The sequence below is a fragment of the Saimiri boliviensis genome, chromosome 2 (assembly GCF_048565385.1).
Source record: "Saimiri boliviensis isolate mSaiBol1 chromosome 2, mSaiBol1.pri, whole genome shotgun sequence".
Lineage (NCBI taxonomy): Eukaryota > Metazoa > Chordata > Mammalia > Primates > Cebidae > Saimiri > Saimiri boliviensis.
This window is the reverse complement of record NC_133450.1, coordinates 83,900,741-84,034,351: the sequence shown is the minus strand read 5'-3', so window position 1 is coordinate 84,034,351 and position 133,611 is coordinate 83,900,741. Positions and strand designations below refer to the sequence as shown.

The window sequence follows — 133,611 nt, the reverse complement described above, 5'->3', positions numbered from 1 at the left end:
AAGGATATTTTCACCCTTCCAAAAAAGAAAAAGAAAAGTACATAATTTCTGTCTTTAAAGCATTTCAAGAATTAATGAACCTCATTCTCTTTTTCTTACTCAAGGCACATCGCTGCTTAAAACCGCAAATTGCTGACCTAGCCAGTGGATCCAGAGCCCAGAGCCTCAGCATAGCATTTTAAAGCCTCATCCTTATAATAAATTATGATTTTAATGATAGTCCTGGTAACATATGGCAAACAGAAAACACTTTCTGTGGATTAAGCAACATAGTTTTCATTAATGGTTTACTATACTTGAGACCTTAAAGAGATTTAACTAATTGTTCATTTGGTGCATTGGCTGCTGAATTATTTAAAACACCTCCTTCCTGCTTTAACTTTGAATTTGCTTTAGAAAGTACAATACCAATTAAGTCTTCTCCATTGTCTTGATTGCTCTGAAAATAATTGCAAACAAAATCCTAATCACAAATACATTTCTTTCCCTGTGACCTCTTGGTTTTTGTAAGTTTACGCAAAATAAATAAACAATAGACAGAATTTCCAGACAGAGACAGCCAGAAAGTTAGGAAATTACTTACTAAGGGAACCATAAATTAAAGACTAGCAGATGGCTTTTTGAAGTGCTGGAGACATGTGGTTCAGAGTTCTACATTTAGGTGGAAAACTCCGTGTTTTCATTTGACTAATGTACGTTGAATTATCTCCAGAATTACATAATGTAAAATATCAGTGTAACCACTTAGACTTATATAAAACCCCAAATTAAAAATGGTGGCTCAGTTGGGTGAGTTGAGTTTTTTTTTTTTTTAATTTACTATGATAAATAATCAAAAGTCAAAATTGGATGCTGGGCATAACTTTGGCTGATCATGTCTTGTTTGCTTATTTTTGCAAAGCTTGTGTTTCTCCTGCTCCCTCTCCTTTTTCTCCTCCTGATATGAAGCTTAAATATTGACTTTAAGTCTGTCTCAGATGACTTCCTCAAGGTAGACCCAAACTATTTCACAGTCCTCATACCTACTTCTGTCATTACCTTCTTTTTTTTTTTTTTTTTTTTTTTTTTGAGACGGAGTTTCGCTCTTGTTACCCAGGCTGGAGTGCAATGGCCCGATCTCCGCTCACCGCAACCTCCGCCTCCTGGGTTCAGGCAATTCTCCTGCCTCCGCCTCCTGAGTAGCTGGGATTACAGGCACGCACCACCATGCCCAGCTAATTTTTTGTATTTTTAGTAGAGACGGGGTTTCACCATGTTGACCAGGATGGTCTCGATCTCTTGACCTCGTGATCCACCCGCCTCGGCCTCCCAAAGTGCTGGGATTACAGGCTTGAGCCACCGCGCCCGGCCTGTCATTACCTTCTTAAAGCCCACTTGTACCTAGAATACCTGCTTCTTGCTGCCAGATGTTCCATTCCATGAAGTCTACTTAATGAGCCCCTTCAATAGAGAAGTTCTCAACGAATCCCTTCTGGATCCAGGCATTCTGATTATGACTGTGCACTCTACCGATGTACATGTCAGCTTTCTTAAAATAGTCTGCATATCTTGTTTTGGGTTACTTTTGCGTTACTACACACTCTCAGTTGGGTCCATCCCAGCAGATTATTCAGTGTGCTTACCATTACCACTGAATAAACATTACTGCCAGACAACAGGGAGCTTGGAATATCAATCTGAACCAGAGTGCCATCTACTGGTATAAATGCTACAATACGATCAACAGGATTACATGATGGTCGATAAACATTCAATATGTTTACACCCACACATACGCATGCATTGTTCTCACAGTTTGATTAAATAATAAAGAATATGCTATATATATATATATGAAATCAATACTTTGCTATCACCTTTAGTAATATCTATGTTTTTGAAAAAGATACAATGATGACATAAGAAAATACTTCCATTTGGATCCTCTAAATAAAATGGTCATCTCTAAAAGATGGATGTGAATTCTGGACTGTTCCCTCTGGTTATTTTATAATTTTGGTTTTTTAAATTTTATTGAAAATTATATATGAAATAAGGAACTGAAACAATGTACAATGAAATGCCTGGATGCCATTAAGTTCCTATAGAAGTAGCATTGTGTTGTCAAGAAGCCTAGTTTTATTTATATTTTAATCCAGCAATTTAGTTCTTTTATAAGGTGAGCCATCCCTACAGGAAGGACCACACCTTTGTGTCATGAGTGGCTGAGAAAGCATGATTTCTCAGCACAAAGGACCGTGGAAGGACCATATAAACGATCAATATTTAAAACATTTTATCTCTGTTTGTCAGGGTAACATTTTAGCCTATTAAATATTTTCTCAAACCTTTTCATAAATCCTGTATTTTTATTCATTCTAAATAAAATTTCCTTGTGAGGGTAAATTAAATAAAATGCATAGAAGTAGGTCTGTAAATTAAGAGAAAACTTTTCTGTGCTCATGTAGAGGCTGATTTGTATAGCATGGAATCATTGGCAACCGAACAGATGCCCTCATCTACAGGCCAGAGACAGCTCTCAGCTGTAAAGAGAACACTTCATTTCCAACAGAGAGGTGAACTTAGAACTTGTCACTGATTTTTGCACCCTTTTAATCTTCCTGTTTATTCTGTGCTTCATTAAAGTCAATCTCCACAGGGCAGACTGTCATCCAAGCCTGGCCTGTTCTGCTGTCTGCTCTCTCCAGAGAGCATCCTTCATCCTGATAAACAGGTTGTGAGGTGGGCACGTGACTGAGCTCCTTAAGGGAAATAGATTACAGAGTTGCTCCTTCCACGCTGGCTCAACAGAAATTGATAAGCAGATTCATTGCTGTGGGCATCACAGTGCAGACAATGCTTTTCCAAAAGATGGGGGTTCAAAGTTACTGTTGTGAAATGAGATAGAGGATATTTATGTGTATCTCTGTGTCATACCATGTCTTTAAAGGCTGTCTTAGCTAGTGTCATTCATCTGCCAGGTGTCTCCCTCAGGATTCAGCATCATTTCTAGGATGTCTTTGCATGCCAGGCTCTGGGCTAGGCACTGAAGATGTAAAAGACTTACATGGGGAAGGAAAATGGTGGTCATGGTAGGAAACATAGAAAAGCTCTCTTGGGAAGCCATAAAGCATGCCACATTAACAATGCCAGCCTGTGTGCTGAGTGTAGGGTGTGCCTGTTGGTTGGACTCATAGATCATGTTATTCCAGAGCAATCGTTTTATCTGGATAAAAAGGCAAAACTGGGGCCTGAGACTGGTTTCTAGTCAGCACTGTTCCACCATGTCTCAATGTGGAAAGACAGAGCAAAAACCTGCCCCTGAGGGTCCATGGCTTTCTGTCTTCCCTATTAAACCAAAATGGACCAGACTCTGGAGAATGAAAGTCTAATCTCTCAGGTAGAGGGACTTAGAGGAATCTTGTATCTCTGAACTGAGGACAGTTAAGTTTCTATGACCACCAGCTGAGTACTGGAATTACTTTTCCAATAGCTGGAAGATAGGAACTCTGAACAAGGTATCCCAAGTGTCATGGCAAGGGAAAAGCCTCAGATTGTGGGGGGTCCGATAGCAAGTGGGAAGCTTCCATTCCTGTTGATCAGGGCAAGATCTGTGTTTGACAAGTGGAAATCATTCTGATGAAACTTTTTCTTACTTAGCTGAAGAGGAGGATGAAGTCAAGCAGGACTCTCAACCAGCCTAGCCCAGTTTTCTCAGTTTATGAGACACAAAAGTCCAGGAAGTATCCGGATGGTTGTCTCTTCTCAATGACAACTGAAATTTCTTCTTGGGTGGCTTAACCAACAGCAAGAAAACCAGGACAGTTTTCAAGGAGATGGGTCGCTCCAGGCTTGGGGCAGGGTATCAAAAGCAAGGGCTGCAATATTAGTGGGGCTGCCAACCTGTGAAAATCCTTCAAGCTTAGTGTAACCAGCTACTCTGCCTTTTAGCTCTCCCTTCCCTCCTGGACCACATGCAGCTCTCCCTCTTCTGAGCTCTCCTTACAATGTGGTGCAATTAAGCATTTTTTATTATATGAGTCTCACAGGCTAATTGTTCCTTCTATGTTGTGTTACCACAGTGAGATCCCAATTGTGTCTTTCATGTCTTTGAAATGAGAAACACACAAGATCAGATATGTGGTAGGTATTTAACACTTAATCTAAATGACAGAATCAGGAAAACAAGTTTGGGGAAACATTTATATAGAGTCTGCCCTTAACACAACAGAAAAACAGATCCAAAGAATTGCTGCTTTGTTTGTTCTACAAGCATCTAGTAAAACTTCCAGGCCACTGTGCTGGGTGCCGTAGGGGAGACAGAGACGCCCAAGAAAGGAGCACGGCCTCACAGACATTTCAGTGAGGCGTGAAAAAGAGGACGTGTGCACCGGCTTTCAAAGCTGGAAACCCATACTGAAGGCGAAAACAAGGCTGCGGCATCTCAGGTGAGGGAGGTGGTGGGTCAGCTGAGAGCCTCAGATGGTTTTATGAAGACAGCGCCACCTGAACCCAGTCTTGAAGGATTTCATGTGTGGGGTTTGGGGAACAGTCCCCAAGTGTGAATGCCTTTTGGCCTTTAGCAAGCTCTAAGTCCAATTCAAAACCAGACCACAGAGTTGTATGTGACAGCTGTGATTGTGGCTACCATTCATGCTGAATGCTGTAGTTTGAATGTCCCTCCCCAGCCCATCCAAGTTTATGTGTTGACAACTTGACTCCTGAAGCAGTGGTGTTGGGAGATGAGGCCTAAGGGGAGGTTGCTTAGATCAAGGGGGCTCTACCCTCATGAATGGATTAATGCAGCTCTGGCAGGAGCGTGTTCCTTGTAAAAAGATGAGTTTGGTCTCCACCCCCACCCTCCCCCACCCCCCACTTCTGTCTGTCTCTCTTTGTCCTTCCGCCTTCAGGACTGTGAGACATCAATTTCTGTTTTCAGCCAGTCTTCTCGGATATTGTATTATAGCAGCCCAAAACAGACCAAGACACTGAGCCTCCCGAGGGTTTACTGAAAGAACACTTTCATCTGCCTGAATTGGAGCTCCTCTTGATGTGGCCAACCCCAGCTCCCCCACAGAAAGAGAGCTGTCTCTCTTCTGGTTTCTCAGTTTCACTTGTCTCCTCTTATCCACATCCCACAAGTGCAGGGAAGCATCCAGTTCCATTCTCCTTTGGCAGAGTCAGGCAGAGGCAGGGGACTTACCCCACTTGCTGTCGCCCCAGCACTTTAGACCGTGTGTTTACTCTCCCTGCTGCGGTCCTGGCTCCGTTCTATGTAGATTTCAAGCTGTCCTCCTGGAGTCTGGGCAGGAGTGCCGCCTACTGCTCTCTCACCTCAGCCCACGCTCTGCCTCCAGAGTTTGCACTTTGCCTGGAGAGAAGCCAGGCAGGGCCTATTTTTGAGAAAAGCCGCAGTGGTTGAGCAGCTCAGACAGTACAGACAGGAGCTACCCAGCCCTCTGCGGCTCAGATCTCTCCTCTTCATCCCTCACTCTCCCTGGAGGCTGGCTTTCCACAGCCCTCTACCCTGCACAGCGGGCTCCTGACAAGCCGGGACACGTTGTTTGTTCTCCCTGATGCTGCCTGGAGCTCCTTCTGTCCTGCCCCACCTCGAGGATAGCAGCTCCAGCCTTGTTCTTGATTCTTCCCACCTGGCTCACCCTCACTGGGCATCTCTACTGGAAAAAGCAGTTCTCCACACACAATATCCTTTTTTAAAATTTGTTTGCTTGCTTTTATCTTCCTTTTCTTAGTAGGATTTAGAGGGAGAGGAAAAGCATGAGGATGCTGGGACGGGAGTATAGGCACACGGAGGAGCACTGGGTAATGCACCTCTCTTTGCAAACTCAACTTAGAAGCCTGCCCCCACAATTTGCTCTTCTTTCTAGACCTGGCTCTTCAGTCTCCTGCCCTCAAGTTAGCTGGAAGCTGATGTCAGTCACATTTAGAGGCTTTCTTCAAGTGGCATTTAGATGAAAAAGGGACCTCTCAGGTACTCCACTCTGGCCTTGCAGGCTCTGCAGCTGCTGGTGAGGCCCTCGTGCTTGTTAATTCCTTCGTCTTCTCCCTGGTGGCACTGGGAGTAGGTAGTGTGGGAGACCCCTCCATGCCGGGGTCCCCTGGAGTGTCTTCCTCAGCATGAGGTTCTTCTCAGGGATACTGATGATTCACAATGGCTTTATAGTTACAATATCCTTTTTTATTTCTTAAGTTCCTCTGTGCCAAGTTTTAGTACAAATAAACATTTATAGATGGCAAGAAATTATGATCCAGTTCTAATCCTTTAGTAAATGTGTGATTTCATGTGATTTCACCTTTTCTAGTGTCACCGTCTTTGAGGCAGGGCAATCATTCCAGACATTAGCCAATACTTTCCCTCACCTTCCAGCTGCTCCTTACTCTTATCGCCTGACTGTGGATGGGAGCCTCACTCCTTCACCCTGAGCCATCCATCAAGACCAAGAAGCAGGGCCAGTTCTGGTGATTGTGGCCAGGCTGAGCTCACACTGCTGCCCCAGAATATCCAGGTACTTTTTTTTAAATTTATTGGTTCAGCTGCTTTATTGCTGAGGGTTACAAAGATGAGTGATATTTAGGAACTAATATATTATCACAGCTAGGTGTTGACTAATACGAAATAGATGAAAAGCAACATATACTAACCGAAAATGTACTTTAATAACTAAACCTGAACTAATTAACAGTGAAGCATCCTGTTTTTCTTTTATCCTTTTCAGAGCAAATATCAACTACTCCTAATTCCCATATGTGTTGGTAGTTTTCAGGACAGTTTTTTTGTTTTTTTTTTTTTCCACAGCAAATCACACTGCCACATGTGTACCTATGCAACAATCTTGCATGTTCTTCACATGTACCCCAAAACCTAAAATGCAATAAAAAAAATATCCAGGTACTTTTAAACACTACTTGCTTAGGGCTTTCTTTGGGTTTGGATGGAGTGAAAAGGCTAGAGGGGCTGGTCATAATCGGTCCCACAGGCTTGGTATTTGAAAGTGTGGGTAGTAAACTGTAGACCCTGGCTTGATAGTGTGAGAGCCTCATGCTTTGAGAACTGGTAAGTCCAGGACAGCCCAGCTCCTGGCCAGTCTGATTAGGTGGGAGGGGACTAGAACAGGATCCCACCTGATTCTTCTCTACTTCCAACCCCAGAAACCCCATCAGGGGTTGTTAAATGTCTTAAACTAGCTCACAAATAGGACTCAGGATATATTCACTGGCAAAAATGGCATGAAATGCACAGACATCAAGTTCTTAATGCTTATCTTCTCCAAAGAGGCTTAATGCTAGTAAAAACTGAAAATAAATTCAGCATAGCTTGTATTTTAGAAATGGTCCTCTAGACACACTTGAATGTGTGACAAAGATGATCCTTTTCAATCTGCTAAGCAAATGTTTTAGAATCCGTGAACCCAAGGCTAATTCAGCCAGAAAGCATGTTCTGCAGATTGCAAGGCTTGGCTCCCTCTAGTGTCCCTGACTTAGCCTTCATTCTAGGCTTAAAATGCCCGAGACTTAAGAACTGTATGGGGATTTCAAAGCCCACATCAGCCAGCACTTTCTCCTTTTAATGCTCTGGTGATTCTTGACTACATGTATCTCCTCCCACTATGAGCAACTTTGTTATTTTCTGCTGCTAACAACTAACATTTTAAAATATTCTGTTTATAAGTGAATTGTTTCTTACATATTGTCTTTCCCCCAGAAAATCACAATTGTGTCTTTGAAATGGGAAACACAGTATTAGGTATGCAATGCTATCTAATAGTTTAAATTTAGAAATGACAGTATTAGAGTTAGTAGAAATGTTCATATGTTAAGAAAGCTTTTCCTTTCACAAAATAACAGATCCAGAGAACTGCTGCTCTATTAATTCCACAAGTGTCTGTTAAGTGAAATGTCCAAGTCTCTACCTTGGGTACCATGGAAGAGACAGACATCCAGGAGATAAGCCCAGATATCATGGACCTTTCAGTGAGGTATGGAACAAAAGGACAGGTGCATCAATCATCAAAGATAGAAACCCCTAAGGCAGGTAAAAATAAAGCCTGAGGGATCTCAGGTGAGTGAGGTAATGAGTCAGCTGAGGGACTCAGCCTGGTGTTATGGAGATGGTGGACCCTGACCGTGGCCTTGAAGGATGTGTGAGATTCGATTATGTGGAACAAGCGGAAAGTGTGCTGGTGTGAAAGCATATCCAGGGAGAAGAATGTTAAGGGAGAATATCGGAAGGTAAGATATGAGTGCCTTAGGGTCAAACTACAGAAGATCTTTTTATTTTTTATTTTATTTTTATTTAAGACAGGGTTTCACTCTGTTGCCCAGGCTGGAGTGCAGTGGCGTGATCATGGCTCACTGCAGCCTCGAACTCCTCGGGCTCAGGTGACCCTCCCACCTCTGTCTCCTTAGTAGCTGGGACTACAGGTGCACGCCACCATGACTGGCTAATTTTTATATTTATTGTAGAGACGAAGTGTCACCATGTTGCTCATGCTGTTCTCAAATTCCTGGGCTCAAGTGATTTTCCTGCATTGCCTTCTCTTTGTTTTAGTTTTTTAAGAGATAGGGTCTTGCTGTGTCACCCAGGCTGAAGTGCAGTAGCATGACTGTGGGTTGCTGGAGTCTTGACTCCTAGGCTCAAGCCATCTTCCTGCCTCAGCCATCTGAGAAGCTGGGACCACAGGAGCATGCCACAATGTCCAGCTAATTTTTATTTTATTTTATTTTATTTTATTGTAGAGATAAGGTTTCACTATGTTGTCTAGGCTGGACTCAAACTCTTGGGCTCAGGCGATCCTTCCACCTTCACCTCTCAAAGTGCTGACATTATGGGCGTGAACCACCATGCCTGGCCTACAAAAGGTCTTGAATGGCAACAAAGAAACTTGTATTCTGTTGAGCAGGAAGCAGGACTGAAGGAAGAACTTGTAAAAAATTCCAACTTCTTCAATATGTATTTGGCTCCTTTAAAAAAAAAGAATTCTCCATCCAGCTATCCATTTATCATTTATAGAGAGATTCATAAAGGAGATTCAGGCATGGACTAGATATCTACTAGGTTTACTTATAATCAATATTACATGATTGGGATTTTTGACATAAATTGGCCCTACATTATAAGAGGCAAGACCTTGCATTTCTTTTTGTACTTAGTAGGTGCTCAGTGAATGCTTCCTCAATGAACAGATGACACGAACAGGGTTGTGCTTTAGAAAGAGGGATTTGGCAGCAAGGTTTAAAGTAGATTGGCAGGAAGAGAGAGACTGGATACAGGAAGGCTGTTAAGGACATTATTATTCATTTTCAAGGCCTAAACTAGATGAGTGGAAATGAGAATACAAAGAGGAGTGATGCTGGGGAAGTAGAATCGAGATTGCTATTTTGTTGTGATTATTTGTGACCCTCTTCCTCAATGAATTGACAATTCCATGAGAGCAAGAACTCTATCTTATTTGGCGTATAGCCCCTATACCTAACAATAACTAGCACATGTAAGTGCTGAGTATGTAGTCAATGAGCTGTGAAATAAACATGACTGGCTTTATGAATAAGTAATTGAAATAGTGTTACTTGAGGGGCATTGACCATCCAAGCCCCTGGACAAGGTGCAGCTAGAGATGCTGGATATGAGCCTAGGATTTGGGTGGCCCTGGCCCAGGGCAGAGGGGACAGAGCACACAGCAGCGATCTCTGCCTTCTCACTATCCACTCCCTTTAGCCTGTGCTGGGCAGGCCTTCATCCCTACAACCTAGAAAACCTTTTTCATGTTTGGGTCACCAACACCCTCATATTCTTCACTCCTCTCTCTCATTTTACGTAATGTCTCATTAGCATTTGACACAACTGGCTGTTCCATCCTTGGAACACACTTTTCACTTAACTTCCAAGATACTACTGTCCTGGTTTTCTTCCTACCTCACTGATGGCTCTTTTCATTCTAGTAATTCTGACTTAGCCTTCTCTTCACATTTTTTTTTTAAGAGATAGGGTCTTGCTCTGGCACCTAAGCTGGAGTGTAAGGTGTGAATAGAGCTCACTGTAGCCTTGACCTCCTGTGCTTAAGTGATTCTTCCCACTCAGCTTCTCAAACAGCTGCTATTAACAATTTTTAATTAGTGGTTTCCACCTTAGCTGAATGTGAGAATTACTGAGAAGTTTTAAAATTTCCTGATACTCAAACTGAACCCCAGACCAAATCAGATCTGTGAAAGATTAGTGGAGATTCAACATTTAAAAAAAAAATCTTCTAGTAATTTCAATGTACATGGCGTGTTGTAAACCACTTCTGTAAATACGGAAGTTCCTCAAAGCTCAGCCTTTGATCTCTTTTCTTCTCTGGCTATACCCGTAGTCCCATGGGTTTTAAAATCACCCTTATCAGTTGATGTACAGATCTGTACTTCTAGCTCCAGCTTCTCTTCTGAACTATGTATTTATTTATTTATTTTTGAGACGGAGTTTCACTCTTGTTACCCAGGCTGGAGTGCAATGGCACAATCTTGGCTCACCACAATCTCCACCTCCTGGGTTCAGGCAATTCTCCTGCCTCAGCCTCCTGAGTAGCTGGGATTACAGGCACGCGCCACTATGCCCAGCTAATTTTTTGTATTTTGAGTAGACATGGGGTTTCACCATGTTGACCAGGATGGTCTCGATCTCTTGACCTCGTGATCCACCCGCCTCGGCCTCCCAAACTGCTGGGATTACAGGCATGAGCCACCGCGCCTGGCCCGAACTATGTATTTATGTATGCAAGTGTCCTATTTAAGATCTTCAGTGTGATATTGACATCTCACATTTAACATGTCCAAACACAGCTCTTTATTTTTCCCTGGCTTCCAAATCTACTCCTCTCATGTTTCCCATCCAAATTGATGGTACCATCATTCATTCAGTTGTGCCAGCCCGGACACCTGGGAGATATACTTGAGTCATCTCTTTTTGTCATTCCTCTCACCTAGTCCATTGCCAAGTCCTGTTGGTTTTATTTCTAAAATTCATTCTGAATCCAATCACTTCCCATAACCTCTACCATCACCATACTCAACTTCACTTGCTCTGTAACTCTACATTTCCAACTGCTGCCCCTGACTTCACTGCTATTCTCTTATAGCCCTCTCCTCAAGCAGCAGCTGGAGGGAATCTCTGCAAACTTACATCACGTCATGTTCCTCATTCTTAGAAAAAAGTCCTTCAGTGACTTCTGTAATTATTTAGAACAAAATCTAAATGATTTGATCTGACCCCTGCCTACTGCTCCAACCCATCTGTCCTTCTCCCCTTTGTTTGCTGTGCTCCTACTTCACAGGCTTTGCCTGGGATGCTCTTCTTCCTAAATCTTCACGACTTGATGCTCACTATTCAGGTGTCTGTTCACATGTCACTCGTTTGGAAAGGTCTCCAGTGACCTCACTCATCACAGCTAAAATGGCCACCTTGTTGTCCTCTAACTTAACCTTTATTCTTCTCTTAGCCCTTCTTGCTACCTGCAACAATGATACTTATTTATCTTTTTGTTTCTTTGTCTTCCTCCAGTAGAAGCCGGGAACCTTGTCTTGCTTGTTTTCTACTGTATCTCTAGCACCTGGCAGGTTCTTGTTATTACTTGTTGAGTGAATTGTCAAATTCAGAGTTGAAGTTCAAACTGATAGTGAGGCAAACCGTACAACCAAGGTATCCGTGTGGGGTGAATGAGTAATAACAACACAAGGCACAATTAATCAAAGTCTTTATTAAAGGTGTTTGGGAAGAGTATCTGTATCTGGCTCAACACTGGGCAGACTGTCTGTCTGCCCTAAATTACCTTTCCTGCTCTAGTTATAGTATGTGAAACTCTTCCATTGGCAATTCAGATTCATGCTTCTATGCCGAAAGGTTATGCCATCTTTTGAATTATCCTCTAAAATTCAAATACCTCCGCATACTTCTACTGGCTAATAAAATATTAGGGGAAAAAGACATTCTGAGAGACCAAGAGCAGAGGGGACTAAGAACAGAGAGAAGGCAGATGATGGCCACACCACGTTATCTTCACTATGCTGTAATGCCTTTGACAAAGCTCTTTGTGGTAATCAGTAATAACCTTCAAGAAGCTGTATAGCTATAGGCCTTAACAACAACAACAACAATTTTGGGAAGATCCCATTGGGACTAGCAACCTCCTAATTTCTCACTCCCCTAGGTAAACTCCAATGCCATTTCTCAATCCCCAGTATAATTTCTCAAGTATGGGGAATTAACAATTTTATAGCCGAATTTAAATGCCTTTGGCACTTCTGATTGTTTTTCCATCACAGCAAATCAACCAGCCCTACCAGTTTCCAGAGGAAGAAAGCTATGTAGCAGGTAATTTTAACCTATCCAAATAATATCATGTTATATTATTAAGTGATTATTAAAAATGTATGCATCTTTGATGTAAATCAATATATTTAAATAACATTAGAAACAAAGAATTTGCTCACATTGTTATTGCAACTTGGGTTTCCTGAGATGCAGTCTTAGAGACAGAGATTAGCATGCAGAATATGTATTAGTGACTGTGTTAGCCCATTCTTATGTTGCTATGAAGAAGTACATGAGACTGGGTAATTTATAAAGAAAAGAGGTTTAATTGACTCACAGTTTAACATGGCTGAGGAGGCCTCAGGAAACTTAGAATCATGACAGAAGGGGAAGCAAAGAAATCCTTTGCATGGCAGTAGGAGAGAGAAGTGCCTAGCAAAAGGGAGAAAATTCCCTTATAAAACCATCAGATCTCATGAGAACTCACTCACTATCACAAGAACAGCATGAGGGTAACTGTCCCCATGATTCAATTACCCCCACTGGGTCCCTCCCATGAAACATGGGGATTATGGGAACTACAAGATGAGATCTAGGTGGGAACATGCCAAACCATATCAATCCACCCCTGTCCCCTCCCAAATCTCATGTCCTCACATTTCAAAATACAATCATGTCCTTCTAAGAGTCCCCCAAATTCTTAATGCATTCCAGCATTAACTAAAAATTCCAAGTCCAAAGTCTCATCTGAGACAAGACAAGCAAGCCCCTTCCACCTAGGAGCCTGTAAAATCAAAAGCCCTCTTATTACAGTTCCAGTAGGCAGTGTACCAGTGGGGACTCTCTGTGGGGCTCCAATCCCATATTTCTCTCTTGTACTGCCCTAGCAGAGGTTTTCCATGAGGGCTATGCCCTTGAAGCAAACTTCTGGACATCCAGGAATTTCCATACATCCTCTGAAATCTAGGTGGGTGTTTCCAAACCTTAATTATTGACTTCTGTACACCTGCATGCCCAGTACCACATGTAAACTGCCAGGACTTGGGGCTTGCACTCTCTGAAGCAATGGCCTGAGCTATACATTGGCACCTTTTAGCCACAGCTGGAGCTGAATCAGCTGGGATGCAGGGCACCATGTCCTGGTGCTGCATAGGTGCTCCATGTTCCAAGACTGCATAGAGCAGCAGTGGGGTCTGGGCCCAGCCTATAAAACCATTTTTCCCTCCTAGGCCTTCAGGCCTTTGATGCAGGGGGCTGCTGTGAAGGTCTTTGACATGCCTTGGAAACATTTTCCCCATTGGCTTAATGATTAACATTCGGCTCCTCCTTACTTAGGCAAATTTCTGCAGCTGGCTTGAATTTCTCCTCAGAAAATGGGGTTTTCTTTTCTATTGCATTGTCAGGCTGCAAATTTTCCTAACTTTTATGTTCTACTTCCTCTTGAATGCTTTGCTGCTTAGAAATTTCTTCTGCCATTTACCCTAAATCATCTCTCTCAAGTTCAAAGTTCCTCAGATCTCCAGAGCAGGGGCAAAATGCCACTAATCTCTTTGCATAGCAAGAGGGACCTTTATTCTAGTTCCCAAGAAGTTCCTCATCTCCATCTGAGACCTCCTCAGCCTGGACTTCATTGTCCGTATCACTATTGGCATTTTGGTCAAAATCATTGAACAAGTATCTAGGAAGTTGCAAACTTCTCCACATTTTCCTGTCTTCTGAGCCCTCCAAACTGTTTCTGCTCCTGTCTGCCACCCAGTTCCAAAGTCAATTCCACATTTTTGAGCAACTTTACAGCAGCACACCACCCTCTGTGGTACCAGCTTACTGTATTAGTTCCTTTTTCACATGGCAGCAGGAAGGGGAAGAATTGAAGCTGAGTGAAGCAGGAAGCCCCTTATAAAACCAACAGATCTCGTGAGAACTTACTCAATATCATCAGAATAGCATAGGGGAAACTGCCATCATGATTTAGTTACCTCCCGCAGGGTCCCTCCCACCACATGAGGATTATGGGAACTACAATTCAAGATGATATTTGGATGGGGACACAGTCAAACCATATCAGGGATTGCTTTTAGGATTAACATTTGTGGAAGGGAAGGAAGCAGGGCGGGATGAAAGGAAAAGCTGAGCTTACTGCAGTCTCAACAAAGACCTCAGCTATTCCCTTGGGAGACGTGAAGCTAGATGACCCTTCAGAGTTGACTCCCTTACAGTGAGAAAGCTAGGCGTTCATTCTCCCACGTCAATCACTGGATGCAAGCTGATATTGGGTGAGAATGGTCTGTGACCAAGAATAATTTCTGGAGAGGGCTGACAGCTCAAGGCTGTCTACTGGCCGCACTCCCAGCATCCAGGAAAATAAGCCCTCGGATCTGAAGACAGCATCCATTAAACCTAGTGTTTTCAAATCGATGTCATTTTTTTTTGTTGTTGCAATTAATAACATTATTCTGGGTATCTATTGCAAGGCAGTTGTATAAAATTGTATACTCTCTACTGAGCTGGCTTTGCTGCAGAGGACTCTTGTTAGTACTTCTAAAATGCTTTTACTTTTCTATCCCTAATAGGTGCTATCATATGTAGATAAGAGTGTTATTTTGTTGTTACTGTCATTGTTGTTCTTATTTAACATCTTATGAGAAATTTATGCACCAGATCCTGGGTGTTTTAACCATCTGCAGTGGTCATTCTGGTTGATGAGAAAGATAAGATGTGACTCTCATTAATTCAACAGATTCATTTGAATCCAATTCCCAGGACTTTTCTTTGAAATAAACAAATCAAATAAACCCCTCAGCTTAGATGGTGTTGGAAGAACTAATTATTCATGCTTCCCATTACAGTTTTGTCCATGTAAGGACTACAGATTGCAGCCCTGAGTAAGGGTAATTGAGAATTAATGTGTTCTGTGGTTCAGAGGTGGGAAATAAAACTGAGGCAGCCCATATGAGGAAAAAGTGTATTCTTGTCATGTTATTGAGGCCATGAGGACACATGATTTTAGGCTTTATTGCTCAGGCCTGCCTGGTGGATACTTGGAAAAGGACCCTCTTTCTAGTATGTTTTTTCACCCTGGCAAGTTTAATCTCTGAAATCTAAATTACACCTTAGCTTGTTTATCTTTCAGCAAAAATATGGCCATGAAAGAGCAAGGACATTATACTTAGTAAATTCTGTATATGTCTGAATAAGCATTTGGCAAATCATAGATTCTTATTACATATGTTCTACCAGTCTGAAATTATAATATTGGGGCTCCTAGTTGGTACCAGGTACTTCTTACGCCCAACTCCCTCTCACTGCGCTACTCCCAGCATCTGGGAATGATGAGAGGAGAGTTTATGTGATTGTTCACAGCTTCAGTTTATTCCTGAGGAGGCATTCAGTATTTGCCTCGATGGTAATACAGTTCAGTGGTTTAGCACGTGGACTCTCAAACCCTGGTCTCATCACTTCATAGCTGAATTATCTTAGGCATCCTCAAGATGAACTGCTCAGGGTCTTTCTCTCTTTTTCTCTAAAATAGCAGTAATCCTAGTACTTACTCCTGGAGTTGTTAAAAGGGTTAAAGTAGATAATAGAGGTGAAGTGCTAATAGTGCATAATAAAACAAGTAAATATTAGGTATTATTTGCTAGGATTCAGTTTACAGGTATAAGGATCACTTGGACAATTTCTGGAGCAAAGAGTAGAGCATCCAGGCCTGGTTAAGCTGAAAATACTTTGAATGCATAAAATTAAGTAAATAAAATGCTAATGAAGAATAGTTTTCATGCAGAGTTTAAATCAGTGAGATAATTCCCTCATTAAAGTTACATGTAACTGTGGGCACAGGATTAGACAATTTATTGGTAGCAAAGGCAGTATTAAATGTTAAACTGAAGGTAGCTATTGCTGTTCATAAAAGTCCAGGGATAGTTATTTCTATCAATAATAGAACATACAAGTGACTTAAGGAATTTGGCTTTTTTACACCAGAAAGCCTTCCCTAGCTGAGCAGAACAAAATGTCAACTCACTAAACTCAATAGGCTGCTTTTCTCATAAAAGAGTATTAATTATGTAAGTAGTATTTTACTTATTTGTTAAACCCTGAAACACACTTTCACATTTTGATTTTCTAGCCATAAGGCCCTGTTCCACTAAGTTATAATTAACTGGGCAACAGGAATGGGTCTCTCTGAAGCCTAATACATCTCTAGTCCTCCTTTTCCGTGTTCTAGGTGTTTTATTTGGGTATATTAGATTTCTATGTTAGAAATGCTTGTGGGTTTTTCTTATTTTAGAGAAGTGTTTCTTACATATGATACTGTTTTTCCTAATTAAATTTTCTCCGTATTTATTCATCCAACAAATACTGAATTCTCACTATGTGCCAGTTAATAGTAGATACATGGCCGGGCGCGGTGGCTCAAGCCTGTAATCCCAGCACTTTGGGAGGCCGAGGTGGGTGGATCACGAGGTCAAGAGATCGAGACCATCCTGGTCAACATGGTGAAACCCCGTCTCTACTAAAGATACAAAAAATTAGCTGGGCATGGTGGCATGTGCCTGTAGTCGCAGCTACTTGGGAGGCTGAGGCAGGAGAATTGCTTGAACCCAGGAGGCGGAGGTTGCGGTGAGCCGAGATCGCACCATTGCACTCCAGCCTGGGTAACAAGAGTGAAACTCCGTCTCAAAAAAAATAGTAGATACGTGTTCTGAGTGAAGGTAAAAGGAAAACACTTTTAAAAAGAAGGCTTAACAGCAAATATATTTTAAAATATATATTTTTTTCATTTTATATTTATAAATCTGCATGAACTCAACTTTATGCTACCTTAGCCTTGGGACCACATCTCCATGGTGTTTTGGTGAAATTTTCATGGTCTCTGACATTGTATCACGTATCTACTTGACACATTTGTTGATTGATGCTAAAATACCCTCACAATGCAGAGGAGACAATGACTCCATGGGCAATGTGATTACCAGTAAGATAATTTCTCTTGTAAGAAGAAAGAACACTTGTAATTATAAATTCAGCCTGAACAAATAATACAACTTGTGGATGTTTTTCTAGCTGTCAAGCTTTAACAAAATTTGAGTCAAGCTTTATTTCTTTAAAAAGAAACACAAGAAAGGCAAGACGCAAAGAAAAGTCAGAGAGAAAAGGGAAGTAAAAATGAAAATGATTGCCTCTCTGAAATCATGACTATGTTTGTGAAGGCAGTGTTATGTTGCTTGCTGCAAATGGGAGTCATTTCTACAATATTATATAAAGTAAAGGTTAAATTGAAAGTATCAGGAAAGTTTAACATCCAGTAGAAACTGAAATTAATCAAGGTTTCTTAGGTATTTTATTTATTTATATTTTATTCTTCTATTTTTTCTTCCAGCTTCCTTCCTTCCTTTTACTTAATGAATCTCAAATAATTTACTGTGGTTTCTACTGAGAAAGATAAGTGCCAGGGCTCCACCTTCTGAATGAGACTGTCTGGTAAGTAGGGCTCCACCTTGAAGTAAAATAAAGAAACATGAAATTTATCTTAACCACAATTTTCAGTGTACAGTTCAGTGGCATCAAGTATATTAACATTGTTGTGCAGACATCACCATTGTCCATCTCCAGAACTCTTTTCATCTTGCAAAACTGAAACTCTGCAGCCCATTAAATAGTAATTCTCCTTCCCCACCCTACCACAGCCTCAGGCAACCACCATTTTTCCTGTTCCTATGGATCTGGCTGCCATAAGTGCCTCATGTAAGTGGAATCATGAAGTATTTGTCTCTTTGTAACTGGCTTATTTCACTTATTATCATGTTGTTAAGTTTCATCTATGTTATAGCATGTGTCAGAATTTCCTTTCTTTTAAAAGCAGAATAGTGTGTGTGTATGTATACTTCTATTTACTGTCAGTATACATTCGGGTCGTTTCCACCTTTTGGCTATTGTGAATAATGCTACTATGAACATGGAAATACAAGTATCTCTTTGAATCTCTGCTTTTGAGTGTATACCTAGAAGTAGAATTGCTGGATCATATGAAAATTATGCTTAAGTTTTAAAGAAGTTATTGTGTAGTTTTTCCATAGTGGCTATGCCATTTTCCATTCCCAATATTGCACAAATGTTCCAATTTCTCCACTTCCTCATCAATGCTTGTTATTTTGTTTTTGATAATAGTCATTCTCGTCAGTAAGGGACAGTATCTCATTGTAGTTTTGATTTGCATTTCCCTAATGATTAGTTATACTGAGCATCTTTTCATGTGCTCTTTGACCATTGGTGTATCTTCTCTGGAGAAATGTCTATGTAAACCTTTTACCCATTTTTCCATCAGTTGTTTCTTTTTGTTGTTGTGGAGCTGCAAAGCATTCTTTATGTATTCTGATAATCCCTTATCAGATGTATCATTTGTAAATATTTTCTCCCATGATGTTGGTTGTCTTCACTCTGTTAACTTTGTGGCATTTGGTATAAGGGAATTTTAGTATTTGATGTAATGGATCTTTTTTTCTATTGTTGCCTTACTTTGGTGTAATGTCCAAGAAATCATTGCCAAATTAAATGTCATTAACATTTACCCTATGTTTCCTTCTAAGAGTTTTATATTATTAGCTCTTATGTTTAGCTATTTGATCCTTATTGCATTAATTTTTGCATATGGTGTAAGGTAAGGGTCCAACTTCAGTCTTTTGCATGTGGCAGCTGTTCTTTTACCTAAAGTTCCACAAATGTTTCTGGTGTTGAGAACCACTATGTGTGTTATGCTAGTGATATCCAGCCAGTTTCTCCTTCTAAATATCAGATGATCCATGTGTTTTTTTAAAAAATCGATAAAGGGGCCATGCATAGAAACTATTTTTGTACAAAATTCACATGTTAACCAGATTATGTTTACTATTTCAGGGTTATTTAAAATGTGAAATAACTTCTACCTGCAATGATGACATTCTCATACTTTTTCTGCTTTTTTCTCCATCTATTAATTGTCTCAGATGTCTCAAACAAACAGGAAAAAAGATCAAGCCAATAAACAAGCATTTGAAAAGTGGCCCTGGGTTAGTTACATAGCTGCATCCTGGAATAACAACAAATCCTCCCCAGGGCTGTATCTACATCATAGCCTCACAGTGCTCTCTAAATAAAGCTTCTCTAAAAATGAGCTCACAGTCTAACATTACAAAAACTTGAGGAAATAACCATCAAGTGTGAGAGTTGGCAGAAAAAATCTAACAGCAAAATTAAACATTTGAGAGTTTTATGTAATGAAATCATCAAATACAATTAACTGTTTAATCTGATTTAAAAAAATAAAAATTATAAGAAAGATAAGATAAATATATTTCTACATTAACATAGTATATTTTAGAATCAACATGCTCAAGGTAAATTGAGCTAGAAAAGTTTCTTTCCACATTGTAAGTTTATTCCCCATCCCCCAAAATAACTAAGAATATTATTAGAATTATTCCAGTGGACATTAATTTATTATGAGTAAAACCTCTGAATAAAATAAATGATACAATTAAATTCCCAAGGCAAGAAAGTGGCTGTATCCTAGCACTTTCAGAAGCAAATGTAGCCTACCAATACCTTAATCTTTGCCCAATAAAGTCTATGTTTGACTCCTGAGCTACAGAACTGTAAGATGATAAAGTTGTGTCATTTTAAGCTATTAAAAAATTGAATACCCATTTAGGATGAAAATTCTTCATAAACATGGGTAAAAGGGGAATAAAACACCTACAGCATGAAAAGCAGTTTATACCACGCCACCTTTATACTACTACATGTACAGTATGATCTCCTTTCATTAAAGTAGTAACTATATATCTATATACTGTAACTCTCTAAGGTGTTAACTGTAATTCTGGGTGATAGAATTCCTTTTAATATTTAAGTATCTATATAGTCTAACCTCCCACAATGCACATATATCGTGTTTCAGTAATAAAAGCAAAAACAAAACTACAGCAAACCTCATACTTCATAATGAGATGTCAAACATTTAAGTCAAGAACATACCTATTAATTCTTCTATTTATCAGTTTCTTATAGGTGCCAGTCAGTGCAATAAGGGAAGAAAAATTTTTAAATGGAATAAGAGGAAGGAAAAGGACAATAATAGAAAACTCAGGTGAGTTTACAGATAAATGATTAAAACTTAAAATGAAGTTCAGCAAGATTAGTGTATATAAAGTTGACAAACAGAAATCATTTGCATTCCCATACACCAGCAATAATAGAAAATTAAGTTTGAAAAAGATACAGTAGTGGACATCTGCTTGCCCCTGGAGATTTCCCTCCACCCTTCTCTACACTGGTGGTGCCTTGGAAGACTGGCTGGCATCTATCAGTCTCTCTTGCTTTTTGGCTTGTTATTAGGCTTAGCCAGTGGTTGCATCATCAGAAGACCCAATGAAGGAAGAAAAGAAGATGGGGTTTATGTTGCCTCAGTTGTCCCCCTGAGGTTGTTCTTGGTGGACTGCATCCCTTGACCAAAGGTCACAGCTCCCATCAAAGGGGTCTCTTCACATATCTGTTTCTATGTTTGAGTTCTGGAAAAGTGCCTCCTTCCCTTTCCCTTAGGCTTAGGAGTAGCAGTATTTCCTCAAAGTGCCTCGCTCCTGAGTACTGTACAAATCCTGTTGATCTCCTTAAACCTTGTCTGCATCTTTTTAAATAACTCAATTTGATGATACGGTTTCCTGCTTTGACCCCAATAAGATAGATATTTATGACAGCAACAAATAATTTAAAATATCTGGGAATAAATCTAACAAAAAGACATGAAATCTTTATAGAGAAAATTATAAAACTTAAAAAGACATTTTAAAAAAGACATAATAAAGATGCACCATGAACATGAATGAAATTTAAATTGTTTGGCTTTTAAAAAATTGATCCATAGATTCAATTAAATTCCAATAAAGTTATCAACAGTTTTTTCCCGTAGAACTTGACAAGGAAAATCAAAAGTTATGTGGAAGAACAGAGGGCAAACAATAGCCAAGAATGTTTTGAAGAACAACAAATTAGTTAAGGCCTTGCTCTACAAGGTAGCAAGTATTATTATAAACGGATCATAATTAAAACAGTATGAAATCAGTACATTATAGATTAATAGGGAGAGATAGTGTGCTGGGACAATTGGTTATCCACATGGACAAAAGAGTAATAAAATTGGACACCTACCTCACATTATCCAAAATAAATCCCAGGTGAATTAAAGGTATATCATGAAAAACTTTATATTTCAAATTAGTAAATGATTACTGAAGGCAAAAAGCACAAAACATAAAGAAAATAATTGCTAAATTTGACTATATTAAATTTAAAGTTTCTGTGCATTAATAGACATTTTAGAGAAAGTAAAAAATATAAGTCACAGCTTGGCAAAGACAAAGTAGATGTACATGTATTACAGTGGAATATTCTCACAAACACGGTATTTAATTTAAAGGAATTTGCGGAAATATGACTCAATGTTATTACAGCACACAAATTGTATTACATCTCCGACAAGTTGATACATGGTATTGACAGTATAAAGGCATGCACAAGAATGATAAACACTGTTAAATACAGTACAGTGTTATCTCTGGGTGGAAGAAATGAGACAGGAAGAGGTGCACTGATGCACCAAGCCAGTTTCTCCAGTTTTTCATATGTCAAGTTATGAACATATGGGTGTTTGTATTGTTCTTCATGCCTTTCTGTATGTCAGAGATATTATAGGTTCAAATGAACACGACACAGAAGTAGACACTGGATATCGGAAATGAAATTCAATAAAGTAAAAGCTGTGAGATTTAATTTTTAAATCTAAAGTAGATATGAACTATAATATTTAAGAGAAAAATAGAAGCACTGCTTAAAAAAGCATTAACAGGAGGATAAGGGCTGGGTGCGGTGGCTCACACCTGTAATCCCAGCACTTTGGGAGGCTGAAGCAGGCAGATTACTTGACGTAAGGAGTTTCTGACCAGCATGGCAAACATGGCGAAACTCGATCTCTACCAAAAAATATTAGCTAGGCATGGGGGCAGGTGCCTGTAGTCCCAGCTACTCAGGAGAATCACCTAAACCCAGGAGGTGGAGGTTGCCATGAGCCTAGATTGCGCCACTGCACTCTGGACTGGGTAACAACTCCACCTCAAAAAAAAATGGAGGATATGATGAGATAATTCTCTATTAACTGGAAAGCCAAACTGATTTTTTTTTTGTTTTGCTAAAAAATTTGCTAGAAAATTTATCAACATGTTTTTCTGTTAATAATTCAATGTTGAAGTACATTATAAAGGCAGGGGAAGGGAAGGCAGGCAGAAAGCCAAAGAAAAATAAGAAGCACATAATGGAATTGGATAAAGTAAATGTGGGCAGAATTAAAGTCCCTGATGGATATCCTTGAGAATTTCAGAAATTGGTGAAGCACTTCATGAAAACACCATCATTTTGTAAAACTCTAGCAGAGTGCCTGCTGAGGTTCTGAATATCAGGGCTGAGTGGAGAAAGTCAGTATTTTTTTTTTAAATGGAAAACAGTGGTCTAAGTATTACAATGTGTCTAGCAGGTCAAATTTGTAGGCCTGAAAGCTTTTGAACCTTTTGTGAAAGCATTAATTTGCAAACTTAAAAAATAATGTTGGACTTAAAATCAACATGACTTGGTGAAGATTAAAATCTGTCAGTTGAATCTAATTTTCTTCTGTGATGGGTCTGTTAAAGGGCAGCAACAGTGTAATTAATTGCTTGAGGCTCAGAAACCCAATTAATCTCTAAGTTGACTTTTATTTCATAGAATGTTAGTGCTAGATGAGGCCTCAAGGATATTCTAGCCTACTCTTTTCATTTTATGGAAGAGGAAACAGACACCAGGAAGGTTAAATGACTTGTTCAAGGTCAAAGATACTGTTTATTCTTGCCACCATACCCTATAAATTGATTCAGTCTTGCATCCTTAAAGCTTGTATGAGTTGCTGTGTGTCTGATCATGAAATATTTGAGATGGTTCATTTGTTATTGCCTTTTATAAAATACCTGGACATTCATCTCATGAATGTTTTCTTATAAGGGGTTTCAAACCTCAGTTTTTAAAATTTGGAGCATTTTCCATACTGTTTATGCATAACAGTGGTAAAAGGGGAGTGAGGAAGGATTGTGTCCTAATTTGCGTTCTTAGCAGGCTGGAAATGGAGATGCAGCGGGTGTTTGGCCCGAAGTGGGAGGTTGGGAAACAGGGATTGCGGTTTGACCATGGGAGTGATGTCTAATCCTAGTGGTACATGCAGGCCTTGCCATGCCTCATGGATTCTATGTGTCTGATTCCAAGATGTCAGCAGAAAATCTAGCATGTAGAGTATTTTTAGAGAAGAGCTCAGTGAGGCAGCAATAATAACAAAGATGATATATGAGATGATCGGAGGAAATGTGAGCCACTATAAATGTGGGAAGCGTGGTGGCATGCCATATGTCAATGTGGCAGCCATGGAAGTGCCCTGCTCAAAACCGTCCTTAAGGGAACCTGCTGCAAGGAATGTGCTCTTCCAAGAACCTCCACTTGCTACACATTCAGATTTGCTGCTGCGTCCATGCTGAGACCGTGCTATCCCCTGAGTACTCCTGGCCAATACCCTGACATGAGACCCGGGTCTTTTGACATAAGATGCGACATCTCTAATGGGAAGTCTTTGCTCGGAGACTTCACATTAGCCTGGTAGAAACTTTCCTAGAATTGTGCTGCAGCTTGAGACTCCTTTTCCTTGTCCTCTCTGCTTTTATGTGTTAGATCGGTATTATGGTCTGAAGGCTCTCCCTGCCTATCTTTTCCCCCTCCGTCTTTATCCTTCTCGGGACTTCCCTAAATAAACCTCTTGACCATCCAATTCTGTCTTGGCAATTGCATCTCAGAGGACTCTTAACTGATGCAAAGGTAGTAGTTGCCCTGGGTGATGCCAAGGAGGGATAAAAATATACATAACTTGAGAAAGAATTAGGATCTTGTTCTGCTGGTGGGGACTGAATAGCAATGGCTTCTCTTTGGTTGTTTTAGTTTCCATTATCACAATTCCTTATTTATGCTCTCTCATAATGGCATGGCATTAGGATAAATGTATTGTAATAAAATTTACTTCCAGAGAGAAAAAAAGAATCCATGTTTTCACAGATTCTAAGACTTTTTTTTTTCATTTTAACCTTTCTGAAATTGGAATGCCTTAGAATAGATGATTTGCTATAATTTAATTGGTAGAATTTGTTTTCCGTCTTTACTGATGAAAAAATAATGGTGCATATCGTTGATGATGTCATAGATTTGATAAAATATATCAGCTCAATTCAGGTCACCAGATGCCAGGTACTGTAATAGATTTTAAAGGATTAAGGGGCTGGATTAGCTTTTGTGAATTATTATTTGACTATTTCTTAGGTATATTTACTAGGAAAGGAAAAAAAAACCCTAAGGAGCAGAATTATATGGTGGAGAGGTACACAGTGGGTAACTTGCTCTGAATATATTAGCATAGAAATAGAGAGCCCAAGAAGCATTAAAAAAAAAAAATAGGAAGCAAGAACATCTCTCATCACTTATGGTGCTGTTCACTTTTACTCTTCCCTCTTTATTGCTTTCTTTTCTTTCTTTCTTTCTTTCTTTTTTTTTTTTTTCTACTTTTATGACTAATGCTGCTTTAGAAGCCACAATTACCTTGTCATTCTGGTTATTCTGTCATCCTCACAGAAATATCTTATAAAAATAAGAGACCTATGATAGGATAGGTTTGCACTCTGTATATTGAATTTCTCATTGATATGTGGACAGAAATCACCAAGTAGAGGACCAAGCAAACTAATTAAATTTACCCACCATCTCCAGTGGGATGGGGTAGATGGAAGGGTCTGTTTCCTTGATTCCCCTCACATGTATCTGTTAATCTAATTGGATTCCTTGGCACTGCCTACTTATAAAATTTGTTTTGAAACCATTGTTTCCTTTCTCTATAGATGCTACGCTTATGCCTGCATCAGTTTTCCTTAGCATTCCCCATATTTTCAAATTAGGAAGTACCTGCTTCTAAAAAATGTCATTGTTATTACTGATCTGGACACAAATCAGCAAGTACTGGATACTCAATAAAATTTAGTAGTTGTCATTATTGTATAAATGCTATGTAGAACATATATAATGCTCTATGAGCACATCACATTTCATTATATATAAATTGTGTGTTATACCATCTATGATATTGTTAACATTTTATATATTTTATTACAGTTAGAGTCATTAATTATACATATTTAAATAAAACAAAGTTGGGTTTGCCTAGGAAAGAGTAAATGAAGAATCACTTTGGTTTACTACTCGGTAATCACTGGAAGGATCGGTACGATTTGTTGAAAATAGTTCAAATATTTCTGATTCAGTGATTCTTTGAAAAAATTATTTGGAGTGGAGTGATGCCCTCGACGTTGTGGGAAAAATTCTTAAAATGCAAAATTTGCTATAATTCAAAGAAGCATCTTCCTAAGATTGAGAAAGAAAGGCAATATGGTCCAATCCAGTCATTTTCAAACCTTTTTGACCTTCACCTTTAGTAAGATAGACATTTTACATCATGATCCAATGTATACTTTCTGTTGATAGGTAAATATATCATCTATCTAGAGCTAAAAATTGTCACAAAATGTAGTTAACTAGATTTGATGCACTCTATATTTTCTGGACTATTCTATTCCATATCTTTTTAAATACTTTTTGTGATCCATACTTTGAAAAATGCTGGATTCATGAAAAGATGAGCTAGAGAGACAGATTTCATATGAATCTCTGTCCCACTATTACTCTTTCTGCAAGCTTGCCTAGTTACTTCTATCCATCGAATCTTGTTTTCTTCATATGTAAAGTGAATGGGGTTGTTCTGCTAAGTAAAGACAATTATATGTGAATTGATTGGCATGTAGGAGGCACTCAATAAATCAATAAATGATAAGGTAGCAGGATAATGTTTTCTAATATTAATCAAGTGTTTTCCACTACATTTCCTTATGTGCTTTGTCATCTATTATCAAGGCAAGGTTGTTACAGAACTGCTGGACTGTTCTTATCTGTTTAGTCTTTCAGTTAATTGATTCTCTCTCAGTGTTATTTTAGAATTAATAAAGTCACCAATCTCCTACTCCTGTAGACATGGTGAAGATGCAAGAGTAAGAGTGAAAGTGAGAGAACAGGAAAGAAAGACATCCACTAAGCCTGGTTTCAATGAGGTCACCAACCATTTCATCATGTCCCTTTACCCCAAACAATTAGCACTTGATCACATCATCACACAGTCCATATGATTCCCAGATTATGGTGGCTAAAATATCCAGAAACAGATTTTATTATCTTAATGAAACAATCAAATTGAACATATGGAAGTTCTTCTATTCTGCATCAACCAGAAAGTAGTCACTTTCTAACTGCATATGACAGACAAAAAAAGTACTAAAGGAAGTTATATACAATGAAACCATTAAATGCAGATTTGCCACAAGGCAAGATGGTAATACTTGAACATTATGAAGTGCAAAAACTGCACAAGCACATTATATTTTAAACACTTCATCTATTTAACAAACTATGTATCCTCTTCAGCTAAATAAGATGAATTGAGATTCAAGAGGCAGCACCATACTGGCAAATCTCATCCTAAAGGCATCCATTAATATAAATCAACAGCAGCAATTTGGTTTGATCATTTATTTGCAAGAATCATTAAGGTTTATTAGCATAATTGTTCCCTCTGGGATTTCATGTCAAGGAAATGAAGAATGGCATTATCAATATTTAAAAGATAAGTGTGCAATGTTCAGAGTACTTCAACAGTCATCTGCAGGTGGTGTCCAGCTGCAGCAAATTAGATTAGATTTGGGCATTTTTCTGAACGAAAGGAAAATTATTCTAATTGCTTCATTTTATAAAGCAATACCATTTGTAAATAATTTTTACTGTATGGTTACACATTACAGTGCACATCTATTAACATCCTTTATTTCAGATCAGTTACCGTTATGTTCACCCTGTTACGTTGTAACTATTGGGGAACATTAATCAGTTTAATTCATTTATTATAAGGAAAAGCTCCTTCCCCTCAGTACTCTAGACCTTTCAGTCTAGACCTGTAGATAAAAAGCTATTTTCAAGAGGGAAATCAACCAGAAGACTTGCTTTTAATGTTGGGAAGGCATAAATCCTCCCTTAACAATGAAGTATCATTGATGATAGTAATAATTTACCACCAGAAATAATACTTAAATGTAATAATTGTTTTTTGTTTGTTTGTTTGTTTGTTTTTTGAGACAGAGTCTCCCTCTGTCACCAGGCACTAGGCCGGAGTGCAGTGGCACAATCTCGGCTCACTGCAACCTCCGCCTCCCGGGTTCAAGCAATTCTCTTGCCTCAGCCTCCCAAGTAGCTGGGACTACAGGCGCACGCCGCCACGCCCAGCTAATTTTTTTTTTTTTTTTTAGATTTTAAAAAATAGTTTAATAATTCATTATAATTATATTTAGAACTTTAAAAAATAACTTTAAGTACTATGGGAGTACGTGACTTATCATCTAGACTGTAATTACCTTGAAGTTAAAGACCACATATTACACTTCTTTTGGATATTTCTGTAGCTCCTAACACAGATTGGAATACCGTGTATAAGATGCTCAATAAATATTTGATTGATTCTATATTTGAGGCTGAAATGATTGATGTCAAATTATGTATTTTTATTTTCTTCCTCCCTGAGCACATGTCAAAACTACACTGTAATTTTAATCTGTACTTTGTGCCTGACGTCTTTACAAAGCTCACTGAAGTTGTGACCCTTTCCCTACATTTGTGCTCTGGCCAGAGCATATGTTTAAGTAAGAGCAGGTGCATTTTTAATCTCTGAATGTTGGTTTATTGGTTATTAGGACTCTCATAGCCCTGTTCTTGTTCACTGGGCCTTTGAAGAGTCTGAAAGCATTCCTTTTATTTTTCCTTGGTCTGGTTGCCCCACTTCTACCTGCCAGATGGTCACTGCTCCAGCATCCTGTCACAAATCTCACACAGTAGGCCACGGTGCTCAAGCTGGCCTCACAATGTGGCCATGATTGACATTTCAATGGGTCAGTAGGTAATGCCATCGGAACTCAAGGAGTTTTGTGTATTATGCTCCAGCAGTATGCTTGCTGGTTAGGCAGCAGGTTCAATCCAGTTGGCCCTTGTACTTCGACAATAGCACATAGCAAATCAAATCAAGGCCAAAGTGTTTTTTTTTTTTTTTTTCAAAGGATGGTCTAAAAACTTTATTTTTAAAGCAAATAGCTGCCAACATTTTTTATAATGAATTTGAACACTAAAATACCACTTGGTTTCACTGGAGTAGTTGATACATTAATTCAGAAATTTCTTTTTTTTGTTTTTTTTTTCTTTTGTTTTTTGTTTTTTTGGGGGGGGGGTTGCAGTCCTTTTCTTATTTTATTTTTATTTTTTTTAATTGCATTTTAGGTTTTGGGGTACATGTGATGAACATGCATGATTGTTGCATAGGTACACACATGGCAGTGCGGTTTGCTGCCTTCCGTCCCCTCACCTGTATCTGTCATTTCTCCCCATGCTATCTCTTCCCACCTCCCCACCCCCCCGCTCCTCCCCCTTTTCCCCCCAATGGACCCCAGTGTGTAGTGCTCCCCTCCCTGTGTCCGTTTGTTCTCATTGTTCAACACCCACCTATGAGTGAGAATATACAGTGTTTGATTTTCTGCTCTTGTGTCAGTTTGCTGAGAATGATGGTTTCCAGGTTCATCCATGTCCCTACAAAGGACGTGAACTCATCGTTTTTGATGGCTGCATAATATTCCATGGTGTATATGTACCACATTTTCCCTATCCAGTCTATCATCGTTGGGCATTTGGGTTGGTTCCAGGTCTTTGCTATTGTAAACAGTGCTGCAATGAACATTCGTGTGCACGTGTCCTTGTAGTAGAATGATTTATAATCCTTTGGATATATACCCAGTAATGGGATTGCTGGGTCAAATGGGATTTCTATTTTTAGGTCCTTGAGGAATTGCCACACTGTCTTCCACAATGGTTGAATTAATTTACATTCCCACCAACAGTGTAAAAGTGTTCCTATTTCTCCACATCCTCTCCAGCATCTGTCGTTTCCCGATTTTTTAATGATCGCCATTCTAACTGGTGTGAGATGGTATCTCAATGTGGTTTTGATTTGCATTTCTCTGATGACCAGTGATGATGAGCATTTTTTCATATGTTTGTTGGCCTCCTGAATTTTTTGTATTTTTAGTAGAGACGGGGTTTCACCATGTTGGCCAGGATGGTCTCGATCTCTTGACCTTGTGATCCGCCCGCCTCGGCCTCCCAAAGTGCTGGGATTACAGGCTTGAGCCACTGCGCCCGGCAATTGTTTTTTTAATAATGGCATGCAATGGGATGTTATTTAGTGATAAAAATAAATGAGCTATCAGTCACAAAAGGATTTTCAGGAACCTTTAAATGAGCATTGCTAAGGGAAAGATGCAGGTCTGAAAAAGCTACACACTGTATGATTTCAATGATACTACATCCTGGAAAAGGCTAATCTATAGAAACAGTAGAAAGATTTGTGGTTTCCAAGGGTTTGGGAGGAGGGAGTTAGGGAGAAATGAATAGATAGAACACAGAGAACTTTTAGGCAATGAAACATTTTTGTATGATACTATAATGATAGACACATGTCATGTGTCAAACTCCTGGCCTCAAGCAATCTTCTTGCCTCAGTCTCCTAAATAACCATTATTACAGGTATAAACCACCACTCCTGGCCAGATACATGACATTATGTATTTCTCAAAACCCAGCCAGGCGTGGTGGCTCATGCCTGTAATCCCAACACTTTGGGAGGCGAAGGTGGGAGGATCACTTGAGGTCAGGAGGTTCACGACCAGCCTAGCCAACATGGTGAAACTCTGTCTCTACTAAAAATACAAAAATTAGCCTTTAGTCTCAGCTACTTGGGAGGCTGAGGCAAGAGAATAGCTTGAATCTCGGAGGTGGAGGTTGCAGTGAGCCAAGATTGTGCCACTGCACTCTAGCCTGGGTGACAGAAGCAGACTCCATCCAGAAAACAAAACAAAACAAATCCTTAGACCTATACAAACCAAGGAGTGAACCCTAATGTAGACTACAAACTTTAATTAATAATATTAATATTGGTTCATCAGCTGTAACAAATGTACTACACTAATGTATAAGCTAAAAATGGGGGAAATTGTATGGGTGTGGTGGGGAAGAGAGGGAAAACGGAGAGAATTCTCTGTATTCTGTCAATTTTTCTGTAATCCTAATGCTTTGCTTAGAAAAAAGAATAGTCTATTAAAATTTTAATAATTGTTAGGCTAATTTTTTTTAAAGGTTAAAATCAGCTCGTTGTTATAGTTGATTACATTTGTCTTGAATTTAGGTCAATATTCTGGCCAAAATCCTTTTTTCAGACAGATCAACTATTCAATTACATGAACCCTTCTACAATACTCAAGGGTATACTGGAAATGAGAAATTACAACTCAAGTTCCTTTCAGAACCAAAAGTTCTCAATTCGAGAAGCAAACAATGAAAAACATACATGTTTCTTGAAATACTTTGCAATGTCACTATTTCACTGTTAGGAATGAACAAATTCAAACCCACACTCTGTTGAATGTGTTATACCCTGTTTAAACCTGAACCCATACCTGTCTCCTATCCCTTTTATAGAGGGCCCAACCCTTTGGGGAGTTGAATATGCCAAGAAGAGAAATCTATAGCAGGCTGCCTGCTTTGCTCCATCCGTGATCAGTTAACACAGAACACCAAGAGGGCGGGTTTATGCCTTCTCTCTTTTCCTTTCAGACAGTGATGGCCATGAGTAGAGTAGTAGAGACAACATAGATATGCAACATGCAACCATGTGATAAATGACCAAGGACAGAGAGCAGCAACCTTAATTGTATGAGATGGAGTCAGGAGAAGTCACTGATTTTTAGTTTGTTCTGTTTTTTTTCTGGTTGCAAGGATGGGGTGACGACTTCCAAGCTTTTACATATCAGCACTGAAATTGGAAGTCCTATTTGTTATTAATCTTTAAGCAGACATATTGCTACAGAAGATAGAATTCAAATTAGAATAACACAATGTTATGCCACTAATTGCCTTTAAAAAATTTTTTAGTGTTGGCTGGGCGTGGTGGCTCATGCCTGTAATCCCAGCACTTTGGGAGGTTGAGGCGGGCGGATGACCTGAGGTCAGGAGTTCGAGACCAGCCTGACCAACATGGCGAACCCTGTCTCTACTAAAGATACAAAAATTAGCCAGGCATGGTGGTGTGTGCCTGTCATCCCAGCTACTGGGAAGGCTGAGGCAGAGAATTGCTTGAAATGGGGAGGCAGAGGTTGCAGTGAGCTGAGATCCACCACTGCTCTGGGTGACACAGCAAGACTGTCTCAAAAAATAATAATCATAATATTTTCGACAAGATTTCTCTGAATGTATCATTTCTAAAATCAGTACATCTGACTAATTTCTCTGATACATTCTCATTCTTAAACTCTTCCATTTAAAATGGACATTCCTGTCTAACCTGCCTATGAAATGAACCAGCCCACCATCCCGCCATCATGTAACATGCTCTCTGTTGGTACCTAGACCACATAGCAAAATAAGATTCATGTAGCTCTCATACATTTTAGTCCCCAAAATTTACCACCAGGTTCTGGAAGTTGGGGGGGTGGGGCGGGGGGGCTGAAGTAAAGGCTCCTGGAAACTCGTGCTACCCTCAGTGTCTCACAGCCCAGCAAAGGGGACAGCGACCTGGACTCCCACTGCTGAGGCTGAAACCAGTCATCGTCCCTAGCACAGACCTGGCTGAATAGGCACTTAGCGTACAGGATGCTCCATGCGTGGAAACTAACTTCGGCTCCATGTATTAGACAGTAGTTTATTTCTGTGTGTGTAGTTTCCACAGATCTCAACTTGGCTCCCAAACCCACTCAAACCAGTGTTTGGCCGCTGAAGGGAAATCTAGCCTGTAGCCGACTGTAAAGGGCTTCGGTCAAACCACAATCTGAACTTCCCGCCTTTCTAATTTAGACCTGTAGAAGTAGCCATCCTGTCGGGTCCTAAGAAGCTCAATGCCGATTGGATCTTACCGCACCCAATAAGAGGCCACGTTCGGCTTGGGTCGGCTTTGGTCGCGCGGAAGGCGCGCGGCTCCGCCGTTGCCAGGACGCCGCGTAAACGCCGAGCGCCCGCAGCCTGTTGCGCTCCTTGGCGCGGCTGGTTGCTGCCTTTGCGGCGGGAGGTGGTGGCCGCGGGAGCCCGAGAGGGGTTATTTTTCGTCAGCCAAGATGGTGAGCCAGTTGGGGGGACTTGAAACTACTTGTTTATTTGTTGATTTAATTATAGTTAGAGCAAGTCTGCTTCTGAAAAAAGGATTTGAACCTAATCTGATCATTAAGTGGGGAACTTGTCTTTGTTTTCGGAGGCCTCAGGTGCTATTAGATAAGGGACTCTCGCGGTGGGGTTTCCAGCCTTTTTGGCATTTTTCCCATAGCGTATTAAATACAACTTTAAATCTACCCAGTAGAACCTCTGAAGAAATAAGTAGAAATAAAAGTGTAGGAGAAAGCGAATGGATAAATAGCAGCGAGTTGACCAATTACATTTATATTAGGAAAACCTGACCAGCTTCTGAACAGCACTTGATGGCCCTGTGGTGGTAGTGGTGGTGGTGGGTGGAATGAAGAGAGGAGAAATTACCTGGTGATAGTAAAGGTCTGGGTTTGAAGGGTGCGATTAATCCTAGTACAGCTATTTATTAGCTGCAGAACCTTGGGTAAAGTTACTTTTCATGTTTCATCTATAAAATAGATAATAACAACACTACCTATTTGATATATCAACATATTCATCTACCACGTTTTTTATTCGATACACTCCTTTGAATTTAGTAAGGAAGCCAGACTCTTTATATCCTTTAAGATTTATATCAATGCATTTTTATAAATTATATTTTGGAATACCAAAATCTGCATCTTATTTTTTCTTGTCTCTTAGGCTTCCAAAAGGAGAAATTTGAGCTGTAGTGAAAGGCATCAGAAATTAGTAGATGAAAACTACTGCAAAAAATTGCATGTCCAAGCGCTGAAAAACATCAACAGTCAAATTAGGAATCAGATAGTACAGAATGAAAATGATAACCGTGTTGAGCGCAAGCAGTTTCTCAGATTATTACAAAATGAACAGTTTGAGTTGGATATGGAAGAAGCCATTCAAAAGGTAAGTTTTACTATTTTTTTTCTTCATTTTGCACCTTGGAAATAATGAAAGTGAGCTGCTAATGCTGAAAATGAGTAGATAAACAGCAGCAGCAGGTAGGGGATGCCTGATTGTGCCTCAGCTTAGTGTAATGGTTAAGAGCTGGGTTTCTGGAGCGGGCCTGACTTTGAATTCTGCTACTGCTATACCTTAGCTACGGACTCTTGAGTAAGTTGCTTTTACTTTCCATGTTTTTTTCTATAAAACTGGGAAAAATTATAGTATCTCCTACTTAGGATTGTTTTAATAATGAATTAATACATGCAAGGCCCTTGGAATTGTGCCTGGTACAGAATAAGCACTCAGATTTTTTTTAGCATAAATATGAAATCCATAATTACTAACTTCCAGTTTTGTTCATGTAAGTACAATTGTGTTGCCTTTCATAGATTTCTAAAGACAAAATTTAAGAACGCCTTCAAAAATTTTATCAAAATTAACGTGTACATTATTAAGTGGTAGAAAATCAACACTTACGTATTAGGTATTTCTCAATATTTTAAGGGATTGGAATGGTAGAAAAGGGAACTAAGAACTGAGATGTATGATAGAAATGAATTCTCATAAATACAAAAAAGGTAGTCTGATATGTCAATAGTTCTTGAGTAACTGCTGTAGGTTAAACATTTTGGAGGATTTTGTGGAGAATAACAAAAGCAAATTTTAAAAATGGTATCACCCCTCTGTGTTCCAAATTCAGAAGCTTTTATTTTTTATTTTTTATTTTTTAACTCTGAGAAAGTAGATCTTAGGGATTGGTTGTTTTTCTTATTCTTTTTATTATTTTTTAATTTGAAAGAAAATCCTAGGTACCATACCAACTGTCTCCCACATACTTAAGTGTACATCTAACAAAATATGGATGGTTTCTTACATGGAGTACCGTAATACTATTATCTCACCCATTCCATAAACACATTTCTGTGATTGTGTCAAAAATCTGCTTTTACAGTTGGTTTATTTTAACCAAGATCCAAGCAAGGTTCATACAGTATATTTGGTGGTTATGTCAAAGTCCCTCTTAATTGAAAACAGTCAGCCCCTCCTTCACCATTTTTTTTTTTACTTCATGTTTTCAGCTTGTTAAACTAAGCCAGCTGTTTTATCAGGCAGCCCACTTTCTGAATATATGTGTTTGCTTCCTCATGTTCCTTTAATTTATTTCCCTATCTTTCATATTTCCTCTAAATAGAACCTAGCCATAAAGACACAATTAGATTGAGGTCCAACTTTTTTTAGCAAGAATAGTCCATAGGTGGTGCTGTCCTTGTCACTGTGTCACGTCAGGGAACACATGAGGCTGGTTGTTTCACTTTTAGTGATGCCAGTATTGATCAATGGGTTTAGGGAGACAGTCTGGTTTCTCCATTCTAAAGGTTTCCATCAAACTGTCATCTGTGGTTTCACAAAAGAATTTTTTCTTTCGTTAGTTGTTACAAACACTGATTTTCTAATTTTTATTCTTTTCACATTTAATTAGCTAAAATTCCTCTGTAAATAACTTTACCTCAGGCCTGTGTAATGTCTCACCCCTATAATTCTAACACTTTGGGAGGCCAAGATGGAAGGATCGCTTGAGCCCAGGAGTTCAAGGCAGCCTTGAAGCTTTGATCTTGCCACTGCACTTCAGCCTGGAGGACAGAGACCCTGTTCCCCTGCCCCCACCCCCATCCCCGCCAAAAAAGAGAAAAATGAAAGAACTTATATTATTGACTAGGGTTATTTATTCTTACTGAAAAAGGAGAGTTAATTTTCAGGGTAAAGAGTTGCTGCCCTATTTTCTTCCATTGGTGTCTACGTATGTTGTGGTTTTTAAAATTTTTTCTTTAGTTTTTGACTTTTTCTCTTTAAAAATACCTTTATGGACTCATAGATGTTACGTGCTTAAATTAATTGCATTTATTATTTTTGATGCTCCAATGATCTCATCCTTGGCCAATGGATGCCCTTTTATATTGCCTCTGTGTCTTTTTTTTTTTTTTTTTTTTTTTTTGAGACAGAGTCTTCATCTGTCTCTCAGGCTAGAGTGCCATGGCACCATCTTGGCTCATTGCAGCCTTCCCCTCCTGGGATCAAGAGATTCTCCTCCATCAGCCTCCCCAGTAGCTGGGATTACAGGCCTGCACCACCACGCCAAGCGAATTTTTATATTTTTAGTAGAAATAGGTTTCACCATGTTGGCCAGGCTGGTCTGGAACTCCTGACTTCGAGGGATCTGCCTGCCTTGGCCTCCCAAAGTGCTGGGATTACATGCGTGAGCCACTGCGCCCAGCCCTTTGTTTCATTTTGATAAGATTTCCTTGATCTTTTTTTTTTTAATTGCATTCTAGGTTTTGGGGTACATGTGAAGAACATGCAAGATTGTTGCATAGGTACACACATGGCAGTGTGATTTGCTGTCTTCCTCCCCTTCACCTATATCTGGTATTTCTCCCCATGCTCTCTCTCCCCACCTCCCTACCCCCCATCCCTCCCCCATTTTCCCCCAACAGACCCCAGTGTGTAGTGCTGCCCTCCCTGTGTCCATGTGTTCTCATTGTTCAACACCCGCCTATGAGTGAGAACATGTGGTGTTTGATTTTCTGCTCATGTCAGTTTGCTGAGAATGATGGTTTCCAGGTTCATCCGTGTCCCTACAAAGGACACGAACTCATCGTTTTTGATGGCTGCGTAATATTCCATGGTGTATATGTACCACATTTTCTCTGTCCAGTCTATCATTGATGGGCATTTGGGTTGGTTCCGGGTCTTTGCTATTGTAAAGATTTCCTTGATCTTTGATACCTTCCTTGCTTTCTATCAAACAAAATCTTTTAGACTTGTGATAATTTTATGTGTCAACTTGATTGGACCTTGGGGTGCCAAGGTATTTGATAAAACATCATCCTGGTTGTTTCTGTGAGGTTGTTTTGGATGAGATTAGCATTTAAATCGGTGTGCTGAGTATAAAGCATGGATGAGGTAGGTTAGCCTCATCCAGTCAGTCAAAGTCCTGAATAGAACAAAGAGATTGACCTTCCTTTGAATAAGGGAGAATTCTTCATGCCTGATTGCCTTTAAACTGGGACATCTGCTTTTTTTTTTTCTTCTTATCATTGAATTCAAACTGAAACATTGGTTCTGGATCTTGAGCCTGCTGGTTCTCAGCCCTTAGGACTCAGACTAGAACAAAACCATGAGTTCTTCAGCTTGCCAGCTCACCTTGCAGATCTTAGAACTTGCCTGCCTTCATAATCACTTACTCCAGAGAACCCTGAGAAATACAAAGCTCATCTTGTATATTTCTTGTCCTACACCTGGACTCAGCCATTGCTCTGGGAAGCCCTGTTATCATTTAGCGGGAATAATATTTCAACGTAACTTGGGTGTTACCTTGTATACTCATAAGTATACTCATAATTCTTGGGCTATCATTTCTTCTGGGGCTTTTCAGTGAAGAAATCTTGGAAATCTGCATGTTCTTAATTTTTATTTTGATATAAGTTTAGATTGATAGAGTTGCAAAAATAGTGTTAGATTGATAGGAGAGCTGCAAAAATACTGTAGAAAATTCTCATGTATCTTTCACCTGACTGCTTCTTAACATCTTAAATAGATGAAAATCATAGAAAAGTTATCAAAATGGAGAAGTACTGTTAACTGTGAGATTTATTCAGATTTCATTGTTTTTTCCACTAATATCTTTTGTTGCTACTTGAGGATCACAAATTGCGTTTAGTTGTCATGTCTCATTAGTCTTGTGATATTAAATAATTCAAACTTAGAGCTGTTGGAACTTTAAATTATTTTTAGCCTTGAGAGGAATGTGGTTATGTGTCCTTAGTCACATAGCATGCTGCTACAACTTCTGCTTTTCCAATTACTGATTAAATCTTCCTTATTCTTGTTCTGTAGATGATTAGGAAAGACACCAGAGATAAACCCCTCAAGATCATTACCCCTTCTTAGGAAATGTTCCTTGGAATGCAGCAGTCTATAACCAATTAAATTGCTATAATAGATATACTGACCTTATATGGAAAATGTTGCAACCCTGTTAAGCTTCTCTGTCTCTGCCTACATAAGTGAAACCTTAACTTTCCTGTGTTGGAACAATGATCCATTATTTTGGAGTTTGTGTTTCCTGAGTGGCTGTCCTCAAGCTTTGCACTTGAATAAGCTATAACCAATTTTTAATCTAGTTGTTTCTCCTCCAGTCTTTGTCTATTCTAGTTTGTAAGAATTCTTCACTTTTTCATGTCTTTTTTTTTTTTTTTTTTTTGAGACGGAGTTTCACTCTTGTTGCCCAGGCTGGAGTGCAGTGGCGTGATCTCGGCTCACTGCAACCTCCGCCTCCTGGGTTCAGGCAATTCTCCTGCCTCAGCCTCCTGAGTAGCTGGGATTACAGGCACGCACCACCATGCCTAGCTAATTTTTTGTATTTTTAGTAGAGACGGGGTTTCACCATGTTGACCAGGATGGTCTCAATCTCTTGAGCTCGTGATCCACCCACCTCGGCCTCCCAAAGTGCTGGGATTACAGGCTTGAGCCACCGCGCCTGGCCTCTTTTTCATGTCTTTTATGGCCTTGACAATTTTGAAGAGTACACTTTAGTTGCTATAGTAGTTTTCTGTTGCTAACAAATTACCACCAACTTAGTGGCTTAAAACTACACCTATTTATTATCTCAGTTTCTGCAAGTCAGAAATCTAGGTGTGGTGTAGCTGGGTTCTAAATATTTTCCCAAGAGATAATTGAAGGCATGTATCTATATAAAAACTTATACATGAGTATCTATAGCAGCATTATGCATTACACCCCAAAAATAGAAACAACCCAGATGCCAATCAGTTGATAAATGGATAAACAAAATGTATTACATCATTACAGTGGAATATTACACGGCCATAAAAAAGGAATAAATTGCTGATACATGCTACAATATGGATAAACCTTGAAAACATTATGCTAAGTGAAAGAAACCAGATAAAAAAGGCCACATGTTGTGTGATTTCATTTATATGAAATATGCAGAATACGCAAATCCATGGAGACAATTAAACAGATTTGTGGGTCCCAGGGGTTGGGGGAAAAGGTGAGAGGAGTAGTGAGTGACTGCTGACAGGTTATAGGTTTATTTTGGGGTGATATAAACATTCTGGAGCATTGATATTTTATGCCACACACAATTGTACACACAGATGTGCTCTATATAGTGTGTACATGCAATCACATATATATATATCTATGGCATATATAAAAACATAGTATTTATAACATGGTAGCTTTATAGCTGCCATAGCACAACTGTTTATAGCAGCATTATGCATAAATGCCAAAATTTAGAAGCAACCAAGATGTCCTTCAATAGGTAAAGGATAAACTGATACATCCAGACAATGGAATATTATTCAGTGCCAAAATGAAATGAGGTATCAAGCCACGAAAAGATGTGGAGGAACTTTAAATGCAGTATTACTAAGTAAAAGAAGCCAGTCCAAAAAGGCTCCGTTATGTATAATTCTAACTATATGACATTCTGGGAAAGGCAAAACTATGGAAACAGTAAAAAGATCAGTTGTTCTGGGGATTGTAAAGGAGGAAGGGTTTAACAGAGTGCAGAGGATTTTTAGGGTAGTGAAACGATTGTGTACAATACTATTGTAGATACACATGATTATGCATTGCCAAAACCCATAGAATGTATACCACCAAGAATGAACCTTAATGTAAACTATGGACTTAGGGTGATAATGATGCACAGGTTTAAGTAATGTAAATACAGGTTGAGTGTAACAAATGTACCAGTCTAATGGAGGAGGTTAATAATAGGGAAGGCTGAGCAAGTGTGGGGACAGGGAGTATAGGAGAACTCTGTGTACTTTCTGTTCAATTTTGTTGTGAACCCCAAACTTCAGTGTCTGTTTTTAAGGTTCTGGAACTAAATAGTGGTGACAGTAACACAAGATTGTAAATAAACAAAATCACTGAATCGTGAAAGGTGAATTTTATGCTATATAAATTATATATCAATTATTAAAAAAAAACATGTTCCAAGAATGTTATACAAATGGCATCAAACTGTGTGTAATCTTTTGGAATTAGCTTTTTTCACTTAGCATAATTCCTGGAGATTCATTCAAGTTTTGCTTGCATTCTTTTTTATTGCTTCATTTTTTTTTTATTGCTGAATAGTATTCCATAGTATGGACGTACCACAGTTTACTTGACCATTCACATGATGATGTCTGGAGCATTTTCAGTATTGGCTATTATAAATAAACCTGCTGTAAACATTTGTATACAGGTTTTAAAATAAACAGTTTTCATTTCACTGGGATAAATGCTTAAAAGGTAAAATTGTTGAATTGCGTGATAATTGCATGGAGGCTTTTTTCAAGAGACAGGGTCTTGCTCTGTTGCGCAGCCTTAGTGCAGTGGCATGATCATGGCTCACTGTAGCCTCTAACTCCTGGTTTCAGGTGGTTCTCCCACCTCAACTTCCTGAATATCTGGGACGACAAATTTGTGCCCCCACACCTACCTAATTTTCTGTAAAGACAGTGTCCATGTTGCCCAGGCTGGTCTTAAATTCCTGGCCCTAAGAATCCTCCCACCTCAACCTCCCAAAGTGTTGGGATTACAGGTGTAGGCCACCATGCTCAGTTGCATGTTAGTTTTCTATCAAACTGATTTTCAGAATGCCTGTACCATTTTACATTCCCACACAGCAATATATGAGTAATAGTTTCTTGCCAGCATCTGGTGTTGCCACTGTTTTTAATTTTAGCTATTTCAGTAGGTACGTAGTAATATCTCATTGTAATTTTAATTTGCATTTCCTGATGGCTAATTATGTTGAACATCTTTTCATGTGTCTTTATTAGGTACTGAATTTAATCAAACCTCTAGATCTTTCTGCCATTTAACAGGAAATATAAAAGAGAAATAAGTGATATATCCTGGGGAAGCAATCAGTCAAATGCAAAATGTGGAACATTCTACAGGATGTATGTCCTAATTTCTATAACAAATCAGTGACTTGGGGGAAAAAGTGTGTAGTGAGGTGATTGTTACAGAGTACAAAAGAGACTTAAGAAAAATAATAATTAGATGATATGTGGATCTTGTTTGGATTTTGATTTGAGCAAACCAACTAGAAAAAAAGTATCTTGAGACAATTGGGGAGGCTTGAATAGGGATATGGCAGTAGGCATTAAGAAAGGAATTATTGTTAATTAGACATGTTAATGACATGATTGTTATATTCATCAGAATTTAGAAGTTCTGATCAGGTAGATATTCATACTGAATTATTTACGGGGTTAAGTGACATGATGTCTAGGATTGTTTTAAAATAACCTAGCAAAAAAAGAATAAGGGAAAAAGAGTGAAATGGAAGGTAGAGAAAAAAGATTAGCAGCATCGTGACATTTTTTGAAAACGTGGGTGATGAGTTCCTGAGAGTGTATTTTAATATTACTATTGTCAATATTTGAAATTTTCCATGATAAAATAAATGTTTTGAAAAAGTATTTATTGAAACAATAGTTTGCATTTTAAAAGAAAACATAGTCGATTGTTGCCCTTAAACCATTCAGTTTTCTGTTATAAAATCAACCTTGATGAAAAAAAATCTGATTGTAGAGGACAAATAATGAAGTTCCATTTTTTTGTTCAGGCAGAAGAAAACAAGAGATTGAAAGAACTCCAGCTTAAACAAGAAGAAAAATTGGCTATGGAATTGGCAAAACTAAAACATGAAAGTCTAAAAAATGAAAAGATGAGGCAACAAGTAAGAGAAAACAGGTATCTTGGTTTCTCTAAATTTCATTTATTTAGTCTTTAAACTCTTTATTTATTTTTTTAAATTCGGTCTCCATAGAGACTGTCAAAAATTGCCAATGCCGACTATATTGCAAGTCTTCATGGCAGGGTATTGGGAAAAGTTTTCAATTAGCAATTTTGCACCTCGGATAAACCTCATTGGCTATGATACTGCCACTGCGCGAAGCTATCTTTAAACTCTTATGTAATTCTTAGCACCTGAAAGTGAATTTTCTTTGTTTGTATCATTTCACTTAGTTAATGTTTTGCCTGGAAATACTTACTGCTTTAAGGCCTATAAATATTTATTTGAGAAAAGAATTTTTATTTATGGAAGTGTTAATATTTACAGTGAAAAATAAGTATCAGTCCCCTTGTTCTTTCCTTTACACATAAATTTTAAAGTGACCTCTTATAAAAAAATGAATTTCTATTCTTAAGAGAAACCTTAGGTAATGACTAATTTTATACTTCTACATAAATTTTCTATAGTATTTCTGGAATGACTGTTGAGCCTGTGTTTCAGTACCTCTAGTTACTGCAGGAGGAACTTCTTAAAAATTGTACTTTAGGTTCTGGGGTACATGTGCAGATCATGCAGGATTGTTGCATAGGTACATATATGGCAAAGTGGTTTGCTGCCTCCGCCCCCGTCACCTATATCTGGAATTTCTCCCCATGTTATCCCTCCCCAACCTCCCCCGACTGTCCCTCCCTTAGACCCCCCCCGCAACAGACCCCAGTGTGTGATGCTCCCGTCCCTGTGTTTGTGTTCTCATTGTTCAACACCCACCTGTGAGTGAGATCATGCAGTGTTTGATTTTCTATCCTTATGTCAGTTTGCTGAGAATGATGGTTTCCAGATTCATCCATGTCCCTACAAAGGATACAAACGTCGTCTTTTTTATGGCTGCAGTATTATACCATGGTGTATATGTGCCACATTTTCCTTGTCCAGTCTATCACTGATGGGCATTTGGGTTGGTTCCAGGTCTTTGCTATTGTAAACAGTGCCACAGTAAACATATATGTGTATGTGTCTTTATAACAGAATGATTTGTAATCCTTTGGGTATATACCCAGTAATGGGATTGCTGGGTCAAATGGAATTTGTATTTCTAGATCCTTTAAGAATTGCCACACTGTCTTCCACAATGGTTGAACTAATGTACGCTCTCACCAGCAGGGTGAAAGTGTTCCTATTTCTCCACATCCTTTCCAGCATCTGTTGTCTCCAGATTTTTTTAATGACCGCCATTCTAACTGGTGTGAGATGGTATCTCAGTGTGGTTTTGATTTGCATTTCTCTAATGACCAGTGATGATGAGCATTTTTTTCATGTTTGTTGCCCTCATATATGTCTTCTTTTGAAAAGTGTCTGTTCATATTCTTCACCCACTTTTGAATGGGGTGGTTTTTTTCTTGTAAGTCTGTTTTGGTTTTTTGTAGATTCTGGATATTAGCCCTTTGTCAGATGGGTAGATTGCAAAAATTTTTTCCCATTCTATTGGTTGGCATTTCATTCTTATGATTGTTTCTTTTGCTATACAGAAGCTCTGGAGTTTAATTAGATCCCATTTGTCTATTTTGGCTTTTGTTGCCAGTGCTTTTGGTGTTTTAGTCATGAAGTCTTTGCCTATGCCTATGTCCTGAATGTTTTTGCCTAGGTTTTCTTCTAGGGTTTTTATGATGTTAGGTCTTTTGTTTAAGTCTTTAATCCATATGGAGTTAATTTTAGTGTAAGGTGTCAGGAAGGGGTCCAGTTTCTGCTTTCTACACATGGCTAGCCAGTTTTCCTAGCACCATTTATTAAACAGGGAATCCTTTCCCCATTGCTTGTTTTTGTCAGGTTTGTCAAAGATCAGATGGTTGTAAATGTGTGGTGTTGCCTCCGAGACCTCTGTTCTGTTCCATTGGTCTACATCTCTGTTTTGGTACCAGTACCATGCTGTTTTGATTACTGTAGTCTTGTAGTGTAGTTTGAAGTCAGGTAGCATGATGCCTCCAGTTTTGTTCTTTTTGCTTAGGATGTCTTGGCTATGTGGGTTGTCTTTTGGTTCCATATGAAGTTTAAGGTGGACTTTTCCACTTCTGTAAAAAAGGTCATTGGTGGCTTGATTAATGTTAAATAATCTTTTGCCCCATATTGTTTTAAAATTAATTTCTCTGTAACTTCATGGATCTGTCTTGTTTAGGATGTCCTTCCATACAAATGAACCCACTAAATGTTTTCTGCTAATAAACTATCCCTTGTTCCTTCAGTTATTTCTTATATAACCTGGCTTTAAGTTTATTCACTATCCTTGTTTTTTTTCTGATGACAGTTTAAATTATTAATGTCCTTAATTTCCCCTACACTTCTGTATAATACTCCAGTAAAGACTGTCAGGTACTCCAGATGATAGGACAGTATTCTAGAATGTTTCTGGATCCTGCCTAAGGTTGAATTTTGGGGAACAGCCTTGTCACACTGTTAATTAAAACTCAGGGACAAGTAAATGTCCATCATATACTTATGTAGTAGAATATATTGGAAATTTACTTTGATAGTTGTTGCTTTTATCTTAATTGAGCAGGACATCAATAGAATATTATAGTAACCATGGATGAGGGATTTTGAACCTTGTTAAATTATGTTAATATGTTTGGCAAATGTTTCCATGTTTATTTTTCTGGCTCCACAACTCTAATCGGACTCTCTAAGATTACTGATTCTTAGAAAAGAAATTTAGAATTACTGCTAAAATCTGCATTGTTCTAGTCTCAAACTCTCTTTTTGGATCCTACTTCTTCAGTAATTTTTAGCTGTCACTCATAGTTTTTAGCATCTGAAGATGAAATATTTCTTATCTCTAATTCACTGAAAAGAATTAAATAGAAGAGTTTCCACTTTTAGCAATTGCAGATTAGATTTTTCAGATAAATGTTCCTCCTGAGAAAAGAAAGTCTGGGCAAAGTATAAAATTAAGATCTGTGAAAGGCAGAAATCCAGAATGTGAGCCTGGTATTTGTATCAGCAATTCCTCTAGAGGTTTCTGCTGATTCCCCAGAATGGCTGAGAATTGAGTGAAGCAGAGCTTGGCCAATAAGCACATGGCATTATGTTCAACAGCATTCTACAAGCTGTACACTTAAGATTTGTACCCTTTAGTGTATGTTTTACTTCAGTAATACAGAATTAGATTTTATTGGACACAGATGAAGGGATAATCTGAACAGGTTCTAGAAAATACTCAGAATAAAACATGGAGAGACAAAAGGATAGAAAAATACAGATGAGAATTTAAAAGAGATACGGGCTATGGTAGAAAATTCTAGCAGATGTAGTAATATAATTTTAGTCCTGGTAGTAGAGGTGAAAGAGGGTAGTATAGAAGCATTATTTGAGGAGATGCTGCTCAGGAATTTTTAGAAAATTATAAGTAATGAAAACTATATCTTCACTCATCCTAATAAGACTTTTAAAATCCAAAAGTAATAGAAAATCATAAAAAAAAATAAAAGCAGCCAGAACCAAGAAGACTTACCTCCAAAGAGGCAGCAGTAAGAAGTACGAGTGAATCTTGAAGAGAAACAGTAGAAATTAGAAGATAGCAGATTTACATGGGTACAAAAAAGAAAAAGTAGAATGAATAAGACTAGTACGGGCCGGGCGCGGTGGCTCAAGCCTGTAATCCCAACACTTTGGGAGGCCAAGGCGGGTGGATCATGAGGTCGAGAGATTGAGACCATCCTGGTCAACATGGTGAAACCCCGTCTCTACTAAAAATACAAAAAACTAGCTGGGCGTGATGGCGCATGCCTGTAATCCCAGCTACTCAGGAGGCTGAGGCAGGAGAATTGCCTGAGCCCAGGAGGCGGAAGTTGCGGTGAGCCAAGATCGCGCCATTGCACTCCAGCCTGGGTAACAAGAGCAAAACTCCATCTCAAAAAAAAAAAAAAAAAAAAAAAGACTAGTATTTGACAGCACAACAGGGTGACTATAGTTGATAATAATTTCATTGGACATTTAAAAATAGCTAAAATAGTATAATTGGATTGTTTGTAATACAAAGGATAAATAATGCTTGAGGAGACGGATACTCCCATTTTCCCTGATGTGATTATTATGCATTGCATGCCTATATAAAAACATCTCATGTACCCTATAATTATATACAGATATATACTGTGTACCCACAAAAATTAAAAGGAAAAAAAGTGCTTGAGTATATACAAAAAATTTACAACTCACCCAGAATTTTGTACTTCATAAAATTTTTTTTCAAACTAAAAGTCATTCAGTTAAGTACTCTTTCACATAGAGTATGCTTCCTCTCAGCAGTGTCAGAATTGCTAAGAGTTTTTTTGTTTTGTGCACAAGCCATACTAAAATTTTGACTGCCATGTAGAAATGGACCATATTTCAAATTGGTATATTCATGTGCAAATTGGCAGGTCTAAATTCAGGGAACTGTTTGCTCTGGTGCTTAAAATGTATCCTGATTAATTAAAAATCATCTATATTAAGATTAAGCTTTTTTTACTGTAAAATAAATTATTTTTTTAAATGCATGGTATATTTTTAAAATCTTTGAAGTTTATTTTGAAAATATTTGTTTGATTTCAGAAATCATAGGACTCGTTAATTGATTTTTAAGCACATGGTTTTGTAATCCAAGAAAGTACTTAAAAGATACTGAACCTTTGCTGCTGTTTTTAACTGGAGTTGTTTATTTTTAGGAATCCTATTTTAAAGTATGGCACTAAACAATTAATAGTTATATATTAATTGCCGAACTAATTAAATGCAATTATTACATAGTTAACACATACTTTTATGAAAGTAAAAACAAGTACCTCATATATCATTTATATATAAGTTCAGCTAAACCATTTCAAAGAAAAGGCAGAGACAGTTTTTCCTTATTAATACTATTACCATTACCTTGCTAATACCACTGCAGTTATGTTCTGAACTGATAAGCTGTTAATTCACAAAATAAAATAGATGAGATTTAAGAGCACAAAATAACATTTTCTGAGAAGCAAAAACAGAAGATTGATCATTAGTAATATTGCATTAAAGGGAATTCTAGCAGTTCTTCATTAGGTATTAATAGAAGAAGAAAAAAATGAATCCAAGTTTAATTTCAGAATTGCAAGAGGTAAATGTGTAGTAAATTTAGGTGAAATTTGAATGCATAAAACATTTATTATGTCTTTTGGGATTTAAAATATGTAGACAGTTAAAAATGTGACAAAAATGAGACAGGAAGTAACTGAAGTTAAAGTCCAGAATCTTTCCTTGTCAAATAATAATGATAAATTTATTCAACTGGAAACAAACATGCTGTAATATCTATAATAAAAATTTGGAATAGAAAATATAACTGACTAATAGAGAATAAAACATGATAATAGGAATTGATGACTCTAAAATAAAGTCATGCAAGAAAGAGTTAACATAATAGGCATGAGGCTGCTATCTTAGAAAGTCCTTCTTGTAAGTTTGGTCCTTGGCTGGTGTCTGGAAACTAAGTTTTTGAGAAGGCCAAGGCGGGTGGATAACCAGAGGTCAGGAGTTTGAGACCATCCTAGCCAACAGGGTATAACTCTGTCTGTATTCAAAATACAAAAAATTAACTGGACGTGGTGGCACACACCTGTAGTCCCAGCTGCTCGGCAGGCTGAGGCAGTAGAAACACATGAACCTGGGTGGTGGAGGTTGCAGTGAGCCAAGATCATGCTATTGCACTCCAGCCTGAGTGACAGAGCGAGACTCCGTCTCCAAAAAATAAAATAAAATAATCTACAAGTAAGTAGGAATTAATAAAGCATTCTACCAAAAAGGCATATGCACTGATATGTTAACTGCTGTGCTATTCTTAATAGCAAAGACATGGAATCTACTCAGTTGCCCATCAGTGGGAGATTGGATAAAGAAAATATGGTACATACATACCATGGAATACTCTACAGCCATAAAAAGAATGAAAGTATATCTTTTGCAGAAACATGGATGGAGCAGGAGGGCGTTATTCTAAACAAATTAACAGTAAACAGAAAACTAAATACTGCATATTCTCATTTATAGGTAGGAACTAAACATTGAGCACATAGACATACGTGGGAACAACAGACACTGTGGACTATGAGAGGGTAGTGGAGGAGTGGGTTAAAAAACAACCTATTTGGTTCTGTGCTCACTACCTGGTGACTCCAAACATCAGTATTACACAATATTCCCATGTAACAAGTCTGCACAGGTACCTCCAATATTTAACAGTTGAAATAAATAATGAAATTAAAATAAAAACCACTTTAGAAGACAGTTTGGCAGCTTCTTAAAAAGCTGAACATGCTTCTACTGTATGACCTGATCATTCCACTCTGAGGTATTTATCCAAAAGCATGTGACCACAAACAGCTGGTACTCAAATTTCTTTAGCAGCTTTATTTGCAATGTCCACATTTGAAACAACTCAAATGTCCATCAACATGTGAATAGATAAGCAATCTGAGTGGCTATCTATAATCTAAAATAATATCCTGCAATAAAAAGGAGTAAGCAATTAATATATGCAGTAAATGGATGTATTTCAAAATATTCTGAGTGAAAGAAGCCAGAGAAAAACAGTACCTGCTATATGATTCCATTTATATGAATTCTAGGAAATTCATACTACCTAAAGTGACAAAAAATTAGTTTGCCTCAGGATAAGTGCATACATAAAGGGGTGGAAGAGAGGTACCACAGGTTTATAAGGAAATGATTGGGATGTGTTCATGATCTTGATTGCAGTGATAGTTTCACAGGTGCATACATGTCAAAACTTACCAAACTGTATCCTTTAAACATGTTAAGTTCATTGAATATTGTACATCAGTAAAACTGAAAACTAAAAAATAGTAAATTCAGTGATAGTGGATATAAAGTTAGTATGTAAACATTAATTGTATTTCTGTAAATGATCAACAATTAGAAAATGAGATTTGAAAAATAATCTTTACAAGAACATAAAAAATACCTAATGAAAAGTATAAAACCACTTTATCAAAATAAAACATAGATACAAACATTATTGATAGACTTTTTAAAAACCTAAATAATTAGAAGGATATACTATGTTTATTGAAGACTCAGTAAAGTTATCAATACACTCCAAATTGATTTATGAATTCAGTACGACATAGCCAGTTTTATTTATCTTGAAGTCTGACAAGCTGATTCTAAAATATATATGGAAATGAGAGTACCAAGAATGGCTAAGACAGTGTTTAAAAGATGACCAAAATTGGAGACTTACCCAGAATATGAAGGTACTATAATTTACAGTAGTTGAGATAGTATGGTATTGACACAGGATAAGCAAATAGATGAAAGTAATAGAAGACAGCAGCAATCCTTTTCAACCAGAAAATGTAAGCCCTCATGCCCTAAAGGCATTCATTAAATGTAATGAATTATCTTTCCTATGAATAGCAAATAATACCCCCTGTATCTTCTCTGTGTGAAAACTAAAAATATAGTCACTCAGTTTTCTGTGAGGTTTTAATTCTCTTATGGTCCTAAAATTTAAATTTTTTTTTTTTAAACAGCGTTGAGCTCAGAGAATTGGAGAAGAAATTAAAAGCAGCTTATATGAATAAAGAAAGGGCAGCTCAGATTGCTGAAAAGGATGCCATTAAATATGAACAAATGGTAATAATGTTTCTGGTCATTATGTTTTTAGCTTCATTAAAAAATAAAAATTAGACTTGTTTCTTTAAAAATTGTTTATATTCTACAAATAATTTACACTACTAGATTTCTTAAATGTTTGTAAATTTTCAGATCCTTAAGATGTAGGAAATCCTGGGTGATTTCATTTTTATTATTAGAGCCTTTAAGAAGCACAGGTTGCTGCTTAGAATGACCAGCTATATTCAATAACTCGCAGCATTCTTTATCATCTCTGATTATTCATTGACAAACTAGTATAGTACAAATTGTTAAATGTTACTAAATTTTTAATTTTTTAATTTTATGTAGGAAGCTTTCTCGTTTTCTGATAATTTTATGTAGGAAACTTTCCTGTTTTATAAAAGCCATTTCTTTTTCTCATGTTTCTCTCTGCTTTTATCCCCCTTGCTAACTCCTGATATGAGTTATCATATATTGATAAATTGAGGATTAGAGTTACTCTTGGGCCAAGGAGTCTCGGGCATACTTACTAGGAGTGTTATGCTATATAAATATAAAATAGGGTTTATTGAATTAACGGTTAATTAAAAGCCAGGTGCATATCATCCCTTGAGCTCTCATTATCACACAGAAGGGCCAATTATATATGAATGTATATATACACATTTCTATTGTTTATGTTAACATAAACAATATGTACACATACTTACACACACACACTTAGAGGAGTGATACCAAAATGCTTAACCAGGGCAGTGCAATATGGGTATCAATTAGGAATAGTTGCCATAAATGACACATATATATATGTGTTATGTGCGTACATTTGTGTTAATATAGAAAATGTCTAGCAGGTACACAGCATGCTCTGAACAGGAATACCTTTAGGTGTGGCAAGTGATAAGAGAAGGTGCAGACCTTCATTTTCTAAGCCATATAGTTCTGTCCTTTGAAAAATAAAGTGGCACAAACAGTGTCCTATTTGTCCAGTGGTTTGCAGTTTTAATGATCCTCGTAGTTCAGATTATTCAAGGTAGTTGTAGACATTTTAATCTGACTCCTAAGAGAACTGCTGCTATTTTCTAAATAAAAATTTAAATAAAAATTGAGCCACAAAATGAAAGCCGAATACTCCTAGGATTGGACTAGGTGTCGGGATATGTAAGTACTGGTTTTGGCTTTTTCTCTGAGCCTTAGTTTTCTTATCTGTAAAATGAGAACATTGTTTTTTATTGGTGTGTGGTAATCTACACATAAATGTTACTGTCATCTCATCCCGTTTTTTAATAAATAATTTAGTACAGTATTTACAAAGAAGATAATCAGAAAAATTTTTGGTTAAGGCATATTATCAGAGTATATGTTAAAGGCTTCAGTGACGTCAGGAATGACATTTAGTATTCATATTTTAATCTGTTTACTCCTTATGTTTGATGCTGTTAACCATTCCATCATTTGAGATGTGATCATAAAGGTAAAGGATAATTTTAAAAAGTGCCTCAATATATTTCATTTAAAACTTATTTTATTAAATCTTTTGAAAAATACTCAAAAGAATTAAGGGGTTTAACCCATTCAAGAAAGAAGATTGTCTTTTGACAATGGGAATGGTCTTGAGTGAATTAAAAGCTACAGAAAATAAGCAGAGTAGCATCTGTGATTCTTTTCCATTAAATGGCCTTTAATAAATCAGAAAGGGGAAACTTCAAGGGCCAATGGCAGGAAAGAAAGTTTAAGATAGAAGAAACTTGAGTTGCTCAAAGCCTCTTAATAGCAGACCTGTAAGAAAAAGTTAGTACCATCTTTAAATAGCAGCTGATAAACAGTGAAGCTAAAAATGGTGAAAATTGTCTAGATGAATTTATAAATGAGATAATGACTGCTTTAGCAGTTATTAATAAATAAGTACTTATAATTTTACTGTTTTTTGAATGTGGTGTTATTAATAATCCTTATCAGGTATTGTCCTGAGAGAGCTACTTGAAAGGATAGGAAAGCCTCTTTAGGGTTTGACTCATTATTCACACTCTTCAGGTTATAATAACTTACTTTTGCTTTTTAACCTAGACATACGAAAACATTTATGTATCAGACTTTATAATATTCAATAACATTGGTGTAAAATATACCAATTTTTACACCAAATCTGAATACTGTGTTCAGATTTGAAAATGGAAAGATGAATTTTGTTTTAATAACAGAAACGTGATGCCAAAATAGCCAAAACCATGATGGAAGAACACGAGAGAATAATAAAGGAAGAGAATGCTGCAGAAGACAAACGAAACAAAGTGAAAGCACAGTACTATCTTGACTTAGAGAAACAACTTGAAGAACAAGAAAAAAAAAAGCAGGAAGCTTACGAGCAGTTGCTAAAAGAGAAACTCATGATTGATGAAATTGTTAGGAAGATCTATGAAGAAGATCAATTGTAAGTTCATCATAACTTTCTCACATACTTAAATGTTTACTTTAGATTTAGCATAGGTTTGTTGCGAGGAGCTGAAGCACCTAGAACACAGTGCCTAATACACAGTAAGTTCTCAGTAAATATTAGCTATGATCACATAAATCGGAACCAACTCCTTGTCATCTCTGTTAGCATCATTAATAAATGAATTATCTGATGATTAATAAATGCTTAAGTCACTGAACAACCTAAACCTTTGTTTTTCTAATATATGCTTATATCATTTGTCAGAGTACATGTATTCTGATGAAGTTTTTTGCGGACAACTTAAGTGTAGAGTGCTGCAAAGCTAATGTTAACAGATTGTAGCCTTTATGAAATAAGATGCATAAAACTTCATTAATAGGTTAGAGGAGATGTATCACAGTATTTTACCCAAAGAAAAATTCATGTATTTAGCCCATGGTAGGCGTTTAAAATGTTTGTCATATGCACAACTGAAAAAACTGTAGCATTTTCCTGTATATTATTAACAAAATGAAATTACTTTTTTATAGTTTATTGTTTATGTTACTACAAATCTGTGCTTGTTATTGCTTTTTAGGGAAAAACAACATAAGTTAGAAAAAACAAATGCATTGCGAAGGTATATAGAAGAGTTTCAGAAAGAGCAGGCTCTCTGGAGAAAAAAGAAACGTGAGGAGATGGAAGAAGAAAACAGAAAAATCATAGAGTTTGCTAACATGCAGCAGCAAAGAGAAGAAGATCGGATGGCAAAAGTTCAAGAAAATGAGGAGAAAAGGCTACAGCTTCAGAATGCGGTATTAAAATAATCACTTCTTTAACACTAGTAAAATTCTGAAATATTAGTTATAGAATTTGGGTCCTATGAACATTTATGTTTTTTAAAAAATTTAATAGTTGACACAGAAATTGGAAGAATTGCTGCGGCAACGTGAAGATCTGGAACAAGTGAGACAAGAATTATACCAGGAAGAACAAGCTGAAATATATAAGAGGAAGCTAAAAGTAAGTTTCAGAAATGGAAAGAACGATTAACATAAGAATATAATTTTGAGATGAAACAGAAGAGAGACTATATGTTTAAATCCAATGATACTGGTAATTACACTATATGTAAATGGTATACTACAGTTAAAAGACAAATTTTCAAGCTGGCTGAAAAGATAAACTCAGGCATCAATTTGTAAACTGTATTGTAAAAAGCATGATGCACCTATGTAGTCTGTAATCACAATATGAAGACATATAAAAAAGCAAAAGGATGGTGAAAGGATACATAACATGCAGACACTATCCAAAAGCAAGTGGGAGTATGCTATGTTAATATGGGACAAAGTCAACTTTAGGACAAGCAATTCATGATGATAATACAGTAAATTCATCTAGAAGATGTAATAGTACTAAAGGTATGTGAACCTAAATAATAAAGCTTCACAATACATGAAGCAAAACTGACAAAAACTGAAAGGAGAAATAGGCAACTCCACAATCAAAAGTTCAAGGTTTTTTGTTTTTTTTTTTCTTTCCAACTTTTACTTTAGGATCAGGAGGTACATGTGCTGGTTTGTTACAGGGGTAAATTAGTGTGTCATGGGGGTTTGGTGTACACATTATTTTGTCACCCAGGTAATCAGCATAGTACTCGATAGGTAGTTTATTGATCCTCCCCCTTCCCCCATCTCTACCCTCAAGTAGGCCCCAGTGTCTGTTTTCCTTCTTTGTGTCCATTTGTACTCAATATTTAGCTCTTATAGGTGAAGACACGGTATTTGGTTTTCTATCTCTGCATTAATTACCATAGGCTAATGGCCTCCAGCTCCATTCAAGTCGATGCAAAGGGTGTGATTTTGTTCTTTTTTATGACTGTGTAGTGTTCTCCAGTGTATATGTACCACATTTTCTTTATCCAGTCCACCACTGGTGGACATCTAGGTGGATTCCATATCTTTGCTGTTGCGAATAGTGCTGCTATAAACATACACAAGCATATCTCTTTGTGGTAGAATAATTTATATTCTTTTGGGTATATACCCAGCAATGGGATTGCTGGGTCACATGGTAATGCTGTTTTCATTCTTTGAGCAATCACCACACTGCTTTCCGAAATGTTTGAAATAGTTCATACGCCCACCAACAGTATATAAGCATTCCTTTTTCTCCACAACCTTGCTAGCATCCATTATTTTTTGATGTTTTAATAGTAGCCATTCTGACTGATGTGAGACAGTATCTCATTTTGGTTTTGATTTGCATTTCTTTAATGGTTAGTGCTTTTGAGCATTTTTTCATATGCTTGTTGACTACATATATGTTGTCTTTGAGAGCTGTTGATTCATGTCCTTAGCCTATTTTTAATAGGGTTATTTTTTGCTTGTTAATTTGTTTACATTCCTTAGAGATTCTGAATATTAGACCTTTGTCAGATGCATAGTTTGCAAATATTTTTTCCCATTCTGTAGGCTGTCTGTTTAGTCTGTTGATAATTTGTGTTTGTTGTGAAGAAACTCTTTAATTAGGTCTCACTTAGTCCGTTGATAATTGTGTTTGCTGTGAAAAACTCTTTAGTTTAATTAGGTCCTACTTGTCAATTTTTGTTTTTGTTAGAATTGCTTTTGGAGTCTTCATCATGAAATCTTTGCCAGATCCTATGTCCAGAATGGTATTTCAGTGCACAGTTCTCATTAATCTATAGATCAAGTAGTCAACCACAGGATATAGTGTTGAAAGCAGTATCTTGACCTGGCATTTAGAGCATACTCCACCCAACAACAGCAGAATACAAATTCCATTCAAACATGGAACATTCACCAAAATAGATAATCTTATAGTACATAAATGAAGTCTCAGTAAGTTTTCAAGGTTTTAATTAATACCAGATGTTTTCTGACTACAGTGGAATTAAATTAAAAATCAGTAATGAAAATTTACCTGCAGAATCCTTAAGTATATCATAATTAAACAGTATATTTCTAAATAAGCAATGAGAAAAGGAATAAATTATAATAGGAACTAGAAAAATATTTGACACTAAATGATTTTTTAAAAAGCATACCAAAATATGTGACGTGCAGTTAATGCAGGGCTTAGAGGAAAGTTTGTATCTTTAAATTCATATATTAGGGGAAAAAATGGTTAAAAATTAATAACCCTATGTCTGCCCAAATACTTACAGAAATGTTTATGCAGCATTATTCATAATAGTTGAAAAGTGGAACTAACCCAAAAGTAGAAATAACCCAAATGTCTGATGAATGGATAAAAAAATATATCCATGTAATAGACTGTTATTCAGCTATAAAAAGAATGACAGACTGATTATGCTAAAACATGGATGAAGCTTTAATTATATATTAATTAAAAAGTAAGTGCCTCAAGAATGTTATATAAATGATATCAAACAATATGTAACTTTTTGGAGTTGGCTTTTTTTATTCAGCATAATTTCCTGGAAATTCAGCCAAGTTGTTGCTTGTATTGATAATTTGTTCCTTTTTATTGCCGAGTAACATTCCATGGGTATGTAGGTACCAATTTATTTTACCATTCGCCCAGGAAAGGTCATTTGGAATGTTTCCAGTATTTGGCTCTGATGAGTAAATCTGCTATAAGCATTCAGGTATAGGTTTTTGTGTAAACATCAATTTTCATTTCTCTGCAATAAATGCTCAAGAGTACATTAGCTTAGTTTTGTGTAAATTACATGTTAGCTGTGTAGCAGACTGCCAAAGAGATTTCTAGAACAGCTGTAGCATTTAATATTCCCATCAGAAATGTACGAGTTATGCATTCTCTCTGCATTCTCACCAGCATTTGGTGTTGCCACCATTTTTAATTTTTTTTTCCTCTGTCCTCAGAAACTCAAGTTTTTTTAAAGCCATTTTAAATATCCATGTAGTGATATCTTGTAATTTTATTTTGCATTTTCCATTTTTATTTTGTATTTTCCTGAAGACTAATGATTCTGAACGTCTTTTCATATGTTCATTTGCTATCCTCTTCAGTGTAAGATCCTCTTTAATGAAATAGTTCTTCATTCTTTTGCTTTGATTCTCTAATTGGGTTGTTTGTTCATTCATTGTTGGATTTTGAGAGTTCTTCATATATTCTAGATAACTAGTCCTTTGTCAGGTGGGTGGTTTGCAAATATTTTCTCCTAGTCTGTAACTTTGTCTCATACCTTTAGCATGGTTTTTCTTAGAGTGTTTTCCATTTCTATGAAGTTCAGTTTTATCAGTTTTTCCCTTTATAGATAATGCTTTGGTGTCAACTCTAGAAACTCTTTGCCTAGTTCCTTAAGAATTTCTCCTTTTTTTTCTGTAAGGTTTTTTTTTCCTGCTTTTCCATTTTCCATTACAGTTTGTGATATGTTTTAATTTTTGGTACAAACGATGAGACGTAAGTCAAATACAGATTTTGCCATTGGATGTCCAGTTGTTCCACACCACCAGTTGAAATGGTTGTTTCTCCAATATTGAATTGCTTTTGCATCCTTCTTAAAATACAGTTGGGGATATTTGTGTGAGTCTATTCCTGGGGTCTCTGTTTTTTTTCTGTTGGTGTATGTATCCATCCTTCCACCAATACTACACGGTTTTAAATACTGCAGCTATAGAGTAAGTCTTTAAAAAATTTTTTTTTTAGCTATTCTAGTTCTTTTGCCTTTCTGTATGAATTTTAGAATACTCGTGTCTCTATAAATAATTTTGCTGGGAATTTGATAGGAATTGCATTAAATTTGAGTATCAGTTTGTGGAGAATTGATAAATGCACTAGATTAAGTTATGAACACAATTTGGCTGTCCCTTTATTTAGATCTTTGAGTTTTTTCATCAGGATTCTATAGTTTTCAGCATACGAATCCTGTGTGTGTTTTGTTACATCTAATTATTTCATTTTTTGAGCGATTGTAAATTGTAAATGGAATGTTAGGTTTAATTTTGGCGTCCACATACTCATTGCTAGTGAACTGATATTTTTATGTTTACCTTGAATCTCACAACCTTGCTGAAATCACTTGTTAGCTGTAGAAATTTTTTCTCTACATAGTCAGACATAGGTAGAGGCTGTTTCTTACTTTCTGATCTGTATATACTTTTTATTTCCTTTTCTTGCTTTACATGCTAGCTAAAATTTCCAGCACCACTGGCTAGCACTAGGTTGCATAAGAGTGATGAGAGTAGTCATCATCTTTCCTTCTTGATGATCTTAGGGGGAAGCATTCAGTTTTTCACCATTAACTATAATGTTAATTATAGGGTTTTTTTGTAGGTGTTCTTTATCAAGTTGAGGAAGTCGTCTTCTTTACCTGTTTCTCTGAGGGCTTCTTATCATGAAGGAGTGTTAAATTTTGTTAGATGCTTTTTTCTGTTGATATGATTATGTCCTTTTTCTTCTTTAACCTAGTGTATTACATTGATTTTCTTTTAGCATTGAACCAGCCTTGCATCCCTATAATAAACTCTACTTGGTCATGGTTTATAATTCTTTTAATGTGTGATCTATTTTCTAATACTGTGTTAAGGATGTGTACATCCGTGTATGCGAGGAGTATTGGTCTATAATTATTTTATATTGCTAGTGGGGTAATTCTATCTTCATGAAATGAATGGGGAAATGTTTCCTCCTCTTCAGTTTTCTGGAAGAGATTATGTAGAATTGGTGTTAATTCTTTAAACGTTTGTTGGAATTTTCCAGTGAAACCATCCTGACTTGGAGTTTTATTTTCAGGCAATTTTAAGTTATTAATTCACTCTCCTTAATAGTGATAGGACTATTCAAATTACCTTATTTTATATTTGGTGAGTTTTAGTAGCTTTTGTTTCTCTAGGGAGTGATGCATTTCATCGAAGTTGCCACATTTATGTATGTATAAAAATTTCTAGTATTCCTCTGTTATCCTTTTGATGTCTCTAGGGTCTGTAGTGATGTCCTGTGTTTTATTCCTGATATTGGTAGTTTGTTTATTCATTCATTTTTTTTCTTGGCCAGGCCTTGTTAAAGGTCTGTCCATTTCACTGATTTATTTATTTTTTTAAAGAGACAGCCTTTTGTTTCACTGATAATTGTCTATTTTCTATTTTTAATTCCATTGATTTCTACATTTTTGGATTTTCTTCCTTCTGTTTATTTTGGGTTTACTTTGCAGTTCTTTTTATAGGTTTCGAAGTGGAAGCTTAGATTATTGATTTCAGACTTTCCCCACATACATGCACTTAGTGCTATATATGCATTTTTCCTAAATGTATGCATTTAGTGCTTTAAATGTCTCTCAGTACTGCTTTAGCAGCATCTTACAAATTTTGCTCTCTCATTTTTATTAACTACAATGTATTCGTTTTCCTTGGCATTCCCTCTTTGGCACATGAATATTTAGAGGTGAGTGGCCATTGTAAAATTATCTTTTTTGGTATGTATGATATTTTTCATTATAAAATGTTTTAGAAAAATAAAAGCTTACATAGAGGAAAGGACTTAACTGCTCCAAGTAAATTTGAATTTCCCTAAAGTAGTACTGATTATCATTGGTAGGTAATTGTTTTTTAAATTTTAGAGAATTTTGGAGAATTAAGGGACTATTAGAAGACTGGAGACAGGCAAAGGCAGGTTTGATTTTGAGGAGGAAGTTGGAAACCGAAAAATACTTATCTGTGGTTTGGACAGCTGTTTTAAGCAAGACTCTAGAATGACTTATATTTACCATAGACCACAGATTAATAAACTTAGGTGTCCAAAAAAATTTTTGATCAGCTCTTTTCAAAGCAGTTATGGGTTAATTCTGAGAAACAAGATGGTAAACATGAATTAAAATTTATTCATGAGTAACAGAAAATCCAAAGGTAAACATGTTCTTTATCCAGTTGCTTTTAAAGGGATGGGGGAAGTGTGTTATCGTGAAAAACCTTTTTCAGTTTGCATTATTTCATATTATAATACTAAATTTAACCAAACTCTATCACTCTTTCTTTATAAATCTGGTATAAGGAAGTGGTTTCTAAATTAACTTTTAGGTATATTGTTGTTTAGGAAGAAGCAGAAGAGAAACTGAGAAAGCAAAAAGAGATGAAGCAAGATTTTGAAGAACAAATAGCCTTGAAGGAATTAGTGCTACAGGCTGCGAAAAAGGAAGAGGAGAACTTTAGAAAAACCATGCTAGCTAAATTTGCTGAGGATGATCGAATAGAATTAATGAATGCTCAGAAACAAAGAATGAAGCAGCTGGAACACAGGAAGGCTGTGGAAAAACTTATTGAAGAGCGTCACAAACAATTCCTTGCAGACAAAGTAAGAAAAAGTTGTGGGGTTTTTTGGGTCATTATCATTAAACAGCAATTAGCTCATCTGTCATCCACTAAACATTTACTGAGAAGCTTTATATGCCAGACAATGTTAGATACATGTTTACTAGCATACTAGAAAATTCTGAGCATTTATGCTTCTAGAAAATACTTATTGATGTTTTCTATGTGCCAAACACTGGTTATTACTGAGAACATAAAAGGTAAAGAAAATTTAAGTCCATGCTATCTATGAATTTATGGTCTTGGTTAAGAAAAATATATAAAAAGTAATTATAAATATGTCATATACATAATAGGTTATAGAGCTGTGGTCATTTTGGTATGGCAGAGAGAAAAACAGATCATGAACACCCTGCATGCTATTTTAAGAAGGTGGGCTTTTCCAAGGGAAGCCATCGAAGATTGGAAAGCTATATATTAAGATCTGCACTTTGAAAGACAATTCAAGTGATGGCAATTGAAAGTAGATATGAGAGGAGTAAGCTTGGAGATAGGGAGACCAGTTAACCCCAGTGATAAGTAGTGAAATCCATGCAAATGGAGAAGGAATCCACCTGAGAGATGTTAAGGATATGGAATTGATGGGGCTTGGTGACCAGTGAGATCTAGAAAGGTGAGAGAGGACTTAAGGATACCACTAATAAATAATTTATTTTTTATTAAGTTCTGGGATACATGTGCAGAACATGCAGGTTTATTACATAGGTATACATGTACCATGATGGTTTGCTGCACCTGTCATCTAAGTTTTAAGCACTCCATGCGTTAGGTATTTGTCCTAATGCTCTCCCTCCCCTTACCCCCCACCTGCCTCCCGACAGGCCCCAGTGTGTGATGTTCCCCCTCTCTTCCATCTTTAATGAGTGACTGGGTGATGTCCTAAGGAAAGAGTATATAGGAAGATAAACAGAATCTGAGGAGGAAAATAATTCCATTTTGTCCACCCAAAATTATTTGGGTGGCCCAGGGGAAGATTTCTAGTTGGAAATGTAGATTTAAGCATTGGAGAGGGAACTAGGTTTGTGGCTTTGGACACAGTGATTTATTTATGTCTCATCTGTAAAACTAAATAGTTAAATTTTCTCACTAGATTTTTGTGGTTTAAGAACCAAATGGATAATATGTAGCTGTTCTGAAAATCAGAAGTAGGAGGGGAAGAATTTAAATACTTTTAAAGGAAGAATAATTGAGACTTATATGACTTATTTTAAAACTATACAAAGTAGGAATCAAAATAATGTAAATGTTTCAAATATACTTTACATTGGAGCGCATCTTTTCTCAGAAGCTAAGTAGGGTCATGCCTGGTTAGTACTTGGATGGGAGACAGCTACTGGAAAAGTTAGCAAAACAACTAACTAGAAATCAGACTAACAACTAAATGGAAATCAGATAAAGCCACCTAATGCATAGATACTTATACAAATAATTTACGTCTTAATTTTTAAAGACTTAATAAATGTTCCTAATATAATGCTGTGGGCTTAGTTCTGTCAGTAAAATTGTGCAACATTTTTGTTCTTTATGATGAAAATCATTCATTAACACCATTATACAATCCTATGAGATCTAACCATGTTCTTTTGCATTTCAGAGATATTCCTAAATAGGTATCTATAATTCTGTGTACCTCTACAAAAATTATATGGTTAGTCAAACAAATTGAAATGTCCCAGGAGATAGTTTCCTCCCACCAAAGCTATTCAGAATTTGTCCTAAATGGATAAATTGATGTCATAACTACCTAAACCAGAGGTCCCCAAACTTTTTACACAGGGGGCCAGTTCACTGTCCCTCAGACTGTTGGAGGGCTGGACTATGCAAGGTGTGACACCCTTCACAGCCAGCGCTGCTGCCTCCACTATCCCAGACAGCGGTATACAGTGTCACAGGCCCAGCACCGCCTCCAGTGCTGTCTACAGGGATGGCGGTGATCAGCCTGTGACACTGTGTATACAGCATCCTGGACATCTGCAGCAGCGGTGGGCCTCTTCTGTGGGAAGCCCACTGCTGCATGTTTCCCCTATTATAAGACACCTCCTAAAAATAAGACAGCCCACGTCTTTTGGGGGTAAAATTAATATAAGACAGGGTCTTATAATAGGGGAAACATGGTGTGTAGTAATGTGGGGGGAGACTTTTGGGCAAAGGGAGGTTATAGGGGCCATTATGTTGTACATTTGGAGGAGTATGGGGGCCATTGTACTGTGTAGTAATGGTTACAGTGCTTTGCCTTTCTTCCTACTTCTGCTGTTATTTCACACTGCTTCCGGTGATGTGGGGCGCTGCAGCCGCAGACCGGATGTGCATCATATGACACGCTTCCGGAGCCGTGACGCGTGCATCCCACGTCACCGGAAGTAGTACTGTACGTGAGCAACGCCGCGCTTTGTGGCACCACCACATACAGTACTCCTGTGCTCCTCTTACTGACCACGAGTGAAAGGAGGTGCCCCTTCCTGAAGTGCAGTGGGGGCTGGATAAATGGCCTCAGGAGGCCGCATGTGGCCCGCGGGCCGTAGTTTGGGGACCCCGACCTAAACAATTTAATTTACTATAAATTTCTCTTTTTAGGATAGACATTGATCCTAAGAAGGGAAATCCTCTATTATGCCCAAATTAGACTCTACCATTGAACAAAAATCTATCAAGTTTGCTTTCCCCTGTAACATTACAGAACTTTCCTGTATCTCCCCTTTATAAGGAATGGATGAACTAAGATAGAATGAGGTTTGAATGCAAGTACAGTTTCAAATTAACAGTGGCTTAGTAGATAGTTCACTGTTCTGTCACACAGCTCAAGTCATTTCTTCCATATGGCCCAGAATTTTGATGTAATTAAGAGTAGTCAAGAGCTGTTTGCTGAGAAATACTAATGGAACTCTCATGCTTCATATCATCTTTTAAAAGATATGTACCTATATATGAAAATATCCTTCAGATAACTCTGATCTTCTTCACTATTTTTTATTTGTTTGTTTTACACTGTAAACTCTTCAGCATCTGGCATATGGTAAGTATTCAGCAAATATTTACTGTATTAGGCATTCAATCTGTTGAATATTTTTTCCCTTGGTAATGACTTGCCTGAAAGTATTTGTTTGCCCATTTTAAAGGAATAATGATAGTAAAAGATATATAGATAGGTATACAGACATAAAATATATATTTTAAAATATCTAGAATTTTTAAAATATCTAGAATTCTAGATATCTAAAATATCTAGAATTATCTAGAATTTTTTAAACTTAGTGTCATAAATACTTCATCAGTTTTATCAAATTCATTGCATGAGTAGTTTATTTGAAAACTTCATAAGAGATTAATGTGTTTGTGATGACAAAATTTGATTTGCATTTCCAGCAACGTGAACTGGAAGAGTGGCAGTTGCAGCAAAGGCAGCAAGGATTTATTAATGCAATTATTGAAGAAGAAAGACTGAAACTTCTTAAAGAGCATGCCACAAACTTACTAGGCTATCTCCCTAAAGTAAGTGAGATTTATATCCAGTTGTAATCTTCATGACCTCTAATAGTGAAAAAACACATGGTATTTGGATTTCAGAGGGCCTGGGTTTTGCTCACTTCTTGCTCTGTTATGAAGCAGCAGTGGGATCCTGGGCCCATTTCACTCTGTCTAAAATGAGCAAGTTGGTCTTGGCACATTAGAGGTATGAGCTTTTTTAATTGAATTTGTACTTTATTAGTTATTTTATCACCCAGGCTGGCATGATGCTGGCATACAGTGGCATGATCCCAGCTCACTGCAACCTCTGCCTCCTGGGTTCAGGTGATTCTCCTGCTTAAGCCTCCCGAGTAGCTGGGATCACAGGCGTTTGCCACCATACAGTGGCATGATCCCGGCTCACTGCAACCTCTGCCTCCTGGCTTCAGGTGATTCTCCTGCTTCCTGGGTTCAGACCATTCTCCTGCTTAAGCCTCCCAAGTAGCTGGGATCACACGCATTTAATTTACCACATTAAACCCAGCTAATTTTTGTATTTTTAGTAGAGACAGGGTTTCACCATGTTGGCCAGGTTGGTCTCAAGCTCCTGACATGACACCTTCCATGACCTCCCAAAGTGCTGGGATTACAGGCCTGAGCCATCATGCTTGGCCTGAATTTGTATTTTAGAGGCCCTTTTCTTTTAGTGTAGGAAATCTAAAGCTACTCTAGAACAACTGTAATACTTATATGCCAAAGATTAGAATATATTTGAAAACATCGTAATTGGTAACACCAGTAACAGGCATGTGCTTGAACTGAGTTTGAGACAAATCTGCTTTATAGTAGGAAGTTATAACTAGTTAAACTTGATTTTTTAAATTCTAGAAGATAGTGAATTTTAATGTACACCCGAGAAACGTTGTGACTGCAAATAAAATAATAACTGGCTGGGCACAGTGATTCATGCCTATAATCCCAGCCCTCTGGGAGTCTGAGGCAGGAGGATCACTTGAGCCCAGGAGTTGAAGACCACCATGGGCAACATAGGGAGATCACATTGCTACAAAAATAAAATAAAATGTGGTAATGCATGCCTGTATTCCCAGCTATGCTGGAGGTGGGAGGATTGCTTGATCTGGAAAGCTAAAGCTGCAGTGATCCATGATCTTGCCACTGCACTCCAGCCTGGGCAACAGAGTGAGACCCTGTCTCAAAAAAATAAGTTTGATAGGCTAAACATCTAGACTCATATAGGATCACCATCTTTCAGCTATAGAAATGCCATTTCATATTTTATTCAGTAAAATCAAGTGCATATTTTATAGTCAGTCTCGTGCTAAGGAAGGAAAAAGATAAATATATAGGTAATTATTGCCTGGTCACAGGACTTGATAGTCTAATTGGTTAGACAGGATTAAGGAATACAAAATGATGTGTTAATGATAAAATCCAAATGTAATTACTAAATTTCATAAATTATAAATTCTAGGAATGTCTTTGGGATTTGATATTTTCATAGGTGAAACAACTGTGGAGGCAGGAGGAGGGATTAATAAACCTGATATCCAAAAATGGCCATTATCCTTTAGGTCCTAATGGCCCCAGATGACCTCAGTTATCCTTAAAATTCTTTAGATTGCAAGATAAGTAAGTAATTAATTTTGTTTTAAGGAGCCTTTTGTTGTATACTGTAGGAGAAAAGAAAAATGTAAGAGTGAAGAATTCCAAAGGATTTGCTTAAATGGCTTAACTCTAAACCTTGATTCTTTTCTGCAAGATTGATTGTTTACCCATAGAACTGAGGCATAAAGAACTGATCCCATATATAAGTCTATCGAAGCTCACTCTTATATTATAGAGCTATTTTAAGCCAAGGGTAGGTCACAGTATAGATTAAGTTCTTTCGTATCCAAGCAGAAGTACTTAGGGAAGCCAAGTGCAGTAGAACTTGTAGAAGAGCTCAGATTCCTATGACAATCTCCTACAAGAGAACTGATAAATCAGAAAATTGGGCCAGTCTAAGAATATTCAATATATATGTCAAATCATTTTTTGGAAAGGATTGATTTATTTAAAAATTTCATTAATCTGTTGAATAGATTTCATTACCTTGGAGATAAATCATGTCTTTGTCAGTCTTAAAAACATTTAGTGAAATATTCTGGTACAAAAGTAACCCAGAAAATATTTTTCTTGTAGGGAGTATTTAAAAAAGAGGATGATATTGATCTGCTTGGTGAAGAGTTTAGGAAAGCGTATCAGCAAAGAAGTGAAATTTGTGAAGAGAAATGATATCATCAAAATTGGGTAAATTTTGTATGTTACCACTAGATGTCAGCATAACTTTTGTTTTATAGTTCAGTGGCAGTAGGAATCCCATTGTCTATTTGGATTTTGTAAATCATCACTGAATTTGATAACTTGTAAAGAATTATCAGATAAAAATCAAACTGTTATTTTTGTATTGATAATTTGAAATTACAGCACTCTGGAGGATTGTTTGCTTCCCCATCCTTATTTACCTTTACTAACATAGAATTCGCTGCACAGTGAACTGCCTTCTGTGTTTGAACTTCACTTGATTTGGCCAGGGAAATAAATGTTTGGAATTTTGTTATAAAGCATCTTTTTCATTCTACTGTAACGGAAGAGAATTGTAAATGAAAAGAATGAAGAATTTTATTATCTAATTGTCACATTAAGTAAGAACTTAGAAAACAAACTCAAAAGAACATAAAAGGTCATAAGATAGCGAATCAGAAGTTAAATTTTTGTTGCTTTGTTTTAAAAAAATTTTCTTATAAATACATATCAGAATAATGCATCAGTTTTGTATCTCTCAAATCTAAACAGAGAATTCTTTGAAGTTATTTCAATTTCATAATCCCAGAACTTCATTTCTTACAAAGAATAAAAATAATTCAAACCATTACAGTAAGTAAAATGGGTATCCATCACATACTGTCATAGAGACTCACTGAAGTAGATCACTTATTTATTTCCCCATTCCATTCAAGTGCTTTCATAAATTCCTCCTCAGTGAAAGACAGCATCTTGGCAGCTTCAAAATGCATCTGATAAAAAAAAAAATCAGTATTGTCTGATTTAGTATTAAGAGTAGGCCACCAAACAACAGGAAATTTGTAAAAATGTGTGGGTAATATATTGTCAGCATGTAATTTCTGTTGTAGGAACATACACTCTTAATTCCAATAAGCATGATACTTAAAATGGTAATTACATTCAAGGACCAACCTATAAAAGACTTTGTTCCCAACAGTGGTATTGAACCAACTTACTTTTAGGGTAATTCAGTGATATTGTAATAACTGACCTTTGCAAAGAAGGAAAGTGTCAGAACTATGAACTTTTAGAGAAAGCAGCAATAGTGGTTTGGAAGCAGTTAGTCCCCTAAGGTAATAGTCATTCTTTAGTTTGGTACCTTCTGTAGTTGATAAGTACCTATACTGTATTTTCTAGTCCCATTTTCTACAATAATTTACTCACATGAAAATATCCACTAGCTTAGATGACACATCATACATGTGAAATCTAACATATATAGTGAGATTTATATATATAATGCATTTTTGTATGAAGCCTAAAGATGTCAAAAATTAAACATACCTAAAGTGAAAATGCTAAATTTTTTAGTAAGAAAGGTACAAATAGTATGATTTAACTTTAATGACAGACTCACCTTCTGCCTTTTTAAAACATCAATTAATTTTAACTGTTTCTTGAACCCTATGATTAATTCTCCTTTTTGTTTTTCTAGCTTCTTGTTTTCTGATTTTAACACTTCAATTTTTTTGTGGTCTTCATTTGTTATGTCCTACAAAAAGAAAAAAAAAGTGCCACATATTCTTTTTTAATATATAGCCTTTCAATGGAAAGAATTATAGACTATCATCACAACAGTAATAAAAATTACTTTTTAAAACTGAAATACAATTTTTTGTAGATCAAATTGCTTTCCATTACCAACTTACTGGAATTTAATAGCTTTCAGTCATGCTCAGGTCTTTTGCATTTTAAAAGAATGTTTTAAAAATAATTCTAATTCCGGCCGGGCACGGTGGCTCAAGCCTGTAATCCCAGCACTTTGGGAGGCCAAGGCAGGTGGATCACGAGGTCAAGAGATCGAGACCATCCTGGTCAACATGGTGAAACCCCGTCTCTACTAAAAATACAGAAAATTAGCTGGTGGCGTGTGCCTGTAATCCCAGCTACTCAGGAGGCTCAGGCAGGAGAATTGCCTGAACCCAGGAGGCGGAGGTTGCGGTGAGCTGAGATTGTGCCATTGCACTCCAGCCTGGGTAACAAGAGTGAAACTCTGTCTCAAAAATAAATAAATAAATAAATAATTCTAATTCCACTAACAGCAAAGTAGCTTGTATTGAACCAACATAAACTCTGAAATTATGAATTTTAAAAAATATATTTAAAAGCATAAAAGCATAGATGAGTAATCATTAATAAGTAGAAACTGGAAGTGCTATGTTTCTTGAAACAACAGAAATACTGGTTGAGATCCACAGTCAACTAGCTTCACCTGAAAGCACTTTACAGTTTGTGGGTTCACAGAGCTAGAACACAGGCAAAAAGTAGTAGTCTTACTGGACTGAGGAGTCAGACAGCAGGGCTGGCAGGGTGGTACAAGTTTTTAAGTAGGAAATTCTAGAACAAGAAAGCCCTCAAAATATGTATACGTATTGCCCTCAAATGCTTGGCAGACATCTAAATACCATTTACAGAGTGAGACTCCTAGGCACCTGTGAAAGGAAATGGTTGTGATGTTTAGCTAAGCAGAGAATTTACCCGCTTTCCATGACAAGGGGGAGACCCAAGTTTGTAATCTTGGTACAAATGGATTGGATAAGCTCTGTGGCAATTTAGACAATGCAGAAAAAGGATTAGTGAATATTATTTATGTCAGCAGAAATCATTAAGTATAGGAAGATCTATACTTGAAATGTTAAAGGAAGTCTTTCATACAAAAGGAAATCTGAATCTCTATACACATAAAAAGATGGAAAAGGAGAAAAACCAGCAAGAGTAATGTGATATCTATTTATCAGTGTGTGTGTATTTTTTTCTAAGAAAAAATAAAAAATCTTTAAAAGATAACAGAGTGATGTCAGCAAGATCATGGATTAGGAAGCTTCAGGCCTTTGCTCCCCCATTAAGAGACTGAATATATGATACACAGACCAAAGTAGCTTTGGGAGAGCTCTAGAAAACCAGTCAGCAGCAGCAGCAGCAGCAACCAAGAGAATACCTAAGAAAAAACCATACTCAAAATGGTAGGAAATGTCATGGTTTTGGCTCACCCTTTCCCCACATCCTCCTTGGCACAGCACAGTCAGGAAGAAGCCACCCAGCCACCCAATTCCCAGTTCCTCCCTGGGAATGGAAGGAAAAGAGTAGACGTGCTTGCACCATTCAGACTTTTCTGGAGCCTCCCCGAGGGACTGGTATCTGTCTTGCTTGACTCAGCACTGACGGGAACAGCTGCATCATTTTGATATCCAGTTGGAAGCAGCGGAAACAGGTGCCGGGTACCACTGCATGTGAGAGGTGCAGTGAGTCCAGAGAACTGCAGGAACCTGGTGGCAAGAACTTATGGGCAGCGGAATACAATATAGCATCTAAAACTGTGATAAGGAGGAGTGACACTTTTAGGTAATTAGGATATTTAAAAGAAGCCATGTGTATGGAAAACTGGAATTAAAACACAAAGGCCCCTGAAAGACACAGTCACAGAAAAGGTTTGAGAGGACCTCAAGACTTTATGCCATGCTGATTAGTGAAGGTCTTTTCTTGCATGCAGCCAGTCTGCAACACTGGGAGAAGTGGCTGTTTATTCAAACACCCATTTTTCTACATAAGATCACAAGGCATTCAAGGAAACAGGGAAATGTGAACCATATTAAAGGAACAAAATTAATACCCAGAAATGTATCCAAAAGAAACAAAGGCTTCTCACTTATTTGACAAGGACTTTAAAACAACTGCTATAAATATACTCCATGAGCTGAAGGAGAATATTGACAACTAACTGAAGTCAGGAAACCTATATATGAATAAAACGAGACTATAAACAAAAATTACAAAAAAGAACCAAACAGATTCTAAAGCTGAAAAACACAGTAACTGAATTGAAAAATACACTTGAAGGGTTCAACAGCAGAGTTGAACAGGTATAAGAATGAGTGAACTTTGAGGCAGGTCATTTGAAATGAGCAGGTAAGAGGAGCCAAGAGTAAAAGAATGAAGAAAAATGAACAGCAGCTAAGGGACACCATCAAGTGGGCCAATATGTATAACAGTGTAATCTTAGAATAGAGAAAAAACGGGTACAAAGAACTTATTTGAAGAAGTAATAGGTGAAAAATTCCCAAATTTAAGAAAAGAAATGGATATACAAATACAAAAAGCTCCATGAACTCCAAGTAGGATAAACCCAGAGAGACCCACAGCAAGACACATTTTAATCAGTCAAGCATCAAAGAGAAAAGCTTGATATCAACAAAACAAAATGATTCATCCCATGCAAGGGAGCATCTGTAAGAATATAAGAATATTTTTCAGCAGAAACTTTGCAGGCCAGAAGTCAGTAGGGTGATAAATTTAAAGTGCTGAAAGAAAAAAAAATCATATCAGGAAGAATACTACATCCAGCAAATTATCCTTCAAAAGTGAAGAAGAAATTAAGACATCCCTAGATAAAAGCTGAGGAAATTCATTACCACCCTATCTTCCTTACAAAATCCTAAAGAGAATCCTGCAAAAGTTAAAACAAAAGGATACTAGACAGTAACTCAAAGCTATATGCAAATATGAAATTCTCCAGTAAACATAAATATTTGGAAAAATAATTGGACAAATATAAAGGCCCGTATTTTAATTTTCTTTGACAACTCACTTTTCATTCTTCTATAGAATTAACAGACAAAAGCATAAAGAATGTTGTCAATCTTTGTTAATGGGTATATAACATAAAGATATAATTTGTGACATCAATACCACAAGGTAGGGAGGGGCCAAAAATGAGTGGTCTTTATATATGACTGGAGTTACACCATTACATAAAATCAACCAAACACTAAGAAAGGCAATAAGGGAGGAAATGAGAGGCTAAAAATCCTCCAGACATCCAGAAAACAATGAATACATAGCAACAGGCCTTCCAATAACTTTAAATGGACAAAGCTCCCTAACCAAAATACACTGAATGGAAGAATGGATTTTAAAAAAATGGAATCCAACTATGTGTACTCTGCAAGCAACTAACTTTAGATCTAGAGATATGCACAGGTTAAAGGTAAAAGGATGGAAAAAGATAATCTATGAAATTTTGTAACCAAAAGAAAACAGGAATGACTACAGTAATATCTGACAAAATGGACTTTAAGTCAAAACTCTTAAAACATGCCAAGAAGGGGCCGGGCGCGGTGGCTCAAGCCTGTAATCCCAGCACTTTGGGAGGCCGAGGCGGGTGGATCACGAGGTCAAGAGATCGAGACCATCCTGGTCAACACGGTGAAACCCCGTCTCTACTAAAAAAATACAAAAAATTAGCTGGGCATGGTGGCACATGCCTGTAATCCCAGCTACTCAGGAGGCTGAGGCAGGAGAATTGCTTGAACCCAGGAGGTGGAGGTTGCGGTGAGCCGAGATCGCGCCATTGCACTCCAGCCTGGGTAAAAAGAGCGAAACTCCGTCTCAACAAAAAAAAAAACAAAAAACAAAAAACAAGAAGGACATTATATAAGAACATATGGGCCAAACGAAAGGGCCAGTTTAGTAAGAAGATTGATAGAATTATGTATGTACCAAACATTAATACCAAGAAGGACATTATATAAGAACATATGGGCCAAACGAAAGGGCCAGTTTAGTAAGAAGATTGATAGAAATATGTATGTACCAAACATTAAAGTGCATAAATATATGAAGTAAGCATTGACAGACTTGGAGAAATAGAACACTCTACAATAAAAGTAGACTTCAATGCCCCACTTTTAATAATCGGTAAAACCACCAGGTAGGAGACAAAGACGTAAGAGACTTGATCAACATTACAGACCAGTTAGATTTAACAGACATAAAGAATACTCCTCTAGGCCGGGCGCGGTGGCTCAAGCCTGTAATCCCAGCACTTTGGGAGGCCGAGGCGGGTGGATCACGAGGTCGAGAGATCGAGACCAACCTGGTCAACATGGTGAAACCCCGTCTCTACTAAAAATACAAAAAATTAGCTGGGCATGGTGGTGCGTGCCTATAATCCCAGCTACTCAGGAGGCTGAGGCAGGAGAATTGCCTGAGCCCAGGAGGCGGAGGTTGCGGTGAGCCGAGATTGCGCCATTGCACTCCAGCCTGGGTAACAAGAGCGAAACTCCGTCTCAAAAAAAAAAAAAAAAAAAAAAAAAAGAATACTCCTCTAATGCAAAGGTATAACAAGGATGTAATGGACTCTGTGAAGGAAGGGTGGGAGGGAGGTGAGCAATAAAAGACTACATATTGGGTTCACCAAAATCTCAGAAATCACCACTAAAGAACTTATTCGTGAAACCACTACCACCTGTTTCCCAAAAACAATTGAAATAATAATAAAGGAAAAATAGAATCATATACCAAAATTTACATATATGTAAAGACAGGAAGTAGATTAGTCGTTGCCTAGGGCTAGGGGTAGAATGTGGTGCAGGGTGTTGGGGGAGAATAGAGTAGCTGTGAACGGGTACAGAGGTTCTTTTGGGGGTGATAAAATTGCAAAATTGATTATGTGTGATGGTTGTACAACTTTGACTACTAAAAACAACTGATTTGTATATTTTAAGTGAGTTGTATGGTATATGAATTATAGTTCGATAAAGATGTTATTTTTAGAATGAAAAAGAATACAGTTTTCTCAAGTGCACATGGAACATTCCCCACATTTTAAAAGACTGAAAGCATAGAAAGTATATTTTCCTATCACAGTTGATTCAAACTGGAAATCAACAGCAGAAGGAAAACTGCAAAACCCACAAATATGTGGGGATTGAACAACACATTCAAACTACCAAGGGGTCAAAGAAGAAATCACAAAGGAAACTGGAAAATATCCTAAGACAAATGAAAACAAAGCTACAATATACCAAAAACTTATAGGACAGAGTATAGGCAGTGCTAAGAGGGGAATTTATAGTTGTCAATGCTTACATTAGAAAAGAAGATCTCAAATTGACTTTACACATCAAGGAATTACAAAAAAAAAAAAACACCAAAAAACTGAAAATGGATTACTTATGGTCATTTCTCTCTAGGAGATACTAACATCTGTACACCTGTGTTCAGAGCAGTGCAACTCATACTAGCCAAAAGGTGGAAGCAACTCAAGTGTCCACTGATGGATGAATAAACAAAATGTGGTAAATAAATACAAAAGGATTCAGCATTAGAAAGGAATGAAATTCTGACACATGCTACAACTTTGATCAACCTTGAGAACATTATGTTAAGTGAAATAAGCCAGTTAAAGAAAGAAAAATATGGTATAATTCTACTCTTATGTCTTACCTAGAGCAGTCAAATTTATAGAGACAGAAAGTACAATGGTGGTTGCCAGGGTCTACAGGTAGGGGGAAATGGGGAGTGACTTAATTGACAGAGTTTCAGTTTTTGCACGATGAAAAGAGTTCATGGATAGGTTGTATAACAATGTGAATGTTTGTTACACTACTGAACTATATGCTTAAAATGTTTAAGAAGGTAAATTTCATGTACAGTTTACCACAATAAAAAAAATTTTAAATTACTAATGTACTGTAGAGTTTGTAGATAAAACAGGACAATAGGAGAAAGGGTGGCAGAGGGTAATGCAAGTATACTGCTCAAATGTTCTTACATTATTCATAAAATAATACTGTATTACTTGAAGTGACAGAGTGATAAACATATATATAAAACAAATGCTGAAATGCACACAAAGAATTACAGATAATGAGCTAATAAAGGAGATAAAATGGAATCTTTAAAAAGGTAATTCAAAATGAACAAGAATGAAAGAAACATATGGGTCAGATAAAAACAACAGCTAATAATAGACTTAATCCCAACCATATTAATAATTATTTTAAATGTAATGGTGTAAACACCTCAATTAAAAAGTTAAGAGACCATCAGATTGAATTTTTTTAAAAAGCAAAACTGAACTAGATGCTGCTTACTAGAAGATGCTAAGGAGTTACAGGTAAAGAATGGAAAAAGGTAAAACAATGCTAACACTAACTAAAATAAAGCTTGAGTCACATGAATATCAAACAAAGTAATACAATTTGAGTATCCCTAATCCAAAAGTCTGAAATCCAAAATGCTCTAAAGTCTAAAACTTTTTGAGTGCTGATGTTCACTGGCGCATTTCTAAAACACTTCTGGTCCCAAGCATTTCTGATAAGAGGCACCAACCTGTATCAGAATGCAAGAACCAAAATAAGTATAAATAAATAAACATAGCTTTAATAATAATAGGTCAATTCATTCAAGAGTATATAACAATCTTCTTAGGCACGGGGCATTAATATAACTAATAACTGAGTTTCAAAGTGTACTACAAAAATTGGTAAGACTGAAAGGGAAAAATGACAAACTCACAGTTCTATTCAGAGTTTAGTACCCATCTCTTAACACTGATAGAACAAGGACACAGGAAAGACTAAAGCATACAGAAGTCCTGAACAACACTATTAAGCAATTTGACATAACTGACATTTATAGAATACTCCACCTAACAAATATAGAATGCACATTCCTATCAAGGGCACATGAAATATTTACCAATTTAAACTATATTCTAAGCCAAAAAAGAGTATCCACAAATTTAGAATGATTCAAATAAAACCAAATGCATTCTCTGTCCATGATGGAATTAAAAATCAGTAAGAGTGGTATCTGGGAAAATCCCAAAATATTTGAAAAATGAAATGACAAACTTCTAGTTTGTCATTGCTCAAAGAAGAAATAAAGAAAATTAGAAAGTGTTCTGAAGCAAATGAAAATAGAGAAACATTTACAGTGTTTAAATGCTTATATTAGAAAAGAAGAAAGGGTACAAATCAACCGTTTCCACTTCCATTTTAAGAAATTAACAAATAGAAAACAAATAGAACCTCAAAGTAAGGAGAGGGAAAGAATTAACAGAAGACCAGAAATCAATAAAAGAAAAATAAAAAAATTAGTAGAGGAAAATCAATAAAACCAGAATTAGTAAGCCAGCATCTAGTGAGACCAATCAGAAAAAGTAAAAAAGACACAAATTACCAATACAAGAATGAGAAGGGGGAATGACCCAAAGGAATGTAGGAGGAATATTCAAAGGACATAACGAAATAGTGTAAAAAAACTGTATGCCAGTAAATTTTACAACATAAATGAAATGGACAGATTCTTCGACAGATACAACCCAAAACACAATGAAATTTAGCCTCTATAAAGAATATTTCTATATTTATTAAAGAAATTGAATTTGAAGTATAAAATCTTTCCACAAGGAAACCTCAGGCCCAGATGGCTTCACCTGTGGACTCTACCAGACATGCGAAGAAAAAATAATGCCAACCCTAAAAAAGTTCTCCGATAGTGGAGCTTCTCCAATAGAATAATTTGGAAATTCATTTAATAAAGGCATTATTATACTGAAACCAAAACAAACTTAAACCAAAAAACGTAAGATTAAAATAATTTATAAGAAAACTAAAACAAGAAGCCTACAGACTAAACAGACTAAAATTATGTTTCCATGTGTACATACATTCACAAAAAAGGAACCAATAATATATAAAAGGGATAATGAAACACCATCACCAAGTAGGGTATATCCCAGGAATATAAGGTTGTTTTAACATTTGAAAAACAAACCAATGTAATTTGTCATATTTACAGACTAAAAATATATGTATATGTAATTTCAATAGATACAGAAAAAAAGCATCTGACAAAATTCTACATTCATTCCTGATAAGATCTCTCAGGAAACTGCAGTCAGTTTTTCTAAAACTTGTGAACTAAAAATGATTTATTTTGAAGGGGTTAAATAAATTTTTTTAAAAACCAGTGAAGAATACACAAGGGACCATAGGTAGCCCACAAAGCCAAAGCATTTTCTGGTTGGTCCTTTACAGAAAAAGTCCATAGAAAATCCTAAGTCTAATTTTTGCCTCTGATAAAATAGTCGTTAAAGCAACAAAGATCAAAAGAAGCAAAGGAGGACATTATATAATGATAAAAGGATCAATGCAACAACAAGAAAAGCTAAAGATCCTAAATATATAAGCACCCAATACAGGAGTACCCAGACATACAAGACTAATAAAGAGACTTAGACTCCCACAAAATAATAGTGGGAGACTTCAACATTAATATTAGACAGATCAATGAGACAGAAAATTAACAACGATATCCAGGACTTGAACTCAGATCTGGAACAAGTAAACGTAATTAACATTTATAGAACTCTCCACTTTAAATACACAAAATATACACTCTTATCAGTACCACATCATATCAACTTAGAAGTTTAAACGAAATGTTGGTTGGCTCCTTGTTATTCTCTTCCCTCATTTTCTTTTATGTCTCCATTATTAAGGACAATTATAGGCATAGCCATATTTAGACTGCATTCTAGCCCGGGCAATAAAGCAATACCCCCATCCTCTCTCCCTCTTCCTCTTTCTCTGTCTTCCTCTTTATTCTTTTTCTTATTAAAAAAAAAAAAAAAAAAAAATCTAATCTCCTTTCCTTCTGCCCCACCTTTCCTCCCCATTCTCTCTTCTTATCTCTTAAAAAAAAAAAAAAAAAAAAAAAAAAAAGAAGAAGTGGGGTAGTTGTGAATAAATGTTTACCAGAAGGTTAAAATGGTTGTTTAAATATGCCTCCATGTTAAGAAATAAGGGCAAAATCTGGGGTCAGGCAAATAAATATTTGCGATGAGTGGGATCTTGCCCCATTTATCAACTGTCACCTTGGAAGACGGAAGATGTTGTCCTTAGTGGAATGATATCTACAACTGGTAAGATTAGTTTGCAGCAGAAATGGGGTATGGAGTTAGATTTCAGGAAAGAAGAAATCAGAACAGAATAAATAAATGGCTGGAAGGAGAAATACCAAGTGTCCTCCATGGATTGCTGTCCACACAAAAAAATCTCCTTTAACCTTTTCCACTATTAAATGAAACGGGAGAGCTAAATGACTTTCAACCAAATAACATTCCTGTTCTGAGTTTCTCTGAATGTATTTTGCTGAGAAAGAAAGTACGAGGGCCTGTAGAGGAAAAAAAATTGGCTACAAATCCCAAATTTCTCCAGAGAAGAAAAGAGAAGTTACACAGCAAAGCACAGCTTGAGATTTTAGCCTAAAGCATCAATAGAACTATGTAAAAAAAAAAAAAAAAGAAAAGAAAATCCTAAGTCTTCTAAAATAAGTGAGTATGGCAAAGTACAGGATACAGACTCAATATACAAAAATAAATAATATTTCTCCATTATTGCAACAAACAATGGGAAACTGGAATTTAAAGAAAATTTATAACATCAAAAAAAAGGAAATACTAAGAGATGTTGTAGGAAAAAATATGCAAGACCAGTATTCTGAAAACTATTAAAAAAAAAAAAACAACTGTTTAGAGAAGCTGAAGAAGGCTTAACAGATATTCTCTATTCATGATTTAAAAGACACTATTAAGACATCAATTTTCTGACAGCATCAAATTCACACATAACAATACTATCCCTAAATGTCAATGGACTAAATGCCCCAATCAAAAGACAGACTGGCAAATTGGATAAAAAGCCAAAACCCATCAGTGTGCTGTATCCAGGAAACCCATCTTACATGCAAGGATACACAAAGGCTCAAAATAAAGTGTTGGAGGAAGATCTACCAAGCAAATGGAGAGCAAAAAAAAGCAGGAGTTGCAATTCTCATCTCTGATAAAATAGACTTTAAAGCAACAAAGATTAAAAGAGACAAAGAAGGACATTACATAATAGTAAAAGGATCGCTGCAACAAGAAGAGCTAACGATCCTAAATATATACGCACCCAATACAGGAGCACCCAGATACATCAGGCAAGTTCTTAATGACTTACAAAGAGACTTAGACTCCCACACAATAATAGTGGGAGACTTTAACACCCCATTGTCAATATTAGACAGATCAACCAGACAGAAAATTAACAAGGATATCCAGGACCTGAACTCAGACCTGGAACAAGCAAACCTAATAGACATTTACAGAACTCTCCACCCCAAATCCACAGAATATACATTCTTCTCAGCACCGCATCACACCTACTCTAAAATTGACCACATAATTGGCAATAAATCACTCCTCAGCAAATGCAAAAGAATGGAAATCATAACAAACAGTCTTTCAGACCACAGTGCAATTGAGTTAGAACTCAGAATGCAGAAACTAACTCAGAACCGCACAGCTTCATGGAAACTGAACAACTTGCTCTTGACTGTTGACTGGATAAACAATGAAATGAAGGCAGAAATAAAGATGTTCTTTGAAACCAACGAGAACGAAGACACAACATACCAGAATCTCTGGGACACATTTAAAGCAGTCTCTAGAGGAAAATACATAGCAATCAGTGCCCACATGAGAAGAAAGGAGAGATCTAAAATTGACACCCTATCATCAAAATTGAAAGAGTTAGAGGAGCAAGATCAAAAACACTCAAAACCTAGCAGAAGACAGGAAATAACTAAGATCAGAGCAGAACTGAAGGAAATAGAGACACAAAAAACTCTTCAAAAAATCAATAAATCCAGGAGCTGGTTTTTTGAAAAGATCAACAAAACAGACAGACCACTAGCCAGATTAATAAAAAAGAAAAGAGAGAATAACCAAATTGATGCAATAAAAAACAATAAAGGGGATATCACCAGAGATTCCACAGAAATCCAAACCATCATCAGAGATTATTACAAACAACTCTATGCATATAAACTAGTAAACCTGGAAGAAATGGATAAATTCCTGGACACCTGCATCCTCCCAAGCCTAAACCAGGAAGAAGTCAAAACCCTGAATAGACCAATAACAAGGTCTGAAGTTGAGGCAGCAATTAAGAGCCTACCACCCAAAAAAAGCCCAGGTCCAGATGGGTTCACAGCCGAATTCTACCAGACATACAAAGAGGAGCTGGTACTATTCCTTCTGAAACTATTCCAGATAATCCAAAAAGAGGGAATCCTTCCCAAATCATTTTATGAGACAAACATCATCCTGATACCAAAATCTGGCAGAGACTCAACAAGAAAAGAAAACTTCAGGCCAATATCATGATGAACATAGATGCAAAAATCTTCAATAAAATACTGGCAAGCCGATTGCAACAGCACATCAAAAAGCTTATCCACCACGGTCAAGTAGGATTCATCCCAGGGATGCAAGGCTGGTTCAACATATGCAAGTCCATAAACGTAATTCACCACATAAACAGAACCAAAGACAAAAACCACATGATTATCTCAATCAATGCAGAGAAGGCCTTTGACAAAATTCAACAGCCCTTTATGCTAAAAACCCTCAATAAACTAGGTATTGACGGAACGTATCTCAAAATAATAAAAGCTATTTACGACAAACCAACAGCCAATATCATACTGAATGGGCAAAAACTGGAAGCATTCCCTTTGAAATCTGGCACTAGACAAGGATGCCCTCTCTCACCATTCCTGTTCAATATAGTACTGGAAGTTCTAGCTAGAGCAATCAGGCAAGAAAAAGAAATAAAGGGTATTCAAATAGGAAAAGAGGAAATCAAATTGTCTCTATTTGCAGATGACATGATTGTGTATCTAGAAGACCCCATCGTCTCAGCCCAAAATCTCCTGAAACTGATAAACAACTTCAGCAAAGTCTCAGGATACAAAATCAACGTGCAAAAATCACAAGCATTTCTATACACCAGTAACAGACTTAAAGAGAGCCAAACCAAGAACGAACTGCCATTCACAATTGCTATAATGAGAATAAAATACCTAGGAATACAACTAACAAGGAACGTAAAGGACCTCTTCAAGGAGAACTACAAGCCACTGCTCAACAAAATAAGAGAGGACACAAACAGATGGAGAAACATTCCATGTTCATGGTTAGGAAGAATCAACATCGTGAAAATGGCCATATTGCCCAAAGTAATTTACAGATTCAACACTATCCCCATCAAGCTACCAATGACCTTCTTCACAGAACTGTAAAAAAACACCTTAAATGGCCGGGCGCAGTGGCTCAAGCCTGTAATCCCAGCACTTTGGGAGGCCGAGGCGGGTGGATCACGAGGTCAAGAGATCGAGACCATCCTGGTCAACATGGTGAAACCCCGTCTCTACTAAAAATACTAAAAATTAGCTGGGCATGGTGGCGGGTGCCTGTAATCCCAGCTACTCAGGAGGCTGAGGCAGGAGAATTGCCTGAACCCAGGAGGCGGAGGTTGCGGTGAGCCGAGATCGCGCCATTGCACTCCAGCCTGGGCAACAAGAGCGAAACTCTGTCTCAAAAAAAAAAAAAAAAAAAAAAAAAACACCTTAAACTTCATATGGAACCAAAAGAGAGCCCGCATGGCCAAGTCAATTCTAAGCAAAAAGAACAAAGCGGGAGGCATCACACTACAGAACTTCAAACTATACTACAAGGCTACAGTAATCAAAACAGCATGATACTGGTATCAAAACAGAGATATAGACCAATGGAACAGAACAGAGGCCTCAGAGGAAACACAACATATCTACAACCATCCGATCTTTGACAAACCTGACAAAAACAAGCAATGGGGAAAGGATTCCCTGTTTAATAAATGGTGTTGGGAAAACTTGCTGGCCATGTGCAGAAAGCAGAAACTGGACCCCTTCCTGACACCTTACACTAAAATTAACTCCAGATGGAGTAAAGACTTAAACATCAGACCTAACACCATAAAAACCCTAGAAGAAAATCTAGGCAAAACCATTCAGGACATAGGCGTAGGCAAGGGCTTCATGACCAAAACGCCAAAAGCATTGGCAACAAAAGCCAAAATAGACAAATGGCACCTAATCAAACTCCACAGCTTCTGCACTGCAAAAGAAACAGTCATTAGAGTGAATCGGCAACCAACAGAATGGGAAAAAATTTTTGCAGTCTACCCATCTGACAAGGGGCTGATATCCAGAATTTACAAAGAACTAAAACAGATCTAAAAGAAAAAAACAAGCCCATTTAAAAGTGGGCGAAGGATATGAACAGACACTTTACAAAAGAAGACATACAGGAGGCCAACAAACATATGAAAAAATGCTCATCATCACTGGTGATTAGAGAAATGCAAATCAAAACGACATGGACATACCATCTCACGCCAGTTAGAATGGCGATCATTAAAAAATCTGGAGACAACAGATGCTGGAGAGGCTGTGGAGAAATAGGAACACTTTACACTGTTGGTGGGAGTGTAAATTAGTTCAACCATTGTGGTGATTCCTCAACGACCTAAAAATAGAAATCCCATTTGACCCAGCAATCCCATTACTGGGTATATATCCAAAGGATTATAAATCGTTCTATTATAAGGACACATGCACGTGAATGTTCACTGCAGCACTGTTTACAATAGCAAAGACCTGGAACCAACCCAAATGCCCATCAATGATAGACTGGACAGGGCAAATGTACATATACACCATGGAGTATTACGCAGCCATCAAAAATGATGAGTTCGTGTCCTTTGTAGGGACATGGATGAACCTGGAAACCATCATTCTCAGCAAACTGACACAAGAGCAGAAAATCAAACACAGCATGTTCTCACTCACAGGTGGATGTTGAACAATGAGAACACAAGGACATGAGGAGGGGAGCACTACACACTGGGGTCTGTTAGGGGGAAATGGGGGAGGGACGGGGGGGTGGGGAGGTGGGACGAGATAGCATGGGGAGAAATGACAGATATAGGTGAGGGGAAGGAAGGCAGCAAATCACACTGCCATGTGTGAACCTATACAACAATCTTGCATGTTCTTCACATGTACCCCAAAACCTAAAATGCAATTAAAAAAAAAAAAAGATGTCAATTTTCTCAAAATCAATCTCTAGATTCACTGCAATGCCAATCAAACCTCCAGGAGGATTTTTTTAATAGAAACAGCTAATGTGATTCTAAAACTTACATGGAAATGCAAAAGAATAGAACAGCCAGTTGTATTATAATAAATGCTCATTGGATCTTTAAAAAAAAAAAAAGGGCATTTATTGGCTTGGTTACTTGTTCAAAGCACCATGTACTTTCCAAAGCATTTATTGCAGTTGCACCTTAGCTTGGATAAGATTATCTAAATTAGATATTTACCTAGGTTTTGCTTCATGGATTATCTAAACATTCAACTTCATTATAAGGTGCACAGCTACAAGGACCACATCTATTTTTAAAATGATTTTTATATCTTTAGCCTTTACCAGAAATCTGGCAGGTACCTGGCAGACCCTCATAAATATTTCTAAGTGAATTATTAAAGAATTAGAAATTACCTATTCCTAAATGAAGTAACATGAACGCTGGTGTCATATTTTAAATGGATTTCAAGCAACCATCTAACCAAATGCCATGATTTTAGGTCGAATTCCAGTTAAACTATACTTCCATCATTCCTTCCTTCAGTGTGTTTCAGAGGCAATTGCTATGTGCCAGGCACTGGGGACATGATAGTAAATGAGACAGTTAGAGTCCCTGCACTCCTACAGCACCTGGTTTAAGTTGACTGATGTTTAATTTCAAAAGCTACTCTTATTTTAAAGTGTAATCACTTATTTTCTAACCTCTGTGGAGAAGAATTTTATCATTTTTTTAAGGTAGATCTTTAACTTTCTGATGATTATGAGGTAATCTTGTTCTATTTTTGGAAACCTTGCTACTTCCCTGTCATACTTTTTTTTTTTTTTTTTTTGAGACGGAGTTTCGCTCTTGTTACCCAGGCTGGAGTGCAATGGCGCGATCTCGGCTCACTGCAACCTCCGCCTCCTGGGTTCAGGCAATTCTCCTGCCTCAACCTCCTTAGTAGCTGGGATTACAGGCACGCGCCATCATGCCCAGCTAATTTTTTTTTGTATTTTTAGTAGAGACGGGGTTTCACCAGGTCGACCAGGATGGTCTCGATCTCTTGACCTCGTGATCCACCCACCTCAGCCTCCCAAAGTGCTGGGATTACAGGCTTGAGCCACCGTGCCTGGCCTGTCATACTTTCTTAAATTTATAGACTTGAATAATTTTACTTGCCTATTAACTATTATATGTCTATTCAGAATGAGAAATATAAAGAATTAAAATGGAAAAAATACAACTGCTCACAAAAGAAAATTTATCTACAGATTAGACACTCCCAGGAAAAAGTTATTGCATATCCCAAAAATGTCTCTCAAAGATAAAGCTTAGAAACAGGCAAAATAGGCCAGGTGCAGTGGCTCATGCCTGTAATCCCAGCACTTTGGGAGGTGGGCAAATAACAAGGTCAGGAGTTTGAGACCAGCCTGGCCAACATGGTGAAACCCCATCTCTACTAAAAATACAAAAAATTAGCTGGGTGTAGCGGCAGTCGCCTGTAATCCCAGTTACTTGGAAGACTGACGCAGAAGCATCACTTGAACCCGGGAGGCGGAGGTTGTAGTGAGCTTAGAAGGCACCACTGCACTCCAGCCCAGGCGACAAAGTGTGACTCTTGTCTCCAGAAAAAACAAAAAACAAAAACAAAAACAAACAAACAAACAAACAAAACAGAAAAGAAATAGGCAAAATAATTGAAAAATCAAAAGTCTGAGACATGTAAGTTTTTAAAAAATGTAAAATAAGTTACATTTAAGAATTCTGACATCAGGCAGGGTGCAATGGCTCATGCCTATAATCCCAACAATTTGGGAGGCCAGCCTGGTCAATATGTGAAACCCCACCTCTACTAAAAATACAAAAATGAGCTGGGCTTGGTGGCAGATGCCTGTAGTCCCAAGTACTTTGGAGGCTGAGGCAAGAGGATTGCTTGAACCTAGGAGATGGAGGTTGCAATGAGCAGAGATCACACTACTGCACTCCAGCTTGGGCAAAAGAGCATGACTCTGACTCTGATACCGACACACACACACACACACACTCACTCAATTACGACATCAAAAGTCTACTTTATACTGAATAGTGGTCTGGGCATAGTTGCTCACACCTGTAATCCCGGCACTTTGTAAGGCCAAGGCAGAAGCTTACTTGAGCTCAGGTGTTCAAAACCAGCCTGAACAACAAAGTGAGACCCATCCCTGTTCTATAAAAAATAAATTTAAAAATAAAATTTTAAATATGAATAGTAATGCAATATATACACAAAATGTTATCCCACTGTGTTTAAATCAATCACCCATAGTGAAGAGCTGGAGTCCGAAATTTGTATCTTGAACACCTCTAGGTTGTTTTTATAGTATTGATGGTTCTATTCCGAACTGGTTCACATACCAAGTCCTCATTACTTGAATTTTCAAAATGGGGGACTAATCAAGGAGACAACTTGACCTATGGACAGTGACGGAAAGACAGGACAAGAGCCCACTCAGGAGCAACATAGAGCCAGGGGATCCTCCCCTGCCCAGGGAAGCAGTGAGTGATTATATGACCCCGGGGAAACCATGCTTCACCCAGGGATCTTTGTAAACTCGACTCAGGAGATTTCTTCGTGAACCTACCCCACCAGATCCTTCAGTCTGACAGACAAATCTGAAGTCTTGGCAGAGTAGCTACTCAGGCATGTGTGGAGACCCTGGAGCTTAGCTATGCAGGCTTTCTGGCAAAAGTAACTGCAGCTCCTGCAAAGTGTGAGGTTACACCCATATACATACCCTTAGGAAAGAGAGGTTGAATCTAGGGGGCTGAGCAGGGATAGCCTGCAGGCCCCACTTTGATGGCACCTCACAAGATAAGACCCACTGGCTTAGAACTCCAGCCAGGCACTGGTAGTGGCATCGCACCTCCCTAAGAAGGAGCTCCAGGGGTGGAGAGGGAGCTCCTTCTTAAAGGAGGGATGTGGTGGGCTACCATCTTTGTGGTTGGGCAACTTAGCTGTTCCAGCCATCTGGCTTTGGAGAGTCTGAGCCAACCAGGGGCAGAAGGGATCTCCTAGTACAGCAGAGCCCCTCTACCAAAACGTGGCCAGACTGCTTTAAGCAGGTCCGTGATCCCACTCCTCCTCACCAAGCAGGACTTACCAACCACAACCTCTAACCACTCCGACCAAGTTCTCCAGCCAACAGATCTGAATTCCCGCTGAGACAGTGCTCTCAGAGGGAGAGAGGCAGGCCACCATCTTTGCTATTTGGGCAACTTAGCTGATCCAACCTTTGGGCTTCAGAGTGGCTGAGGTGACCAGGGACTGAAGTATAATACAGCACAGCACAGCACAGCACAGTACAGCACAGCACAGCACAGCACAGCACAGCTACTGTACCAAAACATAGCCAGACTGCTTTTTTCATCAGGTCCCCAATCCCATTACTCTTTACCTCCCAACCAGGGTCTCCAGCTACCTCCTACAAGTGCTTTAGAGCTGGCAACAGGCCCATACCTCCCTGGGACAAAGCTCCCAGAAGGAGTGACAGGCCATAATTTTTGCTGTTTTGCAGTCTTCACTGGTGATACCTCCAAGTTCTGGAAAATCCTAGGTCATTAGGAACTGGAGCAGGCCTTCAGCATACCACAGCAGCCCTACAGAAAAGTGGCTAGACTGTTATGTGTGTGCCTGTTCCCATATGGCCTCACCAGGAAGGTCCTCCAGGCCTAGGCATCTAGCCACCGCCACAAGAGCTATCAAGCCAGTAGCAACTTGGCAACTCCCTGGACAGAGCCTCCAGGGGCAAATGAATGCCTCTCTGCCACTGCCTCTCCAGCAGAACTGCCCTGCCACCCCCTCAGACTAATGAAGGAACAAAGATCCTAAGTGACTTATCCACACCTCCAACAAGCTGCAGTATACTCAAGGAGAGGAGGCCAGCCTCTCTCCCATGGGTCTGACAACCCCGTAACCCCCACTGCTCAACACCAGACAGGGACCTCCTGGCTTGGGCCTACAGCACAGACCCTCCATCCTGGGTTGATTGCACTGAGCAATTGCTAACCTCCATGTCTGTGGGGTGGAGCTCCCAGGAGACAAGCAAACAACCTTTGTTTATAACCACTACTAAGATTCTTTCCTCTGCTCCCTTCAAGTTGGGGAAGGAAGATAAATACTGAGCTCCAGAGCTGCAGTGGGCAGCCCAGAAGTGCCACGTTGTGATCTACAGCCAGCACTCAAGGGAACAGGAACCCACACTTTCAGAGCATTGACAAGGAACATGGCTGTAACTGTGAGGAAACATATGGGAGCCACACAACCAAGCAAGAGTCTACCAACTGACCAGTGAACCTAAGTGCCACCTACAGGTTCATATTCCCCAAAGCTTCAACACCAAAAATACCTGAAACATACCCTCTTGTGAAACCAGAGACAAGAAGTCAACTTCAAATAAACACCCTGGATAAAACATCGGCCCAGTGAAAGCATCCAGAAAAGAAATGTATTGACTGTACTCAATCTACATTGCAGTTAAAGGAACACCCACACATAGACATGAGAAAGAACCAATGTAGGAACTGCAGTAACTCAAATGGCCAGAGTGTCATATGCCCTCCAAACAACCACAGCAGTTCTCCAAGAGTTCTTAAGCAGGCTGAATTGGCTGGAATGACAGAAATAAAATTCAGAATATATAAAGGAAAAAAGATCACTGAGATTCAGGAAGATGCAAAACTCAATCCAAGGAAAGTAAGAATCACAATAAAGTGATACAGGAGCTGAAGGATAAAAATAGTCAGTATAAAAATGAACCTAATGGGTCTGACAGAGCTGAATAACACAATTCAAGAATTTCCCAATGCAATCACAAGTATTAACAGCAGAATAAACCAAGCTGAGGAAAGAATTTCAGAAATTGAAGACTGTTTCTCTGAAGTCAGACAAAAAGAAAAAAGAATACAAATGAACAAAGCCTCCAAGAAGTATGGGATTATGTGAAGAGGCCAAATCTATGAATCACTGGCATCACTGAAAGGGAGTAGAGAAAGCAAACAACTTGGAAAACATATTTCAGGATATTGTCCATGAAAACTTACCCAACCTTGCTAGAGAGGCCAATCGTCAAATTCAAGAAATACAGAGAATTGCTGCAAGATTCTACACAAGAAGATCATCCCCAAGACACCTAATTGTCAGATTTTCCAAAGTTGAAAGAATGTTAAAAACAGCTAGAGAGAAAGGGCATGTCCTCCTAAAAAGGGAATCCCATCAGGCTAACAGCAGACTTCTCAGTGGAAACCTAACAAGTTAGAAGAGAATCAGGGCCTATATTCAGTATTCTTAAAGAAAAAAAAAGTCCTCAAGAATTTCATACCAAGCCAAACCAAACATCCTAAGTGAAGGAGAAATACGATCCTCTTCAGATAAGCCAATATTGAGGGAACTCATTCCCACCAGACCTGCCTTACAGTGCTCTTGAAGGAAGTACTAAACAGAAAGGAAAGACCGCTATGGCTAGTACAAAAACACACTTAACTACACAGGCCAATGTCACTGTAAAGCAATCACACAAACAAGCCAACATAATAACCAGCTAGCAGCACAACAGCAGGATCAGATCCACACATAGCAACACTAACCTTGAATGTAAGTAAACAGGCTAAATGCCCCACTTAAAAGGCATGGAGTGACAAGCTGGATAAAAAGAGCAAGACCCAAATGGTATGCTGGCTTCAAAAGACCTAACTGTTATGTAATGACTCTCATAGGCTCAAAATGAAGGGATGGAGGAAAAAAAATCTACCATTCAAATGGAAAACAGAAAAAAGCAGGGGTTGGAATTCTAATTTCAGACAAAAAGTTTCAAACCAACAAAGATCATAAAGGACAAAGAATGGCGTTACATAATGGTAAAGTGTTCAATTCAGTAAGAATACCTAATTAGCCTAAATATACATGCGCATGACACAGGAGCAACCAGATTCATGAAGCAAGTTCTTAGAGACCTACAAAGAGACACAGACTCCCACACAATAATAGTGGGAGACTTCAACACTCCATAGTATTAGATCTTCAAGGCTGAAAATTAACAAAGATATTTGGAACCTAAACTCAATGCTGAAATAAATGGATATGATAGACCATTACAGGACTCTCTACTCAAAACAACAGAATATAAATTCTTCTTAGTGCCTTATGGCACATACTCTAAAATTGAAAACATAATTGGACAGAAAACAATTCTCAAAAATGTAAAAGAACTGAAATCATAGCAAACACAGTCTTGGACCACAGCACAATAAATGGGAGTCAAGACTATGAAAATCACTCAAAACCATGCAATTACATGGAAATTAAACAACATGCTCTTGAATGGCCTTGGGGTAAATGATGAAATTAAGGCAGACATCAAAAAGTTATTTGAAAATAATAAAGATACAGCATAACAGAATCTCTGGAACACAGCAAAGGCAGAGTTAAGAGGGAATTTCACAGCACTAAATGCCCACATCGAAAAGTTAGAAAGATCTCAAATCAAACCTAACTTCACAATTGAGAGAAAAGGAAGCAAGAAGAAATCAACCCCAAAGCTAGCAGATGAGAAATCACAAAAATCAGATCTGAACTTTAGAAATCAGGACATGAAAAACCATTCAAAAGATCAATGAATCCAGGAGTTGGTTTTTTGAAAACAATTAAAAGGCCACTAGCTAGACTAGTGAAGAAGAGTTAAGATCCAAATAAACAAAATTAGAAATGACAAAGGGAATATTACTACTGACCCGACAGAAATAAAAACCACCATCAGAAACTACTATGAACACCTCTATGCACACAAACTAGAAAATCTAGAAGAGATAGATAAGTTTCTAGACACATACATCCTCCCAGGACTGAACCAGGAAGAAGTTGAATCCCTGCACAGACCAATAATAAGCTCCAAAACTGCATCAGTAATAAACAGCCTACCAACCAAAAAAAAAAAGCCTTGAACCCTATGGATTCACAGCCAAATTCTACCAGATGTACAAAGAAGAGCTGGTACCATTCTTACAGTAACTACTCCAAAAAAACTGAATAGGTGGGACTCCTCTGCAACTCATTCTATGAGGCCAGCATCATCTTGATACCAAAACCTGGCAGAGAGACAACCAAAAAAGTAAACTTCAGGTCACTATCTGTGATGAACATTGATGCAAAAATCCTCAACAAAATATCTGTACACCAAATCTAGGAGCACATCAAAAAGCTTATCTACCGTGATCAGGTAGACTTCATTGTCCAGATGCAAGGTTGGTCCAACAGACACATATCAGTAAATGCAATTTATCACATAAACAGAACTAAAGACAAAAACCAAATGATTATCTCAGTAGCTACAGAACAGACATTCCATAAAATTCAATACCCTTCATATTAAAAACTCTAAATAACCTAGATATTGAAGGAACAGATCTCAAAATAATAAGAGCCATCTATGACAAACCCACAGCCAACACTATACTGAATGAGCAAAAGCTGGAAGCATTCCCTTTAAAAACTGTCACATGTCAAGGATGCCCCCTCTCAACACTTCTATTTAACATAGTATTGGACGTCCTAGCCAGAGCAATCAAACAAGATAAAGAAATAAAGGGCATCAAAATAGGAAGTCAAACTATCTCTGTTTTTAGACATAATGCTGTATCTAGAAGACACCACAGTCTCATCCCAAAAGCTCCTTTGGCAGATAAACAACTTCAGCAAGGTTGCAGGATACAAAATCAATGTATGAAAATTACTAGCATTCCTATACACCAGCAAGAGCCAAATCGAGAGCCAAAGCAGAAAAGCAATCCCATTCCCACTTGCCACACAAGAATACCTGGGAATACAGCTAACCAGGGAGGTGCAAGATCTCTACAAGGAGAATTACAAAACACTGCTCAAAGAAATCAGAGAAAACACAAATTGGAAAAGCATGCCATGCTCATGGATAGGAAGATTTATTAAAATGGCTATACTGCCCAAAGCAATTTACAGATTCAGTGCTATTCATATCAAACTACCAATGACATTCTTTACTGAACTGGAAAAAAACTATTTAAAAATATACATGGGACCACAAAAGAGCCTGAATAGCCAAGGCAGTCCTAAGCAAAAAGAACAAAGCTGGAGGCACGTTGCCTGACTTCAAACTAAACTACAAGTCTACAATAACCAAAACAGCGTGGTACTGGTACAAAAACAGGCACACAGACCAATGGAACAGAATAGAGAGCCCATAAATAAGGCCCTGCAACCATCTGATCTTCAACAAACCTGACAAAAACAAGCAATGGGGAAAAGGCTCCCTATTCAATAAATGGTGCTGGGATAACTGGCTAGACCTATGCGGAAGATTCAAGCTGGACTCCTTCCTTCTACCGTATACAAAAACCAACTCAAGATGAATTAAAGACTTAGATGTAAACCCCAAAACTATAAAAACCCTGGAACACAACCTAGACAATACCATTCTGGACAGAGAAATGGGCAGAGATTTCATGACAAAGACACAAAAAGCAACTGCAACAAAAATGAAAACTGACAAGTGGAATCTAGGTAAGCTCAAGAGCTTCTGCCCAGAAAAATAAATGACTGGCAGAGTAAACAGACAACCTACAGAATGGGAGAAAATTTTTGCAAACTGTGCATCTCCTAAAGGTCTAATATCCAGCTTCTATATGGAACATATACAAATTTACAAGAGAAAAACAACCCCATTAACAGGTGGGCAAAGGACATGAACAGACACTTCTCAAAACAGGTGACACATGTGGCCGACAAGTATGGAAAAAAAAGCTCAGTATCAATGATGATTAGAAAAATACAAACGAAGTTTAGAGTTCAACAGCAGGTTTCCAAGATGCTGCCCAAAGGAAAAAGTGGTTCTGGAAAAGCAGGGAAAGGGGGAGCAGCCTCTGGGAGTGACAGTGCTGACAAGAAGGCTCAAGGTCCCAAAGGTGGTGGCAATGTAGTAAAGGTCAGACACATTCTATGTGAAAAACATGGCAAAATCATGGAAGCCATGGAAAAGTTAAAGTCTGGGATGAGATTCAATGAAGTGGCTGCACAATATAGTGAAGTTAAAGCCAGGCAAGGGGGTGACTTGGGCTGGATGACCAGAGGGTCCATGGTGGGATCATTTCAAGAAGTAGCATTTCCCTTGCCTGTAAGTGGGATGGATAAGCCTGTGTTTACAGACCCACCAGTTAAGAGGAAAATTTGGATATCATATTATTATGGCTAAAGGAAGAAAATAAAATCATATGAAAGACTGAATAAAAAAAAAATACAAACCAAAACCACAATGAAATACCACCTCACACCAGTCAGAATGGCTATTACTAAGAAGTCAAAAAAATAACAGATGCTTGTGAGGTTGCAGAGAAAAGGGAACGCTTACAGACTGTAGGTGGGAGTGTAAATTGTTCAACCATTGTGCAAAGCAGTGTGGCGATTCCTCAAAGAAGTAAAAGCAGAACAACCATTCGACCCAGCAATCTCATTCCTGGGAATATACCCAGAGGAATGTAAATCATTCTACTATAAAGACATGTGCACATGAATGTTCACTCCAGCACTAGTCACAATAGCAAAGACGTGGAATCATCTAAATGCCCATCAATGACAGATTGGATAAAGAAAATTTGGTAAACATACATCATGAAATACTATGAAGCCATAAAAAAGAACGAGATCATGTCTTTTGTGGGAACATGGATGGAGCTGGAGGCTGTTATCCTTAGCAAACAAATATAGTAACAGAAAACCGAATACCGCTTCTTTACTTTCATAAGTGGGAGCTAAATGATAAGAACTCATGGAACACAAGGAGACAACAGATAATGGGGTCTACTTGAAGTGGACAAGGCAGAAGTAGGGAGAGGAGCAGAAGAGATAACTATTGGGCCTAATACCCAGGTGATGAAATGTATGTATAGCCAACCCTCATGACATGTGTTTACCTATGTAACCTTCACATGTACCCCAAAACCCCAAAAAAACCATTTTTCTTTCTTTTTTTTTTTGAGACGGAATTTCACTCTTGTTACCCAGGCTGGAGTGCAATGGCGCGATCTCGGCTCACCGCAACCTCCGCCTCCTGGGTTCAGGCAATTCTCCTGCCTCAGCCTCCTGAGTGGCCGGGATTACAGGCACGTGCCACCATGCCCAGCTAATGTTTTGTATTTTTAGTAGAGACGGGGTTTCACCATGCTGACCAGGATGGTCTCGATCTCTTGACCTTGTGATCCACCCACCTCGGCCTCCCAAAGTACTGGGATTACAGGATTGAGCCACCGCGCCCGGCCTCTTTCTACTTTCTTAATGTGTGAACTAACTAGAGATCAAATCTACAACAGTTAGGAAATCCTGATACCTAGGTGGCTATTCTTCTTTTGGCTTCTTCAAAATCCATTTAAAATGCACCAAATTGGGAGTAATACTCTAATAACATGCTAATTACTAGTAAGTCTGTAAAGATAACTTCCCAACTTATTCATTTAATAACTTCTATTAATCCCACTTATGCCATCTTTGATGGCCCTTGAGTATGAAATGACCTGACCATTTAACAAACTGTCTCACAGATGACATCTTAAAACTCTGTAGTCACTATGCCACATCTTTGCCTCTCAAACATGTTAGAGGACTTACCAAAGTCAGTTTCAGTCTATTCCTATTAAGTGTCACTAACTTAATCCAAAATGTATTATCTGTGTATATAATGAAGGTGGTTCCTAATTTCATTATCCAAGTCATTGTTAAATTATTAAATATTGTTCTAATTACTAAACAGAGTCCAATGGAATATCACTTATTATCCTTTCAGGTCAAGATAGAACCAAAAAGTAACAAGTATTTATTGAATGTACAAAGGGCTCTCATGCACACTGGCATTTGAGCCTTCATTTATTCAACAGTATTTAAGGCACAGAATGCTCCATGGCAAGCATTGGCTAGACACTGGAGTTACAGTGATCCTTACAATAATTTATGGAACTTGTTAAAACTGCAAATTCTCAGACCTCACTCCAGACCTACTTAATCAGATTTCTGGGGATGGGACCCAGCAATCTGTTTTAACAAGCCCTCCCGGAGATTCTGACACATGCTCAAGTTTGAGAACCACTGCCCTGTAAAATACAGCCTTACTTTATGTATTAGAAAACTGAGATTTAGAGAAGAATAAAAGACTTGATACAAAAGATACTTTTTTAAACCACTCTTTCTAAGAGCTTAGAAAAGTGTCTGACATATAATATGGGCACCTGATAAAACTGGTTGAAGAAATGAATCTTCAAGAGTTGTGACATCACCCATTTATGGCAATAGACAAGCATATCATCCTAACATGTTGGAAATCTGCATACTACAAATGAATGTATTTCTTCTGAAAAGAGCAATGTTCAGCATGACATCAAAAAAATTATAATTTAAGTATTCTTTTGACAGGTTCCTAAAAGAACTAGTTACCAAAAGGGATCACTACAAAAGCTATTCAATTTTTCCATACCTTGTTATTTTGCCTTAATTTATTTAACTCCAGTTTATACTTTTCTGCTTCTTCTAGAGCTCTATTCAAGCGAACCTCTGTGGCACTTTGACTACTTGCAGCCTGTTTTTGCAATCTTCTTTTATCTTCTAATTCCTGTAGAGTAAAAAAATATAGAACATTTATAAATACATCATAGGTTCCCCCCTTTATCATTTTGCAGTATTTTCCACATCCATATTCCTTGCTTTCTCTCAGATTTTACACACACACACACATACACACACACACACACACACACACACACACGCACAGCTAGAGGCTGAACACTAAGTGTTAGACATCTCAAGGAATTCTCGCCCCAAACTGGTATTAGAGAAATATATCCTAAAAAACACCGTTGTGACCTGGGCTTTCAAACTACATTTTGTTTGGAATTTTGTCTGTTTATTGACTCCAGACACAGAATACCTGTCCTCTATTTTATAAACAACTCTTTATAACTATATTTCTTCTTTTGGGAACCTCCCAAAAAGACCAATGTTAAAACAAACCCTCCACTGTTTTTCTGTATACCTGACAAAGTATATCATTTAAGGATATATTCATCAAATACACAACATTCTATATAGCCCTATAGGAAAATCCCAATTCTGAGCAGAAACAACAGATCTTATAGATTATTTCCACATCCTGGGATGAGTTTAGTCTTATATTTCTGCAAACATTCTAGGATATTCTGTTGCAAAGAGTCAACAGGCCAACACCTGAAGAAACATGAACGTAGATGATAAACTCCGAACTCCACCATAATCTTTACCCTGTTAACTAGCCTCATCTCCTGCCAAAGATGTTACTTTCAGTAATATCAGCAGTACTTGGATCTCTCCTAAACAGCCAGGGTGTTTCCTGTCTCAGTCTGTGCTCATGCTTTTCCTCCTTGCTCTGGTCTCTGCCCACTCATTCTTACCTGTCTAGCACCTACTTACTCAGCTAGGTTTGTACTCTAGGGCATTAGCTCCCCAGGACATATTTCCATTCTAATCCTCACTATCCACCCAGATTCTATTAAGTACCCTCTTCAGAACTTCTGTAGCACCTTTAGACACATTTATCATCATATCGTCTATGTGGTATTGAAACTATTTCTTAACTTTATTTCCCCCATTGTAGTGTAAGCTCCTTGAAGAAAAGACCTGTCTCAATTTCCGCTTATCAAAAGCACTTCAGTGGCATATATTATAAGACGCTAACAACATGTTAATTAAACTGAACTTATTTTGTAATACTAAACCCACTCTTCTTTACATCCCCTACAATGTAAGGCCTAGTCCAGAGCCTTGCTCAATAAATTGAGCAGACACTCAAAAAATATGGTAGAATAAAAATGATGCAGTTAAGATACAGTTGTCTATAATATTCTTTTGTTATTTTTTTTCCTGGCTATCTCACTATATTTTATTTAAAAACTGATCTCCCTGGCTCTGGGTAATTAAGGGGAAAAACAAAACAAAACACATGCTGCTCTTTATGTAGGTTTCTAAACAAGTCAAACTGTGTATGGATACCATCTGCTATCACAGCCTTCTTCACAGTTTTGTGGGTGGTAGCTACAGGTAGAGCTAGCTTGATTTATCTTACTGTCCACACAGAAAATGCAAAGATTCTCATTAGCTACAAAGTCCACATTTCTTGCTGCCTCATTCCAGCCTTCCCTCTTAAGAATAAAGAACTGAATTTTTGCCTTTCTCTTGCCTGCTGGTGACTTTGTAACCTACTAGAAAAATGAAAAGGGTAACCTACTAGAAAAGTGAAGAACATCCTGTACCACATGATGTCACCTATCACTGAATCAAGACTGCCCCCTTCTTGGGAGGGGTGGGGAAAAAAATGACAGCCAGAATAGAAAGGAGGAAATAAAGGTTTTCTAATGAGTAAATCTACTAAAAAAATTCTACTGTTGCCGGGCGCGGTGGCTCAAGCCTGTAATCCCAGCACTTTGGGAGGCCGAGGCGGGTGGATCATGAGGTCAAGAGATCGAGACCATCCTGGTCAACATGGTGAAACCCTGTCTCTACTAATGGTGCAAAAAATTAGCTGAGCATGGTGGCGCGTGCCTGTAATCCCAGCTACTCCGGAGGCTGAGGCAGGAGAATTGCCTGAACCCAGGAGGCGGAGGTTGCGGTGAGCCGAGATTGCGCCATTGCACTCCAGCCTGGGTAACAAGAGCGAAACTCCGTCTCAAAAAAAAAAAAAAAAAAAAATTCTACTGTTACAAAAATGTAAGCAGTTACATGTTGCTAGACAAAAATTTCATGAAAAAACCTGAAGTCTTCAGTTGTACATTCGTTTTTTAAAAACTAAAAAAAATAAAATTTAACATTAAAATTCAAATACTGTGAGCTACAAGAAAAAAATAATTTATCATTCTCTCATGATTATTAAAGCATACATAAAAGGCACTGGGAGAGGGCAAGAAAAGAGGGGCATTCATCATCCACAGCAGAAGACAAAATGTAGTAAATGCTCTGAGAACAACACAAAGCACGACAGGTAAGAAATAAAAAGATGAGGATAAATAATCAAGGTTTCATAAACAAGTAGCCAAGATATAAAAGAATGGACTTGGAATCAGAAAACCTGCCAGCTGTGGTAGACACATTTCCATGTCTGAAATCAGGAGTGATATTATCTATACCTAACAGGTTTCATTCATTTATTTGACACATTTATCAAGCACTTACTACATGTCAGATACTATTCTACATCATGGGCACACCAATTAACCAAAGTTCCTCCTCTCATGACGTTTGCATTCTAGAAGAAGAGACAGAAGAAGAACACATATATACACATACACATACGTAATATCTAGTGGTGATAAGGGCTATCAAGAAAAAGCAGGGAAAGGGGACAGAACAATGAGGGAAGAGTATTAACTATTTAAAATAAAGTGGCCAGGGAAGTCTTCCAAATGAAGTGAGGTAATGATTCAAGTAAAAATCTTGGGGAGTGGCTCACACCTGTAGTCTAGCACTTTGGAAAGCCAATGCTGAAGGATGAACCCAGGAGTTCAAGACCAGCCTAGGCAACATAGGGAGACCTTGTCTTGACAAAAAAATTAAAAATTAGCTGGACATGGTGGCATATGTATGTGGTCCTAGCTACTTGGAAGGTTGAGGCAGAAGGACTGCTTGAGCCTGGGAGGTCAAGTTCAAGGCTGTAGTAAGCCATGATTGCACCACTGTACTCCAGCCTGGGCAACACAGTGAGACCCTCTCTCTAAAAAAATAAAATAAAGCTCTTGGGGAAAGAATTCCCAGACAACAGGAACAATGAAGACAAAGATCCTGTAATAAGAATCCACTTAACGTACTGAAATATCACCGAAAAGGTCAGTGTGGTTTCAGTTGAGTGACAAGGGCACAGTGTTAAGTCTTGAGATAAAAGAAGTGGGCAGGACAAGGCTAGGTGAACCTTGTAAGCTTTACTTATAAATTTGGATTTTATTTTGAGTGACACAGGACCCTTTGGAGAATTTCAGTGTGTATGCATACATGTGTGTGATGATCTGACTTAAATTGTATAAGGATTACTCTGGCTATGTGTTATTACCAATCTAGGAGGCTATTGGAATAAATAGAAGATAGTGGCTAGGACTTGGGTAGAAGTAATGAGCGTTTTGAGAAGCGGTTTATTCTATGTATTTTGAAGACAGAATTGACAGGACTTGTTGATGAGCTGGATCTGGATACAGGAAAAGAGGTAGATCAAGATGACTCCTCAATATTAGACTGAACAAATGCTTTTTACTAAGAGAGGGAAAAGGAGGAGAAGCAGGTTTGCTGAGGGCAGGGAAGCAAGAGTTTCCTTTAGGATATGTGAAGTTTAACAAACAGTTGAGACATCAAGTGGGCAGAAATGAAGAGGAAAGAGCAAGAAACAGAAATGTGAGGTTGATCAACATACAGATGGTCTATAAAGCCATGGAACTGAATGAGATCTAAGGTTTAGATATAAACAGAGAAGAGACTTGGGCATCCACCATGTAAGGCCAGGAAAATCATGATTGTGGTGCTCCAGAAGCCAAATGAATAGTGTTTCAAAGGAGTAATCACCTATGTCAAATATTGCTGAGACATAAAACCATGCGAGGAATAGCTGACCACTACAATGGACCACAACTACAATTGGTGACCTTTTTAAGAGTACTTTCAATGGCAGAGTAGAGATGGAAGCCTAACTGAAGTATTTTCAGGAGAAAATGGCACATGAGATATAAAGACATTGAGTACAAACAATAATTTTGGAAAGCTTCATTACAAACAGGAGCAATGATATAGGACTGAAAGTAGATGGAAGATCTAAAGAAGTTTTAAAATAAATATATGAATGATTCTATGGCATGTTTGTACATTAATGAGAATAATCTGATAAGAGTAAATTTGATTTTGCAAAAGAAAGGACAATTGCCGGTGCGAAGTCCTCGAGTGGAAGAGACTATATGGAATCTAGTAGACAAGTGAAGGGATCAGCTTTAGACAGAAGAGGTTGTAATTCGCTGTTACCTGGAGTGGCGAGTGGCACAGAGGCAGAGAGGTTGTAGATTTTAGTGAAGGGATGATGTTATCTTTTGATTCTCTTTCCTTAAGTAAAGGGGGGCAAAGTCATGAGCCAAGTATAAGGAGGTAGGAAGGGGTGTTGGAAAGTTGAGGGGAAAAGACCAACTGTTTAATAATCATCTCCAAAAATGGGAGAGGGAATTGGCTTCTCAGAAAGTGAGAGTAGAAAATGCATTACACTTGAGATTTGTAAATAATAAATACCCCAATGTCTCAGGTATTAACAATGCCCCCAATGTCTTGGGTATTAACATTTGCAAATTTCTGTAGCCAGCCTGAATTTCTCCTCAGAAAATGGGATTTTCTTTTCCACTGCATTGTCAGGCTACAAATTTTGCAAACTTTTGTGCTTAATTTCCCTTTTAAAACTGAATGTCTTGAACAGCAGCAAGTCACCTCGAGTGCTTTCATGCTTGGAAATTTCTTCCACCAGATACCGTAAATCGTCTCTTTCCAGTTCAAAGTTCCATCTCTAGGGCAGGGCAAAATGTCACCAGTCTCTTTGCTAAAACATATCAAGAGTCACCTTTGCTCTAGTTTCCCACAAGTTCCTCATCTCCGTCTGAAACCACCTTAGCCTGGATTTCACTGTCCATATCATTATCAGCATATTGGTCAAAGACATTCAACAAGTCCCTAGAGAGTTCCAAACTTTCCCACATTTTCCTGTATTCTTCAGAGCTCTCCAAACTTTGCCAGCCTCTGCCTCTTACCCAGTTCCAAGGTGACTTCAACATTTTTGGGTATCTTTTCAGCAGTGCCCCACTCTACTGGTACCAATTCTCTGTATTAGTTCACTTTCACACTGCTGATAAACACATACCCAAGACTGGGCAATTTACAAAACTAAAAGGTTAAATGGACTCACAGTTCCACATGGCTGGGGAGGCCTCACAAACATGTTGGAAGGTGAAAGGCACGTTTCAAGTGGCAGCAGAAAAACAGAGAGAGCTTGGCAGAGAAACTCCCTTTTTTAAAACCATCAGATCTCCTAAGACTTACTCACTACGTAAGAACAGCACAGGAAAGACCTGTCCCCATGATTCAATTACCTCCCACCAGCTCCCTCCCCCAGCAAGTGGGACTTCAAGATGAAATTTGGGTGGGACATAGCCAAACCACATCAAATGTTTTATGTTCACTGAAAAAAACAGATTCAAAAGGCTATATCCTATGTGATTCTACTTCGGAGACATTTGAGAAAAGGCCAGAATGTCAGAACCAAAAACGGATCAGTGGTTGCCTGGGGCTGGGATTAGGGAAGGCCTTGACTAAATTAACAGAGAATTTTGGGGGGCTGATGGCACTGTTTTTTGTCTCAATTACAGTGATATTTATACTACTGCATGCATGCGTCAAAACTCAGAATTGTACACTAAGAAGTGTGAATTTACTGCATATAAATTATATCTAAGTGAATCTGATACTAAAATTTATTACCAGATAATGCTAATTATACAAGACCAAGATGTTTAAAAAGCAGGGTTTTAAAATATGACCATATGAAAGAGAAATATAATGAGGTACTAATGAAGGAGGCACATTTTCTTACTAAATCTCAGGATGTGCTAAATTACATAGTTCTTATTATCACTACATTTTACAAAGTAATCTGAAACAGTATATTATCACAATGGTATACTAATATAAAATTTTTAAAGCTAGGATAGTTTATTTAAATTACATTCTCTCCTTAGATATGACACCAAAAGCAAAAGGTAACCAAATAAATATTAGATAAACTGGACTTCATCAAAATTTAAAACTTTAGTGCCTCAAAGAGTACAATAAAGAAAATGAAAGATAACACACTGTCTTTCAGTATCTGATTTGCAAATCATGTATCTGATAAGGGACTTGTATCTAAATATATAAAGAACTTAAAAGTTCTTATTCAGTAATTTTTAAAAATTTAATTTAAAAAATGGGTAAAGATCTTAACAGAAATTTATCCAAAGAAGATATACAAATGCCAATAGGCACATGAAAAGATGTTCAGTATCATTAGTTACTAGGTAAATGCAAATCAAAACCACAATGAGGTAACCCCTTTACACCTACAGTATGGCTATAATCAAAAAGATAATCTAGCAGATGTTGGTGAGGATGTGGAAAAATTAGGAACTTCACGCACTACTGGTAGGCATGTAAAATGGTATGGGCAGTTTGGAAAAGAGTCGGCAATTCCTCAAAAGGTCAACATAGGATTTCCATATGACCCAGCAATTCCATTCCTCACTATATAACCAAGAGAAATGAAAACATATGTCCACACAAAAACTTATACATGAATATTCAAAGTAGGGTTTAAAACAGCCAAACAGTAGAAACAACCCAAATAACCCAAAGCTACCAATTGATAAACAGATAAATTAAATGTATTACATCCATGTAACAGAATATTACTTGTCACTAAAAAGAAATAAAGTACAGATAGGTGCTGCAACGTGGATGAACCCTAAAAATATCTTAAAAGGCAGGTACAAAAGACCACATATTCTATGATTCCACGTATAGGAAATTTCTGGAACAAATTTGAGATATAAAATAGATTAGTGGTTGCCTAGGGATATAAGGGATTGAGGGGAGCAGGGTAAGGGTGTGGTGGCTAAAGAGTATAAAGTGCCTTTTAGGGATTATGAAAATTGGTTGTGGTGATAGTTGCACAATTCTATGAAAACACCAAAAGACACTGAATTGTATACTTTAAAAGGGTAATTACATACATCTCAATAAAGTTGTTGAAAAGTATTCTCTGTAAGGGGAAAGAGTTTTCAGTAAATCCTAATAAAATAACTGAACTGTCAAAATGGCATCTATACAAATGTGTAATCTTAATAATTTTATTGTATCTTTGGACTTAAGTTAGGAAAAATACCAAAATAATTACCCTTTCTACTGAAGACAACTGTTGCTGTAATCCATCACACTTTTTGTTTGCTTCTTCGAAAAGAGTCTTATATTTTTCGACTTGAGACTGTTGCATATGAATTGTTCGCTGCTGTTTCATAAAATCATCTTCAAAATTTCTTACTTGTAACTTTAAATTCTGAATTTCATCCTCCTGTAGTTATGAAATTATAGATTACGTGAAAAAAAATACAAGATTTGGTATCAAAACAAAGCAGAAAACAAAAAGAAGCTTCCTGTGTTCTTTGATATTTATACACAATTCATGAAAAAGAAATCACAGTCTGTCTTCAAAAATGGAAGTCAAATGTTTTATTTGCATTTAATAGCTTACACCACCACTTATAAGAGAATTCTAATTGTGACAAGAATTTAAGATATTTCAGCTCTGCGAAAATTCATCTCAGAATAAAGTTCAGTACTTATATAAAATTTTTGAATTCAAAATTTAACTATGATTATATCTAAATAAAGCTATTCAAAAAACGTAATTGAAATTTCCCTATAATGTCTTTGAATATTAGAGCCTTTTAAGAGGTTTTCAAAACTTACCTTTTTTTTTTTTTTTTTTTTTTTTGAGACGGAGTTTCGCTCTTGTTACCCAGGCTGGAGTGCAATGGCGCGATCTCGGCTCACCGCAACCTCCGCCTCCTGGGTTCAGGCAATTCTCCTGCCTCAGCCTCCTGAGTAGCTGAGATTACAGGCATGTGCCACCATGCCCAGCTAATTTTTTGTATTTTTAGTAGAGACGGGGTTTCACCATGTTGACCAGGATGGTCTCCATCTCTCGACCTCGTGATCCACCCACCTCGGCCTCCCAAAGTGCTGGGATTACAAGCTTGAGCCACAGTGCCCAGCCCAAAACTTACCTTTTTATTGCATTCGCATGCAACATTATCCAATTCTTCCTGCATAACATGGAGTTTGGCCTTTAGAAATCTGAGCTGTGCTTCTGTGAATTTAAATAATTACATTTACTGAGTTTTGCTGAATCTAAGATGACCTCAATTGTAGGACAGATCATTACTTTATAAAGAAGAAAATACTCAAGATGGGGAGTCTAATAGGAGATTATCTGTTAGGGGGCACTGTAGGCATAAACAGTCCTAACGTAAAGGTCAATGAGGAATAAATCCACTCAACAGAAAGAAACAATTCACTTAAGTTTGCAGATTGAATTCACGCTCACCAGGGTGATCCAAACTACATATGAGAATTTAAAGTGGTCTCAGGTCTAATGACTCTGAGTGTTTGACAGACACAGACATAAATCTTCTCTAACAAAACTCAGCTTCAATCCAACCACTGTGATTACAAAATGTCATTGACTGTAACACAGATCCCAATTTCTGAGAAGTTAAAATGTAGTATATGTGTTTGTGAAGCAAAGAAATACACTAATACCTTACTGTCTAAGCTTTCTCCCACAAACCTTCAAAATCTATCTTTGGTACTTCACTGCCAGCAAAAGTTCATTATTCAATAATATCAGCAGCAAATCTTTAAGGTTTATAGGCCCATAAAGTAAATAAAGTAAAAACTGAACTTAGAATGCACTCGTAAGTCATTCAGTCATTTGTTTAAAAAACACCAAGTGTCTACTATCATAGTGGTGACTATATGGCATAGTAGGGATATTATAAAACAACGCTTAACGTCATGGAACTTACCTTGAGGAAACACTTGGAACTGCTCTGACAAGTCATTAGGACAAATTCCACTAAGCCATACACATGTGACATGTGAAACATAAAACATCTCCATACACACTTCCAGCTTTTTTTTACATGCCCTCAGTGTTGCCATGGAGCTGACAAATTATGGTTGTCCCTAACTCTACCTAGGTCTCTGTGGCCTTAACGCTCCTTCCAGTCTCTCATGTAACTCCAGGTGAGTAGGGAATAGAGGGAAATGACGAATTAAAAAATGTAAATTTGGCAGTAGTTGGCCTCTGAGGGAAAGAAGGAAGAAAAAACAGGAAAGCATGACTTTTCCCATTTATTTTTCTCCCTAACTTTAACCTTAGTAACTCTACCTCAACTCTAACTCAAGAAGCTGAGCGCTCCCATGCCTGGAGGCCCACAGCAATAACCTCTACTCCCCACTTGACCCTAGCTTTAATCTTACAGAGTAATCTGTGCTCCCAAACTACTTTTTCTCCCACATATAACCAAACCATTCCAAGCAATCATCTGACATAAGAGAAAACTTTCCCAAAAGGGAAGACACCTAGGCCAAAGATATGAAAAAGAAAACAGAGGGGGGCAAAGTTATAACACGGCCATGGGACCTGTCACCATGTTCCTCTACCAAGGAACGTTCAATGTCTTTCTCAAAAGCATCAAAAGAGACCTAAAGGCAACTTACTGCTCCACTTACCATCCCTTACCATAACTACCCCTAGAAGCTTGATTAGGTTAGTAAATACAGTAAGTGCAGAAGTAAATTTCTCCCTTATGACTAGTATGTAGCATAATACTTATTACACATATAAATTGTTATGATTTTTCAAAGAATCAGAATTTTAAAGATAAACTAACATGGTCTGGATCTGTGTCCCTAACCAAATCACATGATGAATTGTAATCCTCAGTGTTGGAGGTGAGGCCTGCTGGGAGGTGAATGGATTATGGAGGTGGTTTCTCATGAATGGTTTAGTATCATCCCTTTTTGTACTGTCCTCATGACCGTGAGTTCTCCTGAGATCTGGTTGTTTAAAAGCATGTCTCAGCTCCTCAGGAGGCTGAGGCAGGAGAATCACTTGAACCCGGGAGGCGGAGGTTGCATTGAGCCAAGAGTGCACCACTACTCACACCAGGTGAGATTCCTCACTCCTTGTTTGGCTGCCGCGATGACTGGAAGCTTCCTGAGGGCTTCCCAGAAGCAGAAACTGCCATGCTTCCTGTGCGGCGTGCAATACTGTGAGCCAATTAAACCTTTTCTTTATAAATTTCAGTCTCAGTTATTTATAGCAGTGTAGGAACAAACTAATACATAAACTTTATGGTCATCTAATACAAACTGCTAAATTTTCAAATGAATAAATTGCTATTACAGAGGGGCTAAGTAGTTTGCCTGTAGTCACAGTTAATTGCATTGTAGTTCAGCAGTAACTAGTCCATATATACTAAACTTACTTTGTTTCAATAGCATAGGAGGCTACTCATAAATTCAGTAATGTTTCTGGTTGATCTAAATTTAGTACTATTATTCTAGTGATATGCAAAGGATGAGTTAATAAGAAAAATCATATTCATTAGAAAACTCATTTGATGATTTTATCTGGTGGAATGTCAATTCATTTGTCCTTTTGCATGTGTTGATTTAACTAAATAAAATTGAGTAAGAGTAAATGAAAAGAATTCAGAAAAACTTTAATATTTTAACCATAAGCAATGGGTATTTTAACTTAAATTGAAATGTATTCAATCAAACCAGTATAATATAGTCTTTTTTATTTTTCCTTTTTATAGTGGAAAATATGAAACATAAACAGAAGTAGGCGAGTTCAATAATCCCCACTTACCCAACTGCCTATCTTTAACAATAACTGACTGATGGCCAATTTTATTTCATCTATAATCCCATTCATTCCTCCCTCCACCACATCCTACTAGATTATTCTGAAACAAACCAAGATATCACAATACATTTTATAAATTTAAGAAATAGTTCCCCAGTATTTCTTTTTCTAAGTAACTGTGCTATAAAGATAAAAATAAAAAACAAAAGAAAATCTACCTGCTCCAATGTCGTTACTAGCACCAGAAAAAATATCATCTATATATTCAGGTAAGCCTTCTTCCTCCAGTTGCCCTTCAATTTTGCTAAATGTTTCTGCAAGGGAAAAGTCTGAAAAATCCTCTGGAATGGCAACATCGTTGGCAGTCTGTACATCAGAATATTTCAATTTAACACTAAAAAATAAAAATTAAATACGTATGTATATACATACATGTGAACAAAATAAGAAGGTAGAAAAGATATACGCCTTTTACCCAAATAAGCAGATGAAAATTATTATAAATTTAAATTTATGGTGAAATCTGTAATTAATATTTTTAAGGATTATATTACGAGACTACTATTACACATTTTTTTTTTTTTGAGATGGAGTTTCGCTCTTGTTACCCAGGCTGGAGTGCAATGGCGTGATCTCGGCTCACCGCAACCTCCGCCTCCTGGGTTCAGGCAATTCTCCTGTCTCAGCCTCCTGAGTAGCTGGGATTACAGTCACGCGCTACCATGCCCAGCTAATTTGTTGTATTTTTTTAGTAGAGACGGGGTTTCACCATGTTGACCGGGATGGTCTCGATCTCTTGACCTCGTGATCCACCCGCCTCAGCCTCCCAAAGTGCTGGGATTACAGGCTTGAGCCACCGCGCCCAGCCAAAACCACATTTTTTTTAAAAAAGAAAATGTGACGTCTGAAAAGATAGCCCTTTCCAGTTATATATACTTGTATGTATTGTGTATATTCTTTTTTGAAATCTATTGTATATTTTCTGTTCCTCATCACTTCACTTTACTTTTTCCCTCACTTTTATTAAAAAAAAAAAAAGTTATTTAAACAAAAGACACAAAAATGAACAAAGAATTTTTCCAGAATTATAATGCAATTATCAGTCTGGGTGAGTAATGGACATGTAAATTTTAAAATTTACTGAGAATAAGAAGAAGGTTGGTACAAGGTACAACCCAATCCCCCACACCTTAGCTAGAAAGCCTCCTATCCCTGGAAGCATCTTGGGTCCCATTTTATGCTTATAATACTAAGAACTGTCTTGAATTCTTTCTCACCATAAACAACAAAATGTAAATTATAATTATACTACAGTCCTATTAAGAGCATGCCAAATCATTCTGTAGCTCAAAAGACAAAATAATGTGTGCACTTCGTCAAATACTCAAAAACTAGACTAGTTAGCCTATTTAGGAGAACTAGGCAGAGATTAAAAAAACAAACAACCCCCCATACACACAGCAAAAAAAACCCCTCAGTTGTAGTCACAGTTTTAGAAAATAACTCACTAGAAATAACATATATAAAAATTTTAAATTTAGCAAGTTGGCTTAATAGAACAATAGAAATATCTGCTAATTGCTACAAAACATTTCTGAGTAGAAAATGTTCCAAGTTACTGAATGTGGATAAGATATAAGTGGTGAAACTTTATGTTTAGGGTATAAAAAGATCTGGAGAAACAGAAAGAGATTAATAATTAAGAATGATGGTATTGTGAATTACAAAACTAAAAAAGAAATACTTTGAAAACTATACTCTACCTTGAATTTGTTTTCCTTCCTTTATTTGCAGAGTGTAATTTGTTTTGAACCTTGTTTACAGGATCAATGTTTTTGGTCTTTGACTACATGAAAAGAATTGAAAGTCTTTATTAATTAGAGTCTAATCATTTGCTAAAGAAAGCAATTCAGCAACACAAAGAATTGCTATTTTGCTACACAGAAAAACTGCTATTTTCATGGAATTACTAAAAATGTATTTTCAGAAATATCATAACTATATAGCTGGAAAAGACCTAGATAACACCAGAACCAAGAAAATCAAGGATCAGGAAAATGAGTCCTGAACAGTCAAAAGTATTCAGCTAGCCAGTGGAATGTCATTAACAAATCTGGATGTTCTGATTCACAGATTATAATTTTCCTCATGAACCAGTTATTCCCCAGGCAGGCCTTCATGCCCTTCAGGTATACATTTCCCTTGGCTTAGGTCTCCATGGGTGGGAAACATAGATCCCAGTATGCTCTACGCCTGGAAGAGTGTTCTCTACACTGTAAATATTTAAATAAACAAACACTTTTCAAATCACCTTCTTTGTATATGAGTATCATTCTTTTCAGTTCTTCTCTCTACTAGATTTAAGCTTCAGAGAAAAAAATAAAAAGCCTCAGTTTACAAAGTCATTTCACCTAGAATTTTTCCACTGTACCTCCAAATTATTCAGCGAAATTATGAGACAACAAAGGATTCCATTTATTTTATGAGTGACATTTCATAAAAGTGTCCCTCTGAATATCAAGGTTGATATTCTATTTCTGTTGAGTCATACCCCTTCTCTGCTTTGTCTAAAAAAGGCTAAAAAATAACCTAAGTTCTACAAAATGTAATTGAACTCACAGAAAGTTTGATTTCATACCTTAGTTTCTGAATGAAGATCAACTGTCCCTTCAGATGGTAATGGACCTCTACAGATCAAAAATAAATATTATACACTGGTAACAGATGACACTGAGCTGAGACAATGAAATTCAACAATTATATTTGAAAGGGAAACTGAACAATCAAGTAGACTTTCCTATAATTCTAGTTATCCACATGCTAATTTATTTTGAATGAGTATTGTAAACAAGAAAAATGCTTTGGTTATATAATTCGCCTTTGAGAAGATACAATGTAACGCCAATATTCTTCTAGGAATATTCTTTCTAGGAAAATGTAGCAAAAATGAATGGAAAGTATAAAGAGTGATTATTGGCTATCCACCCCAGTTACTTATTTTACAAACAATTCACCACAGGGCTTTTTATTGTGAGCCCACTCAATGTTACTCTTCTTCTAATGCACTTAAACATTTGGTCAGTGCCTGTTTTCCTCATTATACTATGAACTCTACAAGGGTGGAAATCATGTCTGCCTTGTACAGTATTTTATGCCTAGGCCATTTAAAAGCTAATATGCCAGGTACTACCGGCATAAGTATTTGCTGAGTGCGTGAATAACTACACCCAAAATGCAATTCGTTTTTATACACAAGGTTTTCAAAATGTAATTGTAGTTTAAAACAAGGAGTATTTATGGAGATCTGCAAACTATGTCCCACAGGTTGAATCCACCCACTCATTCATTTATATATTATCTATGGCTCTCTTCACACTATAGTCTTAAAGTTAAGGAGGTACAACACAAACCACATAGACCACAAATCTAAAAATATTTGCTATCTGTCCCTTTACAGAAAAAGTTTGCCTAACCCTGATCTATAGTCTTGGGCACTGTATTAGTATCTCTGAAAACATACAACGTTAGCATCTATTATTGCTATGAAGAAACTCCGCCACATCTGCTGAGAACTCCTAACCATTGTAGAGGACATACAACTAAAATTATTTTCCATCAGATACCTCCCACTGAGATAGCCGTGCATAAATTTTTTCAGTATTAAATACAAAGATATACTTAGATAAACACAACTTCTTAACTATTAGAAATATCTCTGGGAAGAAAAAAAGGCTCTCAAAATATGTTTAAAATTACAGAAACTAAAGAATCATTCTCATAAAGGACATGAAAATGTTTCCAAATATTACACAAATTTTAAGTGTTCTCTTTAATCTTCCTCATTTGAAATTAATGTTTGTTATTTCCTTAGTACATTTTCTGTACCTTTCATTCCATTCCCGAACACACATGCATACATATCAGCCAAAGGACATTTAAGGGTTATATGTCTCCATCAGATTTCACAGTGATATTACTTTGCTAGTGTATTTCTGTCAAAAATGGGCTATAATATGAACTTCTTACTGTTGTTTAACTCCATGCAACGTTTGTTTGTAATGTGATGGAAATGACTGTATGGTAAACCATGCTCCAGGTTGCCTGGAAGATATGTATACTGTGTTATTAGAAAACTAAACTCTGGTTTCCCCGTCACATTTTTTGACAGAATCATCCTTAGTGTTGAAGACCTATTATAATACATTCTTCCTAACTATAATTATTCAGGTAGAATATCATTGTTCCAACCTGAAGTGAATGGTTTCTTCATAGAATTATCTCCCATATTCAGCAATTCCCAACTGATCACCAAATGCCATGTTTTACATGGTAAAAGCCATCTGTTCAAATAGTAACAATAAGAGAAAAAACTATCTGATCTAGGTAAATACAGCATCTTCATCACAAGAACATCATCTACTGTTAGCATCATTTCAGTTCTTTAATTTACTGGATAAATGCCATGTCTAATCTTACGTATAATCCAAATTTTGGAATTCTGATAATTTAAATATCTTTTTTCATAGAATATCAGAGTATTACATATAATAAGGATAGGTGGTTTCATGTTATATTTACACATACATATGTTTATCAAAATATAAAAATATTTAATTGATGTACTTTAAAAATACTCAAAAGCAACACACATTAACTTCTTGGAAGATCAGGTCGGTTTACTCACCAGTGTAATACCAGTAACTAGACCTGACACTAACAGTGTTCAAAAATTTTTTCCTTCAGGTTTGAGATATAATTGTTATCTCATACAATATACTCTTTTTAGTATACAGTTCAATACGTTTTAGCAAACGCGTATGGTCACAGAATCACAACCACCACCAAGACAGAGTATTTCCATCATCTCAAAAAGTTCCGTTGTGCTGTTTGTTAGTCCCCTAACCCCTACCCAGGCCCCAGACAACCACTTTGATTTCTGTCCCTAAAGTACTACCATTTCCAGAGCCTCAAATAAGTGGAAACATAGATTACATAGGTTTTTTAGCCTGGCGTCTTTCACTTGGCAACTATGTTATTATTCTATTAGTAGTTCATTGCTTTTTACTGCCAAGTAGTATTCTATTGCATGGATACACCATAATTTGTTTATCCAGCCATCATTTGATAAATACTTGAATTATTTCCAAGTTTTGGTAATTATTAATAAAATTGCTCTAAAAATTTACATGCAGGTTTTTTGGTGAACATATGTCTCTAGTCCTCCTGGGTAAATATCTAGGAAGAGAAATACTGGATCACATGCAGCAATTATTTTTGAATAAACGAATAATGTCCCAATATTTCCCATGAGCCAAATATACTCCCATGTCAGTAATAAACTTCTCTTTTGTTTCTAAACCCTGTAGTGCCGTGCAGCTCTTACAGGCTGGTTCTTAATCTCGGAATACTGGGAGGTGGGGGACCCATAGTTATTTTAATATTTTTAAAGCCACAAATAATTTTAGTCCATTCTTAAAGTTTGCCAATAAAACTTCCCCCAAACTAGTGAGTTTCTTCCCTAATTTCAGTCAGTTCTACATGCCATTACATCACCTACAATTCTTTCTAAGACTAATTATTTATTTCTTCGCCTGACCTCTCTCAATTTAAAAATGGGTTATTTGTATGCCGTCAAGCATCTAAGGAGAGACTAAAACTTTAGTTAGGTCTTTGTCCTGGGCCATTTTAGCCAAATAAAAAGTTTTACTATGTGCCATTTAATCGGATCCTTTCCCTGAGGAGCCTTAATCCATTGAAAAATTTTATCAGTAGTCATGCAGTCCACATGTTTAGTCTGATATTTGCCTCAAGGCTGAATTTTGATCGGTTTCTGTTCCTGAAACATTTTCTCAATTTTACATTGTAATTCTTGAGGTCTAAAACTAGCTTACTTCACAACTCCGCAATTACAACAAGGGCAATCAAGAGTGTGCTACTGTCATGACAGCTATATAGATCAATGGAACACTTATCAAAGTCCAAAAATAAAAACCGTATGTCTGTGGTCAACTGATTTTTGACAAGAGTGCTAAGAACATTTAATGGGGAAAGAATAGTCTTCTCAACAAATAAGGCTGAACAAATGGCTATCCGTGTGCAAAAGAATGGAGGTTGACTTACTATCACAAACAAAAATTAACTCAAAATGGATCAAAGAATCTGAATGTAAGAGTTAAAACCATAAAGCTCTTCAAAGAAATCATGGTTGTAAATCTTTGTGCCTCTGAATTAGATAATCAGGTATTCCCTTTTATTTCTGCTTGCAAATCAGCCAATTCTTTCCCAAATTTGTCTCTTTAAGAGTACATACTACTAATATGCTGTGTTCCATCCTCTTTCCCCAGAGAACAAGTTCATTAGACCACTGCTGTGCCTCCCAAATTACCACAGATGTCAGTTTTACTACATTTATTGCCGCTATGTAACATTAACCCTCTATCTTTTCACCCCCCCCGTCCCCCCCCGCCAGTATCAGTTTCCTTGCTGGCTCTTCCCTAACTGCTAAGGTAATGCCACACTTCTGAGTTTTTGTTACGCAGCATTCCAATCCCAATACCAATTTCAACATTAGCAAAGACAAGCAGGATAGTAACCTGAAAATTCCAGTGGCTTCACCGATTCAACGTAGCAGCAGAAAGGGAAAAAAGCTGTTTTTTTCAACATGTTCCACACATGGTCACCCAGAGACCAGGCTAGGAGAATTTACCAATTCGAATTCTACTCATCTGCATGGCATGGAAAGTCAGCTGGACATTCACTCACTAATTCTTGTCTATTTTGGCTTGGAAGAGGTTAACTAAATTTCTGTTCATGGACCACTGACAACTGTAAGAGACTTGGAACATTTGGTGATCATGATTGCCTCCGCTACAATATGATTTCATAGTTTTAATGACATAGGTTCTATACTTTTCCTGTTTCCTCTCTAAAGTTTTTGAAATGAAGACAAGAATACACATTTCGAAGTAGTATTTTGAAAATTACATGAGATAAAGTAGGTAAAGGGCTTGCACTGTATCTGACTGGTATAAGCCCCCGGTAATACATTATTCTTCAAATGATAGATTTTCAATGTTACATGCAAAAAGATCTTACATAGTAAAAGATCCATACACATCATTTAAAAAAATGGTGTTTGAGAATTTAAGTTACTTACCTTAAACTATAATCATCTTTGTCATCACATGATTTCATTTGTGTTGAAAGAGGCCTAGATCGTACTTCTTGCCGATCTCTCTTAAATGAGTAAAGATAGATCATATATCATATAGAAAAAAAAAACAAGCCACTAAGATATATTCAAGTGCCTCTCTCAACAGTCATCATTTCAGAACTGTCCAAGGTTTCCATAATGTAAAGGAAAAGAATTCTATATGCCGTAGTACGAAGATAAAGTCTATAATACTAGTTGTACCTTTCATTTGGTCTGGGTTAAAAAATTCCATCCTAAGGGGAAAATGTAAGAATATCAACGCCTTTACATAATATTTCTAACTCTGGCTTCCCCATCTCTTTAGAGTCTTCCATCTTATACAGCACACAATGGAAATCAGGAGGCACAAGAAATGAAAAAGATAAATTCACTTAATGAGCAGAAAAACTTATATTGGGAAAAACTTCAATATTGAGAAGACTGTGAAAATGCTAAAAATGAAGTATCAGTAGTAAAAGCTTTTGGCAAAGACACATCAAGAAATGAAAGTGAGGCAAGATGGTGAAATAGAAGCCTACACTGTTCATACCATCTGCAGGAACATCAGATTTTAACAACTACCTGAACACAAAAACACCATCACGAGAACTGAAAAATCAGGTGAGCAACTACAGAACCTGGATTTAACTTCCTATCACTGAAAGAGACATCGAAGAAGGTTGGACAGATAGTCTTAAATCGCTGACACCACCCCTCTCTGACTCCCTCCTGCAGTGCCTGTGCAGCCTAAGGAGTCTGTGCACGCTGGGGAGGGAGAACGCAGTGACTGGGGGACTGTACATTGAACTCAGTGTTGTCCCGTCAGAGTGGAGAGCAAAGTCATGCGGGGCTAACACGGTACGTATGCATGGAGGAAGCATTTGGACCAGCTATAGCCAGAGGAAAAACTGCCCATCCTATGAGTCAGAACTTGAGTTTCTCAGCAAGTCTCATCACCACAGGGCAAAGTACTCTGGGGTCCTAGGTAAACTTGAAGGGCAGTCAAGGACACAGGGATTCCAATTTCTAGGCAACTCCTAGTGCTAGGCTCAGCTCAGAGCCAGAGGACTAGGGTGGGACCTAGGGAGACACCAACTGTAACCTAGGGAGACAATAACTGGGGCACTAAAGGATTGCTTACACCACGCCTTCCCCAACACCAGCCAGTGCAGTTCGCAGCAACAAAAGTAGCTTCTTCCTTCTGTTTAAGGAGAGGAGAGCAGAGAATAAAGAGGATGTTGTCTTGCATCTTAGATACCACCTCAGCCATGGAAGGCAGCGAATACGGTGCCAGGTAGAGCCACGAGGCCACCATTACAAGCCCTAGTTCCTGAATGACGTATCTAAACACACCCTGGGCCAAGAGGGAACCTGCTGCCTTGAAGGGAAGGACCCAGTTCTGACAGCATTCATCACCTGCATACCAAACAGACCACGGGCCAAAAATAACAGCAGCAATGCGAAGTTATTAATAGTATGCCATGGACCTTGGGTTCTGAGACATACTGACTTCAGGGGTGACCCAGCACATTCCCAGTTGCGGTGACTACTCTTTCTGCTTGTGAAAGCAGACGGAAAAGTAAAGTGGCCTCTGTCACTGCACCTTATGTATCAGCAGAGTCACAGCAGGGCAGAGCACCAAGTGGGCTCTTGTGGTCCTGTGGCTGTTTCCAGGAGTTGACTCTTGGACAGCATTTCCAGACTTGCCCAGGGACAGAGGGGAGCCCATTGCCCTGAAGGGTGAGTCCCAGGCCTGGGAGCATTCAGCACAACCTGACTGAAAAGCCCTTGGGCTTTAAGTGAACACTAGCAGTGGCCCGGCAAAACCCTGCTATGGACTAATGGTGGTTGTGAGGATAAGGAGGGGCTCCTCTGCCTGTGGAAAGGGAAGGGAAGAGCAAGAAGGACTTTATGTTGTAGTCTGAGTGCCAGCTTAGCCACAAAACACTACAACACCAGATACATTTCTAAGATTTTTAACTTTAATCTCTGACTCCCAGACAGCATCTGTGGACCCACCCGGGGCTTGCGAGAAGGACACAAACCTGGCTGGCCTCATCACCTGCTGACTGCAGAGTGCAAGGGTCTCAAGCGAACATAGGTGGTAGCCAGGTAGTGTTCACAACAGCTTATGGGCAAGATCTAGTGCTGTTCTGGCTTCAAGTGTGACCCAGCACAATCCCAGCGGTGCTGTGCAGGGACTGCTTGCATTGCCATACCCCCAGTTTCAGGCAGTTCAGCACAAAGAGAAAGAGACTCCGTTTGTTTGGGAGAAAGTAAAGGAAGGGAACAAGAGTCTCTACCTGGCCACCCAGAGAATTCTTCTGGATCTTATCCAAGACCACCAAGGCCTCTATGAGTTTACCAGAACCCTAGTGATATTGGGTAGGGGGCCTAAGTTCCTTCAAATAAATGGAAAGTCTTCTCAAGAAAGATGGGCACAAATAAGACGAGAATGTGAAGACTACAATACTTAACTCCTCAATGCCTACACACTGACAAACATCTACAAGCATCATGATTATCCAGGAAAACATGACTTTGCCAAATGAACTAAATAAAACACCAGTGACCAATCCTGGAAAAACAGAGATGTGACCTTTCAGACAGTGAATTCAAAATAGCTGTTTTGAGAAAACTCAAAGAAACTCAAATAACAGAGAAGAAATTCAAATTTCTATCAGATAAATTTAACAAAGAGATTGAAATAATTGTAAAGGATTGAGCAGAAATTCTGGAGTTAAAAATGCAACTGACATACTGAAGACTGCATCAGCATCTCCTAACAGCAGAACTGATCAGCAGAAGAATTAGTAGTCTTGAAAACATTCTATTTGAAAATACAGTCGGCGGAGACTAAAGAAAAAAGAATGCAGCATGCCTATAAGATCTAGAAAACAGGCTCCAAAGGGCAAATGTAAGTGTTATTGACCTTAAAGAAGAGGCAGAAAGACAGACAGAGGTAGAAAGTTTATTTGAAGGGATATCAGAGAACTTCCCAAACCTAGACAAAGATATCAGTGTTCAAATACAAGAAGATAATAGAACACCAAGCACATTTAAGCCAAAAAAGACGACCTCAAGGCATTTAATAACCAAACTCGCAAAGGTCAAGGATAAAGAAACAATCCTAAAAACAGCAAGAGATAAAGAGCACAAAAAGAAGCTCCAATACATCTAGCAGCGGACTTCTCAGGGGAAACCTTATAGACCAGGAGACAGTAACATGATGTTTTTAAAGTGCTGAAGGAAAAAAAAATCATTTACCTTAGCATAGTCTATCCAGTAAAAGCAGCCTTTATTATTATTATTATTTTAAAATCTAACATTGATAAATAAAACCAAATGTTTATTTACACTGAAGAATTACAACACTGGACCTTTCACATATCAAGGACAAAGTATTTTATATATATGTGTGTGTGTGTGTGTGTGTGTGTGTGTGTGTGTGTGTGTCTGTGTATGTATATACACACATGCACACACACACAGCAAGGGGTGGAAGGGCTGTAACAAGAGAGTTTATAATCTTTAAACATGAAAGAGAACAACAGAACTTTCCAGAAAAACAAAAGCTGAGGCATTCTATCAACACTAGACCTGTCCTACAAGAAATGCTGAAGGTTAATTCTTTAACAAAAAAGAATGTTAATGAGTAAGAAGAAATCATCTCAAGGTACAAAACTCACTGGTAATAGTAAACACATAGAAAAACACAGAATATTATAACACCATAATTATGTATAAACTACTCTTGAGTAGAAAGACTGAATGATGAACCAATTAAAAATAATAATTATGACAACTTTTTAAGACATAGTACAATAAGATAAACAGGAACAAGTTAAAAACTAGGGAGATAAAAATATAGAGTTTTTATTACTTTTCTTTTTGCATGTCTGTTTATGTAATCAGTGTCAACATGTCATCAGCTTAGATCGATGGCTTACAAGATAGTATTTGCAAGCCTCACAGTAACCTTAATTCAAAAAACATACAATGACCACACAAAAAATAAAAATCAGGAAATTATACCACAAGAAAAAATCACTTTCAATAAAAAGAAGACAGGAAGGGATACTATTAAGACAACCAGAAAACAACTAATGAAATGGCAGGATTAAGTCCCTTATTAGTAATAACCCTCAATGTAAGTAGACTAAATTCTTCAATCAAAATATAGACTGACTGAATGGATGATGAAACAAGACCCCATGATCTGTTGCTTACAACAAACACACTTCACCTATAAAGATATACATAGACTGAAAAAGATATACATAGACTGAATATCTTTTGGGTAGAAAAAGATATTCTACACCAATGGAAACAAACAAACAAAAAGGCAGGAGAACCTAGACTTAAACAAAATAGATTTCAAAACAAAAACTGTAATAAGACATAAAGAAGGTCATTATATAATGCTAACAAGGTTCACCCAAAAACAGGATATAATCACTGTAAATATATATGGACACAACACTGGAGCACCGAGATACATAAAGCAAATATTATTTGAGCTAAAGGGAGAGCTAGACCGCAATACAATAATAGCTGAAAACCTCAGCACCACTTTTAGCACTGAACAGCTCTCCCAGAAACTCAACAACCATCAGACTCACCCTGCACTACAGAACAAATGGACCCAACAGACATTGCAGAACATTTCATCCAAAGACTACAGAAGACACATTATTCTTCTCAGCATATATATCCTTCTCAAGAACAGGCCATGTATTTTAGGTCACAAAACAAGTTGTAAAATATTTTAAAAACTGAAACAATATCAAGCTTCTTCTCTGACCACATGAAATAAAACGAGAATAAGAACAACTTTGGAAACTATACAAAGACATAGAAATTAGGCAATATGCTCCTAAATGACCAATGGGTCAATGAAGAAATTAAGAAGGAAATTTAGAAATTTCTTGAAACAAATGATAATGGAAACACAACATACCAAGATCTATGAGATAGACTGAAAACAGTACTAAGAGGGAAATATGTAGCTGTAAGTGCCTATAACAAAAAAGAATAAAAATTTCAAATAAATGCAATAGCAATGCATCTTTTTTTTTCTTTCTGTTTTCTTCTCCAGAGATGCACCCTGTTGCCCAGGCTGTAGTGTAGTGGCACAGTCATGGCTTACTACAGCCTGGACCTCCCTGGGCTCACCAATCCTTCCTCCTTAGCCCCCCAAGTAGTTGGGACTGCGGCATGCACCACCGCATCTGACTAATTTGTATTTTTTGTAGAGATGGAGTTTCACCGTGTTGCCCAGGCTGGTCTCAAACTCCTGGGCTCAAGTAATCCACTTGCCTTGGCCTCCCAAAGTGCTAAGATTACAGGCATCAGCCATCACATCCAGCCAGCAATGTATCTTAAAGAACCAGAAAAGCAAGAGCAAACCAAATCCAAAATTACCAAAAGATGAAGATCAGAGCAAAAATAAATGAATTTGAAATGAAGAAAAGATCAATGAAACAAAAAGTTGTTTTTTTAAAAGATAAGCAAAATTAGCAGAGTAACAAAGAAGGGAGATAACCCAAATAAATACAATTAGAGATTTAAAATGAGGCATTACAACTGACACTGCGGAAATTCAAAGGCTCGTTAGTAGCTATTATGAACAACTGTATGCCAATAAATTGGAAAATCTAGAGGAAACCAATAAATTCCTAGACACACACATACAACCTACCAAGATTGAACCATGAAGAAATCCAAAACCTAAACAGAACAATAACAAGTAACAAGAGTGAAGCCACAATAAAACATTTTCCCAGTAAAGAAAAGCCCAGGACCTGATGACTGCACTGCTGAATTCTATCCAACATTTAGAGAACTAATACTGATCCTACCCAAACTATTTCGAAAATTGGAGGAGGGAGTACTTCCAAACTCATTTTATGAGGCTAGTATTACCGTGATACAAAACCAGACAAAGACATATCAAAAAAAGAAAACTACAGGCCAATTATCTCCAATGAATGTTGATGTAAACATCCTCAAAAAACACTAGCAAAGTGAATTCCGTAACACATTAAAAATATAATTTGCCCTGACCACATGGGATTTACCCCAGGGATGTAAGTCTGGTTCAACATACACAAATCAATCAGTGTGATACATCATATCAACAGAATGAAGGACAAAAACCATATGATCATTTCAACTGATCCTGGAAAAGCATTAGATAAAATTTAACATCCCTTCACGATAAACACTTAAAAAACTAGGTATGAAAGGAACAGACCTCAATATAATACTAGCCATATATGACAGACCCACAGCTAGTGTCATACCAAATAGGAAAAACCCAATGCCTTTCCTTTAAGAACTGGCCCACTTTCACCACTGTTATTCAACACAGTACTGAAAGTCCTAACTAGAGCAATCAGACAAGACAAAGTAATAAAGAACATTCAAATCAGAAGGAAGAACTCAAATTATCCTTGTTTGCAGATGGTATGCTCTTATACAAGGAAAAAACTAAAGACTCCATCAAAAATTATTATAAGTGATAAACTCAGTAAAGTTGCAGAATACAAGATCAACATACAAAAATCAGTAGCGTTTCTATATGCCAATGTCAACAATCGGAAACAAAATTAAAAAGTTATCCCACAAATAAAGTAAGGGCCACAAATAAAATTAAATCCTAGGGGTTGACATAATCAAAGCAGTAAAAGAGCTCTACAATAAAAACCATAAAACATCAAAGCAATAAACTGAAGAGGACACAAAAAAATGAAAAGATATTTCATGTTCATGGATTAGAAAAATCAGTATTGTTAAAATGTCCATACTACCCAAAGCAATCAACAGACTCAATGCAACCCCTTTCAAAATACCAACTGTATTTTCACATAAATAGAAAAAAACAATCCTAAAATTTATACGAAAGCGCAAAAGTCCCAGAACAGACAAAGCTATGTTAAGCAAAAGGAGCAAAACTGGATAAATCATATTACCTGACTTCAAATTATACTATCAAGCTATAGTAACCAAAACATCACAGAAGTGGCATAAAAACAGACACACAGACCAATCGAACAGAATTGAGAAAAATCCAGAAACAAATCCACACACCTACAGTGAACTCATTTTTGACAAGGTTGCCAAGAACACATACTGGATAAAGGACAGTGTCTTCAATAAACGGTGCTGGGAAAACTGAATATCCACATGCAGAAGAGCAAGACTAGACACCTTCCTCTTCCCATATACAAATATTAAATCAAAATGGATTAAAGACTTAAACCTAAGAAGTTAAAACCATGAAATTACTAGAAGAAAACTTTGGGGAAACAGAGGACATTGGAGTAGACAATGATTTTTTAAATAATATGCCACAGGCACAGGTAACCAAAGCAAAAATGGACAAATGGGATCACATCAAGTTAAATCAATAAATTGAAGAGACAACTCACAGATTGGGAGAAAATATTTGCAAACTACTCATTACAAGGGATTACGAGGCAGAAAATATACAGAGCTCAAACAACCCTATAGGAAAAAAATCTAATAACCCAATTCAAAAATGGGCAAAAGATCTGAATAGACATTTATCAAAAAAAATACAAATGGCAAACAGGCATTAAAAAACGTGTTCAACATCACTGATCATCAGAGAAATGCAAATCAAAACTACAGTATCATCTCACCTCTGATAACATGGCTGATATCCAAAAGACAGGCGTTAACAAACACTGGTAAGGATGCGGAAAAAGGGAACCCTGGTACACTGTTGGTGGGAATGTAAATTAGTACAACCACAAAGGAAACAGTTTGGAGGTTCCTCAAAAAATTAAAGTTATCATACGATCCAGCAATCCCACTTCTGGGTATATGCCCCAAAGAGGGGAAATCAGTATATCAAAGAGATACGTGCACTTCCATGTTTGCCGCAGCACTATTCGCAACAGCCAAGATCTGGAAGCAACCAAAGTGTCCTCGAACAAATGAACAGATAAATAAAATGTGGTACGTATACACAATGGAGTACTGTTCAGCCATAAAAGATAACGAGGCCCTGGCACTTGCAACAACATGGATGTAACCGGAAGTCACTGAGTGAAATAAGCCCAGCTCAGAAAGACAAAAATTACATATTCTCACTTATTTGAGCTATCTGAAAATCAAAACAACTTAACATATGGAGATAGAGAGTTAAGCATGGTTACCAGAGGTTGGGAAGGATAGTGGGGGATGCAGGGGAGGGAGATAAGGATGGTTAATGGGTACAAAAAAAAATAATTAGAAAGAATGAATAGTATATAGTATTTGATAGCACACAGGTTTATTATAGTCAAAATAATTGTACATTTAAAAATACTAAAAGAGTGTAATTGGATTGTAACATAAAGGATAAATACTTGAGGGATGGATACCCCATTTTCCATAATGTGATTATTACACAATGCATGCCTGTATCAAAATATCTCATTTACCTCATAAATATACACACTTACTATGTAACTACAAACATTAAAATTTTAAAGAGAGTAAACAAAAATTAAATATGAAAAACCTTATATTGTTCGCTTCTGCAAGGGTGGGAAACCACTCCCCAACCCCTTTCCTAGCTTGTCTCAGTTTTCTATTATGTTTTTTATTTGCAGGGGAAATACTTTTTAGGGAGCTCTCTAAGCAGAAAACGCAATAAATCTGTCAGTCTACTATAATGTGGGGTCCTTTTGTACAAGTATTTTCCTACTCTTCAGACACTGGCAAAAACTAAAAGATGGAATAAAAATATTTTTAGTAAAACATTTAATTATAAATCTAACTAGCAAATCTGTAGCCATTATCAAAATGTTACTTTAAATGTTATGTATGATACATTTCTTATTCCTTAACTAACAAATAATCATTGATTTGTACAAGGCATTAAGATAAAATACTGCCTAGGTTTTCTTCCCTGGTTCCATCAACTCCATTCTGGGGGATGGGGGGCAGAAATTAAGATTTAAAATTGGGTAAGAACTGGCAGAAAGCTTGAAAGTAGACTCTTTGCTCCTCTAACGAGAGCTACTCTATCCTATCAATTAATAATGATAATTTACAATGAGAATTTAGATGACTGGTGCATCTAAACGGAAAATAATTTTTCAGTGGCTTTCAGAAAATGTGTGCTTACTAAAAACTTACACATACACACATACCTATACCTATGTATATATATTCATGTTTATAATAATTCATTGAACTGAACACTCATGCTTTTGCTAATTTTTTGTACATAGATCATATATCAAATTAAAAAGTTAAAACACAAGCACTTATATGGAATTAATAACTGTACCTTTACTTACAATTATTTCCTTAGCTTGTCGAACCACGTCAGCTGTTTTTGCCTGCAATTCTGCATTTAAACGCCTAAAAGCAGAAAGTAATAAGTGAAATATACTGAAGATCCTAACAAAAATTAAAATTAAACTTATCAAGTGACCTAATCAACAAATGCCAATATATACATATAGCATTCTTACTCTAAAATGAATATAGCCGTTAAGAACTTAACCTCAACTCATGATTCCTCCTTCCTTGTGGTAGGAACTCAAACACTAAGTATTAGCCTTTCTGTGGCCCTCTATTAACTTCAAGTGAACTAACTTATCTGACAAATTTAGGAAGAATCAACTGGTCAAGTTCAACTCTGTTCCATTCACTATCTTCTTGGGATTAGCCTACCTGCAGAGAATACAAATTCTAACCTTGCTTCTCCAAAGACAGGCCCTGTTCTAATTCTGGGCAGGGTGTTGGGAAGATCTGCTCTGGTTTGGGGTGTTGCTGGAACTGGGGAGCTAAATGTGAGGTTTAGTGAGCAGACCCAATGTGGTTCACATTTCAGCTACACACTTTAGTATCAAGCTTCCTCAGATATAAAGGTGACTATCACTCTCTACTTAACACTCTTTTAATTATGCTTTTTTATTCTACTTGGAAACTAGCAAGAATAGGAATACTGTTTACTTGATCCTACATTAAGACTGCAAGAATGACAATATTATTGAAAAGAAATTGATTTTAAAGGAAAAACTGCCCCTAATTCTACCACCACCATCCAACCATTTTTAATATTCCTTTCCAATTTTCATCTATAGCATATACACAATTTTATACTGTTTTCCCACAGCAATATAAAAGAAATACCTATCTCAATCTAATCTTTATAAGCATGTTAAATAGCTATACAATAATTCAATAAATTGAAATTAACATAATGTACTGAACTCTGTCACTATTTTTATGTCCTCCTTTCACTTTTAAAGGTTAACACCACAATAAACATATTCAAAAGCACCTAACTTTTTCTACTGTTGAAATGTCACATTTCTAGACTATCTAGGGTCTTTTGAGGCTATGTGACGGAGATTATGTTAAGGATTTTAAAAATTAGATATCTTGTTTTTCTTAGACATGTAATTCAGAAGTAACACAAAACACAATTTCCATCCCCAGAGAAAAAAAGGGGGAGATCAGTACCATATCTTTGAACAGTACGAAGCTTTAAGAAATATTCCTATATCTTAGGATTACTTGGTCAAAAGAAATATACCTATGAAAGACTTAAAGGTGTCTTTAAAGTGCCATCACCTGATTTTTCGCATTTCCCTAACAAGAATCACAAGGACTTTTTCAATTAATATAATGGACCCAGATGACTGAGAGGACTATTCTACTCTAAATCCATGGAAATGTCTGATAAAATGTAATGGAGGAAACACTGCTAAGCTCAAACTCAGGCAAGGGAAATGCCCTGGCACTAAGAATAAAGCAGCAATGCAAAGTGAGAGCAATAAACAGGAACAGAAGCCAAAGTAGCTTAAAAGCTAGAAGCTGAAGCATGTGAGACACGAAGGGATAAACCTGTGAAGCACAAAGCACAAAAACTCTACCCACAACCTTAGGTGAGCAGAAAGGAAACCAGAGCCATGGGCAGAAAAGATTCTCTTGTGAGTAATTAAACAAGAGGGAAGTCCAAATTCATCTTATCCAGATGATACAGGGACACCATGCCAAAACTTTAAAATAGAAAAAGCTGGTGTGGAATCAATGAAAACTCTGAACTAGTAAAGGTAAATTGAAAACTACCCTATAAGGATATTTACTCATCTACAATATATAAACCTTCTCAGAAACCAAACTTCAAAAAGGCAACAAATTGTGTAAAGAAATAGGCCGGGCGCGGTGGCTCACGCCTGTAATCCCAGCACTTTGGGAGGCCGAGGCGGGTGGATCACGAGGTCAAGAGATCGAGACCATCCTGGTCAACATGGTGAAACCCCGTCTCTACTAAATATACAAAAAATTAGCTGGGCATGGTGGTGCGTGCCTGTAATCCCAGCTACTCAGGAGGCTGAGGCAGGAGAATTGCCTGAACCCAGGAGGCGGAGGTTGCGGTGAGCCGAGATCGCGCCATTGCACTCCAGCCTGGGTAACAAGAGCGAAACTCCGTCTCAAAAAAAAAAAAAAAAAAAAAAAAAAGAAATAAGCCAGGGAAAGAGAGAATCCGCAGATGTGAGGAAACAGAAAATTTGTATTATAGGAAAAAGAGATACTATTAATAATTTTTAAAAGATTTTAAACTACCATTTGGGAAAAAAAAACCACACAAATGAAAAACATTAGGCAAGACTCAGATTTTTTATCACAAAAGAATGTTGAATTTGAAAAAGATCCAAATACAAATTACATACATGAAAATCACAGGCACTGAAATTAAGAAATCCAATAAAAAAGAATGTGTGAATTAGAAGACAGAAAGAAATCACCTACAAGGAGATAGAGAAAACAAAGGGATAAAAACACAAAAGACAGGTTAACATCCATTGAAGACAGATGTTATGTACCTACTATAACATAAGTTATAGAAAGAAATCCCAGAGAGGGCTGAGTGCGTTGACTCACACCTGTAATCCCAGCACTTTGGGAGGTGGGGAGGAAGGATCACTTGAGGCCAGGAGACCAGCCAACATGGAGAAACCCCAACTCTCCTAAAAACACAAAAATTAAGGCTGGACATTGTGTCTCATGCCTGTAATCCCGCCACTTTGGGAGGATGAGGCAGGCAAATCACCTGAGGTTAGGAGTTCAAGACCATGCTGGCCAACATGGTGAAACTCTGTTTCCACTAAAAATACAAAAAATTAGCCAGGCATGGTGGCAGGCACCTGTAATCCCAGCTACTTGGGGGGCTAAAGCAGGAGAATCACTTGAACCCAGGAGGCAGAGGTTGCAGTGATCCAAGATCACGCCACTGCACTCTAGCTTGGACAACAAAAGCAAAACTCTATCTTAAAAAAAAAAAAAATTAGCCAGGTGTGGTGTTGCTCACTGGTAGTTCCAGCTACTCAGGAGGCTGAGGCATGAGAATCGCTTGAACCTGGGAGGTAGAGGTTGCAGTGAGCCAAGATCCTGCCACTGCACTCCAGCCTGTGAAACAGAGCAAGATTCCGTCTCCAAAAGAAAAGACAAGACATCCCAAGAGGAGAGAATGTCAATATTTAGAGAACTAATGCTGAGAATCTCCCAAACCGAAAACATGGATCTCATGACGAATAAAGAAAACAAATCTACATGTGTATACATCATAGTAAAAGTACAGAATTTTAAAGATAAAGAGAGTACTCCCTAAACTACCAAATCATTATTTCAAAAGAACAGAGAAAAATAGTCTACCACCATAATCATCTAAAAAGCTGACAGCAGATGACTCATTAACGTTTCTAACATTCTAACATTTTTACCCTTCTATTTCCAACAGACAATATAAGGATATCTTTAATGGGCTGAGAAGGAAAAACTGGCTATCTAGAATTACATTCAGATAAACCGTCATTGAAGAGTAAGTGCAAAGTAACAATTTTCTAATAGACTGAAGAGTTTAAGACTTAGTTTTTCACAGAAAGAAGTAATGAAGCATCTACACTTCAGAAAGGAGGAAAACTGAATCTGGAAAAAAAGAAGCATGAAGCTATCAAAAAACATGCCAAATCTAAATTAGTACAGACTATAAAAATAACACTGATGATTAACTGGGTATGGGTGTATTCAAAACAACAAAGTAAAATATTATCTAACTTAAAAGACAGAGAAAACCAAGTTAAAGCATTCTAATATCTTTCCAAACCAGTAACAATAAAGACATAATGAAAATCCATTCAATCCAGCAGCAGAGAGACAAGAACCAAAGGCAAGACATAATAAATACAAAACATAAAAAATAAGGTGGCTAAGACAACTTCAAGTTATGTAATAACGTAAACAAGTTAAATTCACTTAATTAACAGGCAGAAATTATCAGACTGGTTATAAAAAGAATGCTCTTACTGATAAATGACAAAGTTTGAAAATAAACAATGAAGAAAGCTATAACACACCGCATAAGAATGAAAGGAATCAACAAGATTTACCTAAGTCAAATAAGGTACTCCCAAACAAAAATGGCCACAATTATAAGAAATTTTTTTCTATAATTATAACTGATGATTTTTAATACACTTCTAACAGAACCCAATAAAGCCAGAACAAACAAACAAAAAAGTTGAGTTTAGGAAACCGATATCATGCATAACAAATATAATTGGCTTAATCTAACAGATTAGCCAACAAATAAAAAACATACTTTCTATCAAAGAACACAAAGAACTTCTACAAAAAGTGAACATGCACTTGGCCACAAATAAGTCTCAATACATTTAAAAAACTTAGTATCTTATCAATTCTCTAATCATAATGCAATTTAAAATAAACTAGGCTGGGCATGGTGGCTCATGCCTGTAATCTAAATCAGAATAATAATAATTTGGGAGGCTGAGGCAGACAGATCCTTTGAGTCCAGGAGTTAAAGACCAGCCTGGGCAACATGACAAAACACCCTCTCCACAAAAAAATGTAATACAAAAGTTAGCCGTGTGTGCTAGCACATGCCAGTAGTCCCAGCTACTCAGGAGCCTGGGAGGTGAAGGTTGCAGTGGGTTGAGATCAACCATTGTACTCCAGTCTGTGCAACAGATTGAGACCTTGCCTCAAAAAAAAAAAAAAAAAGTTAGCCTGGCATGGTGGCATGTGCCTGTAGCCCCAGCTCCTTGGAAGCCTGAGGTAGGAAAACCTCTTGAGCCCAGTAGTTGAAAGCTGCAGTGAGCCATAATTGCACCACTGCATGCCAGCCTGGGCAGCAGAGCAGGACCCTGTCACATACATACTTAGAAAAGTAAAAACTAGACAACAGTAAACAACTCTATGTGGTTGCAAATTAAAAAACACCCTTCTAAATAATCACTATGAAAATCACGTAATATTTAGAACTTAATAACCATAAGAGAAATATACATCAAAAGAAGTCTTGGAATGTAGTTAAGATACAGATGGAGAGAAATTTAAAGACTTAAATATATTTATTAAAAAATAAGAAAATAAATGAGGTCAAGAAACTAAAAAGCAAAAAAACAAAAAAAAACAAAAATTAATCCACCCCAGTTAGAAGAGATCATCTGTCTTTATTTCTATAAAAATTAATGAAATTTTACATTAGCACAGATTACCAAGAAAACTAAAGCTGGTTCTCTGAAAAGACCAATAAGACAGATAAATCTCCCAGGAACCTTGATAGAAAGAGACAAAAACAAACAATATTGGAAAGCTACCAAAAGGAGGGGTGTACATGGTTATAGATACAGTCAAGATTTCAAACATACAACCATAGAGTCAGTTTATGCTAATATATTTTAAAACACACATGCACACTTTTCTAGAACCAAAAATTATTCTAGAAATAGAACATCTAAATAGTTAAGTAATCATTAAAGAAGCTAAATTCATAGACAAAAAGAATCTCCTTGACAAAAGAACACTACACTGACACAGTTTCACAATTTTAATCAAAGGGCAAAAAAATCTCTAATTATAAAAAGCTTCCAAGAAAAGAAACAAAACAAGAAAACTATTCAGTTTATTTCATCTAGCCAGAATAATATTGATATCAAAAACAGAAAGGACAAGAACTAGAAGAAAAGTGTAACGCCCATTTCACTTTTGTTCATAGATGCAAAAACCTACATAAAAAATTATACCAATCAAATCTAGCAGTCTTTAAAAGAAAACAAGAAAGCTGCCTTTGCAGTTCAGTATGTTAAAGCATTAAAGGAGGGAAAAAGAACATACCACCACCTGAATTAATTGGGGAAAAAAGAAGTTTTGATATATTAAACACTCATTCAAATTAGGAATTAAAGGGAAGAATTTTAAACATAAAAAAAAATCTACCAAAACCCTAGAGCAAACCTCAAATGTAGTGATTATTAAAAGTGGGCTTCTCAAAATCAAAAACAAGGTAAGGAAGCTCACCATCACTTTTTCTATTCTGTATCACATGGGAAGTCCTAAACAGAGAAAAAGAGAGAATGCAGGAGAATTATCAAGGGAGAAAATGATCATAATTTGCATATAACTGTCTTCATCAAAAATCCAAGGGACTTCATAGAATGAATAAGAGAGTCCAGCAGGACTGAAGATCTGTGTGCATATGTAAATATAGATGTAGCACCAACATCTAAAAATCCTACATTTATAACCAATTAGAAAATATAATAAAGTCCACTTACTATATAGCAACAAAACCTATTCAGCACCTTTAAGCAAATTATATATGCAAGAATTCTATGCAGTAAAACAAAACACTATTAAAGATTTTTTTAAAAAAACCTGTAAATGAAGAAGTATCATATTTGTGAAAGATTCAATAAATAAGTCCGTTATCTGCAAATTAATCTGTAAATCCAATGTAACTGGGATTTACGAGGGGGCTTGCCCTACCAGTTATCATGTAATCTTACTGTTTAGCTATTGATATTATAATACAGGAATGAAGCTTGAAAAACCTATCCACTTTAGTGATTAGCATCTTCCTTAGTCTATCCTCTCAAATAGTGATTATTTCCTGCAACAGGAGCAGAATTGCAAAAGGTTTTAGATTCAGGGCCCTGGGAAGTAGCATTCTAATGATTAATGCCAAGACAACAGGCGACAAAATAGATACCATATTGTTATAATCTCATATTCTTGCTTATAGAGATGGCCAAACATTTTACTCTTCCACCTGACACAGAAGTACTCTAGAAGATTCAGGCAGTGTAGAGTTACTCCGCTGATATGCTTCACATGTGCACAACTCAGTACAGACAACAGAACAAGTAACAACTGGCCACCAAGTAATACTGTTTAGGATCTTGCTTTATAAAACAACTCATGCTAGAATAATCGTCCCTGTATATTTCTTATTTTAAGCAGGACGATATCCCTAACGATGCACCAGAGCCAGTTGCAAAATATACTCTCAAATAACTATATAGACAACAGATTAAGTTGTTTAAGTACACTTGAGAACTGGGATAATAGGCCCATTTGATCAGAGAGAAGAAGAAATGATTATCTTCCTACTGCTGTGGTAAATTGGTGTATAGTTCATCTAAACAGAGTACTCTTCAGTTTTAAGTTCAAATATACATCATATGTAGCTCATACAGTAACTCTAACCCTCTGATACAAACTCCCAACTATTTACAAATTTTAAACTAGTTATTATATATTAAATCAAAAAGAAAGGGAGTTGTTAAAAGACATTTTTTTATAAGGGTATGCACAATGGCAAACAGACATGGTCTCTGCCCTTGGAACTTACAGTCCAGTGGAAAAGACAGACAAAAAGGAAATTAACAAATGAATTTATTGTAACAAATTATGCTAACTAGAAGGAAAAATCAGTAGGACAATGAAAAAGACCAACAAGGGAGCCTACTTAGCATAGTCAAGGAAGGCCACTCACAATACAGGTTGAAGGCATGTGTGAATTGTCTTTTTCCTGAGACAGAAAAAAAAAACAAACTGAGTTTTCGAACTAAAAGGCCAGTTAAGCTGGAGAGTTTTAGGGGGGAAATGGGAGCGGGAATAAGATCGAGTAAAAAGCGGGCAGGAGGAGCTTTTAAAGTTTAAGAGGAAACAGCTGTAATGTTTTAAGCAAAGAAACTACATGATCAAATTAAAAGATTACATTGGCTGCTGTGTGAAAACTTAGGGATGATGAGTGGAATGGGCCAGGAATGAAAGCTTGTCAAGATACCTGAGACCAGATAAGGAACATTTGACCGAGAACGGTAATTCTGACTGCACTAGGAAACATGCTTCAATTTAGAAACCAATGTAAAGGAAATTTACATAAGGTAAACTCTATGAACTTGCTACTAAGTGAAATAACCTAAACTAGGAACTGAACTATTCGTGGCAATTCCTGCTACTCAAATAACTTCCAAAAGCATATTGCTGTTTACTTGGGCTATACTTAGCCCACTTCAAATATCTTCTAAGACGCAGGCCAACTACTCAGGTGAAAGAGAAAGAATAAACCGCGAGTGAACGAGATGATGAGAAGGGAATGCTGCAGAGTGAGTGGTCCTGAAGATCCAGCCAGTCTTCAGAAAAAGTACTTTTAAGCAGCCTCATTTAGATGAAAGAAAGAAGGAAAGCTCAACCGCAGAATTTCTTACTTATATTCTTCCTCCAAAGCGAGGAGGTCCGGTCCAGGTGCAGAGGGTTGCTGAACGGGTGGCGGGAGCGGAGTTCGTGGAACGCTGCTTCTCTACAAAAGAGGGAGAGAGTTTCAGACCCGAAGATAAAAGTGGTTAGGCAACCCAGTCGCCGAAGCCCAGACACTCCCCAGGAGCCTGGAGCTGAACTTACCGAGGGTCCAAGACTTCGCCCCGCCATCTTTGGCAACTGCGACGCCGTTACCTAAGCAACCACGCACCTTCCCGCGAGAGTTTCCGCATCCCGGGCAACCTCCCGCCCCCGCGCCGAGGCCTTCCCGCTCCCACGTTCTGTGTCGAAAGCGGCGGGAGACTCTAGCAGTGGGTCCGACCCTTGCTCGCACCACTCACCACTGCCCCAGGAGCTAAGTGCAAATTCGACATACAGCCAGTGCAAATTATCAGCTTGGGGGTGGAGGGGGAGGGAGTTGTAGGAGTTTTAACCAAAAAAGGCAGGTCCATTGCTGCTACTCCACAGAAAGCAAGCTGGTGGGGAAGTCCCTCCCCGTTTTGCTTTTCAAACCCTTAGTGGCTACTCTGACCTTCACTCCATTTGCTTAAAGTGAACTCTTCAGTGGAATTCTGAAGTTTTGATTTCTAACTTCTGTTTACAGCATGCACGGCTAAGATCTCAGGCTCTCAAGTTAGTCAACCTAAATTTCTTACACTGGCACTGCTACTTAGTAGTTACTTATGTGACCTTGGGCAAAACATTCTGTATCTTGGCCACCTCATCTGTCAAAAGGGAATGAGAATAGTGCCCACTTCACAGTTATTGTGAGATGCAAATGAATTCATGCTTAGGATCATGCCTGAAACACATAAGCAGTTAATAATTCCAATTGTTTTGGAATAAAATGGACGTCCAGAAATAAATCTTAATGTGTGTATGGTCAACTGATCTTTAGCAAGGGTGCAAGACCATTCAATGGGAAAAGAATCATCTTCAACAAATGGGGAGACAACTGGATATCCTAGTGCAAAAACAATGCAGTTAGATCCTTACCTCACATCATATACAAAAATTAAAATGGATCAAAGACCTAAATGTAGGAGCTAAAACTCTAAAGCTCTTCAAAGACACTGTTGGTTCAAATCTTTATGACCTTGAATTACAATTCTAAGAATTTTTGATGGATTCTTAACTATGACAATCAAAAGCATTACCAAAAAAAGAAAAATAGACACTATCAAAACTAAAAACCTTTTGTTTCAAAAAATACCATAAAGTAAGAAGACAAACAATAGGAAGAGGGGAAATTCTTGCAAATTATATATCTGATAAATAACTTGTGTCTAGACTATAAAAAGAACTATTAAAATTTAAAAACAGGTGGGTGCAGTGGTTGATGCCTGTAAACTCAGCACTTTGGAGGCTAAGGCGGGAGGATCACTTGAGCCCAGAAGTTCCAGACCAGCCAAGGTAACAGAGCAAGACCCCATCTCTACAAAAAAAAAAAAAAAGGAAATAGATAAATAAAATCAGCTGGGTCCAGTGGTGCATGCCTATAGTCCCAACTACTCAGGAGACTGAGATGGGAGGATCGCTTGAGCCTGGGAGATCGAGGCTGCAGAAAGCCATGGTCACACCACTGCACACAAGCCTGGGTGACAGAGTGAGACCTTGTCTCAAAAAAATAAAAAAATAAACAACCCTTGTTAAAAATGGGCAAAGGATCTTGAATAGGGATTTCTCCAAAGAACACATACAAATAGCCAAAAAGGGCATGAAAAGATGCTCTGTATTGTTAGTCTTCAAGGAAATGAAAATTAAAACCAAAATTAAATGACACTCGATACCCACTAAAACGGCTGTCCAAAAGGATGGACAGCCAGGTGCAGTGGCACACCTGTAATCCCAGCACTTTGGGAGGCCAAGGTGGGTGGATCACCCGAGGTCAGGAGTTTTAGACCAGCCTGGCCAACATGGTGAAACCCAGTCTCTACTAAAAATATAAAAAATTAGCCAGGCATGGTGGCACATGCCTGTAATCCCAGCTACTAAGGAGCCTGAGGCAGGAGAATCACTTGAACCCAGAAGGCAGAGGTTGCAGTGAGCAGAGATCACACCACTGCACTCCAGCCTGGGCAACAGAGGGAGACTCCATCTCAAATAAATAAACAAATAAATAAATAAAAGATGGCCAATAGAAGGATGTAGAAAAACTCGAACCCTCATAAACTGTTAGTAGGAATGTGAAAATTGCGCAGCCACTCTGAAAAATAGTCTAGCCATTCTTCAACAGTTTATAAACAGTTACCACATAATCCAGCAACCACTACCTCTCTCTGCCTCTATAATCATGTAGCATTTTCTCTGTGTGTTTTTCTGTTTGCATGGCATTCCTGCTTTTCATAAAGACTCCAGTAATATTGGATTTTGGCCACCCTAATGACCCCATCGTAACTTGATTACATCTGTAAAGATCATATTCGCAGGTACTGGGGGTTCAGACTTCAATATATGGTAGGGAGGGGGCGGTGGCACACTTCAGCCTATAACAGAAATTATGCAAACTGTGATCCCAGACCACAATAAAACGAAACTAAAAATCAGTTAAAAAACAGCTGTAAAACCACAAAATATCTGCAAATTAAATCCACACTTCTTTTTTTTTTTTTTTTTTTTTTGAGACAGAGTTTCGCTCTTGTTACCCAGGCTGGAGTGCAATGGCGCGATCTCGGCTCACCACAACCTCCGCCTCCTGGGTTCAAGGAATTCTCCTGCCTCAGGCTCCCGAGCTGGGATTACAGGCAGGCACCACCACACCCAGCTAATTTTTGTATTTTTAGTAGAGACGGGGTTTCACCACGTTGACCAGGATGGTCTCGATCTCTTGACCTCGTGATCCACCCGCCTCGGCCTCCCAAAGTGCTGGGATTACAGGCTTGAGCCACCGCACCTGGCTTAAATCCACACTTCTAAATAATACACGGATCAGGTAAATATCTAGAAGAACTAAAAAACATTTTGAACTAAATAAAAATTGAAATATAACATCAAAACTCGTGGAATTCTCTGAAAGCAGTGCTTGAAGTGCTTAGCATTAAATGCATATATTAGAAAAGAAGAAAAATCTAAACTCGATCTGAATGTCTACCTTCAGCAGCTAAAGGAAAAATATTAAGCTTAAAGAAAGCAAAAGAAAGGTAACAATAAACATTAGATCATAAATCAATGCAATTGAAACCAGGAAACAATAGAGAAAATTACAGAAACCAGAACCTACTTAAAATCAATAAACTTATAGCTGTGCTAACCAAGAAAAAGAGAAGATCCAAATCGCCTGTTCTGTGTTATTTTCTGTGCTGTTCAGTCAGGTGTGTCCATGAGAGGAAAACAACATTTCTTATACTTACAGGTCTTAGAAACAGGAGCCATGCCATGCCATACAGGGTTACATGGGGAAGCCTTGGGGTAGTTAGTCAGGAGGCAGAAAGCAGGAGCCAGAGAAAAGCCTTGACTAGAGCCTCTATTAGAGTTTCCACAGGAAAAGCAAGGTAGGGTAGAGTAAACAGATTAGGGTTGGCTAGTATGAATAATTTCAGAGGGCCTTGGGGTATACAGGTTGTCCCTAGTTATCTGGTAGGTATCTCTGCAATGGTTAAGACAGAGGAAGACTTGTTGTATATAGGCCAGACAGAGGAGGTAGGGCTTGATATTTAGTTTTTTATATACCAAAGCCGTGCTCCCTGGATAACTCCTTTTGCTTAGCTACGAGTTGGCTTGCCTCAGGAGCGCATAGTTTCTCCCAAGTCAGGAAGGATTTTTTAAAAGATGTCAAAACATTATAATATACAGAAAATTTTAAAATATAAGCAATATAATACCAATATTAGAAATGGGATATAAGTCATCATTAATTGTCCCATGAAAATTAAAATGATAATCAAGGAATACTATGAACTCTATGCCCAAAAATTTAATAAAGTAGATGAAATGGAGCAATTACTTGAAAGATACAAACTACCAAAACTCATGCAAAGAGAAACAGATAATCTGACTAGGCAAGGACATTGAGTCGGTGACCTTCCAAGAAAGGAAACACCAGTCCCAGATGGTTTCTCTGGTAAATTTTAACATACATTTAAGGAAGAAAGACCAATTCTACATAATCTTTTTTTCTGAAAAATAAAAGCAGAAAGAACACTTCCCAATTCATTCTATGAATCTAGCGTTACCCTAATATTAAGAGCAGCTAAAGACACTGTAGGAAAACTACAGACTGGAATTCCTTATGAATAAAGATTTTTAAATCCTTAGTAAAATGTTAGCCAATATAATCCAACAATGTCTAAACAGAATTATGTAAGACAAGGAAGTGGGATTTATTCTCAGTATACAAGGATGATTCAATATTCTAAAATCAATCAATGACACAGCACATTAAGAAGTTAAAGAAGAAAAATTACAGGATCCATATAAATTCATGCAGCAAAGGCATTTGATAAAATCCAACACCCTTGAAGGTACCAACGCTCAGAAAACTAGGACTAGTGGGAAGTATCCTCAACTTGATAAAGAACATCCACAAAAAAAATCTACAGCTTAATAGTGAGAAACTTGATGTTTTCTCCCTAAGATCGGGAACAACACAAACATGTCCTTTATCATCATTATTATTTAACATTACATCTGAATTTCTAGCTAGTGAAATAAGACAACAAAAGGAAACAGAGTATACAGATAAGGAAGGATGAAATAAACAATCTTTGTGTATAGATGACATGACTATCTATAAAGAAAATTTTAAAACAGAAAATCCAAAAAAAGAAATAAAACTCTCCTGTAACTAATAAAATGATAAAACACAAAATTTGTGTATACATAGAATGGACAATACAATAGTATTCAACCTTAACAACAACAACAACAACAACAAAAGGAATGAAATTCTGAGACATGATACTACACAACTGAACCTTGAAAACATTTTGCTAAGTAAGCCAGACACAAAATTACAAATATTGTATAATTCCACTTGTATAATGTGCCTACAAATGGTTAATTTATAGAGACAGAAAACAGAGTTTACCAGGGACTAGGGAGAGAGGGAAATGGGAGTTATTTTTTCATGAGTACAGAGTTTCTGTTTGAGATGATGAAAAAGTTCTGAAAATGCATAATGATAATAAAATCATTGCACAACCTTGTGAATATATTACACTTAAGGCTACCAAATTGTGTATTAAAACATGGTTGCTATGGTAAATTTTATGTATATTTTACAATAAAAATTTTCAATAGAGGGATATCCTACAAAATATCCAATAAGCACTCCTCAAAATTGGCAAGGCAATCCAAAACAAGGCTGTGAAACTGTCACAGCCAAGAGGGACTTAAAGAGACATGACAACTTTGTAAAGTGATTATATTAGTCTGTTCTCACACTGCTATAAAGAAATACCCAAGACTGGGTGATTTATAAGGGCAAGAGGTTTAATTGACACAAAGTTCTGCATGGCTGGGGAGTTCCCAGGAAACTTACAATTATTGCAGAAGGGGAAGCAGGCATGTCCTACATGGCAGCAGGAGAGAGAGTGAGCATGTGAAAAAGGAAATGTCAGACACTTATAGAACTATCAGATCTCATGAGAGCTCACTTACTTCCATGAGAACAGCATGGAGGACACCATTCCCATGATCCAATTGCCTCTCACTAGGTCTCTCCCTCAACACATAGGGATTATGGAGATTACAATTCAAGATGAGGTTTCGGTGGGAACACAAAGCCCAACCACATCACTGATATACTGAACCAAACCCTAGAATGGGAAAAGACATTAGGTCTAAAACAAGGAAATCTGAATAAACTATGGACTTCAGTTAATAATAATGCATTAATAATGGTCTACTAA

At 37.4% G+C, this 133,611-nt stretch overlaps 2 protein-coding genes, 1 non-coding gene and 1 pseudogene across 5 annotated transcripts; 2 read left to right on the top strand and 2 right to left on the bottom strand.

Annotated features, from left to right (window-relative positions):
- The first annotated feature begins 32,509 nt into the window (after positions 1-32,509).
- On the top strand, positions 32,510-71,577 carry MNS1 (meiosis specific nuclear structural 1). Of its 2 annotated transcripts, XM_003928968.4 has the most exons (10): positions 32,510-32,673; positions 33,380-33,601; positions 41,301-41,428; positions 49,028-49,130; positions 51,314-51,543; positions 52,127-52,343; positions 52,444-52,551; positions 58,570-58,827; positions 62,208-62,333; positions 64,491-71,577. In XM_003928968.4, exons 1-10 carry the CDS (start codon positions 32,671-32,673, stop codon positions 64,581-64,583), a joined length of 1,488 nt encoding a protein of 495 aa, XP_003929017.2. In that variant the 5' UTR covers positions 32,510-32,670; the 3' UTR covers positions 64,584-71,577. The 2 variants fall into 2 exon arrangements, with proteins under 2 accessions (XP_003929017.2, XP_010337896.2); XM_010339594.3 differs by lacking the exons at positions 41,301-41,428; positions 49,028-49,130 and having other exon boundaries at positions 32,536-32,673.
- Positions 41,496-41,635, bottom strand: LOC120364045 (U4 spliceosomal RNA). The gene has a single exon (XR_005579403.1). It is a non-coding gene; the product is annotated as a U4 spliceosomal RNA (small nuclear RNA).
- Positions 65,279-128,176, bottom strand: TEX9 (testis expressed 9). 2 transcript variants are annotated; one of them, XM_039469353.2, is made up of 12 exons: positions 127,907-128,176; positions 127,714-127,805; positions 119,482-119,545; positions 110,129-110,208; positions 105,611-105,659; positions 104,736-104,818; positions 103,191-103,366; positions 100,319-100,401; positions 99,430-99,603; positions 91,939-92,073; positions 65,992-66,126; positions 65,279-65,365 (listed from the first exon to the last, which is right to left on the bottom strand). In XM_039469353.2, the coding sequence occupies exons 1-12, from the start codon at positions 127,931-127,933 to the stop codon at positions 65,279-65,281; spliced, it is 1,185 nt and encodes a 394-aa protein (XP_039325287.1). In that variant the 5' UTR covers positions 127,934-128,176. The 2 variants fall into 2 exon arrangements, with proteins under 2 accessions (XP_039325287.1, XP_074249922.1); XM_074393821.1 differs by lacking the exons at positions 103,191-103,366; positions 110,129-110,208; positions 119,482-119,545; positions 127,714-127,805; positions 127,907-128,176 and having other exon boundaries at positions 105,611-110,119.
- Positions 87,961-89,734, top strand: LOC120364012 (peptidyl-prolyl cis-trans isomerase NIMA-interacting 4 pseudogene; annotated as a pseudogene).
- Positions 128,177-133,611: the final 5,435 nt, after the last annotated feature.

Excerpts from the sequence above, each read along its gene's own strand:
- TEX9 (XM_039469353.2), bottom strand. The coding sequence starts at position 127,933 with ATGGCGGGGCGAAGTCTTGGACCCTCG. Across the intron at positions 127,806-127,906 it reads GGCGAAGTCTTGGACCCTCG|AGAAGCAGCGTTCCACGAAC; the intron begins GTAAGTTCAGCT and ends CCTCTTTTGTAG. Across the intron at positions 110,209-119,481 it reads GACAAGCTAAGGAAATAATT|AGAGATCGGCAAGAAGTACG; the intron begins GTAAGTAAAGGT and ends TACTCATTTAAG.
- MNS1 (XM_003928968.4), top strand. Across the intron at positions 58,828-62,207 it reads AACAATTCCTTGCAGACAAA|CAACGTGAACTGGAAGAGTG; the intron begins GTAAGAAAAAGT and ends TTGCATTTCCAG. Across the intron at positions 62,334-64,490 it reads TACTAGGCTATCTCCCTAAA|GGAGTATTTAAAAAAGAGGA; the intron begins GTAAGTGAGATT and ends TTTTTCTTGTAG.